The 144,179-nt window shown below is 35.1% G+C and overlaps 2 protein-coding genes across 5 annotated transcripts; one reads left to right on the top strand and one right to left on the bottom strand.

Moving 5' to 3' along the window:
- The first annotated feature begins 47,705 nt into the window (after window positions 1–47,705).
- LOC123544950 (kinesin-like protein KIF16B) lies at window positions 47,706–132,764 on the top strand. Of its 4 annotated transcripts, XM_045331125.2 has the most exons (37): window positions 47,706–47,874; window positions 58,839–58,908; window positions 60,167–60,298; window positions 62,408–62,524; window positions 62,914–62,999; window positions 65,847–65,962; window positions 66,572–66,641; window positions 69,376–69,448; window positions 70,590–70,657; window positions 71,335–71,435; window positions 72,586–72,708; window positions 74,139–74,236; window positions 75,357–75,431; window positions 76,974–77,027; window positions 77,209–77,268; window positions 77,612–77,734; window positions 79,336–79,387; window positions 80,183–80,320; window positions 85,516–85,601; window positions 86,971–86,985; window positions 88,797–88,832; window positions 91,918–92,009; window positions 94,983–95,036; window positions 95,910–96,063; window positions 101,602–101,640; window positions 105,061–105,153; window positions 105,957–106,118; window positions 107,456–108,267; window positions 109,101–109,221; window positions 109,817–109,962; window positions 110,432–110,611; window positions 110,938–110,998; window positions 114,694–114,732; window positions 115,276–115,386; window positions 115,976–116,065; window positions 116,586–116,666; window positions 124,481–132,764. In XM_045331125.2, the coding sequence occupies exons 1-37, from the start codon at window positions 47,828–47,830 to the stop codon at window positions 124,634–124,636; spliced, it is 4,131 nt and encodes a 1,376-aa protein (XP_045187060.2). In that variant the 5' UTR covers window positions 47,706–47,827; the 3' UTR covers window positions 124,637–132,764. The 4 variants fall into 4 exon arrangements, with proteins under 4 accessions (XP_045187060.2, XP_045187061.2, XP_045187062.2 ...); XM_045331126.2 differs by lacking the exon at window positions 88,797–88,832; XM_045331127.2 differs by lacking the exon at window positions 101,602–101,640.
- Window positions 132,765–134,415: 1,651 nt separating this feature from the next.
- LOC123544953 (phosphatidylinositol-glycan biosynthesis class F protein-like) lies at window positions 134,416–143,772 on the bottom strand. The gene is made up of 5 exons (XM_045331130.2): window positions 143,480–143,772; window positions 138,331–138,416; window positions 137,619–137,735; window positions 136,358–136,466; window positions 134,416–134,803 (listed from the first exon to the last, which is right to left on the bottom strand). The coding sequence occupies exons 1-5, from the start codon at window positions 143,741–143,743 to the stop codon at window positions 134,687–134,689; spliced, it is 693 nt and encodes a 230-aa protein (XP_045187065.2). The 5' UTR covers window positions 143,744–143,772; the 3' UTR covers window positions 134,416–134,686.
- Window positions 143,773–144,179: the final 407 nt, after the last annotated feature.

Genomic DNA, 144,179 nt, shown 5'->3' with positions numbered 1-144,179 from the left:
GTCCATCAAAAAAAAAAACAACAACAGAATAAAAACATTTATTATTAAATCTATGGTCTAGATGTAGTCACATGATCAATGATAAAAAGCCGTATTGACTCGAAGGCGGAGCCAAAAACACATATTGACCTCCACCTGTGACGTCATCACGGTTTGACGTCAAAACATTGCGACGTCGTACACAATTTAGAGCGAAAAATGGCCGAAGATTGCAGATATTTGTATTCAATTTCAATACTTATTAAAGTAAGCTGGATTTAATAACATAAAAAATTGTTGCCTTTTAGGTTCGGTCGATATGTGGATTTATTGACCTGATAAAAGCGATATCAACCTCGGGCGCTCACCAAAAGGCATAATTGTATAATGTAGCATGCTATACGTTTTAAGTGGAGTGACTTTATAACTGACAAACAACGTGTAGTGTTAATGTTGTTTTTTTTGTTGTTGTTGTGTTTTTTTTTTTGGTTTTTTTTTTTGTTTGTTTTGTTTTTCAAAAATGTAGCAGACAGCGTTAAACACACACGCACACGCACACGCACACACACACACACACATATACACACACACACACAAACGAACCAGGAAATCAGTACGTGTAGGAAAGGTTCTAGACACTGCTCATGATCTCCCGTAGACTTAGTAACATTTTGTTATATGACTGTTTATGATCATTGACCTATGAGGACACAAACTACCCTTCTTTAGTGTACAGCCGATTTTTTTTTCTTTTATAGACAATTGCTCTCAATTATGGAAAAATCCCACAAGAACTTACTTTAATAAATTGCAAATTCCAGAATTCAATATATAGCTAGATAAAATATTTCGAATTACACAGGAAACATAACATTTCATTAAAAAATTTAAAGATATTTTCATGATTTAATAGGGTAATTTTAATACGCACTTATAATTAGATGCAATGTTTTGACTGTGATATAAATTAAATATATGTACGTTTTATCTGACTGCCTGTGTAAGAGAGGCAGCGTGGAATGGAAAACCTGACGCCAGCGAGGGCTTTTTTATCCACAATGCCCGAGGGTTTGGAAAACACCTGCCTTACTCAGGCAGGCAGTCCTGTAAGATCATTTTTTCTTGCCTGCCGTTGATATTGTTGCAGTATTTTCAAAGATATAAATTAAAAATCGCTTATACACTATGACGTCATAATACGACGTAAAATTATAACGTCAATAGAGAAAAGATAAGGTGATCTCCTAATCGGATAACCTTGTTAGGGAAGAATATAATAACCTGTCATTGGATGTAGATGCAGATGGGAATATTCGGTTCGAGGGTAACTGTTTTGGCGGTAACGGAAATTATGTCATGCCGTTTCATTGACGAACGTTATATCTTTTCTCCCTATGGTATGACCCATGTAATAGTGTACCTCCTTTTGAAGAGTATTCAATTCCTACAATAAACTTACTTTGACTTAAATTTTTCGGAGGGCATAGGTTCAAGCCCCACTGGGACCATTTTTTTTCTTATTTTCCTTTTTTTCTAGTAATTTTCCTTATATTCCTTTTTTTTCTAGTAATTTTTTACTTTTTTCAAGACTTATTATTGATTTATTGTACAGAAGTGATTATTTTTCATTTGATAAGTGATTTATTGATGTTCAAAGTGAATTTACCTCTGAAACAGAAGTGGGCAGAGTTAGACATCTTTAGAAATACTGAGTTTCATGCGGTAAAAGTTCTCTATTTTGCCTTTACTCTTTAGATTACATATTGTGGAAGGAGTGTAGGTAGGTTTTACTTTACTTCTGCCCTAAGATTATTTTTGAATGAAGTGAGCAAAATTTAAAACAGTCCCACAGGATTCGACCTTATTTTTCTAATATTGGAGTTAGAATTCTGTCTCATTAAATCCTTTTACTTGAGGCACCCTGGAAAACAATGATATTCGCGGTTTTGTTTTATGTTTTATAATTGTTTACCAATAGTTAGACGTTACTTTTATCAAAATTAATGGTATAATGAATTATCTGCAAACGTTTTGGACAGTGGCCATCACTTGAAATTTATGTCGAGCTTGAGGAAATATCATGAATTATACAAAATTTATATTTATGAAAACGGCACGGTAAAAGTTGATACAGTACATTGCTATTCCCCATTAGATGGGTCATACCTTAAAACAATTTATTTTGAATCGAGAAATTCAATATAAGGAACAACGAACAACTACCAAAGTATTTGATTTTTTATTGAATTTTACATAAACAATAAATAATCAACGCACGAATCGTTAGATCGAGAGTCATCTGGCATAGGGGGTGCCAGATGGGTTTTGTCGGCAAAGGTACTTTTTGTCGTTGAATAGTTTAATTCTATTAGAAGATGCTTTGCAAGCATAGAGCACGATAAGCAACAAAAATAATGGCAGCATGGGCAGACCCTGTATGATTGCCCATATTCATGGAACAAAATGACATAAGACATAAAATAAACAGTTTTACTATGTTTACGATGAAAATTAAATTTAATGTCATGCTATTGTGTGAGATGTAACATTGGCGCAAGTCGACGTAAAACTATTTAAGACCATTTCCAAAAGGAAAGTTTGATATATGGCTAAATAAGGAAAATTCGCCTAGTGTAATTCATACACTTGTCAAATGATTTTCTTACGTCTTTATATCTTTAACAAAATGTATCAAGTGCAGCACCTAGTTTTGAATGCACTTGTATATTTAGCGGGAGAGTCTCAAGTACAACTTAAAAAAAAACAATACAGAACGTGGTTCAATATAAGTGACAATGAAGACATACATACATAACACATACAATCATTGTAAACAAAAAGCCTGAGGTATGGTCAAAATATTTAAATGTTATTAGATATGCACGACTTTACGAGCGCAATATGCTTAAGAATGAGTGCATATTTCTCGATGCAAAGCAAATAATCTTTGTATTACATACGTATCTATAAATATCATCAATTTGTACTGCAGCCTGAATAAATTGACAAAACTGACGTAAATGAAAACAATTAACGCATCGACACATTAAAATGATACCACACACCCGATAAGAAATTCAGACGTCAATATGGAAAATATTGACGTTTTGTATACTTTTCACCTGAACTTCAAGTAAAACGATTTAACTACGGACATGTCACAGTGACCTCACAGAAATGAACATTTCGTTGCGGCACGGACTAAGATTGACATCTTGACACATTCTTATAACTCAATATGAATACATTAGAATGTACGTGTGCTGTGAATAAAGTTCGGATATATCTGTAACAGACTGAAAATATTCCAACCCTGACTGGGAATCCAACCCAGGACCTCTCACACCAAAGGCGGACAATCTACCAAGTCTCTATAAAAGCTACCTCAATAGCAAGGAAGTATAAGTGCATCCTTACACTTAACCCTACTATACACACCCCTCCACTTTGGAATTCGTCTACGAATTCTAGGAGTTTAAACCTCACTGGGACGTTTAGATCTACTTGTGAGTTATTTGCGTTGGGCGTCAATGTAACAGAGGAAGTTTAAGTGCACCTTTACACTCAACCCTACCACAAATATTCCATTTGTTATTGACAGAACTGTTATGTTTTCAGGCACATGGCATTTGAATTACAAATGTATCGTGTGTTGAACGGATGATGACGAAGTTCTCACAGCTGATATGTTAAATATTATATTAGGTAAAACCATCATAGTTTCATACGTTTACTTTTAACCCCCATCATGCTGGACACAATTGTTTCTGTCTTTGCGACCAGTGCAGATCATAGAAATTTAGTAAGGCAAGGGTCAAAGAGATAAGATGGATGAAATGAGATGTATTTGAGACACAGGGTGAGCGAAGATGTTCACTGGTAACAACTGAAAGAAACGTGCTACAGGACTAAAGCTTGGGAATTGCGACAGGGCCGAATATTAGAGGTTTGTAACATTTTACTAGCTTGTGCTTTACTAACTTCATATTTTTGAAAAAGTATTTCATCTTTGCTCTCAGACGGAGAGCAATCAATCAATCAGGCAATCAGTTACAAAATCATTGTTATTTGAAAAGTTTTATATATTATTATTGTTGCAAACCGGACACATCCGCGAGGCTCAAGTATAAATGCAATGTTTTGTCTCGTTTGCCTTTGTCTCTTACTTACCTAATGAGAGATGCCAAAGTTTCAAAACCATTTTAATTAATAAAATTGAAGAGAACACAATATTGCTTTGAAAATTGAAAGCAAAAATACCCTTCTTCTAACCGGTAATATATACTTATTCGCCGATTAGTTTATTCAGATCATCTGGGTGTAAAAACGGTAGCTACAAACCTATAATTTACTATACTTTTTCTCACGGCATGGTGTAACCTTTTCCCCAAAATGGAAATGATACATTTTTTCGCAACCGTAGGAAGAACTGAGCATAATAATTACTTAAAATGATTTAGTAAAAGTGTCTATTTCTTTGAATGTTCTAAATGAATACTGCATTTTGTATCTTGGTCATGAAATTCTTCTATACGTTACGTCCTTCTTGAGCATTTGAATAAGCCTTTCGTTAAACAATATACCAATGCATAGTAAATGACAATAATATGTCCCCACTATTGTAAAGCATTTATTGATGCTCAGTAAATGCCAATAATATGTCGCAATTATTAAAATTTAGTTCCAGTTATATAACAAAATGTATTGTCATTCCGTGCAATCTTTAAAGGGTAAGGAAAGCCTGACAATAAGTTAATTCGATATGAAAGCCATTCTCAAGACTTTCATAACGCTGAAAGAATTTTTAAAATCGGACCACTGTTGAAAAAGATATGACAGTTTGAAACTTAAGAAAATGGCTGATCAAGGAGGCAGCCATTTTAGTGTGTTTATGACGTCATTTACACACTGCTGAATTCTTTATTTAGCAAATAACCTTTTAAATAGATTAATTTTCATAAGTTTCTTGGGTGTAAGGCGTAAAACATGATGATACCTTTCATTATAACTGGAAAAAGTAGAAATTTATTTTACAGAAATAAGTAAATACAGTGAAAATGTGTATCTAAAACTTTAAGGGGACGCATACTTTGAAATTAGAAAAAAGTGGGTGGGGTATGATAAAATTTACATGCAAAAAAGTACAAGGTTTTGGTACATGAAATGGATACTGTTTCAACTGTTATAAGTACATAAAGGATTGCTCACTAAAATAAAAATGAGAAAACTGAAACAAGAAAGTTATTGTTGAATTACATAAGACTTCTTGTGTACATTCAATGTCAACAATTAAGACTTTTTGGTGCGAAAATAATAGTGCTTCACCTTGTCCAAACATTTATCAATGTCCTACAGATTCTAATTTAAAGAAAGAATGTGAAATATGGTCACTGTCTTGCTTTTCATTTCGCATATGTAAGCTAAAACACATTATTTAGTTTGTTTACAAAGTAGTGCATAAGAAAAGATACGGTGGTCAAGGAATGCCACATTCCAAAACTAAAAGAGTATATTCCCCTTAATACATTAAACATTTATGGTTACAGAAGTCTAGTAGCTTATAATAAGGGCCTAGAAATGTTGCCATTATTAATTTTTAACTTGGTATTCATGAACTACAATGCACTTAAATATCAAAACACATTCAACAAACTTTTGAAAATGTATTGTCTTAAAAATCCCTAAAATAAGGTATGAATTTGGTTGAGAGGTCCAATCAATGTGTATATGTGCAAAAGTAACATTCTAATCTTGTTCACAAAAGTTACTAATACACAGCAGGAATGTCAATGATAAAAACTGGACGATATACAGTTATCCTCACTTTAATGTCATTTATAATTTGTCCTTGAATTCTCCACCATACTTTTCATAAACTCTGTTTGCACGAGTTGCACGAGAATGCTGTCATTCACGTAAAAAATGGGGTCAAATAAGTTGTAAATGCAATATCATCTAAACGTAATTAATGGATTATGCAGTTCAAGATAAACTTTATCTCATAACGTAACGAACATGTATAATGTTGTAACAACAACTTTACTTACACTGATTGAAGTAGCAGTCGGTTTATAAGTGACTTTATTGATTCATTTTGTGTTTTGTTATTGTTGTCAAAAAGTATAACGGAAGTGCCTCACAACTGAAGCGGAAACCAGTTTGATGCGCAAAGTAGTCCGATGTAAGTAATATTTTTTGACAAATGTCCACAGAAATTAATAATTTTCTAATATTAAAGACGAATATCTGAATATGATTCATTATTTGATAAGAAATTATAATCATCGACATGTTTTTTTAGAAATCGTACACGTGCTGACACCTAAGTTGTCTCCCGTTGTTTATTAGAGTTACCTTTCGTCCGGCGCAGTAATACATTTGCACTGAATCGCCGAGAAGTCGTGGGGAAAATTAAAAACCATGTAAATAAACTAAAATTAACCACCTTTTCAAGATGAATTTCAAGTGATCGCCATTATGCATTTAACCCGCCTGACCTGTGTAGCATCTTAGATATCTGTTCTAAGGTATTCATTGTGTAGAATGTCATGTTATGCCCTTGCAATGCTAATCCCACTCTGATATTTTTTGTTTACATTTTTATCAATGAGAAATATGGCGTCCATCCCGAGCTGAAATGACGTGGCGTTAAATTTTTACATGTTTAAGCAAACCTGGTATGTTAGAAAGAAAATCTCACCCCTTCAACATTATTTTGAACACTGTTATTGTAAAAAACCTGTTTTTTCCTTATACAAAAGCTTAATATATTGTGTTGAATGTACTTTCACAAAGACCTCTGTTTTCCTATTACATTCATAGTACCACATCCTTATCCACAAAATACTGAATATTACAGGTGTCCATCAGTATTATATCAGTTTAGGAATATGTTTTTTATTTTCCCACCATTGATTTCTTGAATATGCACCCCTTCCACATTTCTGTATGAACTGTGAATGTAGCAATATGCGTCCCCTTAATAAATCACCAATTTTGTTTTTTGTTGCTATGGAAACAAAATGGCCACCAATTTGACCCAATATTTAAATGCTCATAACTTTCTTATTTTTACTCGGATTTCGAAAATTCTTTCACTTCTTTAAATGATGAAGAAATTCCAGCTGACGAAATTAACGTGTGAACAATGTTGTCTTTCCCTTTAAAATCAGACGAATTCTTTGTTAAACGATTGTAAAATTTTCAAACAGATATACTAAATAACTAAACACTTCAGTCAGAAAAATGAATGATTTTCTAAAATTTATTCAGGTATGTATAACATTTAGTCAGTAGCGCATATGAACGGTTTTCATGTCAAACAACGAAAAACATAATACTTCTAGATGATGACGTCAGAAATATTTTGGAACAAAGCTCATTTTATGGTTATGTAAAGCTGTAAAAGAGACATATTAACTTGTTTAAATATTTTTAAATTAGCCAAAATGTTTAAATATCATAACCAGCATACATTTCCTAAGGTTTCATATTTTTTCGGACCAGGTATACGGAAAACATGCACACAACACGGTGAACAACAGCGAGTTTACGACAACCAGATGTAAGCTCGGTATTTTTGCATTAAAGTTATAGTCTAGTAATACTGCTATAACTGACAAAAACACTAAACACTTTATCAAACACGTTTGATAGTACGGATCGTTTTGGCTATAAATTCAAATTAGCTGCAACTAACTGCACAAACCTATAATTAATGCCGGAGATTAAATCTAGCTGTTCTAGACAGACGTAGAGTAGCAGCAACATGCTGACAATATCATACGAGCAAAAAAAACTTTCTTTAAAATATTGCTTCGTCATTTTATATGAATAAGAACATGCACATGCCGAGCACGTGCCTATCAGATGGTCATCGCATTTGTTAAGCAATTGTTTCAACATGTGAATAACTCAGGAACTACCACAGAATGATAATTTTGCGGACAAATATCTTAATTCCATTATCGCATGATCAAATTTTTCATACAAAATCAAACACTAAAAATTCAATAAATGGCGAATGTTTCCAAATAATACAGGTAAATTCTGTTATTAATTTTGTCTGTGACAACCATAGATAATACATAAGATTGTCAAAGTAGTGCCCCGATGACACATAAGAACATTGTTCTATATGATAATAAAATAATCTAGTTACATTTGATATGACTCCAGTTTCAGTTTGGATAGTTGAGTAACGACAATGCATTCGATGTCATGTAAAATCTGTGTTTTATCAGGGGAAGTTCATATTTACTGTGCTTTTGTGGAGGTGCTTACCTACACATGGCAAACATCCTCAAATTACGTTTATTCAAGTTGTAAGAACTTGTAATTCTAAATAGGAACCAACGTTTGCATATGGCAAGGTAAGTTTTTGACGAGTCAAGAACCTCTATCCTCTGTTGCCAACAGTTTGTATTTGCAATTGACTTTCTGTATCATTTAGCCTGCTAAAGTTAAAACAAATAAAACCATCATATTTGGTCACGATTTACATGTAATAAAGCAATATAATTATGCAGGAATATATATTAAGGTACATCTGTGCCGAGAATGTGTTGGCATCTGTAGTATTTGATTTCGAACAAGCAGCGTTTGTATTAATTATGACAACTGGAAATTCCAATTAGCGCCCTTGGTAAAAGATAAATGAATGGAAAAATAAAAGAAAGATAAATCAGTCGATGCTGAAATAATTATGGGAATCTCTTACATCTTATACAAGACTGCAATCACACAGCGCTTATTACTTGTTATTACCCCGAAACACATTGAGGGAAATAATAAAACAGTTAAACATATTGATTGTATTCTTTCAACATGGGTGGCACGATATGGACTCTTTCGAGAAAAAAGAGAAGATTTTAAGAAAGATAATGCGATTGGCTCACGCAAAATGCCGTTCGTGATACGCAACGCCAGGTGAATAATTAACTGCTCTCAAACACATGCATGTACTCTTATCCTAGGGTTACTTCTCCCCGCAAGAGAAGCAAAGTGATGTTATAGCAACTGTATTTCAGCTCATGAGGAGAAACTTGAGTAATTAATTGTTTAATAATGAATATAATTAATTCAGTGCATAATTGTAGCGGTCCTGCTTCGTGTATGTGTATGTCGTTCTTGTCATAAAACTGATTTTAGAATGGCAGTTTCTCATTATTATTCAATTTTGTTTTCGAATAGGTTTGCCAGTCAATAACAAATGATTACAGACGCTGCAACTTACCTTATATATGTGCCTGTCACGGCAAAGAAAAATAAAGATGTGTTAGTCAAGAGTATCTAAACAGTTGTCACACAAAAAATCTTACTTCGGTCGAATACTACAGTTACAAATCTCCGGTATTCATTCCGCTTTATTATTCTTTAAACAAATGGTAACATATTGCAATTTCCACAGAGGTGTAAAACAAACATAAAATATAATGGATCATGTGGTATTACCCGTAAAATAAGGCTGAACCCCTTATATCGTGGGTGTCCAACAAGTTGTATTTTATGATTACAAACCTTTTGCTCATGTTACAAGTTATTTGCTTTTTGATTACATATCAATTTATTTTTATTCCCCAGTCCATATGAGCTGCAGGTGCCTAGGTAATAATACACAGTTCTAGTTGCAGATGTTCCCGAGTCTTCACTATGGAAACCAGAGGGTGGGAGTGCTTGATTGACTGATGCCGAACTTGTGTCCAACAGGGTAACCGAGCTGGAACATTCTTCATTTTATTGCTGTTTATAGTTTATTAGGTGAACTGGATACAAGTTTATTGTGAGAAAATTGCGAGAAATAACTTCCACGCTATATAAATTGATTATAACTCTAAATTGAGACCAGTGACAGCTAAATGAATAACATTATTGAGTCGTGATCGGGATTTTGTTCCTGGTTACCGGGGAAATACATAACCAATTATCTAAACAAATCAGCTATATTTTAATTTCATTACCTGGTTGTAGATAAAGACAATAATCTATGTATAGCAACATACGAATACGTTGCAGTTACTAGCTTGTTTGTTTATTGATTTATTTATTTATTTACTTACTTACTTACTTACTTACTTACTTACTTATTTATTTATTTATTGATTTATTTATTTATACAGTAATGTATTTTTATGTTTATTTATGTATGACATTAATCATTTATTTTCTGTTTTCATTTCTATCAATTTAATTATCATAGAAATGTATGACACATGTCCCTAGCTCCCTTTAGTGTTCTCAAAAAATAATTTAAAATTGCGAATGGAAACTCCCTGTGACCCCACAATACATTAAATACATGTTTAATATGATTAAGTCCTCATCCAAACATAAAGACTTGTTCAACAACCTATGCAATTTTTATTCCCGAGGTTTTCAGCTAAACCCTCCATTCAGCTTGAGAACGAGATGAAGCCTGTAATTTAACTGTCCACATCATCAATTGGGCACAAATCAAATGACAATGGTTTGTAACATGATAGCCCGAGAGACAATGGAGCCCTGGGACTCTGTGTACTTTGGACAGAAGGAATGTTATTCAGTAGGCGCTTCAATTGTCACCGTTACCATGGCAACGAATTACGACGAAGTTATACAGGGGTGACTGTTAAAAAAAATGACATAGCAAAGATTTTATCAAGTAACTCGTTTAAAACTGACGGCATATACTTGTAAGACATATAGTGCAACCATTGTTTTCAAATTATTTTTACGTTTAATGCGCACATGCTTCTGGAACTGGAGTTGCCCTATCCTCCTAACTAAAGTTACTAACATTCTTACGGGGGATTCGCCCATTGAGTTACAAGTAGTCCTGATAATTAAACCAGTTTCGTAGTGGAAAATGGGACCCCAAACTACAACTTTACACCTTTATAAGTGTAGTATACAACAATAATAAATACTTTTAAAAAGTTACATTCAGTCAAGAAAGCAAAATGATGGGGAGGGGGAGGTATTGAGTAAAATTAACGACTCGTATTTTTGCAGTGCTTACACTAGTGTTAAGCCACTTCGACTGAATCCAATAAAGGTGAAGCATCCACTGTTCACCCTTGAAGAACAATTTCAAAAAATCTGTTTGATGATCAACGCTATCAATTTAACCGCATCAGTGTCAGTGTATGAAAAATAAACACCAGGACAATAAACTACTCAATGAATGGCAAATGGAGTCGCGGGCCAACACTTCTAGTCTATAATACAAACGATAAAAAGAAAATCGAGTGGAAGAAATACTTGAATTTTGGCTAAATATACTAAAAAGATCAGGTTTCTGAATTTTCACAGTATAGTCAATAGCATTCAACGTAAATTTGGCAAATGCATTTGACCATTTTCTCAATGGTGGATAAATTCATGAATGAGCGATTTACTGTAATATAGAAGTCACGCAATACAACCGGGGACAACAAAACATTTAATTAACCTTCAGCCTGTTAAATTTCTAAAATGAACTGACCCATTATTCAATTTGGGCAATACCATTTTTTATTCGAAGTTCTGTTCACTGAAAATTTACAGACTGAATAGCGAATAGTGCAGACCAGACCGATTTTGTTCTGCACTGGTAGTAAAAGGCAGAATTCACTTGCCCCCAGCAGGCTAAAGGTTAAATAGTACAGACAAAAGTGTCATATGGAAACACCATTGACTAAATATGATCAACTGGTAAATATACAAATCATACACTACAATCACTTTTTTGTATAAAAGAAAATAACCATCTTTAAGTCAAGCATTCTGAGGCTACTTCATTATCTTTATGTGTTTTGAAGAAATTTATCCATGGTATCTGTCTTGCATGTATGTTTTTGTAAGATTGATAAATTTGTGGATATAGTATATTAATGTTAAAATAAGTAGCCTTTCTTACTTTTCGTTTCGGTAAGATCGGTTCGCAGTTAGTATTTTTGTGTGTGCATATGTATATTAATGTGTTTATCGTTTGACAATATAAATGTTATGCAACTGCATAACTGTCAATTCTCACTAAGAAATGCAGAATTTATGGATTGTATAATTCCTGAAATTTTATCAGAATGAATGTGTCTACTATATCATTATTTTATGTACAAGTGTAGTTGATACATTCAAAGAAATATTGTATTAACATAATCTAAATCATTTATGTTAAATGAAAAGGTTGCAAAAAATATTTGTCAGACCTTCTCCACATTGAAGTGTATGTAATTATATAAATGTTTTCACTGTTCGTCATATCTGTAGGTATGCTTGTTATGCCATGATGGGCTAATAGCCTTATGGAATAAATAAAATAAAAACTAAACTAAACTAAACTACAAAATTGTTACAGGCTTCCAAACAATTCTAGGGACGGTACGAGTTTTGAAACTCATCAGGTCAGAACTATATTTTTTAAAACGCTTCTTGCTAGATCTAAGCCAAATTCCATGTAGTTCAATACATATCATATGCATTGTACCAGTTTTGCCAGAATGCATGCAATTTGTTTACATGTAATGTGTTTCCTTCATGGTTTTATGAAATTAAAAGTAAATTCATGTTTATGAAATCAGGCCTCTCGCCGCTCTTGCTCATTCATAGATGATGGTCTTTTTTATTTCTGTGAATAAAAAAATATTATTCAAAATAAAACATAATCAGTATTGGTAAGATTACATATTCAGCTCTGACGCACAATTTTATGGCGTGCCATTTGGGTCTAAAGTAAACAGATGAAACAAGCAGGTACAGCTTTATGCGGTAAGGTAGACAAACAAATGCAGGTACAAGTCAGAAAATACTGTACATGCACGTATGAAATTGTACATGCAGGTTTAAAAGTGTACCTTCAGGTACAATTTTATACCTACACGTACAAAAATATTATACGTGCAGGTACAAATTTTACTTTCAGGTACATTTCTGATTTGTACCTGCAGGTAGAATTTTATTCCTCCACGCACATTATTGATTAATACCTTCAGGTATAAAAGTGTACATGCAGGCACAAAAATGTATAATTTTGTTATTTCTTGGCGCATTCAAAATGACACGCCATACAACGCATACACCTGTCACACAGATGACGCCCATTTTCTGCAGTACTAACAGAACGTGCTGATGCAATCGCTTAATGTGAGCAGAAAACTAATCGAAGATTAAGCACCCTGCATACCGATATTTAAATCAGCGATCGGAATGCCTCAATCTTGGCTAGATGATGATTTAATATGGCTTAGTTTAGCCCATATATCTCCAGTTACACCCGTGAGGTGATTTTAATTACCGAACTGCGCCTTTTTGCAAACGTTAATTTCGCATTTATGAACGTTTCCCATGCATAGTTATCATTTATTTAGAAGATCGTAAACAACCTATGTAACAAGCGCATTTCCATGAATTAACACTTATGCATTTAATCATTTCTTGTCTGCTAAATGAACATTATTTCCCGTCTTAATGACCATTAGTGATAATTATGTAATTGGAGAAGCCATTATAAGTTTTTCTGCATGCTTTGAAGGCAGAAATCTTGAGAGTTTCAGATTTACATCATTCTATATGAAGTAAAGCCTAATGGATATTTGCATGTGTTTTTCACATCTGAGCCATTTCATTTCAAAAGGTACGAGATCACATCAATACTACATCACTTTGCCGCAAATTTTATAACCCTTTTCGTTAGTTATTTAACTTATCATCGAAGATCGATTAATTGTTTCAGGAAATGATCAAAGCCGCTTTGAAAGTTATAGTCATTGAAGTTAATTATATTAATAATTATTTTAGTTGTGCCAAAATACATTAGGCGAGCATATTGGTATAATGTACTTCTGTGACGAGTAAAAATGGGGTTCATTGCAGCTTTTATCTAATGATAAAGTACAGAGCTTTTTGGTATCGTTTGTAATGATCTCTTGATCAAATGCCTCTTCTCTGTGATTACATATGGCATAGCCGTTTTAAATTTAACTGAAATAGGAGACAATATATTTAACTAACAAAAAGTAATCTAAGCTTATCAGTCTTGGTTTAGTGTTTCCCGGCACTTGGAAACATTCTGACATTTTTGTGCGTTTCACTGCTTTGCTTTATAACAATCGCAATCCTTCTTTAAAACGTATTGTCTTATCATGCATGTAAATTACATTTTAGTAGTCAGGTGAATTAAGTTTGGGGGAGGGGGTAGAGACCTTTACTGATACTTATCATTTTAGTTGACATCAGACAGACCTCATATTATACAAACCGTGGATATGACTTGTAGCACTTTTTTTCGTATACTTTTATATGCCTGTAGTATTCTGACTTCTATTAAATTCATTTCTTATTTCGGTTCGTTTTTCAAATGCCTTGCAAGTATCTGTGGTTCAAAAAACCTGTAGCAGTGAGACTAATTAAGTATTCGGTCATTACTATGTACTGTATTTGTTTTGATTTTTGATATCCAGTCAACAGGCATTATCAGCTATAGTATCACATGTTTGTACCCATTAAACTATCGTTATCTTCTGATCATTATAATAATACAATTACTGCTGTACGTTAATTAGAAGGCATTATTTTAATTCACTCTAATGTAACGTCAGTAACAATTGTAACAGAAGATATTATAGCAGATATTCCTGTAAGTGTACGCTCGGTAACACGTGGTAGTATTTTGGCATTAAAGGTGCTTCATTTATAACAAACATCAATACAAGTATTGTCCAATTTTCTTCAAAGGTAGCTTCCTAATCGTCTGTAAAATTCTTCAGAAAATGACAATTTTTCAGGTTTTTTTACTGAAATATAACATAAATAATTGTTCATCTATTAGATTTTAATTATTGAAAGTTATGGCTAAAACCGTAAACACATAAGTCAGCGGTATTCTATGCACGAAAAAACCATCCGATTTCAAATGCCCTGGCCGTTCACAACTTACACTTCTAAGAGTGTGCCAAAGCTCTCCAAGAAAGGCAAAAATTACCGGCTGTCGAATGTTAGTACTAAAGCTATAGTATAAAACGAGTGCCACCTTTAATATAATTATGTTTGTCTTACTAGCTTCGATGCGATCATAATTACCGAAATGACACAGTATCAATACGAACATGATGGTCAACAAGATTAATTTCTGACACACAATGAACAATAACCTTGTAAATGATTTTCACAACTGATGTTCAAATGAAGAAAGGGCCGACATGGCTTGTTTTGTAAAAAAAAAACTCTATTTAATGAATGAATAATGACATGAATTACTGGCTTGGTTAATCGGGTACCTTATTTCTGATGGTACCTATGACGTCAAAGCCAACGCACCAAGGCATAATGTGTTTAGTAATAAAGACATTCACCTAACAATGTGATATATGAAAAATGAGGACTAGCAATACGAACGAAGTTTGCGTTTAAGGAAGTGACTTTCCCTGTTGAATATTCATCCTTGCTCCACCTTCCCCCTACATCTGACCCTTGTATCTACCCCTTTTTACCCCACCACATTTTTCTGTATTTTGCATATATTTATAATGTACTTATTGTTGGATTTTTGAAGCAAACCATCTACAATATGTTTCCTTTACAACTTCTTTTTGTTGTGGGTCTGCTTTGCGATGCATGGCTCTATTTGGGATGGATGCTCTGTGCTTCCGGGAAATCTACCCTTACATTTAATCTTTTACAGGCAACAGAAAGACACAGAATTTTTTCTTTTTGAGTATTCAACCTTGGTTACACCCCCAACCTGCCCTTTTCTTTACTCCATCCCCATTTTTTTTATATCTTTCATATAATTAAAATGCACTTGTTGATGGATATTTGAAGCAACCCGTCTGCAACACCTTTCCACTATAGAATCTATTTATGGCGAGCCTGCTTGGCGATGTTTGGTTCTGGTTTGGTTGTATTAGTTGCCCTCTATGCTTCCAGGACATCTATCTTATCTTTTAGATTCAGAAGCACTAGCCGCTGTATAGTACGGCTTTTAAACATATCGAAATTAAATGTGAGCCGAGCTGGATATGAACAGGAACCAAGAGTAGGTCAAATCGAAACCTTATGAGGCTCTTGTTAATTGACTGGTTACCCCATACGTTGACAACTGTAAAACCTTGATGGGTGGTATGTCTAATACCGTACTCGAGAAACTGCAACATATCCAGAATTGAAACTAGTAAGTCCTGCCACAGTCATACTATCCAGGTATTGAACCTATTGGCTACCTGTAAGATACAGGGTACAGTGCACAATTCTGATCAACATCTACAATGCTACTCTGTACAAGATCGTTCTCCAGTCTGTACTGGGGATATGACTGAAGGATACAGACCGATCTACAGATGTAATTATGCAACTAGAGCTTTGAGTACACTGCTTTAAGAGTACGGAAGCCTCTTCCCAATAAGATTTTAAAAATCTAGTCGATTATTCTTGTCATGTGGATGTGAACCTATAATATAAGTGTTTTGTTGTTTTACACATGTGATCGGTGAGCTGTCAGCTAGGTAAAGAATGGTCACCAATTGTCTCCATGCCTGGTGCCTGGTATTAAGATTCGGGAGGTAGATGTGGCACATGACAGTCAAAATGGCTGGCCTTTACGAAAAGGGGTGTCAAAATAATAAACAAACACTTTACCTTTAACGTTATAATGTATTCATTTGTCTTATTTGGATTTATGCCTATATTTTTATATTCTTGTTTTATTAGTTCATATATAACATTTTGTCATAGTAATATTATAGTTTGTATTTTTGTGATGCTATCGGGAACGTACGGAAACAAATTTATATAAATGTCGTAAGATAATATAGACTTGAACTGATCATGATTGTTTTATGACTGTGTGTTTTGTATGCCGCTGCTTTATTGTTGGTCTGTAGCGCTTTATTTCGTATATTATTACAAAACAAGAGTATATCATCACATTGTTTTATGATGGAATATCAGGTGCTAATCTGCCTACCATAAAAGGTGAAATGACATTCTACAAGCATGATTTTTGGTCATACATTAGATTTTATTATTCTGTATAATTGTTAGCTTTTTCATTGTATGTCTGACTTTTTGGCAGTAATGTAACGTCGCATTGCCTGCAGACATTTCATATTGGAACTGTTGAAACATATCTTCAACTCTGAACGACAAAATCAAACAAAATGTCATAAAACCGTGTCTGCACTTTCTTGAGGAGTAATGGCGATTTTGCATTTGAAAATGATACCCAATTTTAGTTACAACTTATATAAGGAACGAACAAAGACAGTCACACCGTCTGTGTGGAAATGTAAGTTCAGGCATAAGTCCGAGTGTGTACTTTTGTTACAATAAAATGGAAAATGTATCGTTCTTAAGAAATCAAAATATGTGTATGTATCAATTTACTCAACCACTACAACAATCTCTTAAAGTACCACGTGGCGGTTGTAAGAGTTATTGTCATTTCTGGTCCTTTATTACCATGGAGTCCATTCAATGTACTATTCATTACCTCTTCGTAACAGACTCAGTCTAACCAAGTCTCTATTATTTTGTTTGGTTGAAGTCTGTGCTTCCTAAGGATATGTTTTATAGATTTATTGTAAGACTTTTACTTCTGTAAAGTCTAAATCAAATATAAATTATAGAACAGATCGTTGTTTGCTATATATACAGAGCGTGTTATATTTGAGTTATTTCACAATCAACAAGCGCTGATATAGACAGCGTCGCTAGCCTATTCAAGAGCCTTGTCACCAAAAAGTTAAAATAATGAAAAGATAGACAAATGAGTATAGATGGGGCAACCAAATGGAATCCAGTTTGAATCCTAAAACATTTTCACTTCTATAATGCTTGAGATAATACATCACAACAAGCGGGAAATGGAGCATAACTTGGTGTGAAAAGCAAAATAGAAACCTGTCATAATCACAACATCACATTGAAGAAGTATGCGAAGTTTCAAACAATTCAGTTCTAGCTATAGCACAATAGAGTTATGTAACATGTGTAATATATGTCTACCATAGTAAAAAGTGTGTGAACTTTTAATCCGTCCCTACCATTCACCTAGTAGTTTCTGAGATACAAAACTACATATCAGTCCTTAACCAGGAAGGTTTAATACGTATCAGTTGTTCCAGCCTTAACCAAACACTACTAATTTGACAAAAAAGTGATAAAACTGTATGATATCAAAATAGAGTTAAGGAATCTTAGCAGTACATTGGTAATCTACAGTGAAAAGGCGTGTGAAGTTTCAATCCATTCCCACTAGATAGCTAGTTTTGAGATACCAGTATACATACACACACTTAACTAAACTTGTTATGTCAAAAATGGAAATAATTTTGTAAAGAGGCAAGATAAAGCTTTGAACATCAAGTTATCACGGTTAATAAGTGTGTCAAGTTTCAAGCATTCCCCACTAATAGTTACTGAGACAGAAGCTTGCATACAAAAACTAAACCAAATCGGGATGCCAAAGAGGATGCCGACCTCGACGTATAGGTGAATGCATTAACTCTACCTTCGAATAGTCGAACTAAGAATCCAAACAAATATTTAGTATATGTCCGAACTTGTTCTGGCCGTGAGTGATAATCATAATTTATTATGGATCAGACTAACTTTGTACTGATCATTCTACTTAGAATTTTCTACTGATCTGCAAAACTTTTAATAAGGTGGGTCTAGATCTTGTGTAAGGCAGGGCATATGTATAAGGATATAACTAATAAGATACGTAAAGCTGTAACAATATGATGCTTGTTCATCAGATCATCCTGAGGTATATATATATATCACTCTCCCAATATCCGTGCTATACTGGCACTTCGGTCTCCGTCTTTAACCATGCAGTCCTGAGGAATTGCTCACCCAATAGCCAGATTGTCTTGACAGTAAAAATGGTGTATATCAACTGTATCATCCTGAAGGATAAACCACTGTCTATATAGCCAAAAATCTCTGTCTTTCTGGCAGATTCTAAGTTTAAGTTCTGACCTCAGGAGGAAAAAGTATGACCATAACATAAAGAAACATTGTTTAAGAGATTTCTTATTTCTCAAGGCCCATTGTGATACCCGCCAAAATATAACTGATTTAAGTGTCAGTTTGAAACAGAATTACATTGACTTATCAAATCTTTCCGCAGTACGGGTTTCACAACATTCAAAGGGTGTACGGTATCAGTATGAAAATCGTTCGTGTAACAAGACCCTAAAAGATACGTTTGATTTTAATTTATCAGACAACTCATCTCTACCTTGGTGTCAGTGCGTGCTCTGTCGTCTCAACTACCAGCCTTTTGGAATAAATGTTCCATTAACTTTGCAACAGGACTATTGATATGTTCTTTACAATGAAATCCATTGATGACACCCGGATCAAAGTACTCGTAGATACCACTAATTAAAAGATACAAATATATAAAGATATAATTGAGGCACACTTTGTACAAAGATAATTACTTCAACCTTAAGAGACATGTCACTATTGCAATCTTCAAGGATAACAGAATTTCATAAGGAATAATCTTTAATTCTAATTTATTATTTACTAAAGATCAACCCGAAAACATTTCACATTGTAACATTTTTTTTTATCTAGCATATTCCTTTTAATGTCTCAGACGAGATGCTGAAAAGACAATAGATAAGGTGTAACACACTTCCTTGTTCGCAGAGAAAGTGACATGATCACAGCTAATTTTATATACATTGGAACCGTCGCCAATGCATTACCTCTTATTATTTCATAACAAACACAGAAACGTTTTGATTTTTTCCTTAACTCATTGTCACGAAATCGTTGTAGTTACTAATTGTTAACGTGCCTTTGATTTTATAGTTGAAAAGTTTGGACGATAGCAATGCAATGTCTTCTTCGTATGGGTAACATGGAACAAAGATTACAAATGTTTTTTCTCTCTCTTTCTAGCATAAAACTGGTGATTTTTCAGGGGCGTTAATATAGGAGAGCAAGAGTGACGTACAGAGCAAACGTGCGATAACAGAGAAAACCACGCTGTCAGCACACCTTAATATATAATTATGTATTAATTACCTATAACGGATAATTAAGAAAAGAAATGACGTCAATGTGATAAAACAACGCATATCATATTTCATGAAATTTATGACGATGTTGGACAATATACATGTATATATTTGTTTTTAGCTTTTTTACACGCATTCTGCTAGAATAGCACATTAACGCATACTCGTTTCGTGCGCAAACATCTGCTGAAACCTTTAGGGTATGTTGGTCACCTCAACCAAGCGGGTTAAGGCACCAACCGATCCCTCGGGATTTCGTGAATGTAAGAACACGAAAAGAACATGCATAATCTCTATATCATCAGACTTTTGTCTTCTGTGTATGCGCCTGTATGTTTGTGCAAACGCATCGCATGTGCAAATGATTGAAGCTATCTCATCACTTGATCAGGTTGAGATCAAAAGATATACAGGTGATACATACATTTCTAATTAAATACCAGTAACAGCAGTAAGTATCTTGTTTTTTGTTAGACTTATATTTATTAAAAAATTCTTGAAAAATGTATCTTCGTAGAAGTTAAAGAGAAACGAGCTTTTTCACAGTTTGTACACATCTTACTTTTCTGTCAGCTTATAAATTTTCAAAAGGAATTATTTACTCAAATTCAGCGACTTAGTAAATATATGTTAAATGTTTTAAAAATCAGAAAGATAAAATTTTATAAGAAGTTATTAAAGTTTATGTTTCCGCCACGAAATGCGCCTGTCGTCTCGTGATTTCTTTCTCCTTATATGAGAAAAATACGACATATCGCCTTTCAATGGAGCGTTTTCATGGCTTTTTGTATTGCAAATGCGTATCTTGTTAAATAAACATAATCATAAAGTCAATTTTATTATTTCTATACTATCAGAAGTATACAGTAACATTCGGTTATAATTTTATACGGGCCACCCATGTTAAAGATGGTAGATACCCAAATTTAATTCATAATTTTCTGATGTACCCGATATAAAATTATTCAAGGTTGGTGGCGCTTTATGAGTAACAATGTCACATTATGATTGATAGGGTGAACACTCGGGTAAAGAAGAGATTGTCAAATATGTGACTGACTCATTGACATTTTATCACGAAAAATAATGAAGAACCAAGTTCAAAAAGGACCTTTCTTTTTGGGGGTCCCATTGTGATAAAAATGTATTATTTGGAAAAAATAGTAAAATTGGATTTTTTGGACCAATTTAGCACTTTCATATGAATTAATGTGCGTGCAGTAGTGTCAATGGTTGTTTCCCTACCGACTGTCTAAGTTATCAGACAGTCCGAATGTTCCAGGGACGCATGAACATTATAAAATGTATCTGCTTTTTGAGAAAAATAAAATGATAGCCGAGAGCCAGATATTCCCACCTGCATCTACAACCACAATCAGTAGTGGATTTTTTCTTGCATACAGTATTTTACAAATTGTAGACTTTCTTTTTTATCACCGTTTTTATTAAAGCGTATGTAAACAAAATGCGGGAAATTCACGTCCGTAAACAGAGATTCAAAGACCACAAAGACCCAAAGTTCCGGTTTATTTTCATTTGTAGGATAACGTTACGTATTTTCTGTAAAATACCTTTTTCTTAAATAGAGAATCGTGCACGAGTCGTTAGTTGTCAGTAACAGTATGAGAGTCAACTGGTGTGGATGACCCAGATGGGTAAAACCAGCGGAAACGTCAGTCCGGTGTGCAAAAATATATTTACATATAATAATAATCTGTCACTGGCTTTGGATGCTGATGGATCCGGTTCAGCCAAGTTACCACCAAAACAGTTATTCGAGAGCAGGTTATTCCCATCTGCATCTACAAATCTACAAGTGGTAGATTATTATTCTTGCGTGTTGTATTTTACAAATTCTAGAATAAATAAACCGAAACGAACTACTTTCTTGGTAGCACTCTTGTCTTAAAACGTACATTTCGTGTTTAGGTATGAGTTTGCTTCTCTCCCGTTTAGTACGGAGATTTGATTGAAGTCAATGATTCGTCATACATTATAATATCATGTCATGACAGAAAACTGGCCCTTTAGAAAAGCTAGCTGTTATTAGTATATTAAATCTTATGAACCTACGTTTCTTGTACTCAAGTCAATGATATTGAAAAGACACTGCGCAATACCCAACTGTCTGCAAGAAAATCTTAAAGAAAAATTGTTCAAATAAGACTTCTGCACAGATGAGTACTTACAAAACCATAATCATTCTAGAGAAAGCCCGCGTATAATTATGTTTCACATGGCAAGAATAAATAGTTACGTCTAAGGGTAACAATTGCTTGTTACCAAAAATACTGAAGGTAACAGAAAAACAAACTAGTAGCTATTAGCAATAACAAAATTTATTTTGAAAAGTAACAATTGAGATACCTTAAAAATGTTAACTAGGCGTTTTAAGTCCAATCTAATATGCAAGAATAGTACAAATTCTGTCCTCCAATCAGTAATAATTCAAAATTCCTCACAAAGTTTAAACTGTGTTTAGCATATCCAAAGAATATAAATCCTCTCTTTAAATATAATTTGTTTTAAATTAAATGTCCAAAGTGGTAATATTTTGCTATTAAGAAATACAGGAAAGTTTTCAATAAGATTTTACTTTAGGTTCTGTCCTGTCCTCAGATAGCTTTCTATTTAAAGCATCATGGAAGATTCCAGCACTTTCATGTATAACCAAAAATAAAACGAAGATTCTGGAAAAATTCAGAATAATCCAGACTCTGAATTAATTGTAACACCCTGTTTATCAGTATTTGTGATAGAACATTCTGAATTATAAAAAGATCATAAATAACTTATTGACATACATGATGTGGCCTTTACAGTAAACAATGATTCATCAATACAAAATAATAATAAATAAAGCATAAGAGAGAATGAAATGCATAACATAATATACGCAAATACATACACTTCAACTGTCATAGGGTGTGAAACATAATCACATCCAAGTAGCTGTACTACACAGGTTTTGCATTTCTAGTATTAAATGCATGGAAATACAGCACACATTTTCTATCTAAGTAACTATGAATAAGTATGGACATTAGCTGTACCTATTGCATGGTTTTATCCTTGCAATAAAGAGACATAAAACGTAGGGATAACGCATGTTTTTAAGTGTTATAACATCTGCAGAATCCCGAGAGGTTGGTTTGTGCCCGAGCCTGGTAGGGCGAGGGTACCAACGATTCTCGAGGGATTCTGAAGATGTTGTATCACGAAATGGACATGCGCTGACGCTATTCTAGGATTAAAACGCGTAAAAACTAATAAACGAATATATCGTCCGCAACGTCATTAACTTTCCATGAAATGTGCGGGAATGTCTGCGCGGTTTTTTCACGTTGATGCCATTTCCTTTTGAAATATCCGTTTCGGGGCATTCCCACGGAAAGGGTGTTTTAATAGCACGTGAGCGCGAGAATCTCACTGTTCACACACGTTTTATTTCCTGTTGAAACACCCCCGAAAAGTGACAATAACAACAGTTTTATGCTAGAATGAGGTAAAATCATTGAATGTTTTACTTTGTATAATTTCTATAATTTATTCATCTACGTCTCATCAATGTACTCCAATTACATATACCGAGCTGCTGTGGCCTAATGGATAAGGCACCTGTCCCGAAATCGGGAGTTCGAAGGTTCGAGCCCTGTCAGAGGCGGGTCTTGTTACTGAAGAGAGACCGGTTGGTGAGCCGCCAGAAAGTTAAATAATGGTTACCGATTGCCTACTTGCCTAGTACCTGGCATTAAAAAATAGGAATCGGGAGGTACTGCTGTTCAGTGTATGTAGGCGTATCATAAGCCAACTTGGCTGGTCTTTCAGTTGGGGTGACACTATAATAAACAAACACTTTACTTTTCTTTTTAATACAAAATAAAACAGTTTAAAGCGCACAAAGACATTCAAATTTGAATTACATGAGACTATTTCTAAGATATAAATATCTTACATCTTTTAAAACACAATTCTTATTTCTTACTACATGTACTTGCTTTGTTGGGGAACAAGTCGAGACAAGTATATGAGCATGAATGAATTATCTGATATTCATAACTGAGCTGACCGGATTGGGCGCTTATGACCAAATGACATCTTTTCTCTAAATAATGATACTTTCATTACTTTACCAAAAAAAATCAACCCTATCGTACAATATCTAAACAAGAATGTTAGTGTAAAACTCCTATACATAAACATAAGAACCATATACCTAAGTACTCAGAAGAACGGGGAACAAGAGAAACACATTCATGGAGACTCGTCACAGTCAAAGACGAACGTGAACGCTAATGGTATGTCTCAAATTAATAGGTCATAACCTACTTTAATAAAATGTTTTGTAAGTCTATCAAAAAAGAAAAACACTGGAAAATTGTCAGACTCTTGTGGATTTGTAAACAACATCTCCATACACTGGAGAGATGGTCCATAATTTTGGTGTGTGTCCCGTAGCACCGTTTGGAAGTCATATTTGTTTTTCCTAATATATGCATAACCTTTTCATTGCGATTGCCTCAAATTCGAAGCAGACGTTATTAGTCGGATACCATCCATTTGCTCTAAAGTATCATGCCGAGTCCTAGGATATTTCATTACAATATCCAAATGTTGTTTAGTTTAATCATATTTTATTGTAATTATCACACAAGACATTATGGTAAATGTACATCAAGACAATAATATACAGATACATATGTAAATATATATACAACAGCAAACTATCAATACATCAAGACATATATAATACTATTGTACATTAAGAAATATTCGGTAAATTTGCAAAGGTGCGATAATACAAAAGGGTTGGACCACAAGTTTTGCCAACATTAGAAATCGGTCCGTCCCTCGCTGTCAAATTAATGTTAGATTAAACTAAATGGCGGATTTTAGTTTGGACTAGAATGGAAAAAAGTATATGCTTAACAAAAATATAATTTTCAGATATAAATTTACTTATATAGTAGAAGAGTTAAGATAGTAAATTAAATAGAAGAAAAGCGGGAGAAAAACAAACAATCGAAAGAAAACAACAACAACAAAAAAAAAACACAGTCAAGCGTAAAATCAATCAGTGCACCCTCATCGCATCCGCTGCCGAACCCCTACACCCGGCCCAACCCAGAGTTTTCAAATCAGAAATATATTCAAACGATCAGGAGGCAGTGCTAGAGAAACGATTTGTATTTTTTTTATATATAAGTTTGTACTTCTAAAAACAAAGATTTGTTCTCCTCATCAGTTAATGAATCAATTCCGTGAAGTAATTTGTGAGTACTAAGAGGATGAAATCTTCGAGTATTAATAAATAACAATCGACGAGCATTGGCATAATGGCTACATTTAAAAAAGAAATGTTCCGCATCCACAAGAGCAAACGGGATAGTCTCGTAAATGGTTATAAAATAGATCATTGTTTAAAGTGCTGCATCGGTTTCTAATGCGTGTTTGAACTACATTATAGAATCGTTGTCCTATTAGATAAAAAGACGGAACAATTGGAAATTTAAATTTACCCTTCAATTTGCTCTTAAAAGATGTAAGCGTATTAGCATTGCGTGTCGGAAGCTGAATCGGGTATAACTGATTTTGAGTAAATTTCGAGACGTCTAGGCAATATAACAAAATTAGTGTTATTTCTAAGTTCATAGTTGTTAGAATTATGAACTGTAGGTAGGAAAATGTCTGTAAGGTAATCCTGAGGTTGTCCGTTGTTTCCTTTATACGCTAAAATTAATTTCTGCATAACCCAGCCAGTTTCAGTTAGTAAATTTAGAATGGAAACGGAACGAGTCAAACCAGTAACAATGCGCGCTGCTTCATACTGAAGTTTTTCTATAGTGTCCTTTTCATATTGGGTACAGCTATCCCATACAACTGAAGCATACTCGAGCAGAGGTCTTAGATACGATATATAAATGTTGTTGAGCGTAGACCTTTTAACTTTAAATTTTAACATTCTCATCGAGCCGAGTACTTTTGAAGCTGAGGAAGTGATATTTTATATGGGTGTGCCAAGAGCCATCATGCCTTATTGTAAGACCTATATGTTTGTGATCGTCAACGAAGTTTAGAGGGGTATTATCAAAGGTTAACGAAGGTTGAGCTATATCTCTAAAGGAGAATAACATGACTTCAGTTTTAGAAGGATTGAATTTTACTAGCCACTGTTTTGCCCAACTGAAATTTTTTTCTAGATCTGAATTTAAAACAGTTTCTATATAAACGGAGTCTGGTGAAGATATAGCAAGTGAGCTATCGTCAGCGAATAGTCTAGCGGTACTTATAACAGAATCAGCAATATCATTTACGTATACAAGAAATAAAGGAGGGCCCAAGACCGATCCTTGAGGTACGCCTACTGTTAATAACCTACTAATTGAAAACGATTGCCCTACAAATACTTTTTGCGATCTATTTACCAGGTAATCTGTTATCCAATTGATCAAGTTTCCTGAAATACCATACTGCTTCAGTTTAAATATAAGGCCTTTATGTCAAACTCGGTCGAAAGCTTTCGATATATCACAGAAAACCATACAGGTTGCTTTTTTCTCGTCTAGAGATGTACAGATCTGGTTATATATGTCTACAAGTTGATATACAGGAAGAAATCCTGGCTGATTTTTATATATAAGATTACTGGAGTTAGATGATTGTACAAATATTTAAAAATCCAAATGTTGAATTCCTCATTACTTTTAATCATACAATTTCATACAATTTTATTCGTTTCTTAGCCTACTATCACAAATATATGTAGCACAAACCCAATGATACTACAAACTTTTGTTACATGTTATTTTGTTCAAAATATTTCACACTACTTTCTGCTTTCAAGCATATACATTTTACACGTCGGTCATGTGGCTGTGGCTTAGGGATAGTTGAATGGATAAATATACACTTGGTGTGCGTATATCACCACGGTATCCCTAATACGTACGTAATCAGGATATCCGCTCTATTTATGTATTCCGTTGTTGGACTTCGCGTTATTTGTGGACTGTGAAGAATTAATTATGCCTAGACAAAATAAAATAAAGAACTGCATACGGAAACATTTTCAGTCAAAGAAAACTTGCTTGTCTAACACCTTAAAATTATCCTGGATTTTTGTACACATCCCTACCGTCCTTTATAACGCAATACTATCCGGGATTTTTGTACACATTCCAGTCAAACATATGCAACAAAATCACATCCCAGATTGTTTGTACACATCCCTAGCAAACCTTATAATGCAAATATATATCCCGAATTATTTTTAAAAATCACTATCATACCTTATAATGCAAGAATATCTACCTATCCCTAATATACCTTTAATAATGTAACAATTTCAATGCCAATGTTTGCTATGCGAAACCAGTAAAACCACATTTAAGATGCCTAAATGCAGTTTCTGGAGTAAAACAAAAGATAAAAAAATGTGTCCGGCAGAAGAGACGAATTATTTCCTCCTGTGTCAGTCTGTTCTTGTGTTATTTTTTTTTTTGCGTTATTTCTTTTCGTTTTAAGCCCAATTTCAAAGTAGATATACATGTATCAACTCTTCTGTAGAAGGAAAATGATACTTGCACTGGTTCTTGTATTGGCACACTTCCTCCATACTTTGCTTGAACTTATATAAAGGTCACACTAGTCAAGCTTCATGAGCCATGAGAAAATTCACCATTGCTTTCTTACTTCCGTTTGCTAACCTGAATATAGAGAATATTAGGTTACTGTCTTTTCTTAACTTAAGTTTGTCAGCCAAGTAGTTTTTCCACACCGAGGTAACATAAAATAGATTTCAGTTCCATCATACAACCATTATTTATGATATTAATTTCAGATAGAGGCATGTTCACTTCTTAGATAGTTTTTATATGATTCGTTAATTAAATTAATATTTACATGCCATTAAGATAATTGCATAAGAACTCAAGTGCCATTTACTTGAGAGTTTTACACGCATTTTCAATTTTTGCATTGCAATAAGTAAGAAAAAGAAATCTTAACAATCTCTTATTACGTGAAATTGCTTGTTGTTAAATGAAATTAATATGTTTTTACTGTTTAAGTGAATGATGTTATTAAGTAAAGCGATCGTGTTGAAAATGCAACACAATCCATTCATCGCTTAAATATTTCTTAACAGTTTTATATCTTCCCGCTCTAAAGTACCTTACTGCATTAGGAAATCAATAGAAGGGTTAAAATCGCATTTCAGAAACAGTATACGGTTTGTTTTTACGATAATGTAACCAGATTCCGGCTTCATGTTACAGTCCGGTATGCGATCTTATAAATTTTACGATTAACTTGCCACATTGAATTGTTACAGGTTTATTACCTTAATATTTTGGTACAGAAGTACAAAATTATAAGAAATTTAACGCTACCGCTGACACTGTATATGTCCTCTGGTACTCAAAAAAGGAAGCTTATTGTTTTTCTTTAGCACGCAATGATAGAGGGAAAAACAAAAAGGGGAATGTATAAAAACTTTCTGTAAGTATTAGGTAAATAATAAAGTTTATCATATTCATGTTTTTTTTATCTTTTAGGGAACGATATATGCAGTTCTGCGTATGTTTGCAGTTATTGCAGAACTCTTTGCCACCATTGCCGTAACTCCGAACACATGTTTATACACGGCAATGGTGGCAATAACTGCAAACATACACGTACAATTGTTGCCAATATCTCTCTGTATATAAATGCTACAAAGCAAAGAGCCATGCATGTTCTCAGGTACAACAATTTAATTGGATCAATTTTCTCAAACATGGGTAATATCAACATCGAAAATTAAATTTATAATTACATACAATATCATATTATATTATATCACCATTTTGTATACTGTACATAACGCCATGTGTAATTTTTACGATCGTCAGATATTTGCCTAATAGACTTGTACGTGTATGTTCTTTAATACGAAATTACAGCACGAAAGAGACAATGGTTATATTACAAAAATATAAAATGTTGAAACCTGAACGCTTTATATGGAAATATTTTGTATACTTTATGCCATACCAAGTTGTTACGTATGAAAATTTAAAAAAAAATGGCTAATTAGCATTCATGTACTAATTTAAGACCGTGCACGGTAATTAACATGTATGTATATATATGGAAACGCTGGAATTTTATCTCTCTGATTTCTTGTTACTCACTGGCGTGTTACATGGTGACACTTCCCAACTAGAAAGGATCGAACACTCATTATATTGATATTATCAAACTGATCGCCTTTCAACGACAGGTAATTAGGAACCGAGGCCACACACACTTTTATTGTTTTTTTCTTTTCTTCTTTTTTTGTTTCCGTGTCATTTTTTACGTGTCACGTCTTCTAATCAACTATAACAAATCCGATATATTAGTTCGAAGTACTTTTAATAGTCTTTCTTTAAAAAACAAACACGCAAAACTTTCTAACGCATATTAGATATAATATGTGTAATTAATGTTAACAATTGAAAATAAAGTTTATATAGATTATCTCGTATAATGAGTTACTTTTTCGGTGTTTTAAATTCTTTAACTTGAAAGGGAGACCATTAGCCGCTATCAGATTTAGCAAATTGCGAAAATAACGTACTTTGAGACTGGATGTATATTTTCATTGTGTACATATAATAGACCGGGTTTCTTTAGTTCGCTTTTGACGATAGTCTTGCATTATTTCACTATGACATGGAAATAGATATGGTACTTATCAGATGAATTTAACACGCAAGGTGTCGATCAGTACGGCATTTATCCACGTTCTTGCTCTTGTGGTAACAACTTGTGCTAGATCTAATCAGAATTTCAGTATTCAAAGTTGTTGATTGTTGTCCTTTAACATTGTTTGCAACATTATTATGGCCAGGCATTACATGGTAAAAATTAAACATGGAATACGATAATTAGTTGAATAATGTCTACATGAAAATGATCCACAACTTTCACCAGTCAGACGTTGGTTAATATTCCAAACAAGACTAGAATACCTTCACATTTAAATACGTGACGTCATAATTATACGCCGTGAGAACAGTATGACGTCGTCGTGCATGGCGTGTTTATATCATGTCATTTATGCGACAAATTTATGAATATCACTAACTTATCATCAAACATTTGAATATTTAGAGATATATGAAAATGGCTTTACTCAAAAATAACTTGACCATATTTTTTTTTGTATCTCTGTATTTCTCATGGTGCTTTGGAACTTGGTTTGCCATGACAACACGAAATATATATTTGGAAAATATCGTAGTATTTGATTGTCCTAGATAACTGATTTGCAATATACTAGTTTCTGCATGAACACAAGAAAAGCAATGTTTTTCAAGTAATTTAAACTACTTATCATGCACTAATAACATAATGTAACTAATACAAGTTTTCTCACGGAATAACCCATATTCATTCCAAAGAGAACCATTATTACTTTTTTGTTTCTAAATGCGTAGTTAGTTTCAATCCTAAAGACTTCAACGTGTAATAATTCACTCTATATACTACAAAATGACCGCTTCTTGGGTTATTGCATTTTCACAATTTTGCATTATTGTGACTTTTCTTTTCACAACTAACGTCAGTTTATTTCGTAGTTTAGATCTTAATTCCTTTACTAAAACTCAAAATGTGGCCTTCTAAATGTCACTGTAGCCTGTATATATTTCTATTTCTCAATGAGAAGCATGTATAATTACCAACATGGAAACACAAAAGAATACACTTAATCTTTGGCGGGTCTCTATGAGGTTTCTTAGACAAAGTTATATGCAGAAAATGCATACCAGTTTCCGGTTTTATCCTTATTGCCATAAACAGTTTCAGTTTTCATCCTTGTAGCCATAAACAGTTTGGGGCTTTGTTATCTGTTATCTGCAGCTTTTAGGTGAAAAAAGTCTGCAGTTCAAAATGTCAAAATGTCAAAATGGCAATCTTTGTTACTTACTGATATACCAAAGGACACATTTTCAGTTATAAGTATGCCCATTTGGCGGCCATCTTCTCTCGGTATTTGGTCTGACATGGTCATCTTTGTTTGTAGAAAGTGGTTATATACTTAAATTGAAAAGTTATATATGCTACTTCTAAAACCTTCTTTTACAAAAAATGTTCAGTACAAGTGTTAGGTTCACTACTACTTTAGAAATGGGACTGCATGGATGAGCGGTTCGGGTCGCTGACTTTGAATCACTTGCCCCTCGCCGCTTTGGGTTCGAATGCTGTGACATCCTATATGTCTCCTTTGGATAAAGCTCCTCTGGAAGCTGAATTTGGAGCACGCATTCGTTTATAGCATTCTCCATAACTCCCGCACAGCTATATTCTCTCTATATAGCTCCTTTGCAAAACTTGGAGCTATACACAAAACGCCTGTGCCTTTGTTCTGAACATAGCACCACAGTCTTTTTATGCAACGTAGAATTCATTTCAGATATTAAGATTTATTTCTAAAAAGCGACTTGAAATATAGAATAGTCTGGATCAGCATTCTATGTTAAAAAAAGCTAAACTTTATTGTTTCACGCGGGTACTCGACGAAATCCCCCGCCTTGGATTGATGGAACAGCTTATTTCCAGTCAAGCCCACGGCAGGTTCCTCGCCGATACTGCTGGAAACAGTACCAATTCAAGAAATCACTCAGCACTGAACTCTAGTCGGAATCGAACCCGGATCGGTGGCTTTGTAGTCCAGCATGCTAACCACAGTGCAACTGACTCCCTATCACGTTCAGTAATGTGTGTGAAGTAGGCTCTGTGATAGGCTGTCAACATTTCAATTTTATAGTGAAAAACGAATACCGAGCTGCAATGCCAAACTCGGCCATCGGCATCCGATTTTATATGGCTAAGCCGACAATTTATACTAAAACATGAATGCCGGGCTAAGAATGCAGAGTATGCTCGTCAGACCTGGAGGTTATGCTCATTGTGTCACGATATTGTCTGTAAAAACATTTTTCGCATTTACACAGAATGACAGACCAGTTAAACAGGTCAAGTTATCGTTGAAATAATGCATCCCGCATTTGGCCATTTAGGCAGGTTAACGCTTTTTTTCCTTTGTTCAAACAAAGTCAGGCTATTTCTGTTGTGGCTTCGACACATACAAAACTAGAACTGTCCATAGAATAAGGATGTTCTCGCTTTGTCTCTTGTCCACAAAACAAAAGCATTGATATTAATTCTTCTTTGAGACTACATGAAATTTATATTAAACTGGGTAACTGTATGGTTTTTAACGACCAACGTGTGTCACAATATTTGACATATGATGTCTGAAATCTAATGCAAGGATCGTAACTCAACCACTATTTGCAGCAAATCAATATTTCTGTACTGTCTTCCAACTTCTACTTTACTTATTTTAGTTTAGTTTGGGAATTACTTTATTTCGTCAAGTATAATTCTGGTCTGATGAAAAATCTTAAATCGTCACTTACACATAATTAATATTTGTTTCAAATTTGGTGACTCTTTTACATAATTTATAAAATGGATGCCTATCACAGTATTATCAAGTATGTACTTTGACTAAGTCAAAGGCTATAACCGCCAGATTATATATACAAAAGCCTAACTATACTTGCTAGTTATCATTTTTGTAAAGTTTGGTGATTCTCAATAACTTTCGGGACGTTCGTATCTACTTATGTTCACATATCGTTCATTCGCACGAACGCACGAAAAAGAGCAAGTCTATATTTCTCCCCCTCCAATAACACTCGGCCACATACTCATTACCTGTCATGAGCAGACAATCAAACAGAGTCTGCTATTGTGTTGATTGGTTGCGTTCTGTGCTTCCAAAAGATCTTTTCACATATCTTATTGTATTACTCTAGCATTTAATCCATGTATAGGGAGTCATATTCGGGTTTGCACGTGCTTGCATTAGTATAAAGCTCCTTAATCCCAATGAACTATATACGAAAACGTGCTCCTAATACAGTTCCCTGTAGAGCTTTACTCCAAGGGAGCCATATAGGATGTGACAAATACTCTTTTATGTAAAAAAAAAAAAAGCAAACACAACATTCAGCTAACTTATGAAATCATGCCTGAAAAAATAAATGCTCAAAGGTGTAGTCGCCATATGATCTATAATTGTGTCAGTGACAGATAGCTGACTAAAATAATAGTTACTTCAGCCAATGTGTTTCTGTAGTGTTACGTAAACGGTAAAAGTGTAAGATTATTAAAGTAGATTCAACAAGTTGCCAGTACAGAAAATAGATAACCATGAATTACCGAACAATCAAATTTTAGACTACGATATAGGATGGATCTTGTTGTTAGAAGATACATTTTTGGTGTCTTTGTTAAAATGATTTGAAATAACTGATGTAACTGATTTGGGTTTTACAGCGCACCAACACGTTACAAGTCTAATCAGGACTAAAACACATCGCATTTACATCGAAATGAGAATAAGAGGTATGTAATGGATTTTTTTTATATCTGATGGAATCACAGAGATACATCCGAGTTCAGGCCCGAACGTCCCCACTTACGATCGAGCAAAGGTAAAGCATTATTTTCATTCACAAGTTCTACCAACATGGAGCTTGATATGTGAGGAAAAAATTATATTTAGCACTACCATTACGGGGACAAGCTAAGGCTGTATTCGGTAATTTGGTGAGGGGGTGGGGGGCGAGAATAATTATGATGTTACGAAGAGAACATCGTAGTAATCAAAGTACAACTGACACCAAATTTTACCCGAATCTTGCATTATAAAGCCGCAATTCACGAAGCAACCTGTTACAGATTTGATGTATCTTAAAGTACTAACGTTATTCGCTACGAACGTGTGTGTAAACAATGACGTAAACAAACGTAACATTAGCATTGCGTTAAATTTTGCATAGCAACTCTTCTGAAACCGGTTACGTTTTTGATTTTTTTCATGTAGACATGTTTAAGTTTCTAAGCGTCTCAAGGGAATATTCCGCAAGTAATTAACGCCAATTTATAGAACTGAGCAATAGATTGCTGTATAACTCGAGATATTTATCTATTTTCCTCTTAATCAACGAAAATTGCTCCGAAATTTGTCTGTATATAATGTATTCATGCAGGTCCTATGCGTCTCGCTTACAACATGACTCCCGGATCATGCAATCATCATTAATCAACCGACCGGTGCCAATCATCTTTAATGCTATCCCAACGACGCCAAAACTATTTACAATTATTATAATGTCAAACAATCCTTTTATCACGAGATATTCGTTACATATGCTGAGATGATTTCGTAGGTGGGGCAATTATGTTAACTTAGATATATGACGGAATGTAATAAATTGATAACGTTTCGTTTTATGATAATTACAGTAAAAGAACGGAAACTGGTATACTATTTTACTGTCCCGTGAAAGGCGAGGTTCGTTTACTGGCTTATGTCGCCGGGAACAAATAACCCAATCATACGCGGGGTTCGTCCCTGAAAAATTGAAACTATTAAAATATCATTAAGTAAATATGAACACTAAAAGTTTTCACAAAAACCAAGGCTCTTCAGACAATGTTTAAGTTTGGCTAGGAAGAAAATTAAGAAATAAACAAAAATCGTAGTTTTTTTTCCGAGTAATTAGTCCGTTTATGTTATGTGCAGAGCTAAAACACCCTTAGCATATAAAAATAACTTACAACGCAAGTGTGTCCGTAAGCACTCTTACAGTCGGGCGGTCGTAGTTTCGACTCATTAGTTTTCCATGGTGAATTACTGAAGAAAAAATTATTGTTTAGTTGTCAGTTACTGATACTTATGGAGACCAGGTGATCCAGGGGCACTGACCTCCGTATAAAACAGAAATACTGTAGTAACACGGTGTTATGCGCAACACAAGATCACAATGAAGAAAACGCAAATCATATGGCTATATGACGAAGTGAAGAGGATATATCAAATGGCTGTCACGAACCTCACATTCTCTTTAAATGTTAGTCTGGAATGCATCTGGATACTGTTTTTTTTTTATTATACTCGTTGCTATGATGTTTACAAGAGTACCTAATGTTTTCCTTGAAACATCTCCGAAATATTTGCTAAAATGCTGAAAGGATATTGTTTTAGGATACCGGCGCCATCTACGAAAAGTTTTAGTTAAATAGCGTGAACTAGTCTAACTTTCGTTTGATAGTTGCACGATGGAGCACAACACGAATAGGCATTGTGGTGCCCTCTGTCTCAAAGGTACCCGTAGATCCTTTCTGCAGAAAAATATGTTCGAACTTCGTGACACTGGTACTAGATAATTAAAGGGCGGTATAATACAAAGCTAGCTTTGACAATTTCTATCTTCTGCAATGAATAAGAAACAAGATTTAAAATATTTCAAACATTAGCATATCTGACAAATTATTCCACAGCAAGTGGCGTCATGTGACCTATCACCAACTAAATCTTGGGAAGTCGCGTGAAATTATTGTCCTGTCAACCCTCAGATTTCACAGACACACGAAATCTCGTGCAAAGCACCCTTATTATTAATCCTTTGCCAATATGAGCTGTCTTGCTATACTAAATATGTGTAAAAGAAAAACCGATCTATCAATATTCAGTGGAAAAATTAAGTGTCAGGGGAACTCTTTCATTAACGCACGAAAACAGACGACAAAATTTGTGGTTACAGACGAGACCCGCGTGGTTTGCAGACGAAAACTTGACGGTTATCATATCGTTTTATTAACACGTACAATCATGAGATTTCGGCCTCTTGTTGGCGCAAATTGATTCGAATCTAATCTCGATAAAATGTGGCATTACCAGCACGTGGTGCCACTGACAGAAACGCTTTAAATATTCAAAAGTTTGACTTAATAAACTGATTACTTAAGGCAGGAAATACACGTACGAATGGAGTTTTGAATTTCTTTATTTCCAAACACACTGAATTGCTTTAAGACTGAAATATTTTCCATCGAGTGAGCGTCATAATGATTTTATGTCATACTTTCAAGAGTGAAAATTTAAGGTCTCATGCCCATGAATGAAAGATATTTAATCTTACATGTAAACGAATTTTCTTTAATTTTGTGTTTTAATGGTTTCAACCAAATTTTGCATATTTGATATTTGACACAGATAAGATATTTTCCCTATGAATTAACGGATATATTTCATTGCAATATATCTATAATTCACAAAAAAAAACATACAGTTATTATTATGATGAACTAGTAAATCATATATAATTTTTCATAGATTCGTCTAGGACACAGTTTTAAACAATACAATGAAATAGGCTAAACTATGTATAAATATAAAGTATATGCTATTCTTAAAAAGCAGCGAGTAAAAGAAGAAGTCAAATACATGTAGCTAAAAATACTTCAGATATGTTGGTACAAACCCTATTTTGTTCGGTCATGTGTTGTTTCAATATGTTTATTTTGACATTGGTTCCGGTGGAAAGCTAATGTTAAGATTATACTTTGTCCGTATATATTGTACAGAAAGTTCCTTCCACACGTTGTTTTATTTTTTATGTAAACATCGGCTAGATTTTGTTTCATCCAATTTACAGCTAATGGGACATTACTCGCACACAAAGTGTGGGACTGAGTTGTATGTATAGGGTTCGCCATTGTGTCAGAGATAAATCATCACTAAAGAATAATAAGCCCAGGACTTCGTGCTTTCGAATTTCTGAGAAAGAACATACAAAAGAATGACAGAAGTCTCTGTAAGTGGGGAGGTGGCCTCTCAATAAACAACTGACTCACATTGGAATCCACTGCTGCTGAAATATGAACTCAACAAAAATGTTACATGTTTATTTGGTGTCTTATTATTGTAAAATAATTAATCAATCACAATACCATGATTGGCAAGCTGTATACTTTAACATTTATTGCTTACTGAGCTACTTTCTAAATCAAATGCTTCTCAGTATCTACATGCAACATGGTATATACCAATAAATGTATGAAAATGGATTAGATCACACACAAAAAAAAACATGGAATAACAAAATTATATATGACTGCGCATTTCTGAAGTTTAATTTGACATAATTCTTATTATGGCGTGTCTTGCATACATATTTCTTAGAAATATATCGTCATGATGAATTAAAAAAGAAATAAGAAGAATACACCCGGAAAGAAAGTCTATGGACAGATTATATAACGACTTACTAAATTGTCGTTGTGTCATTATATAATATTAAAATTGCGTGACAGTAGGCCTACGAATTTTAGAATTTCACGTTAAAACGTTCTAAGAAAGGTCAGTGCCATTGCATTGTGTCCATTTATAGTTAAATGACTTTGTCACCAAAACACTTCAGCATCTGTTAAAAGAAACTCAATATTTTCATCATTTATGGCGAGTTTCAAAGGTTATAATCAGCTTTCACCCGTCAAAAACAAAACATTTGCTTGGAAGTATGTTCAACAATTCATTTATAAATCAATGTGCGCAGTATTTTATTTCAAAAAACTCTTTGAAGTTCTGATCACATGTCATATTTTCTCGGACGGTTTGTCAGGCTATCGAATTAGATTCGCAGATTCAGTGTTGAACAATTGCAATTGAATCTATACCAATTATCGTATCGATGAACAGAAACAGGTACGTGACACCAAAACAATTGATAGAACCTCTGAGATTTATAGACAGACGATAAGCGACTGAAATTTTGCAACAGTCATTTGAGATACCATTTACATATTTGAGCCGTGCCATGGGAAAACCAACATAGTGGGTATGCGACCAGCATGGATCCAGACCAGCCTGCGCATCCGCGCAGTCTGGTCAGGATCCATGCTGTTCGCTAATAGTTTCTCCAATTCCAATAGGCTTTAAAAGCGAACAGCATGGAGCCTGACCAGACTGCGCGGATGCGCAGGCTGGTCTGGATCCATGCTGGTCGCAAAGCCACTATGTTGGTTTTCTCATGGCACGGCTCATTTATATTCAAAGGTATCAGCTAAGAGTTAATTAATTGGTACACTTTCATGTTTACGTCAGGAAATGGTGATAATTCTTTGTTTGTTAATTAAGAATTGCATCGATGACTGTACCATCAATTCTCTTAGTACTTGTGTATTGAAATATTTGACTTGAAGAGTTTGGGGTTTTTCATCAATATCCCCTACAATGTGAATTTTGCGTATCAGAATGAATACAATCCAGGCAAACAGTGCAAGAATACAAACCTTCACTCAATATCACGATACATATAACACAAATCAATTATTGTGTAAACAAATGCAGACATACTCAGACATATAATAACATAATTATAAAACAAGCCCATATCGGAAACTAGATGTACTAGTAACTTAAAGGTGGTCAATCACATTTAAACAACATTTAATGACATTTTTTACTTTTTGTATATTCTGGTAGAGAATTATTTAAGGAACAAAAAGACCGATTACATAGAGTTAGATTCCTGTTTGAAATGTATATTTTATTATTTTTATAAAATTTTGTAATTACCCCCCTTTAATATGAAAGTATATAAAAAGCTGGGTATTTCTTTTCATTTCGATACAATGTCTAGTTTTACATTTGCATTTGATAGACATATCAACTGTTGAACAATCTGAACCAAAATGCAAGTTTAAAAGCTGCGTGTAGCTTCTGAATTCATTTATTTCCAATCTATCTTGGTTGCACAACCAAGATAGGCAAAGGGAGGTAATAATAATTTTTCAAACTTGCGTTTCTAATGAATTCCATCTAAAAACATAATTTTTAATGCAAATATTTTACAAATATATTACAATATGTCTAATATTTATACATTTCCTTAGGCAAAGTATGTTTATCAAATTTATACTTATGATAAAATAACTCTATTTTGGTTGGGCAACCAGGATAGGAAAATGAAATTTTAAAAATACCTCCAGTGAAAATCTAATTTGTATTAAGTGTTAAGTGAACATAAATGAGTGTAAATGATCAGATGCTAAAGTTTCGAACAAATCCGTTACATGGCCAAAATCTGATTATCCACCTTTAAGTTGACAAATATGCCAGTTTGCATTATGGTCTTACCTTGCGACTGTGAACAAACAACGTTCAGGTAAAGCAATACGAATGAGCCCATGTATTATTCGAATACCTGAACCAATCCTTTTGAAGAATGGTCATTAATATTTTAGCTTTTGTGTCATTCAAAATCAATGTATCAAAATGTTGACATATCTGTCATCAAAAGGCTAACATTCGCCATTATGCGCGGATGAACTAACATCCGGGTGGAAATATTATTTTGTTCAGAGTACTCGGGCAGAAATTGTCTCTCATCGACATTTTGTCATTTCGCCTTCGCAGAAATGGACTTTTATCATGGACATAAGCAATTTGTCTTTTCCTATATGTCTATTCCTTCCTTCTGAAACGAGAAATATTCATGGGTGTGCTGAATATACAATTGATTTTATTTCAAAACGACTGCGGGTATCACTTTTGTATGGCAGGGGAAGCTTCCGGTTTACGACTTCAAATATCGTTTGGATAGGCTTATCTTGACAAATATATATTGACTTGAAAATAAAAGGGGCAATTATTTGTTCTTAACATTTGAAATGAGCCTGTAAATGTCTATCACGCCTTCCGCACAGAAAACGTTATTTTTGCAATGATCATGTGACATTGTGCACAGTACTATACAATTTTTGTTTCAAACCTATATGATTGTTTTTACAATTTCTTTTAAAAGTTTTAATAAAAACTTATTTTTACTTCGATCATTATACAGTAAGCAAAGGTAAAACATTACGTATAGCATTCTTTACTGAAACAAGGTTGAATAAAACACACATCTCTTCGACCTATTCCTAGAATTCTTGCTGCTCGTCTGTTACACATCATTCGCCCTGCTGAAAGTCTCTCCAGGTGGTCCACAGAACAAAGGGTGTTGCATTTCCAGCTTATCACCTCAGCCAGGTACCTCGCTATTTACCAGACATTACGTTTTTGCTTAACGGGTGCTTCAGTTTCAGGCAGTCGTAGCAGAAAGTGCTTAAATCAACCGAGTCTTGGTATTAAAAACAAGTGATCAAAGACGTGTTATCTCGACTATTACCTTCACTTCTGAAGATCTTACTCAACACTAGCTTTTATGGGGGTATGTTTTGGTGTCTGGAATAAAAAAAAACCTGAAGGCATCAGACAATGTTGTCTGGGTAGTATACATCTTCGAATTACCATGTTGCTTGGAATCACAGAATTTGCAAAAAAAAATCTAAAAGTTTAAGGACAAATAAACAGCATTGTTGAAAAACATGACTGATTTTGCCTGACAATTGTGCATATTAATGGTCTCGCTAACCATTTCCATAAATCCTGACTGAGTGCCATATTACTTTTTAAATTAGTCCATAACAAAATGGTTCTAAAACAAACATATCTTCCTTTATACAGTTTATCCAATTTCACAGACAGAGTTTGTGGCATTCAGTTCACAGCCAATGGGACATTACTCGCACACTAAATGAAGAGTTGTACAAGGTTCGACATAGTTTCAGAGATAAATCGAGGCCTTGTGCTAACACTAAAGAATAATAAGCCCAAGAACTCGTGCATTCGAATCTCTGATAAAGACATGCAAATGAATGACAGAAGAACCTGGAAGAGGGTGTATTCTGCAGCCAGCCTCTCAGTGACTGGAATCCGGTGGTGCTGAAATACGAGTAAAAACTCGACAAAAATGTTGTTTATATGATGTTATATTGTTGATTTGTGCACCACAATACCATGACTGGCAAGTTGTATAACAGTTGCTGTATACTTATTTATTGCATACAGAGCTATTTTCTAAATCAAATGTTTCTCAGTTCTTACAAGCAACATTATACTTATAGTATTTACAGTAAATGTATGAAAAAGGATTAGATCATAATTGATTACTACCAAACACATGGAATTGCAAAATGTATAATGTACAACTTGTGCGCATAAAAGACGTGAGAATTCGCACTAATAGTTCGTTTTTAAAAAGGGGAGGAATTTTGTTTTAAAGCCCTTGAAAATGTATGAAAATGGATTAGATCATAATTGATTACTACCAAACACATGGAATTGCAAAATGTATAATGTACAAGTTGTGCGCATAAAAGACGTGAGAAATGGCACTAATAGTTCGTTTTTTTAAAAAGGGGAACTGGAATTTTGTTTTAAAGGCCTTGAAATGGGCACAGCTGAGTATATTGACAAAGAACTACAGGAGTGAATAGATCAGAGACTGACTGCAAAGCAGGACAGTCAAAGTTTTCTGCCATTATTCTCGACATATCAATTTGCTAAGAATTCAGAGACAAAAAATATATAATTACAGGTTACTACAGTATGTGCCACAAAGTCCTGAAACTTCGAAAGAATACTGATTGTGATATATTGTAGATCGCTAGTGAATAAGTTTCAGATCGTGAAATGGCATCAGGTGTATGCCGTGTTACACCCTATATAGCTCCCTTCGGATATAGCTTCCCGGTGAGCTGTATTCGAAACACGTTTTCGAACATAGCTCCTTGAGGCAGAGGGGCTGTATACGAACGCAAGCATGTACAAACCTGAATATGACACCCTTTATATGGAAAAATCAAAATACTATAACACTACTGTTCGAGTAATACAAAACATGATTATTTGGCAGAGTGCCATTTGGATATACGAGTTCCCACACCACTTGGGAGACAGGTGGGGATTTATAAATTTGATTTCTCGAGCCATTCGTACGTATGAGCTAGAGAGCGAGAGTGCGTGGGTACATAGTCCCGAAAATGGATACAATTAGACCAAGAATCACCAACCTGTATAAGAAAAATAGTAACTGGAAACTGAAGTTAGGAACAGGGGTATCTTGTCTAGCAGTTATGATACATTCTTGATCATACTGACAGGCACTCATCTTCTGTACTATGTGACAGAATTATCAAATTTGGAACAAACGTTAATTAGGTGTACCTGAAGATTTTAGTTTTTGTCGGACGAAATAAGGTAAATGCCCCAAAGTCCTAAATCTGTCCAGAAATGTTGACTGGCAAATAGTTGTTTTGTACTAGTAATCCCCTTGCATTAGAATTAAGGCATAATACATGTGTGAAATATTTACACTATCTAGTCTTTAAAAACGCTACATAACGAAATGTCCTAAATAAGCCACGTGGTCCATGTTGTTAAAACACCGAGAGGAGCTATATACGGAACAAAGCTACAGGTGTTCCGTTTATAGCTCCAGTTTTAGCAAGGGAGCTATATATACGGGGAATATAGCTCTGCAGGAGCTGTATACGAAATGGTGCCACGAATATATAGGACGGGAGCTATATAGGGTGCGTCAATGCCGCGCAGTACATTGTCGCAAATGATGTACGGTTAAAATAAGTCTTAAATGTGAATTAAAGCTCTGTAAGGCTTTGAATTGCATGCTATAAACAGATGAAACAATTGTCCAAATAAGTGTTACGCATTTTCATATGGCTAGAAAAGCGGTACTTGTAATACTGCAAATAAAATTCTACAGTTAAAGTCATAAAGGGTGGTAATCAAAAACAACATATTCAATAAAACCTTGTACTGTGTTAACATTGATCAAATATTAGATTTAACAAGAAATAACATATCTTATGATCAAAACAAAAAATGTGTTGGAGTCACATCTGAAACTATTTAGCATTATGTCCTTTTTTTTTTTTTGTTTTTGTTTGTTTTTTTTTGCTATTATAAAAAAAATTTGCGGGTCACCATTCCAACGGTTCTTCAATACACTCTGATGAATGGCACTATCCATTATTCATGGAAACGGTCTCGCAAACGTTTTAACTAGGTAATTGAGCGCATCAAATCTCACCAACAATGTTCCAGAATTATAGGGCAGTTATATCCGCCAGATTAATCCTTGACACACTCAATATTAACAAAAAGCACGATCTATAGTACGTAAATAATTATAATAAGAAAAGGCAAAGAACCATTATACGCATGTACTGAATGCCTTTTGTGACGGCAAATGGAATTAATTGATTGATCTGTTATAGCCTTTGCATGCAGCTTACATCTCGTGCAAGCACTGAAAGAAATTGAAAGTAATTCTTACAAGATGTAGATGTTCATGGCAAACTGGACAGAAAATGGGTCATATATGACAAGACTAATCCGACATGGAAATTTACTAAACCTTCACATATATGTAGGGCCATCATCTGGCCATCTTTTAACCAAACACGCTAGAATCTTGCGGGAGTTAAGACAAAAGACGTTGAAGATCTACATCCACGTTTTTATGAGTAAACTTTAGAATATTAAAATTAAAAACAAAAATCTGCATTACTATTGAATTTCATTTAACTGGAGCAATATCTATCACAGGATAAAACGAACGAATAATTGAAATTAAGAAATCACCCAGATAACGTAATTGTATTGTAATAACGTCTACGTATCTGGAGAAAGGCTCAACTATGGAAGCCCTGGAGGGACAATTGATTTCCGTACTTCCCACTTCTCACTTCTAACTTTTGCACTTCTCACTTCCAACTTCTTGACTTCCTACTTCTTACTTTTAACTTCCACACTTCTGACTTCTAACTTCCGCACTTCTGACTTCCAACTTCCTGACTTTCGACTTCTCATTTCCAACTTACACACTTCTTACTTCCGACTTCTTGACTTCTTACTTCCTTCTTCTAACTTCCTGACTTCCGACTTCCAACTTCCGCACTTCTGACTTCCAACTTCCTGACTTCTTACTTCCGACTTCCAACTTCCGCACTTCTGACTTCCAACTTCCTGACTTCTTACTTCCGACTTTCAACTTCCACACTTCTTACTTCCGACTTCCAAAGAGGGAAAGTTGGTAGTCAGAAGTGCGGAAGTTGGAAGTCGGAAGTCAGGAAGTTAGAAGTCAGAAGTGTGGAAGTTAGAAGTCAGAAGTGCGGAAGTTAGAAGAGGGAAGTAAGAAGTCGGAAGAAAGAAGTGTGGAAGCTGGAAATCAGAAGTCGAAAGTCAGGAAGTTAGAAGTCAGAAGTGCGGAAGATAGAAGTAAGAAGTGTGGAAGTTGGAAGTCGGAAGTAAGAAGTCAGGAAGTCGGAAGTGAGGAAGTCGGAAGTAAGAAGTCAGGAAGTTGGAAGTCAGAAGTGCGGAAGTTAGAAGTCAGAAGTCAGGAAGTTAGAAGTGTGGAAGTTGGAAATAAGAAGTCGAAAGTCAGGAAGTTGGAAGTCAGAAGTGCGGAAGTTAGAAGTCAGAAGTGTGGAAGTTAGAAGTAGGAAGTAGGAAGTCAAGAAGTAGGAAGTGAGAAGTGCAAAAGTTAGAAGTGAGAAGTGGGAAGTACGGAAATCAATTGTCCCTCCAGGGCTTCCATACTCAACTCAAATCCTTGTTATAACAATTAAAAACAAACAAATGTGAGGCAAGTGGCGCACAATAAGTTCCCGGTTGGAAAATTAACAATTGTCGGAAAAGCTGACATAAAGTGTTTTTCAGTGAATAGGAGAAGTCTTCGTCACGCGTTTACATGGCGTAGTATTCAACAATGCTTTGAGTACGAAACGAAATTACCAATAGGATACAATTCTGAAAACGAATTAATGATAAACTGCTCGACACAAATTCGACGTGATTTCTGGGGGGGGGGGGGGGGGGGGGGGGAAATGGTAGCTTGTCCAAACGGTTCACATACTTTAAATAAGTCGTAAACTGATAAGTTCGAGCAGAGCAAGACAGAAGTAACTCTTTTTAATGCTTGAATTGATTCCAGTATTTAATGATATTTCCTTTGAAAGTGAAGTTCTAAAGTGTAGAAAGTAATGGAAATAATACTTGTGAGGAAAACGAAAATTCTAGGTTTCTGGAAATGAGGCCCAGTCATATCTATCTGCTTTAAAACTGAGACCAGATAATATATTTACCCCTTCTTCTAGGCCCATCCCGACCCCTTTCGACTTTCTACATCTACATCTACATCTTTCACCCAACCGTCGATTTCCGACTATCACTGGGCGGCGCTGTCAGAGAAACAGTTGTTAAAGAAATTATATCTTACAATGTTAAAAGAATAAAAGCTAAAAAGACAGTATGCTACAGTTAAAATAGGACAGAGGCAATAGAATTACATATTGACCACCGCCAGCCTCTCTCTAAAGATACTGAGTCTGGGGCTAGATTTGACATAAGTTGGTAGGGAGTTCGAGAGTCGGATGGTCCTTGGGAAGTAGGAGTTAGAGAAGTACTGAGTGTGAGACATGGGGATTAAGTAATTTAGGTTTCTAGTTGGAATAAGATGAGATTGGTCGACTGCAACTGTCTGGGTCCTTATTTTATAAAACATTACTAATGAATTGTGTAACCTTCTATATTGGAGTGTATTCCATTCTAATGTTTTCAACATTTGTGTAACACTACTGGTGTAACTTCCCTTTGAACATTTTCGACTTTGCTAATAAGGGTTTTTTTGCCAAGGATGCCAGACGCTTGAACAGTACTCCAGTTGAGGTCGGACATATAGGTGTTATAGGCAGCAATTTTGACCTTTCTAATGTCAGTTTTGACATTTCGTTGTATGAAGCCAAGAGTGGAAGTTGCTTTGGAAGTAATATTGTCAATATGTTTAGACCAGTTTAGATCTTTGGAAATGGTTATGCCTAGGTATTTAGTTGCCTCACAAGTTTTTAACTCTATGTTGTGAAGTTTGTAGGAGTAGATCACAGGATTTTTCTTTCTAAAGATTCTAAGGACTTCACACTTTTCCGGGTTGAACTCCATGGACCATGTCTTCTCCCAGGTTCTTGCGTTACATTTGACCGAGTCTGGTAAGTCATTGATATATACCAGGAAGAGACAAGGCCCAAGAACAGACCCCTGGGGAACTCCAGACAGTACAGGAAGTTCACTGGAAAAATGACCATCAACAGCGACTTTCTGGGATCGGTTGGACAGGAAAGATTTGACTCATTTAGTAATTTGTGGGTTGACACCAAGGCATTGTAGCTTATAAATTAGTCTAACGTGATCGACCTTGTCAAACGCCTTGGAAAAGTCCATGACAATAACATCTGTTTGTTGACCCTGTTCAGTGTTATTGTAAAGTTCCTGAGTGATATTAATGAGCCGAGTCTCACAACTGTGACCTGATCTAAAGCCGTGCTGGAACTGGCTAAGTAGCTTATGCTTGTCAAAATAGGTCATAAGATTGGAAACAACAATGTGTTCAATGGGTTTAGAAGCAATGCAAGTTAAAGAAATTGGACGATAGTTACTAGGTTTAGACTTGAGATCTTTTTTAAATACGGGGGCTACGGTGGCTTTTTTCCAGTCACTGGGTACTAGGCCAGATTCGAGAGATAACCTGTATATATGGGCAAGTACAGGAGCAATGTCATGGTGGAGTTCTTTTAGGATGCATGGGGATAATTCATCAGGTCCTGAGGCTTTATGTGGGGATAGGCCATGGGGCAGTTTTTCCACACCTTCAGTGGTGACCTGTATCTTATTCATCTTGGAGACTGGGGATGAGAGGACGTTGGAACATATATGTTTCAGACAAAGGAGCTGGGGAGGGGAAAAGACAGATTCAAATTTTTAGTTTAAGATATTAGCCTTTTGGACTGGGTCTGTGTGGGTAAGTCCATCTGATTTGAGGTGGGCATTGCCGACATTATCTTTTTTGTTGTGCTTGATGAAGCTGTAAAACTTTGTTTTTACCAGGTTGTGAATCATGGTCAAATATGATGCTTTCCATATATGACCAGTTATTGGGCTCTTATTTGCTTCTGGATAGAAGACTTAAGGGATTTGAATCTTTGTTGGCGGGCTGGGGAGGGAGATTTGTGCAGTTTCTGGTATAGTTTATCACGCTTGTGTATACGCCTGATAATTCCAGGGGTTAACAATGGCAAGTCGGCACGGGGTTTAGACATTTTGGATGGAATGTGTTTTGATTTGGATTCATTAAGACAGTCCTTGAATGAATTCCACGCTACTTCAGGGTCTGAATGGTTTTCGGTGAGAAGCCTTCATATTAGATTTTAGCCCTTCCCAATTAGCCTTCTTGTAGAGCTTAATAGGGCGTCTAGGTTGGGTTGGGCCAAGATTAAGATTCAGTTCATGGAATATTATATCATGATCCGAGGTGGCTAGACTCTGTAGGGATTTAACCAGATGGACATGGGATGGATGGTTTGTGAAAAAGAGATCAAGGGTGTTTGATAACCTAGTTGGGGTCTTAACTATTTGTTCAAGATTATAATGGGAGTATCTTTCAATAAATTCTTCATAAAAGGATCTGTTTTTACAAGTTTGTTTAGGGGACTCATTTGACCAATCAATGTCGGGGAGATTAACGTCTCCAAGTAGCCATACTATGCTGCCCATAGGTATTTTACTAAGGGATAACCAGAGTTGGGACAGGGAATCGGCGTCTAATTCTTGGGGTTTATAGTAGGCTCCGACAAAGATATCTTTGAGGCCGGTGATGGTAATTTTGGCCCAGGTTATATTGCATGAGGTCTTGAGGTCTGGTTGTTCTATACCTTACCCTGAGCAATTTGTTGGTACCCATTTACGGGAATCGAACCCGGAGTCTTCACCGCAGTAGGGAAGCGTCATTGTACTCTCGATCAATGCGTCCACTACATGTTATTTTACGCAACTTCAAGATATAAATGTCTTCAAGGCAATATGGCTATTTCCATTTTTTCTTTCTTTCTGGATCGTCCGGTAAAAGTACGTTAAAACTGGGATTTATCACATACATATCACGTGATAACAAAATGGCGGATAGTAACACAAAATTTTAAGGAAGTGCACAATTTAACTGTAATTTAGCATTGTTTTCCGCATAATTACTAACTGATGACTGGAAAAACATAAAAAATATTGAAGGAGAATGACTTCAGTCAAGGTAGCGGTCCGTGTGCGGCCGCTAAACAAAAGGTAACTGTTAAGAAATTCATAATATACAATTTGAATTCTCTAGTAACTTGTTCTTCACCTCTTCACAGGCCAATGTGCTCATTCTGTGTAAAGCGTAATATAGAATTAGGCACTGCCTATCTGATGGGTGAAATTGCGCCGGTGAATTCAGTCATAAATGGTAATATTGTTTTATTCTGCATTAATAATTAGGCAGTGCCTATGATTACGGTACCGTAATCCTAGACTCCTAGTTCCGTATTCCTAGACAACTCTTAGAGGATAGGCTAGGATTACTGAAGTATTTAAGGGGAATCAAATGTATGTTAGGACATGCATAAATGATGTTGTAAATTTACTTATTTCACTTAAAATGGCGCGTTTTTCTTCATGGCCGCCTTATTATTTCGTGTTATCAATCAGCCATTTTGGGTTAGTATAATCTTAAACGATATATTAATGGCGGCTCGTGGAAATATTATAGAAATATGAGGGTAAAAGTTTCTATACTTTAAATTTCGAGTTGTTTATACTAAATTTATTTATCATTATTATTATTATCAATATTATTTGAAAATTGGCAGACAAACGAATAATTATATTCTTAATAATAGCTCAAAAGGATTTTCAAAAATATACTTTCAATATTATGATTTGATTTTGCCTGTCACTTTAGAAATTTTTTCTTTTGTTATATCATGTCCTACTTTGACTCCTACAACATTCTCAGCCCAAAGCAGCATGGGTTCAGGTCAAAACACAGCTGCGCGACCCAACTGATAGGTTTCACACAAGAAATTGCTGGATTCAATCAGTCAAAACAAGTTCTTGTCAAAGGCAAGTTTTCAGATAGGTTGCCAGTTCTTTTAGGACGTATGTTTTTAGGAGACAAGGGACATAATTATACAAAATTTGAATAGCCTCAGGAGTTACCTCCTTTGAACAAAACATGTATACGGTCTTAACACAGACAAGTATCTCAGTAACAATACACCACAACTAAAATCTTCAAACATTTGTTTGCCATAGATATACCACATAGAACCCATAACTCTTGTTTTCATCTTGATGAATATAAAATGCCCCTTTTTACACTTAGCAGTGTCCGACAAATCCATTGCCCGGAGCCCGCGGGCTACCAGAAATTTTCGTCGGGCTACCAATAAAATTCGGAAGTAAGTCCGCCAGGCAACCATTAAACTAAAGCATCTGAGTAGCCCGGTCGTATAATTTACAAAATCAACATCCGGTCGTTTACTTGATTTTAGCTTGCAATAAACAACAACTGACTATGTGCAATGATTATCCGGTCGTAACTGGTTCAAACTAGTTTATATTTAACCCCGCCCATTATCAATAATTTCAACCGTAGCTGCAGAAACAGTCTCCGCCTTCTTGTCGATTTTTTCATCAACAACGTCATGGCGAGTGCATAGGTAACAAGAAGCATTGAAGCGTTAATATTAATTGATAAAGGGTATTGATCCATAAAAAAGGTTAAAACCACGACAAAAACTCGCCAATAATGAATTATCTGTAACTTGTAAGCGGCCAGTCTGATCCTACGGTAATTTCAACTAGAAAATCCACAATTTTCAATGAATTTTGAAAGCAAAAATAAGTTTAGAATGTCCATTCACCATTCTAATAACTCCCAATGCCGTATGCAAATTATTATTATATTTATTTTGCAATTACATAGATCACAAACATTAAAAATTTTCAATATTAATTCCTTCAAAACAGCTATCAGTGTAATCTTTTATGACAATTAACATCAAAATTTGAGGAACTATCTCTGGTTTACCTTAGTGAGTCAAGAAACCTGAGCGAAAACCACTTTCACACATTCCGAAAGTGTACCAGTACCCGGATAGTATATTTTGGATATATTTTTTTTTTAACAGACTGTTTTAGCATGTTTTTGTTAATGAAATATTGATTAAAGACCTATCAATATAACATGAATTTTGATAAATATTTGTGTACAATGTGACCTGAAACAGACCTTTTTATTATGTTGTAACATGATCTTGGTTTCAAACTTCAAGGCCGGGCTCCACAATTTCATATTTATATGAGGAAGTTGACATCCTTGGTGACATTTTTTAAGCAAAAGGCTTGAATGCTTTGACAAATATATGAAGTAATGTAAAAACCCTTTGTAAACTCTGGTAATGGTTTTGGGAAGATATCATTTACCACTTTATTCTGTGATAAGTAATCAGTACAATTATCATAAATGTAATAAATTATAACTTAACTATAAACATCTAGAAATGCTATTTGAGCTCTAGAAATAACAGTAAATTTGACAATTAAGAGTCAATAGTGACCGAGGTACCAGTCAAAATTTCTATGAATAAAGAGAATGAAATATTGACCACTTTTCTGTTGTCCATCATTCTTAACGAAACTCCAAAGGGGTCAATATATAACAATTATATTTGGACAATATATATCGACATCAAAATAAACATTTATGTCATTAAAATATATATGTAGACTAATACGATATGAATGTGTATGCGGAACTGAAACAAACACACAGATTTATTTTGATGTTTTTAAATTTATTAACCAAACATTGTTACAGACCCCATTTGATTCTCACATCTCAGTAAGTCAGGTTCGGATAGAGCAAGTTTATACTTTCGGGGTTTAAATTTCTGGACAACTACAAAAAAATGCAGTGGGCTACCAGCAAAATTATAAATTTGTCGGACACTGACTTAGCCATTTTGAGCTCGACTATACAAACTAAATGTAGAGCTGTCCTACTTGTGTCATGAATTATTCCCTCTTAAGGGTTAATTTTGTTGCATTTCACTATATCTCTGTTATTAAAGAACGGATTTGATTCAAACTTAAAACAGTTCTAGATAAACTCCATAGCATCCTTGAAAGCTCCTCTCACAAATTTGTTCAAATGGAGGCACTTGACCTGTTTTACGTGTAGGTTACTAACCAAGTAGGAGGTGTTCATGAATTGAAATACCTGTGCTCGTGCGAATCGTGACACCGAGAGCTCGAGGTGTTACTGCACGACCGCGGGTATTTTCAATTCATGAACACCAATCTACATGTATGAGGTAAGTAACTGACTTACACAACGTCCTTTTAATTTGTTAGTTTTTATTAAGGACTTCGGACACTTTCTATATGAATTTGCCTACTGCAAGAGTGAAAAATAAAGTACTAAGAAATAAGTATTTAATTACATACCCTGAAATCCCGAAAATAAGCCGCGGCTTATTTTAAATTTTCGTAAGGATTTGGTGGCTTATTATCAAGACCGGCTTATTTTTGAGTCCGGCGAACTTTTGAGTACATATATTCAGTAACGATTTTAAAACCGGCATATTTTCAAGTACCGAAATACTGAAGATATGGATGTCCTATGTTTTCCTTTTTAGTAAAAAATCAGCGTCAGTAAATACTTATACTTCTGACGTACCAGTTTTGTTAAAAATACAAGTTTTGTTAAAAATTGTTACAATTTCTTAATGAACGTAATTCGATGCTAACAGATAATTACCAATTAAAAAGTTTTGCCTGGCCTAACAAACAAATACACATATGATTTAATCGGCCAACGGGTATGACTAAATTACACAATACGTGATAAACGCATTGTGTTGTTAAGGCCAGTCATGTTGATTAGCATAACTGACTTGACAAGAAGTGCTTGAGGCAGGAATTCTATAGCTTTTAAAGTTTTAATTTGTCCAGGCCAACACAGTGTATTGTTTTATTAGTGGTTTTATTCCAAAGTATGTTTTATTGCTATTACATGTGAAAATGAATCTGCTATGTAACTTTTGGTAACTTTTGCTATCTTATATGGTATCCTAACAAAGTCATTGATATTATTACTTATAAAAGAAACTGGACGGCTTATTTTTGAGTGCGGCTTATTTATGAGCCCTTTTTGCCTGTAGTGAAATGGTGGCTTATTTTCGGGACCGGCTTATTTTCAAAACCGGCTTATTTTCGGGATTTCAGGGTATGCCATCAAAATACATATTTGAGATGATTTCTTAAAGTCAAATTTTCAGTACTTGTTTCATAGAACAGTGATTTTTGTTCTAAATAGAATTACGTACCCTGTTATATAGATATAAAAAGTGTTTTGCTTTATACAACATTGTTCCCACCAGTGCATCAAAACCATATTTGGCCAGCATATGTAGATATTAATTATACACATTTTCTGTGACTACTGTATTGATGCAAGGGGTGGAACAGTACTTTTAAACAAAAAATATAACTACAGGGTGTTCCCAAATGTAAAGTAACCAATACTTTTTATATTCATTTTTAATAAATTGATAGTCACATATTGTACATCTGTTTGTAACTCAAATACTATACAAATGTTTGAAGAGGTACACATAGGCATGTTATACATGTAAAGTAGTGAAAGAAGCAAATACCGTGAATTCGTTGGGTTAAATTTTCTTTGGCTTATCCTGGTTGTTTGTTGCAGTAGATTTTGATAAATATGTGCTTTAGCATACTTGCAACACACCAGGTAATCTTTTGCATGCCCCTGCCCCCCATCTCCCCCTCGCGACGCGCACGCCACTAGCGATGAGGATGTAATTTGTTTTCCATTTTGTTTTTATTATTTTTTGTATTTCTTATTATATTTTTCATTTCTTTATTTTTTCATCTTCTTCTGTGTGTTTATATTTATATTTAGACACATACTAAATGTCACACGCATTCATCACTTCATGTTCTTCCTTTTGTGAAAACTGAATTGAAGAGTGTTGTTTGCGGTGGACTAGGCCTAAACACCACAAAAAAGAGGCAATATGTGTTCAGCAGGTAATCTGATCCTGACTACAGTCTACCCAACAGAAATAACGTTTGGCATTGATATGCCTGTGATGCATAGGTCAAGAAAAGAGGCTTCATGGCAGGTCATATCAGTGACGGTTTCACATTCAGTGTGATGCCACGAAAGTGATGTGTCAAGTCGCTTTCCATGCAAATGGCATATATAAATACGGCTAGACACGAAAACTAACTAAAAGGTCAAGCCGAGTTTCAGGTGGATTTTTATGCCCCCAAAGGGAGGCATATAGTTTTTGAACTGTCTGTCGGTCCGTCCGTCTGTCAGTCTGTCCGCAATTTTCGTGTCCGGTCCATATCTTTGTCATCGATGGATGGATTTTCAAATAACTTGGCATGAATGTGTACCACAGTAAGACGACGTGTCGCGCGCAAGACCCAGGTCCGTAGCTCAAAGGTCAAGGTCACACTTAGACATTAAAGGATAGTGCATTGATGGGCGTGTCCGGTCCATATCTTTGTCATCCATGGATGGATTTTCAAATAACTTGGCATGAATGTGTACCACAGTAAGACGACGTGTCACGCGCAAGACCCAGGTCCATAGCTCAAAGGTCAAGGTCACACTTAGACTTTAAAGGATAGTGCATTGATGGGCGTGTCCGATCCATATCTTTGTCATCCATGGATGGATTTTCAAATAACTTGGCATGAATGTGTACCACAGTAAGACGACGTGTCGCGTGCAAGACCCAGGTCCGTAGCTCAAAGGTCAAGGTCACACTTAGACGTTAAAGGATAGTGCATTGATGGGCGTGTCCGGTCCATATCTTTGTCATCCATGGATGGATTTTCAAATAACTTGGCATGAATGTGTACCACAGTAAGACGACGTTTCGTGCGCAAGACCCAGGTCTGTAGCTCAAAGGTCAAGGTCACACTTAGACGTTAAAGGTCATTTTTCATGATAGTGCATTGATGGGCGTGTCCGGTCCATATCTTTGTCATTCATGCATGGATTTTAAAATAACTATGCATGAATATGTCACACAGTAAGACGACGTGTCGCGCAAGATCCAGCTCCGTAGGTCAAAGGTCCTAAACTCTAACATCGGCCATAACTATTCATTCAAAGTGCCATCGGGGGCATGTGTCATCCTATGGAGACAGCTCTTGTTTATGCAATGACCTTGATACATTTTTATTACATGTTTAAGCCAAATGAGTCGTGTCATGAGAAAACCAACATAGTGGCTTTGCGACCAGCATGGTTCCAGACTAGCCTGCGCATATGCGCAGTCTGTTCAGGATCCATGCTGTTCGCTTTCAAAGCCTATCAGAATTAGACCAACCGTTAGCGAACAGCATGGATCTTGACTAGTCTGCGCAGATGCGCAGACTGGACTGGATCCATGCTGGTCGCAATTGCACTATGTTGGTTTTCTCATGGCATGACTAATTTGCCTTAAACATGTAATAAAAATGTATCTAGGTCGCTGCATAAGGCCACTACTTTTTTATTTTTTGGTTTACAAGATTTTTTGGGAAAAATGTCCACTGGTAGGTCGAAAAAAAAAAAAAAAAAAAAAAAAAGGACTTTTACCCACCATAGGTGTGAAAACCAATATTTTCTGTATTAATTGACTTAAATCAGAGGAATAAATAAAACATTAAATATTCTTTCCATTTACTTGTCATTCCTGTTATTATAAAAATTCAAACATACCAGCATTTTAATATCATTGAATGTCCAAGATGGTATAACATTTAAAAATCACAACTATTCATCCTGCTAGCTGTGATTCCCCAAACGATCAGATTGTCGGGAATCACCCGACTGATAGCCGTACCTATTTGTTCGCTAATGTCGGCATGCAAAAAAACCTTGTTTTGTCCAGATTTAATAGACGATGCACCCCAAAAAGTCAGCTCAAAAAAACACGCACTCGTCGTGGGGGCTGCCATGATGGATATGACTGCTTTACGTGTTTTTAATCGAAATTTATTAATCTTGTTACCGATATGAAAACCAGTCTACAATACCTCGGCTTTTATCGTTGTATGCATAATGTGTCCAAGATAGTGTATTCAGTCAAAAATGTCGATTCGTACTTAAAAACATTCGTTTTTTTTTTTGTTTCGTCCCACATTCGGTACGGTCGGGAAAATATGTTTTTAAAAAAAAGTGAAATTGCAATTTTATTTTTTTTCTACTTTTCGGAAAATTACACTCGCCGGTTTTGTAAACCAATTTATTAAAAAGAAGTGGCCTAAAAAACCTGAAACTCGGTTGGACCTTTTAGTTTGTTTTCGCGTCTAGCTGTATTTATATATGCCATCTGTTTGTTTTTCCATTGCGCGGCTCAAATGTTATCTGTGCCACTGGTACTTTTCCCAAACAAGAACTAACCCTACGGTCTTGATAAGATGACTGCCTTTTCTTACTTTTAATGTTATGTAGCACACAACTATCTGCCATCACTTATAACAGAACTATACAGACATGTACATGTACTTAAATAACTACCTGAACCACTGTAATAAAACTGACCGGTCACTTATACATGTATACCTATTCACACATGTAATGCATCAATAACTTTACATTACGAACTGTATAGATAAATCAAGTACAGGTTGTTTGCAAAAATATCGTTTTATTTTTTATTTATTTAAAGGATTTCAATCTTAAAATGTTATTTTTTCCTTAAATAAAATGATTTTGTCACTTTATTCGACTGGAATTCATATATTTAAAACTTCCGTAAAGTGATGACATTACATTTTTACGGAAATTAAACATTTTATTTTTTCAAGAAAATATACCCTGGCCTAGATAATATAAGAAAAGCATCTTGATAGGAACAGATACAAACCAGTTTCTGCTGTAATAAGTTAACTAACACATTGGTTTATCATTGACTCGAAACAATTTGGGTATTGTTTAAATACTTAATGGGAATTTTGCCTTCAAAATGTAGGCTAGAAGCATGATAGTGTCCGAAGTCCTTTATTTATTTATAGGTCTTTCCTTCCCCCAGTCAGAAAAAAAGGTGATTGTGGGAATTACTTTAACCTCAGCAGGTAAATTGAAATACGTAAAATGATATTTATTTAATAAACGAAAGTTTATGAAAGTTCTGCTTAATATGCCAGTGTCAATGCATTTTTGTCAGCCGATTATTTGTTGGAAGTTTTTCTTTGTTTAATTTTACAGAAAAACAAACAATGCACCAGTATGGTCTCTGTAACAGCTCTCCCTGACTTCAGTATTTCACACTCTCAAGTTCACATTCACATAAAGTGATTAACAAATATGTATCTGAAAATGGTATTGTCTGTTTATCTGTATAACTGAATGAAAAGTCCACAAATTTGTTTCATTGTTGTTGTTTTTTTTGTTTAATCTTTTTAATGCAGAACTTCACAATTTGGTTGCATGCTTATAAAACATTTTTCATGATAAACTTAAGTTTCGGGCTCTGCATTTACGGTTTTGTCATCGTCGTAGTCGTCGTCATCATCATCATCTAACAATGATAATTATAATGATTATCTTTTTCTTTTACTCCTCCCTGTTTAGTACTGAGTACCGTGAATATATCTCAAGCATATAATAGATGAAAATACGATGATCGTAATTCAAAGGTTAAAATATGTAACATTTCGGAGGTTTCTGTTATTTTACGTAATATTTTTATCCTAAAATAACCAGTGGCAAGGTGGCGTAGTGGTAGCTGTCTGACTCTCATGCACGTTACCACGAGTTCAAAATCACCTCAGACCATTTTTATGCCCCCGAAGGGAGGCATATAGTTTTTGAACCGTCGGTCTGTCGGTCTGTCCGCATTTTTCGTGTCCGGTCCATATCTTTGTCATCGATGGATGGATTTTCAAATAACTTGGCATGAATGTGTACCACAGTAAGACGACGTGTCGCGCGCAAGACCCAGGTCCGTAGCTCAAAGGTCAAGGTCACACTTAGACATTAAAGGTTATTGCATTGATGGGCGTGTCCGGTCCATATCTTTGTCATCGATGGATGGATTTTCAAATAACTTGGCATGAATGTGTACCACAGTAAGACGACGTGTCGCGCGCAAGACCCAGGTCCGTACCTCAAAGGTCAAGGTCACACTTAGACATTAAGGGATAGTGCATTGATGGGTGTGTCCGGTCCATATCTTTGTCATCGATGGATGGATTTTCAAATAACTTGGCATGAATGTGAACCACAGTAAGACGACGTTTCGCGCGCAAGACCCAGGTCCGTATCTCAAAGGTCAAGGTCACACTTAGACATTAAGGGATAGTGCATTGATGGGCGTGTCCGGTCCATATCTTTGTCATCGATGGATGGATTTTCAAATAACTTGGCATGAATGTGTACCACAGTAAGACGACGTGTCATGCGCAAGACCCATGTCCGTAGCTCAAAGGTCAAGGTCACACTTAGATGTTAAAGGTCTTTTTTCATGATAGTGCATTGATGGGCGTGTCCGGTCCATATCTTTGTCATTCATGCATGGATTTTAAAATAACTACGCATAAATGTGTGACACAGTAAGACGACATGTCGCGCGCAAGACCCAGCTCCGTAGGTCAAAGGTCCTAAACTCGAACATTGGCCATAACTATTCATTTAAAGTGCCATCGGGGGCATGTGTCATCCTATGGAGACAGCTCTTGTTTTTTTTAATTCAGTGTAATATAGTTTTAAATGTAACTTTTATTCTTACAATATCTACGTAACATATTTCAAGAATTCTGATTGTTTTCTCTTTTAGTATTCATTTTCTGGAAACACTGGTGACAAATACTTTGTTCTTTTATCTAACTTCTAAGATACTTTTAAAGATGATTTATTCAACATTTTCCATAACTGTTATTGTACCCCCCGACGACAAAGTTGTAAGGGTGGGGGGTATACTGGTTTCAGGTTGTCTGTCTGTCTGTCCGTCTGTCTGTCCGTCCGTAGACACAGTCTTGTGCGCACCATCTCTCCTCATCCCCTTGACACAATTTAATGAAACTTCACACAGGTGATCAGTAACAACAGTAGTTGTGCATGGGGTATGTAAGGCTCTTTCAGAAAAAAAATTGCAGAGTTACGGGACTTTGTTTTTTGTTACTATACTATATAAATAGACACAGTCTTGTGCGCACCATCTCTTCTCATCCCCTTGACACAATTTAATGAAACTTCACACAAGTGATCAGTAACAACAGTTGTTGTGCATGGGGCATGTTAGGTTCTTTCAGAAAATTTTTTTGCAGAGTTATGGGACTTAGTTTTTTATAACTATACTATATACATAGACACAATTTTGTGCGCACCATCTCTCCTCATCCCCTTGACACAATTTAATGAAACTTCACACTTGTAAGTGATCAGTAACAACAGTAGTTGTGCATGGGGCATGTAAGGTTCTTTCAACGACAAAAATTGCAGAGTTATGGGACTTTGTTTCTTGTTAACATATTATGTACATACAGTCTGCATATGCAATCTTGTGCGCGCCTAATCCTTCGAACCCTTGCACACAATTTAATGAAACTTCACACAAGTGATCAGTACCAACCCTAGTTGTGCATGGTGCATGTTACGTTCTTTTAGATAAATATTCTGCATAGTTACAGGACTTTGTTTTTTGTTATTATACTGTATACATACAGTCTATATACATACAGTCCACATAATTCTGCAATCTTGTGTGCGTCAAATTGCAATGTACTTCAAATTGCAATGTACTGTGTCAGTGCATGTGGGGGGTACATTCATCACCTTTAGTGATAGCTCTAGTTCTTTCCAGAAATAGACCATAAGGTTTGATCAAGTAAGTGTGGCAATATTTCTACTAAAATTTGGGGTGGGGGGTGGGGGAGTGGTTCTGCGCAGGAGTTGAACCAAAAATAATGATTGGAAGCTTAACTTTTGTCTGCATGTGACATTGCGAAAATTATAAAGAAATATATATGCAATATTTATATTGCTATTTACCTTCAGACACCGAAAATTAATTTACAGAAAATATACAGAATATTCATGAGTGCCAGGTCAATACTTGTGGACAATAACATTGCATTAAATAAACATTACAGGGGAGTTAGAGTTTTGAAGTTACATTTTGTATCTTCTTGTACATGTCAATTTCTTTTTACCAGTATTTGATTATATTTTACAGGGAGATTGACCTGGAGAGTAAATTTATCATTCAGATGCATGGAAAAAAGACCACTATTACCAACACAAAGGTACACAACTAGTTGTTATCACATTTGGTGCCTAACTCTGCCTAGAATACTGAACACAGTCACTGAGTGGACGTAGATTTATGTATCATAGACTCTCAATTTAGACTAACCCTTAACCTGCTTAATTTCTTTAATGAATCTGTCCTATTTGGACAGTAACATTAACTGTTAAAAGGGGTACTTACCAAAAAGTACTGACTGAATGGGCGAACAGTGCAGTGCAGCCTGATCATGATATACATTGGTCGCAAAGGCAGAATCAATGATTTAATTTGTCTCAGTATCTGATTTTAAACATTTAGATGTTTAGACATGCCCCTTTTAAAGATCACGATTTCTAAGTCAAATAAAATTTTCAAAGATAATGGCAATTGGGGCAGTGTGTGTGAATAGTAGGTTATTGAAATTTTTCTGAAAGTAGAGATGAAAAAGTGGATACTTTCCAAATGTTTCGCAGTCTGTTTCTTGATACATCTACAGTTGATTCATGTTGAGTCAGCGAGTTTTCATAGGTGCATTAGTATTTTCTTTTATAAATTCATGTTAAAAATTGCTATTTTAACCAGGTTTTCGTAGAAAACCGGTTATTTGATTGGGGTATGTCGTTGGATGGGCGGGCGGGTTGGTGGCCAGGCGTGCATCAAACTTGGTTTCCGCACAATAACTTTAGTTTGGAACAAGTTATAGATACCAAACTTGGCCTGTAGATTGATGGTAAGAAGAGGATGGCTTGGATTGCATATGGGGTCATTTGGGTCAAGGCCAAGGTCGCTGTTGCTAAAAATAGAATTTTGGTTTCAGCACAATAATTTCAGTTTAGAACAAGTTATAGACAACAAACATGGACTGAAGATAGATGGTAAGGAGAAGAAGGCTGGGATTGGATTTTGGGTCATTTTTTGTCAAGGTCAAGGTCGCTGTTACGAAAAATAGAATCTTGGTTTCTGCACAATAACTTTAGTTTGGAACAAGCTATAGACAACAAACTTGGACTGAAGATAGATGGTGAGGAGAGGAAGGCTGGGATTGCATTTGGTCTTGCAGTACTGCACATAAAACTTATACTCGTATAAAAGAATACAAGGGATCAAAAAAGTTTTTCATATGCGCAAAAACCTGGTTTTCGTGGAGTTTCCATATTTCTTTTGTATTATTAAATAGATATATTTCACCTTAAAACATTTTCAAAGTGAAATTGATAAATTTATAAAAGTTTTTTTTTCTTATGGTACTTTACAAAAACACTTGTATATTGTAGATGGTTGAGGAGAAGCTGGAAGGGGTATCAGATTCTACGAGGGAAGCTATGAGAGTTAAAGACTTCACATTTGATTTCTCATTCTGGACAGTAGACAGAGAGGATACTGAGACTTACTGTGACCAGGAAAAGGTAATTATGATAATAAACACTTTATTGACAACACCACTAGGCAAAACCCAATTCTTCCTTGTCTCAGTGTTAGTCTGAGTAAAAAAATAAAATCTGTGAGAAGATCCACTGAACACATAGAATGCAACAAAGCAAAATGATAACAGACTCCGTTTATCTGAGTTGTTCATGAAACTGAAGGTTATGTCAACACCTCTGAAGCCCCCTAGCACCAACTCAAGCCCCCTAGCACCAGCTCAAGCCCCCTAGCACCAGCTCAAGCCCCCTAGCACCAACTCAAGTGGAATACTATTACAGTAACATTGTTATCTATGATCCCAAAGGTCCAGAAAATACAACGACACAAAGTCCAAAATAAAGGTGTAACCTGTGACATCTATAAATATAGATAACTTATGAGTTCTTAAAAGTATACAAGAAATAAGTTTCTGTCATTGTTTGGTGGATTTTCTCCAGCAGTTGCATTGTACCTTTTCAGAGTAAGCAAGTTATACACAAGCAAACACGTACAAAATGAGTCAATATTTGTTACCTAACTCTGGCTGTAAAATACCCTGGGAATAAGCATTTATAAGGAATCTAAATATTTTCCGGAATGGAAATTGAACCAATGATTTTCCGTAGTTTTGACAAGATTGACTGATGCTCTGATGCCATTAATGTTGTTTTTGTTGTTTAGATTTACTATTCACTAATCATGAACTTCATTACGTGGAATTAACATGATATGTAAAACACATTTATCCATAATTTCGGGTAGTTAACGTAGGATTTTGTATTTACCTGATATATTTCATTATCTGCTAGGAATCTGTCTGGTACTTCCTGAGTTCACGTACATGGAAAAAAAAAAATTGGGGTAATTATTTTAACGATAATATTTTATGTTAACGGATGGTAAGGTCTGGGTTCTTTGGCTTTTGAAGTTTAATTTCTGTCTGATAAAAATTAAATTCTGTATAATGAAGAAACTGAAAACAATATTGCAGAATGTATTACTATTAGTTTAAACATATTTGAGCCGTGCCATGGGAAAACCAACATAGTGGGTGTGTGACCAGCATGGATCCAGACCAGCCTGCGCATCCACGCAGTCTGGTCAGGCTCCATGCTGTTCGCTTTTAAAGCCTATTGGAATTGGAGAAACTGTTAGCGAACAGCATGGATCCTGACTAGACTGCGCGGATGCGCAGGCTGGTCTGGATCCTTGCTGGTCGCACACCCACTATGTTGGTTTTCCCATGGCACGGCTCATTTATTCTCAGTAATGTACATTTGATATTTTCATACAAACTTTTAGAAATATAATTGATGGATTGGATTAGAATGAAAGGCAAGTGTTGTAGAGTTGCAGCAGGTATCGGTACTTGTTTTTGTAACAGTATTGATATTAGTTAGCAAGTTATGGCACAATCATGGTAAATACTTGGCTTTTTGACATTTATGTGAATATTTCGTGTGCACAATATTGCAGTTTCATTACCAGCATACTTTATCACTTGACAAATTGCCATATACTCAGACATTACTTTTTTGGTTACAAAAGTGACAACAGTTTTTAGGGTCAATTAGCACATTCATTCTTTGTTGTTTTTGTTGTTATACAGACATTTTTGTAATTAATAGATTATAAATAGAAGACAGTATGTTTACTGACTCCAGCATACATATTTTCAGTATGTATTTATTGTGTAATAATGGGTAGTTGCAGGGAATAATTCAGCTGTAAATATTTGCAGCGTATAATCATACATAGTTATGAGCCACCAGCAGTGTTACATATGCAGACAGCTATACTTAATTACCTCCCTTGTTAAAATCACATTATGTTTTTACATTGGAATTTTATATATTTAGATAGTGTTGAGACTTCTGTATCCAGGGATCATATTGACATGTAAATATTCTTAGTCAGCCTTTTCAGTACAACTTATGCTCAATTGTAAGTACAAAGATGGTGTAGATGTGGTTGACTGAGCATAGGAGGGATTCAATTTTTACATGGCATACTATATGTTATTACAGGTATACAAGTGTCTTGGTGTAGATGTGGTTGACTGAGCATAGGAGGGATTCAATTTTTACATGGCATACTATATGTTATTACAGGTATACAAGTGTCTCGGTGTAGATGTGGTTGACTCAGCCTATGAAGGATACAATGCCTGTGTGTTTGCATATGGGCAGACTGGCTCAGGGAAAACATACACTATGATGGGCCCTCATGTAAGTTTGGATACAAACCATTTATGAGTACCAGGGTATTCTTTCTGAAAAGAATAAAATAAGGTATTTTCTTTCATATACAGTTGAAACTCGGTATCTCTAACTCCCCTATCTCAATATTCCGTCTATCTCGAAGACATTAAGTCCTGTACCCAAAACATGTGCGCAAAATACCAGTTTAAGTTGAATTTCGGTTATCTTGAAAAAAGCTTGATTCCATGGAATTTGAGATCCCAAGTTTCAACTGTATTTTAAAAACATTAATTTGGAATAACATATATCATCTTTCCAACAAGGCAGTTCATTGTTCTAGAGAAATTATTTACAGAACAAATTTCACCATGATATTGTGTATTAGTATGATTAACAGGGGTGTGTTTACACTGTAGGATGATGTGGGCTTGATACCTCGTATATGTCAGGAACTGTTTCACAGAATGACAGATGAAACTACAAGTTATAGAACTGAAGTTAGGTATGTTTACATGAGTGTAAAAGTAATAGGACTGAAGTTAGGTTTACATGAGTGTACAAGTTATAGGACTGAAGTTAGGTTTACATGAGTGTACAAGTTGTTGGACTGAAGTAAGGTATGTTTACATGAGTGTACAAGTTGTTGGACTTAGGTTAGGTATGTTTACATGAGTGTACAAGTTGTTGGACTGAAGTAAGGTATGTTTACATGAGACCACAACAAGTAATAGGACTGAAGTTATGTATGTTTACACGAACATTTTTGTGCCTCCTAAAGTTGTTTTTTTGTGGGGGTGGGGTGGCATTTTGATTTGCCCTTGTCTGTATGTCTGTCTGTCTGTCTGTCTGTCCATCATTCCATCTGAATATGTGTTGTGAATATCTCAAAAATGTTTGATCAAGAGTCATCAGACCTCAGGGAATTGTTATTCAGCATGGGAAGTTGTGCACCTGGTGTTTTAATTGGGATTTCACACAACCAGACAAAATTTATTTGCTTTGACTTAGTTAAATATGCATAAATTGGGTCTGTAAGTTGTATGTCACATGTATCTCAAATAGTATTTGACCTATGATTATGAAACATTACAGGAATATTATTCAGCATGTAAAGTTGTGCACCTAGGGTTTTGTTTGAGATTCCACTAAACCAGACCAGAGTTGTGACCCTTGACTTAGTTAAATAAATGCATAAATAGGCATAAAAGGTTGTGTCGCATGTATCTTAAAAGTTAAAAAATACATGACCTAGAGTCATGAAACATAATATGAATATAATTCAGCATGTGAAGTTTTGCACCTGTGGTTTTGTTTGTGATTTCTGTCACACAGACCAGAGTTATGGCCCTTGATTTAGTAAAAGATATGCATAAAGACATAGAAGTTTATGTGTCTCAAAAAGCATTTGGCGAGTCATAAAACATTAGAGTATTGTTATATAGCATGTAAAGTACATGTAGTGAGCCTGGTGTTCTTTTTTATATATCACTCAGCCAGACCAGAGTTATGGTCCTTGACTTAGTGAAAAATACACAAAGTGCTTAAAAGTTTGTGTTGCATATATCTTACAAAATATTTCACTTAAAGTTATGAAAACATATAGGAATATTATTCAGCATGTGAATTTATGCCCCTAAGTTTTATTTTTAGCTCGACTATTCGAAGAATAAGTAGAGCTATCCTACTCACCACGGCGTCGGCGTCGGCGTCACACCTTGGTTAAGTTTTTCGTACCAGTCCACATTTTGACAAAGTCTTTTGAGATAAAGCTTTGAAACTTTCAACACTTGTTTACCATCATCATGGCCAGTTATAGGCAAGAGCACATAACTCCATCAAGGATTTTGGCTGAATTATGGCCCCTTTTGACTTAGAAATCATGGTTAAGTTTTTCGTACCAGTTCATATTTTGACAAAGTCTTTAAAGATAAAGCTTTGAAACTTTCAACACTTGTTTACCATCACCATGGCCAGTTATAGGCAAGAGTACATAACTCCATCAGGGATTTTGGCTGAATTATGGCCCCTTTCGACTTAGAAATCTTGGTTAAGTTTTTCGTACCAGTTCATATTTAGTCAAAGTCTTTTGAGATTAAGCGTTGAAACTTTCAACACTTGTTTACCATCACCATGTCCAGTTATAGGCAAGAGCACATAACTCCATTAAGGATTTTGGCTGAATTATGGCCCTTTTTGACTTAGAAATCTGGGTTAATATTTCGTACCAGTTCATATTTTGACAAAGTCTTTTGAGATAAAGCTTTGAAACTTTCAACACCTGTTTACCATCACCATGTCCAATTATAGGCAAGAGTACATAACTCCATCAAGGATTTTGGCTGAATTATGGCCCCTTTTGACTTAGAAATCTTGGTTAAGTTTTTCGTACCAGTTCCTATTTTTTGTAAAGTGTTTGACATATGGCTTTGAAACTTTTATCACTTGTTTAGTATAATAGTCTCTATCTGTAGGAAAGAGAACGTAACTCTGTCATCTATTTTGGCTGAATTATGGTCCTTTTTGGACTTTGAAATTGGTTCTGTTTTCATACAAGTCCATGTTTTGTCAAAACTATTTGACATATGGCTTTTAAACTTCGAACACTTGTTTATCATTATGATTTCCATCTGTAGGCAAGAGTACATAACTATTTTGACTGAATTATGGCCCTTTTTGGACTTTAAAATTGGATCATATAGCCATTTAGTGCAAGACTTATCGAAATCAAAGTAATACAGGAACATTGTTTGTCTCATCTATTTATTTCTTTTGTCTGAATATCCGTGGAAATATTTTGACCCCATTCTTCAATCAATTCTTCGAATAGTCGAGCGCGCTGTCATCAGACAGCTCTTGTTTTTTTTTTTTTTGAATTCCATTCTGCAACAACAGAGTTATACCCTTTGACTTAGTGAAAAATATGCATTAATGGCATAACAGTTTGTGTCCCATGTATCTCAAACATTAGAAGATTGTTATATAGCTTGTGAAGCTGTGCACCAAGGGTTCTGTTTGAGATTTCACTGAGCCAGACCAGAGTTATGGTCCTTGACTTAGTGAGTAATACACATAAAATGCTTAAAAGTACCTTAAAATATTTTACCTAGAGTCAAGAAACTATGTAAAGTGACAGGAAGTCAGGGTACCAGTGTCCTCTGGACACACATATAGTTCTCCACATGTATCTCATTTTAAAAAAGGGCAAGTATGCATATTTTCTATATATTCCTGTTCAGAGAAAACAATATTTAAAAAGTGATTTTAACTGTAGAATACTCAAAGCCCTACAAGTGCTTTACTTTCATTAAGATTTGACTACAAACATATTGTCTATGATGTTTTGTTACAGCTATTTAGAAATATACAACGAAAAAGTACGAGATCTGCTCAAAGTGACAAATGCCCATAATGTTGTACACAATCTCAGGGTGAGGGAACATCCCAAGGAAGGTCCTTATGTTCAGGGTAAGTAATATCATGGTGTGTTACAGCAATGACAGTTTCTGGTTTTAGTGTACAGAATGTATACCAGTCGGCATAATTGATGAAGTCACATCTTGTACCAGAGCGATAGTACTTGTAGGTGCAGTAGTGCTCATACGTGCACTTGTACTCTACGTGCGGTAGTACTTACATGTCTGGTAGTTGTGTTAGTTTTGTTTATCTTCAGTTATTTATGTGCAAAATTGTTAGGCATTTGATATTTAGTTGACCAGTTAAAGACAAACATTATATGGTAAAGAAATGTATTACGGCCTGGCTACTGCACACAGACTATATGACCTGGATGACATATACAATTATACCCCATTTGTGTCAGACAGTTTTAATAGGAAATGCGTGATGTAACGTCATATGTAATTTCAACTTTTGAAGTTTATTACAACTATTTAGTTATCTAAACAAGAAGCAGGCTAATCATTGATAGGCAGACATGCAAGTTTTAATATGAATAACACGGTATTGCTGTTTTTCTTTGTTTTCACTCGCAGTTGCTTTTATACTTTCTGTAGTTAAATATCTGTACCAGTATTGTGTGAGCATCTCTGAATTTTTTATTGAATAACATTTCAGGTCTATCCAAGTATATTGTACATAGTTTTGGAGAAATAGAGTCCCTAATGCAGAAAGGAAACTCTGTCAGGTAGGCCGAGACTTGTTGTTACAAAATTAAACAGTTATTTCATGGATGTTGAGGGAACATCATTCACTGAAATAAATAAGTAATTAAACAAGATAGAAGTTATTTTTATGTTTTATACATTATTTTTTCTTTTTTAGCTCACCTGTCACATAGTGACAAGGTGAGCTTTTGTGATCACGCAGCGTCCGTCGTCCGTGCGTCCGTCCGTCAGTCCGTCCGTAAACTTTTGCTTGTGACCACTCTAGAGGTCACATTTTTTGTGGGATCTTTATGAAAGTTGGTCAGAATGTTCATCTTGATGATATCTAGGTCAAGTTCGAAACTGGGTCACGTGCCTTCAAAAACTAGGTCAGTAGGTCTAAAAATAGAAAAACCTTGTGACCTCTCTAGAGGCCATATATTTCACAAGATCTTCATGAAAATTGGTCAGAATGTTCATCTTGATGATATCTAGGTCAAGTTCCAAACTGGGTCACGTGCCATCAAAAACTAGGTCAGTAGGTCTAAAAATAGAAAAACCTTGTGACCTCTCTAGAGGCCATATATTTCAAAAGATCTTCATGAAAATTGATCAGAATGTCCATTTTGATGATATCTAGGTCAGGTTCGGAAGTGGGTCACGTGCCATCAAAAACTAGGTCAGTAGGTCAAATAATAGAAAAACCTTGTGACCTCCCTAAAGGCCATATTTTTCATGGGATATGTATGAAAGTTGGTCTGAATGTTCATCTTGATGATATCTAAATCAAGTTTGAAACTGGGTCATGTGCCTTCAAAAACTAGGTCAGTAGGTCTAAAAATAGAAAAACCTTGTGACCTCTGTAGAGGCCATATATTTCATGAGATCTTCATGAAAATTGGTCAGAATGTTCACCTTGATGATATCTAGGTCAAGCTCGAAAGTGGGTCACGTGCCGTCAAAAACTAGGTCAGTAGGTCAAATAATAGAAAAACCTTGTGACCTCTCTAGAGGCCATATTTTTCATGTGATCTGTATAAAGGTTGGTCTGAATGTTCATCTTGATGATATATTGGTCAAGTTCGAAAGTGGGTCACGTGCCATCAAAAACTAGGTCAGTAGGTCAAATAATAGAAAAACCTTGTGACCTCTCTAAAGGTCATCTTTTTTATGGGAATTGTATGAAAGTTGGTCTGAATGTTCATCTTAGTGATATCTAGGTCAAGTTCGAAACAGGGTCATGTGTGGTCAAAAACTAGGTCAGTAGGTCTAAAAATAGAAAAACCTTGTGACCTCTCTAGAGGCTATACATGTGAATGGATCTCCATAAAAATTGGTCAGAATGTTCATCTTGATGATATCTAGGTCAAGTTCGAAAGTGGGTCATGTGCCATCAAAAAGTAGGTCAGTAGGTCAAATAATGAAAAACGTTGTGACCTCTCTAGAGGCCATATTTTTCATGGGATCTGTATGAAAGTTGGTCTGAATGTTTATCTTGATGATATATAGGTCAGGTTTGAAACTGGGTCGACTGCGATCAAAAACTAGGTCAGTAAGTCTTGAAATAGAAAAACCTTGTGACCTCTCTAGAGGCCATACCCTTGAATGGATCTTCATGAAAATTGGTCAGAATGTTCACCTTGATGATATCTAGGTCAAGTTTGAAACTGGGTCAAGTGCCTTAAAAAACTAGGTCAGTAGGTCAAATAATAAAAAAACCTTGTGACCTCTCTAAAGGCCATATTTTTCATGGGATCTGTATGAAAGTTGGTCTGAATGTTCATCTTGATGATATCTAGGTCAAGGTTGAAACTGGGTCAGCTGCGGTCAAAAACTAGGTCAGTAGGTCTAAAATTAGAAAAATCTTTTGACCTCTCTAGAGACCATATTTTTCAATGGATCTTCATGAAAATTGGTCAGAACTTTTATCTTGATAATATCTAGGTCAAGTTCAAAACTGGGTCACATGAGCTCAAAAACTAGGTCACTATGTCAAATAATAGAAAAAACGACATCATACTCAAAACTGGGTCATGTGGGAAGAGGTGAGCGATTCAGGACCATCATGGTCCTCTTGTTTAAAGTAACTTTTTTGTTTGAAAAAAAAAATCTCACAAACCACTTTATTGTCTCAGTTGGAATAAAATCTTCAAAGTCTATATGCAAATAGACAAATGAAGCTTTATTGGTATGCATGTCAAATTAGATAAACAGTCTTTGAAGTGGAGAAAGAGTGGCACATGTTTTTTACTTTATGGTCAAATGTTGATTTTTAAAAGTAGAGAAGGGCATGTAAACAAAAACAACATCTTCTGATATTAAAAGAAGCACACAACATAAAGGACTATTTCATTTTATGATTTGCAGCATAGCATTGTGAAATTCTTGTTAAGTAACATTATTTGAATAAAAAAACATGATAAAGATCGAAACTGGACTATAATTTTCATCCTGTTTTGCACGAAAAATACAAAATTAGTATACATTGTAAATGTAGATTGGCAAAGTTTTATCATTAACAAAGTGACTGATGTGAATTATATCTCACTTCACCTAAAAACATGAAATAAAACAGTTTTATAACAGCTGTTTTAGTACTTTAGTACATTACCCTGATAGGGAGTAGAATCCTAGGCAGACTGTTTCAGTTTTAAATACACTGAATTAGGGTAAACTGCTAAAATAAATAGCAACAGATAATTCTATTTTTCATTACCATTTATTAACATGCTACTACTGTGTATATCTGGTTTTTGAGATGTATATTGATTACAGAACGACTGCCTCCACCAATATGAATGATGTAAGCAGTAGATCACATGCTTTATTCACCATTGTTTTCACTCAGGTATGTATGTTTTTATAAAAAGTTGTGCGCATACATTTATTATTTAATGGTTTTTGCAAACCTGTAAGCTCATCATTACGATAGTGTAATTGCTAGTCATCATCCATATAAATACATTTCATGTCAGATACTTGTAACATGAGTTTTTGCAACAGGAATACATCTTAAACCAATTTGCTTTAAAACATATGTTTCACTTTCAGTATAAAGGGATTCATTTAGGTAATTTTCCATATCCAAACAACAAAGATAAAACTATCAATTGAATAAACAGAATAATATAAAGCCTGTTTACAACTATCCATCGAGTTGTGATTAATTCTTAAGTCACATGGTCAGTTATTATAATATTATAATATTATTATGATAATGGCATAGGTTCAAACCATTTTTAATAGCTGAAAGCAATAGAATTTTTACACATACGGAACAAGTACATATTTTAGCACTGCCTCATAATCTAAATTTTATCTTTTTTTAAAAGACTGAATTGATTGTACATACATTTTTCTTTGTTATTGTCAAAAGTCCCAATTGTGTCATGATATTTTATATAGAATTTAGAGAAAAAATGTGTGTTAAAAAAGATATTAATAAAACCTCAGGTTCCTGTCATGTAAAGATGCCACTTATTTAAGACAGAGTCAAGTTTAGTGTCTGACATAAGATATACAATATGTTTATTAGAGCTAGTAGTAGAAAACATGTGTACTATAATTTCTTCTGTATGAACATATCTTCCTGCATATACAATATCCCCCAGTCTTGCCTACCTAGCGGGGAAAGACATAGGATATTCTTGTAGTAGATCACCTTATCTTTTCCCAAGGGAATGGACAAGGTGCACAATGTGCATTGTGACATCTTAATGATGATGACACCATATACTAAATATGTGAATTTAGAATTCATAATATCTTCGAAATGTTTGCAATGGTAGGCAAGAAATTGATTTTACATGTCTGCCTGTCAGGCAGGTGTTTTCCTGATCCTCAAGACAGTGTGGATAAGAAACTTCGCCTACGCTTGTTTTCTCATTTCCCATTGTCTGTTGGGTTCGGAAAAAACTGTCCTACACAGGTAAGCATGTAAGATCCTTATATTCCTCTCCGTGTACCAACATACTTTGTGTTTTATACAGGCAACTATAAAAGATGGAATACCTAGTGAGAAAATGAGTAAAGTCCATCTTGTGGATCTGGCAGGAAGGTGGGTTATTTCTACCCTCTTGCTTGCTACTTAGTTACATGGCTTTTTTCTAACAATGATTTAAATTGTTCCTATAGATGCAAAACTGCAAATGTATTTCAAACTGCTTAGCTTTTGAGTATTTTCAGCTTTTTATATGGAAATTATTTAAAGAAATAATAATGTTCTGCAAATTCTGATTGAAATTAAAATGAGCCGTGCCATGAGAAAACCAACATAATGGCTTTGCGACCAGCATTGATCCAGACCAGCCTGCGCATCCACGCAGTCTGGTCAGGATTCATGCTGTTCACTTTCAAAGCCTATTGGAATTAGAGATACTGTTAGTGAACAGCATGGATCCTGACCAGACTGCGCGGATGCGCAGGCTGGTCTGGATCCATGCTGGTCACAAAGCCACTATGTTGGTTTTCTCATGGCACGGCTCAAATTGTTTCAGGTATAAGCTTATTTTGGAATATACTGGGTCTAGATATAGATAGATTATCAACACTTTTAGTTGTAAAGCAGCTATTTCAGGTCATGCAAAAATCATGTAAATGAGAAGGTTACTGTTTGCTTTAATGACATGTACTAGGGATATTGAATATGTTTTATTTTATTTTTTGTCTTTATGCCATTCCTTATTTGCACTTGTTTTGTGTTTATGGTATGAAACTAGTGATTCTATGATTCAGTGAGAGGGCTACAGCTACTGGGGCAACAGGTCAAAGGTTACGGGAAGGAGGAAGTATCAATAAATCTCTAGTCTCACTTGGAACAGTCATCAAACAGTTAGGTTAGCAGTATTTCTTAATATAACTTGTATATGATGTATATAACATTGATAGTTGTGGATGTTATTTTTCTGGGACTGCAGTGGTCCAGTGGTTAAGGTTGCTGACTTTGAATGACTTGCCACTCATCGATGTGGGTTTGAGGCTCACTTGGAGCATTGAATTCTTCATGTGAGGAAGCCATCTAGCTGGAATACGGAAGGTCGCTATATGACTCAATTATGTCGGTGTGAAGTTAATCCAACATAATAAACAAAACAAAGTTATTTTCTGTCCATTAGCTTGAAGGTAATACTTGTTAGCAAATGATGTTATTGTAGACCATCGGCAGCAAGAATCAACAGAAACTACTGTGAAATCATTTAATTCCCTGGGGATGAAATTCTGTGGGTTTGGCCAGAAAGGTTATTTTTCTGGGGATTTGAATTTGTGGGTTTCAAATTTTAAAGAAAAAATGAATATTTATGTTTGTTTGTTGGTTTGGGATTTAATATCATGGAGTGATACAACCAGAAATGCCACGAAAATCAATCCCCTGTATGTACTATTGATTTTACAGTAAGTTTGATGCAATACACTGTACGTCTAGATCTGAATAGAGTACAGTAGTACTCAAAAGAATCAGTTGGCGTGAACGTTAGCGTGAGCGTTAGCGTCACACAATTGTTAAAGTTTGCGTACCACCCCAAATATTTTCAAAGTCCATTGAGATATTGCTTTCATATTTTGCATACTTGTTAACCATCATGACCCTAGTCTGTAAAAAGGAGGAGGCAACTCTATCAAGCATTTTGACTGAATCATGGCCCCTTTTCAACTTAGAATAAATGTTAAAGTTTGTGAACCACCCCAAATATTTTCAAAATCCATTGAGATATTGCTTTCATATTTTGCATACTTGTTTACCATCATGACCTCAGTCTGTAAAAAGGAGGAGGCAACTCTATCAAGCATTTTGACTGAATTATGGCCCCTTTTCGACTTAGAATATGCTTATTGTAATGTTAAAGTTTTACTCATTGGCCATATTATACTATCAAGCACTGAGAATAGTCCAGCGCGCTGTCAACTGACAGCTCTTGTTACAAAAAAAAATCAAAAGAATTTGATATTCTCACTTCTTATTATGCTCACTTTACTTTTTATATACAGCTGAGGTATCTGAGAAGGGGTTGAAGTCTGCGAAGGGACATTTCATTCCATACAGAGATTCTGTACTAACCTGGCTGCTCAAGGACAGTCTTGGTGGTAACTCTAGAACAATCATGGTTACAAGTAAGTTTGTTATATCTTATAAAGACTAGTATTATGTTTCAAAATTTAAAAAACTAATTCTTACAGAAATTGTCATGCCAGTTTGAACACTTTTTGTATTATCTCAAGCTAGTCTACAATAAATAAAAATTGACTTACTAATTTCCTCACTGGCAGGTGCCTGTGAAGTACATACCTACCCTACTTTACTACATTCTTACAGATTTATAATGGAGGAAATCATGGCTTTATTAGGATGTCTTTTTATCACATGTTTGACTTTGTGGGAGTGAAATAAAGCCATTATTAGCTTGTCTTGATTTCTGAAAAAAAATTACGAGGTATTATCATCATGTGATTGTCAGCGTCGGTGTTGGTTAAAATTTTTGTTTAGGTCCGCCTTTTCTAAAAAACTATAAGAGCTGCAGCTTTGAAACTTGGCACATTTATTAATTATCATTAGGTGACTTAGTAAGCCAAGAACCATAACTCTGATATGCATTTTGTTAGAATTATGGCCCTTTTTGTACTTAGAAAATTTGAGTTTCTTGGTTAACATGCACACTTGTTTATCATCATTAGTTGACTGTGTAGGCCAAGAACCACAACTCTGATATGCATTTTGTCAAAATTATCGCCCTTTTTGTATTCAGAAAATCTGAACTATAACTACTTTCTTATATATTGTCCAGCTCTTGCAGATGAGGGGCCTCCATGGCCGAGTGGTTAAGGTTGCTGACTTCAAATCACTTGCCCCTCATCGATGTGGATTCCAGCCTAACTTGGGGCGTTGAATTTTTCATGTGAGGAAGGCATGATGCTGGCTTACGGAAGGTCGGTGGTTCTACCCAGGTGCCCGCTCGTGATGAATAATGCATGGAGGGGCACCTGGGGTCTTCTTTCACCATCAGAGTTGGAAAGTCGCCATATCACCTATAAATGTGCCAGTGCGACGTTAAACCCAACAGAATAAATAAATAGATAAAGACTTGCAGACAAGCAATTGCACCCGTAGGTGGTGCTCTTGTATAATTTTGTTATTAAACTAAAGACTTCATTGTAATGAAGTTTTGACATTGATGTTGTTTTAAGTATAAGAGATGGTGGTTGAATTGACTTGGTCTGTAATAGGTAAAGAAAGAAGAGTTTTTTGACATTTCAGCAGGAAAAGCTTACATGTGATAGGAAGAGTATTACATTTGTGTCTTTCAACATTGAATTCATTGAACTCGTTGGATATAATTGATAAAAATGTCTCACATTTTATTATTTTATTCAACTCATTTAATAAATTTAGTATGAAAAGACACTCGTGTAATATCCTCTATTTATGCCATTTATCAGTGTGAAATTATGGAGTTTTTTAATTTGTGAATGTTTTTTTTTTTTTTTTTTTTTTTTCATTTAAACTTTTCAAAACTTTTTTATGTCTTTATATTGTTTGTTTGTAGCTATATCCCCGGCAGATGTAAACTATGCAGAGACATTAAGTGCCCTCAGATATGCCAACCGAGCCAAAAATATCATCAACAGACCTACTGTCAATGAGGTAATTTGTTGCACTTTCTACTGGACCATAGGTGTGACAGACTGAAAACTTGGCAATTATTTTCTGTATATAGCCTGGCTACATGTGCATACCAGTAACTGATTTAAAAATTAGATGCAATCTGTTGTAAAATGCTAAACTATGAAACCAGGTATCATACATTCACAGCAATGCTCGTTCACTGCTGGGGACTATAAATAAACTTAAAAATAACAAAATAGAGAAATTAAGTCTTGGTATTTTAAATATTCATACCATTGGCTCCCATGGCAGATTGGTTGAGGTAGTTGACTTTGAATCTCTTGCCCCTTGCTTGTGATCAAGACCTTGCTTGGGGTGTGGAATTCTTTCATGTGAGGAAGTCATCCAGCTGGCTTGTGGAAGGTCAGTGGTTTTACTGAGGTGCCTGCCTGTGCCTGATAATTATAATGCTAGAAAGGGTGGGCAGCTTGGGTTTTACATCACCATAGATAGCTAGAATTCCTATAATTTTGTCATTGTAAACCCAAATCATACCAGTGTGGATTATATACTGCAGATATATCTTCAGATACTAAAGAAGTGTCTTGGACAAAGCAGGGAAATAACCAGTCTAACCAGTTCCCCTATGGTTGATCCTTACCCTGCTAAATTTCTATGATGAACTTGCCCATCTTTCAATTTGGACAAAACCAAGTCCATCTTTTAATTTGGACAATACCACTAACAGTTAAAAGGGGTGCATACCAAAAAGATACTGAATGGCGAACAGTGCAGATCTTAATCAGACTTCAATAATGTGCAGGCTGATCATGATCTACACTGGTTGCAAAGGCAGAATCAATTGTGTCCAGCATAAAAGGATTAATTGTTCTTCATTATGAATAATCTTCAAATGATTTTATATCTAGTATTTATATTTTACTTAAGCCATAAGAAGAAAAATGGATCACACGACCAAGTACTGATGTAACTATATATTTTTTTTAAAATCCAACTAGCTTTGGGCTATATTAGCCCTTCATCAGGAATACGCATCTAATATTTTAGTATAAATGTCTTGACAGTGTCATAATAATATTATGTTACTGTAATGTTGGCCATTGGTCTTTTTTTTAACTTGAACTATTTTTTCATACAGGATAAGAATGTAAAGATCATTCGTGAACTGAGGGAAGAGATAGAACGACTGAAAGCTATGGTTGGTGGAGATATAGTAAGTGTTGTTAGTGTATGGTCCAAACATAGATCCATTTATCATATGTTTCATGTTGTTAGAATAAAATAAATAAAGTCATGTGCTATTTTTTTTGGTAATTCATTAGTGTGGTAACATATTGACCAATAACATCTTTTCAAATTTAAAATAAAAATGGACTTGATCTGTAAAGGTTTAAGAAAGGAGAATTTTCCAAGTTTCAACAGAAAAAGCTAACATGTAATAAAAAGAATATTAAATTTGTGTTTTTTGCTTGCTATTTGAAGAATAGTGAGATTCTACTCATCTGGGCATCATTGTATTTTACAATGTCAAACTTTTTTAAAAGTTTTGCATGCAAGTTCATATCTCAGTTCCCATTGCATGTATTTGATTGAAACTTCACTCGAAGCTTCCTAGTTATCAAAGGTTTTCTAGTCATCAAACCTACTGAGCCCACCCACTTAGCATAATAGGGAGAATGCAGATCTATGAATCGCAAGGTTATGATTTCTGTCCCTGGGAAAGGCATATGTTCTCTCTGATGATTTGATAAAAGACATTGTGTCTGGAATCTTGTGGGGAATCTTGGCTGTACTTGCAGAGAACAGGTTTGTACTGGTACAGAATCCAGGAACACTGGTTAGGTGAACTGCCCACAGTAACATAACTAAAATACTGTTAAAAAATGATGCTTAACCCAAAACAAACAAAACGAACATCAAACCTAGTGAAGGTATTAAGTTAGATTATTCTTGATTGAATTTAGTACAAATTATTGCCCTTTTTGGACATAAAAAAATCTGCTTAAAGTTTTGTGTGCAGCTATCAATCAAGCTGTATCTAAGGAAGCACTTTATGTACTGGATTGAAGCTTCACACAATGCTTCCCAGTCATCAGACCTACTGAAATAATCAAGTTAAATGTAAAATATTACTCATTTCTACTTAGAAAATTCAGTTAAGGTTTTATGTTCAACTAACTTTCAAGCTGAATCTCAGTAACAAATGAATAAAAAAAAACATTTAGGCCAAAACCACAAACTTTTCTGCCTACAATTGATTTTACAGTATGACTTTTTTAATCTTTACCCTGCTCAATTTCTAAAATGGACTGGTTTGTCATTCAGTTTGGACAGTATCATTTATTATTTGAAGAAGTGTTCAATGGAAATTTACTGACTGAATAGTGAAATGTCCAGACTAATCGGAACAGTGCAGACCACGAATGTGCAGGCTCATCTTGGTCTGCACTGATCACAAAGGCAGAATCACCTGCCGCCAGCAGGATAAAGGTTAAAAGCTTTAAAATCTTCTCAAAACTAATAGTTAGAATTCAGAACCACTTCACAGAAATTATCTATTGGTGATCAAGATTACGTGATTCATCAGAAATGTTAAAACTGACAGCATAAAGGAAGCTTAGAAAATACTTCCTAATCATGCAGCCCGCAGTGACACACAAGGTAGAAAATATAGAGCCAGTTAATGCCTTCATGTTTAATTTATATTTAAACACAACAAAAAGCAACTTGTAAACATCTTTGTGTCTATTTATAGGACAGTATATCAGCACCCAAAGTGAAAGAGAGGCTACACGAAAGTGAGGCTAGAGTAAGTATACCCTGTTTTCATCCAATTAACTGGGCTTCTTAAAACACTTTTTTGAACAAAAGTAGCATTCCAGCAATTAATTAATTTAAAAAATACAAGATGCATTTAAGCTTCCCATAGTTAACTGCAGATTGTTTTCTCCATTTTGTTTTGAAAGACCTGTTACTATTTCTGTTTTTAGATGAAAGTGCTCACAGAGGAATGGAGTGAAAAATGGAAAGACATTGCCAATATTCTGAAGGTAATGTATGACATATCTAACATTGTAATCTTCCTTGTGGTTATATCAAATTTTTGGTTTGGCTGCACAATCAAAACTTCATACAGACTTAACTGTTTTGTGTTATTTGTTATGTAATGTAGAATTAAGAGGGTTAACAATATCTTTGTATTTTAAAAAAGATATCATGGTGATGTTAAGAAAATTTGAGTCCATATAGATAACACTTCACATCATATTCAAGTTTGTTCTATATGGTTATTTTCATATAAAATAGATAGAACTATATATAGGAAACCATAAAAAAGAAATTTCTTTATATCCAAGTTCGCTATCAGTGAGTTTTACTATATATATTTTACAGGAGCAAGGAACCTTAGCTCTGAGGAAGGAAGGAGCCGGTGTGGTCCTGGACTCTGCACTGCCACATCTCATTGGTATAGATGATGATATACTCAGTACAGGCATCATGTTGTTTCATCTCAAGGTGTGAATACAGTAGATTATTTTGTTGTGCTTTTTCTTGTATGTTTTTATAACAATATTACTTGCAGTTCATTATATAAAATTTCAAAAGAGCTTTGATGGCTCCAATAGCTTACCTGAGCACAAAGGGCTTGGGATGAGCTGTTTAGACTACTCATTGTACATCTGCCTGTTGTCAGTCTGTCCATCAGTCCATGCCCTTATTTAAACAACATCTCAGCTATAATCAGCCAGACTGTAAAGGAATTCTTTAGTGGCCCCCTTTAAGCTAAATAGAAAACTTATCTAACAACATCTACATTGCTTGTCTGATTTTGAAATCATATCACACCAATGTTTCCTCAGTGACCCTCTGCAAAAATTTAAAAATTACTTTGAGTTTTGTTAAAAAGAAAAAAACATGACTGCCAGCAGGCGGCCAGTTATATTGTGGAATTTTATAAATCTTTTCAGATTTTGTGATTTTAGAATATTTACCAAAAATGATCAGATTATTATGATTTGTCAAAAAGATGGCAGCCAGAGCTGAAATTAGAAAAAACAATCTCCATATAATGGCTCCTTGGCTAGATACAAGATACAAATTTTGTTCATAGTTGGGCATAAATACAAAGATCACTAGCTAAGTTTAGTAATTATTGACTGATGCTCTGATTTTAAAATGGTTTCACAAAAATAATCCCTGGGGTTCCATCTACAAGGAAGCCTTTGTCAAAAGGTATGACCTATTAGAGCTAAAAATAGAAAAACCTTCCAATGTTATCTTGTCCTAAACTACCAAGATTGTTAAAGTTATCTGATTTGATAAAAAACAACAAAATATGGCTGCCATGGGCGTTTCTAGTTTTCATAAGGCACTGTCAGCTTTGTAATTCAAATCAAATCTTTTGGGTGATGAATTCCATTATCTATTTAATTGCGCACACTTTAATGACTTGGGAAGAAAATATTTGGAGAAGTTTTTTTTTCAGCACCCAAATATTATTAAGTTTTCTATGCTATTGAACAGTGATAGTAAGGATACGCTGTTGAAGCTTTCAACAAGCTTTTTTGCAAAAACATAATGTTAGAATGCATGTAGTATGTATTAAGATCCATCTCATTCTCCACATGTTAGATACATTACAGTGTACTATGTATTGCCATTTTTGTATCTATGTTATTGTTTTTTATTGTTTTGTATGTCAGACGCCCTCATGGGCCTTAAATTTCAAATAAACTTGAACTTGAAACTTGAACATATATGGCTGTATGGACAACTTTAAAAAACTTTTTAATCTGCAGGCCCGTTTTCAAAATAATTTGGCCTAAATGTTTCTTGGATAATTCTCTACTACAGTTGTCACTTGTTTGAGCTGTGAAACTCAGATGAGCAATCAATAGCTATCATGGCCCTCTCGTTTACTCAGAAATATTAATTTTGCTGGTAAAAAATACAGTCATCGCATTGATATGTTTACTTTATAACTTGTAAGTAAAGGAAAACTTGTAAAAATGTCATTTAGTCTTTTGTGTATATCTAGTTAAGAATAATAGATGGAAATGTAGGCATCAGTATATACATTTATCTATATTTAACACAATTTCTTGTATATTTTACAGGAAGGTAAAACAAGGATTGGTAGGAGTGATTCTGACCCGCCAGTGGATATAGGTCAGTTTCCAGGAAGTTATTTTTATATAAAAGGCCATTCTTACTCAAGATTTAATGTTCTCAAGTGAATTTTAGACCAAACTTTCTCATCTTAACTGCCAGAAATAAACTTCTTAATACTCAGAAAGTGTTGAAATTAAATCTAGCAAACGTTGCATAAAAAACTAAACAAGATTTCTTTGATTAACTGTTGTGATCACTTTTCAGTTCGAGATAATCAATGAAAAGTTAGGGTCAAGAGTACTTCAGTTTACCACATATATGTTATATATCAGTTTGTCTTTCTGAGGTTCATGTTTATCAGTCCTTTCTTGAAGTGTTCAAGAGTCTTTCATATATATATCTTTTCAGGTTGAAAAGTTATTTAAGTTTTGAAAAGTGAAGAAAATAATTTTATTACCAAAACAATTTTTGAATTCAATCATTATATGAGTCGCGTCATGATAAAATCAACATAGTGGCTTTGCGACCAGCATGGATCCAGACCAGCCTGCGCATCCGTGCAGTCTGGTCAGATCCATGCTGTTCGCTAACAGTTTCTCTAATTGCAGTAGGTTTTGAAAGCGAACAGCATGGATCCTGACCAGACTGCACAGATGCGCAGGCTGGTCTGGATCCATGCTGGACGCAAAGCCACTATGTTGGTTTTCTCATGGCGCGGCTCATATCTTAATAAGGATTTATGTGTGTGTTTCTTCTTGTTACAACTTTTGTTTAATATCTGTAATGTTTTGTATTAAATATTTGTTCTCCCTCTTGGGTTTTCAATAACCCTTTTACATGCGTTTATTTTAGTGATAGCAGGAGAGGAGGTGGAGAAGGAACACTGTACAATAGAGAATGTGAATAACACAGTTACGTTATACCCTGGGGAGGAGGCCTTGTGCTGTGTGAATGGGAACATTGTGTCAGAGCATATTAAACTTACACAAGGTTAGTATAAATTGAGGCCCTGTGTGGTGTGACAGGAGCACTATGTTAGAACATGTCAAACTTACACAAGGTTAGTATAAATTGAGGCCCTGTGTGGTGTGAATGGGAACATTGTGTCAGAGCATGTTAAACTTACACAAGGTTAGTATAAATTGAGGCCCTGTGTGGTGTGAATGGAAACATTGTGTCAGAGCATGTTAAACTTACACAAGGTTAGTATAAATTGAGGCCCTGTGTGGTGTGAATGGAAACATTGTGTCAGAGCATGTTAAACTTACACAAGGTTAGTATAAATTGAGGCCCTGTGTTGTGTGAATGGAAACATTGTGTCAGAGCATGTTAAACTTACACAAGGTTAGTATAAATTGAGGCCCTGTGTTGTGTGAATGGGAACATTGTGTCAGAGCATGTTAAACTTACACAAGGTTAGTATAAATTGAGGCCCTGTGTTGTGTGAATGGGAACATTGTGTCAGAGCATGTTAAACTTACACAAGGTTAGTATAAATTGAGGCCCTGTGTTGTGTGAATGGAAACATTGTGTCAGAGCATGTTAAACTTACACAAGGTTAGTATAAATTGAGGCCCTGTGTTGTGTGAATGGAAACATTGTGTCAGAGCATGTTAAACTTACACAAGGTTAGTATAAATTGAGGCCCTGTGTTGTGTTAATGGGAACATTGTGTCAGAGCATGTTAAACTTACACAAGGTTAGTATAAATTGAGGCCCTGTGTGGTGTGAATGGAAACATTGTGTCAGAGCATGTTAAACTTACACAAGGTTAGTATAAATTGAGGCCCTGTGTGGTGTGAATGGGAACATTGTGTCAGAGCATGTTAAACTTACACAAGGTTAGTATAAATTGAGGCCCTGTGTTGTGTGAATGGGAACATTGTGTCAGAGCATGTTAAACTTACACAAGGTTAGTATAAATTGAGGCCCTGTGTGGTGTGAATGGAAACATTGTGTCAGAGCATGTTAAACTTACACAAGGTTAGTATAAATTGAGGCTTTTGTGTGGTGTGAATGGAAACATTGTGTCAGAGCATGTTAAACTTACACAAGGTTAGTATAAATTGAGGCCCTGTGTGGTGTGAATGGAAACATTGTGTCAGAGCATGTTAAACTTACACAAGGTTAGTATAAATTGAGGCCCTGTGTGGTGTGAATGGAAACATTGTGTCAGAGCATGTTAAACTTACACAAGGTTAGTATAAATTGAGGCCCTGTGTGGTGTGACTAGGAGCACTGTGTTAGAACATGTTAAACTTACACAAGGTTAGTATAAATTGAGGCCCTGTGTGGTGTGACTAGGAGCACTGTGTTAGAACATGTCAAACTTACACAAGGTTAGTATAAATTGAGGCCCTGTGTGGTGTGACAGGAGCACTGTGTTAGAACATGTCAAACTTACACAAGGTTAGTATAAATTGAGGCCCTGTGTGGTGTGACAGGAGCACTGTGTTAGAACATGTCAAACTTACACAAGGTTAGTATAAATTGAGGCCCTGTGTGGTGTGAATGGAAACATTGTGTCAGAACATGTCAAACTTACACAAGGTTAGTATAAATTGAGGCCCTGTGTGGTGTGACTAGGAGCACTGTGTTAGAACATGTTAAACTTACACAAGGTTAGTATAAATTGAGGCCCTGTGTGGTGTGACAGGAGCACTGTGTTAGAACATGTCAAACTTACACAAGGTTAGTATAAATTGAGGCCCTGTGTGGTGTGACAGGAGCACTGTGTTAGAACATGTCAAACTTACACAAGGTTAGTATAAATTGAGGCCCTGTGTGGTGTGAATGGAAACATTGTGTCAGAACATGTCAAACTTACACAAGGTTAGTATAAATTGAGGCCCTGTGTGGTGTGACTTGGAGCACTGTGTTAGAACATGTTAAACTTACACAAGGTTAGTATAAATTGAGGCCCTGTGTGGTGTGACAGGAGCACTGTGTTAGAACATGTCAAACTTACACAAGGTTAGTATAAATTGAGGCCCTGTGTGGTGTGAATGGAAACATTGTGTCAGAACATGTCAAACTTACACAAGGTTAGTATAAATTGAGGCCTGTGTGGTGTGACTAGGAGCACTGTGTTAGAACATGTTAAACTTACACAAGGTTAGTATAAATTGAGGCCCTGTGTGGTGTGACTAGGAGCACTGTGTTAGAACATGTTAAACTTACACAAGGTTAGTATAAATTGAGGCCCTGTGTGGTGTGACAGGAGCACTATGTTAGAACATGTCAAACTTACACAAGGTTAGTATAAATTGAGGCCCTGTGTGGTGTGAATGGAAACATTGTGTCAGAACATGTCAAACTTACACAAGGTTAGTATAAATTGAGGCCCTGTGTGGTGTGACTAGGAGCACTGTGTTAGAACATGTTAAACTTACACAAGGTTAGTATAAATTGAGGCCTGTGTGGTGTGACTAGGAGCACTGTGTTAGAACATGTTAAACTTACACAAGGTTAGTATAAATTGAGGCCCTGTGTGGTGTGACAGGAGCACTGTGTTAGAACATGTCAATTTAAACAAGGTTAGTATAAATTGAGGCCCTGTGTGGTGTGACAGGAGCACTGTGTTAGAACATGTCAAACTTAAACAAGGTTAGTATAAATTGAGGCCTGTGTGGTGTGACAGGAGCACTGTGTTAGAACATGTCAAACTTAAACAAGGTTAGTAAAGATTGAGGCCTGTGTGGTGTGACAGGAGCACTGTGTTAGAACATGTCAAACTTACACAAGGTTAGTATAAATTGAGGCCCTGTGTGGTGTGAATGGAAACATTGTGTCAGAACATGTCAAACTTACACAAGGTTAGTATAAATTGAGGCCTGTGTGGTGTGACTAGGAGCACTGTGTTAGAACATGTCAAACTTACACAAGGTTAGTATAAATTGAGGCCTGTGTGGTGTGAATGGAAACATTGTGTCAGAACATGTCAAACTTACACAAGGTTAGTATAAATTGAGGCCCTGTGTGGTGTGACTAGGAGCACTGTGTTAGAACATGTTAAACTTACACAAGGTTAGTATAAATTGAGGCCCTGTGTGGTGTGACTAGGAGCACTGTGTTAGAACATGTTAAACTTACACAAGGTTAGTATAAATTGAGGCCCTGTGTGGTGTGACAGGAGCACTATGTTAGAACATGTCAAACTTACACAAGGTTAGTATAAATTGAGGCCCTGTGTGGTGTGAATGGAAACATTGTGTCAGAACATGTCAAACTTACACAAGGTTAGTATAAATTGAGGCCCTGTGTGGTGTGACTAGGAGCACTGTGTTAGAACATGTTAAACTTACACAAGGTTAGTATAAATTGAGGCCCTGTGTGGTGTGACTAGGAGCACTGTGTTAGAACATGTTAAACTTACACAAGGTTAGTATAAATTGAGGCCCTGTGTGGTGTGACAGGAGCACTGTGTTAGAACATGTCAATTTAAACAAGGTTAGTATAAATTGAGGCCCTGTGTGGTGTGACAGGAGCACTGTGTTAGAACATGTCAAACTTAAACAAGGTTAGTATAAATTGAGGCCCTGTGTGGTGTGACAGGAGCACTGTGTTAGAACATGTCAAACTTAAACAAGGTTAGTAAAGATTGAGGCCCTGTGTGGTGTGACAGGAGCACTGTGTTAGAACATGTCAAACTTACACAAGGTTAGTATAAATTGAGGCCCTGTGTGGTGTGAATGGAAACATTGTGTCAGAACATGTCAAACTTACACAAGGTTAGTATAAATTGAGGCCCTGTGTGGTGTGACTAGGAGCACTGTGTTAGAACATGTTAAACTTACACAAGGTTAGTATAAATTGAGGCCTGTGTGGTGTGACAGGAGCACTGTGTTAGAACATGTCAAACTTACACAAGGTTAGTATAAATTGAGGCCTGTGTGGTGTGGAATGGAAACATTGTGTCAGAGACATGTAAACTTACACAAGGTTAGTATAAATTGAGGCCCTGTGTGGTGTGACTAGGAGCACTGTGTTAGACGAAACAGTTGTTAAGAGCGGTTACAGAGCACTGGTTAAAGTAATTTCAATTGAGGGCCCTGTGTGGTGTGACTAGGAGCACTGTGTTAGAACATGTTAAACTTACACAAGGTTAGTATAAATTGAGGCCCTGTGTGGTGTGATGGAAGCACTGTGTTAGAACATGTTAAACTTACACAAGGTTAGTATAAATTGAGGCCCTGTGTGGTGTGACAGGAGCACTGTGTCAGAACATGTCAAACTTACACAAGGTTAGTATAAATTGAGGCCCTGTGTGGTGTGATGGAAACATTGTGTCAGAACATGTTAAACTTACACAAGGTTAGTATAAATTGAGGCCCTGTGTGGTGTGACAGGAGCACTGTGTTAGAACATGTTAAACTTACACAAGGTTAGTATAAATTGAGGCCCTGTGTGGTGTGAGCACTGAGAACAACTTGGTGTATATGAACACATGTTAAACTTACACAAGGTTAGTATAAATTGAGGCTATGTGTGGTGTGACAGGAGCACTGTGTTAGAACATGTCAAACTTACACAAGGTTAGTATAAATTGAGGCCCTGTGTGGTGTGAATGGAAACATTGTATCAGAACATGTCAAACTTACACAAGGTTAGTATAAATTGAGGCCCTGTGTGGTGTGACAGGAGCACTGTGTTAGAGCATGTTAAACTTACACAAGGTTAGTATAAATTGAGGCTTTTGTGTGGTGTGACAGGAACACTGTGTTAGAGCATGTCAAACTTACACAAGGTTAGATATAATTGAGGCTTCGTGTGTTGTGTGACTAGGAGCACTGTGTTAGAACATGTCAAACTTACAACAAGGTTAGTAAAATTGAGGCCCTTACGCAGTGTTGAATGTAATTCACTGTTAGTATTTAGCCTGTGTGTGTGACAGATACTGTAGACATTAAAACAAGTAGATGAGCTGTAGTGATACTCTGTGTCAAAAGATGTAAATGTACACAAGATTAGTATAGATTGAGACCCTTTCTAGCTGAGGTGTTTACTGTATTAATGTTATACAATGACTCAATGTAATATCTAGTACAGAAAACAGTTTTCTACACATAAAAATCAATACTCATTCAAAAAGCATTACTTTTTTACCCGTTTAGTGAATAAAATCATTTTTAAAAATCTCATTAGCGTGCATGCATAGTGAATTCAGTACATGTATTGTTCTTCAGGAGCTGTGGTTGTTCTGGGAAAAACGAATATGTTCAGATACAACAACCCTGTGGAAGCTGCCAAGATGAAGGAAGAACTGAAAAAGGTTTGTTTGGTTCAAGTGAATAACTTTATCTACATTGTAATGAATTATTCCTGCACATTAGACGTATCATGGAAGAAGAACTAAGTGAGGATCTGGAGACATGTATACTCTTTGGTTAAAGAGGTACACCTATCAAATACAGACTTTAGTCTCAAAATTCAGCTTAATCATAGTTTGATGGTGTATTTGCAATGGAAATCATTTATATTTTCAGAATTTTTTGTTAGCTCACCTTATTAGGGGGAAATTATATTAAAGAAATGGGAAGTACTGAGCTACTAAAATTTAGTTGATGACAGAAAAAAAAATTATTGTTGCATCCAGAACCAGCTTGTTCTGCATTCATCTCTGCATCCTGTAAATTGAGTGTTGTACGTTATGTTTCTTTATATAACTATTTATGATTTTTTTTGTCTGAAAATAAAAATTTGAAGTGCATTTATTTTTGTATAATTGTAAAGAAAGACACACTAGCCTTGAATTTACTAATATTGTACCCCTGAAAGCTTGTTTGGTGTCATGATACTGTCAGATAATTAATATTCATTAGGGACTGATTTTTATTGATTTCTTGGTTATTACCGTCTACAAAATTACATCATTATAAATAAATAAAATTCTGATTTATTCCAAAATCTATCTCTAAAATTCAAGATGTGTCCACTTTTGGCTGAAGCCATGCACTAATTTTATGCCAGCAAGATTGAATGAGTTCATGATAGTAGTATGAAAAATTTTGCAGTTTAAGGTAGTTGTGCATGTTTGATTAAAAAAAAATCTACAATGTAGAATTGGATTAAACCCTGATTTTTCAAAACTTCAGAATATACTTAGAAAATTTGGCAAATAAAGGATAGGGTTGTGTGCTTGATTTATTGCTAGACTAATTCGAAAAATTTCGACCTCACACAAATTTTCATAACAGGAGTCTATAGGAAAATCACAATTTTGATAACACTTAAGTGAATAGAATTTTGTATATTGTAGATTTTAATGAAACTTCTCTCAGTGGTACATAAACGTATGGTCTAAATAAGGTGAAATAAAATGTATAAGTCCATTTGCTTGTTTTCGAGATATTTGCAACTGAATAAAGATGTCTGCTTATGGAGCTGATTTTAAGCATTTAATGCATCAGATGTTTTAATATCATATTTTAACTTTAGAACGATTGCCATTGTAATAAATTTACTCACCCAATATCATTTATTCATAAAATGATTTTCATTTCCATATGCCAAATCAAGGCTTTATTCTACATTTTCCTGATAATCAATGTTATGCTATTACTTCCAATTTATAAAATGTGCACAACTACCTTAAGTTTGTTTTACATGTAACTTACAGTGTTCTTATATATTATTATTAGGGCAATTTGATCAAGGTGAGACCCTAATCTGTTTGATAGCCTGATTTGCTCCTTTTCTTGTTTTATGTTTAAAGTATTCTAGCATAATTTATGTTTGAAATTAAGACACAGAACAAGGATTATTATCTGACATTGAAAAATATTATTTCTTAATTAGCATGAGCAATGTAGACTTTACATTAAACATGTGAGGCTTTGCAATGGTGGAAGTTTTATACATTATCTTGATTTTTTTGCTGTTTTGTTCTGATGTTTTAGAGGCTTGATGCAAGAAGTATTATATGTGTAAATTTTTGTGCCTTCCAAAAGTCAGGGGGTTGGGGCTCTTAGAGTTGCCCTTGTCCATCTGTCCAAAGTTGTGTCATGCATATCTCAAAAAGTATTTGACTCAGAGTCATCAAACCTCACCTGATTGTTGTTCAGCATGTGAAGTTGTGCACCTGATGTCATAATTGATATCTCACAAAGCTGGACTAGAGTTATGGCCCTTGACTAGTAAAAACAATATGCATTAAAAATGGCCTAAACGTTGTGTTCCATATATCTTAAAAAGTATTTGGCTTAGGATTATGAAACAGGAATATTATGCATCATATGAAGTTGTGCTCCTGGGATTTTGTTTGAGATTTTATTTAACCAGACCAGAGTTAAGGCCCTTGACAATCAAAAATTTGCACAAAAGTGATTTGAGTTTGTGTTGCATAGTTTGTGTTGCATGTATCTTCAAACATATTTGACCCAGGGTCTTGAAACATTAATAGAGAATTATTCATCATGTGAAGTAGTACACCTTGGGTTTTGTTTTCTGTCAGTCAGACCAGAGTTATGGCCCTTGATTAGGTCAGAAATATGCATTAAGGGCTTACAAGATTGTGTCACATGTATCTCAAAGGTTTTTGACTTGAGCCATAAAACATTAGATGATTGTTATGTAGCATGTGAAGCTATGCATCTGGTGTTCAGTCTGGGATTTCACTTAGCTGGACCAGAATTATGGTCCTTGACTTAGTGAAAAATACAAAATAAAGTGCTCAAAAGTTTTTGTTGCATATTATATCTTTAAAAATATTTCACCTAGAGTTATGAAACTACATAGGAATATAGTTCAGCATGTGAATTTATGCACCTGAGTTCCTTTTTGGATATTTATTTGCAAGACATGAGTTATGGCCCTTGACTTATGGAAAAAAAAGAACACAAATTGCTTAGAAGTTTGTGTTGCATATATCTTAAAATATTTCACCTATAGTCATGAAACCATGTACAGTGACAGGAAGTAGGGGCACTTGTGTCCTATGGACACACATCTAGATAAACAGTAGATTTCAGTATTGCTTCCATGAAACTCCCATTGTACATTTCATTGCTTTGAAGGATACAGCTGTCTGTAGCTTTGACTGAAAGATATGCCTACCTGCTTAACAAGAAATGCCTGCATTGCCTTAGAAAAATATGCCTGCATTGTCTTTGAAAGATGTGCTTGCATGGTCTCAGAAAGGGATGCCTGCATTGTCTTTGAAAGAGATGCTTGCATATTGTCTTTGAAAGATATGCCTGCATTGTCTTTGAAAGATATGCTTGCATTGTCTTGGAAAAAGGTGCCTGTATTGTCTTGGAAAGAGATGCCTGCATTGCTTCTAATGGCTTTATTTTAAGTTAGATTTATGTTGACAGTTGTTTTCATTATTGTTTTGCCTATACTTGGGATATGACATAATAGCAAGACCATTTTTCTGTTTTCCATACAAAGCTTTTTCATGTGGGCATTGGAAGATTTTAGAATAACATTTTCAGTTTGTAAAAATTGAATTTTTATCATTATCTAGGGAAAAGCAAACAGTCAGTTTGCAAGAGTGTTATTTGTAAGTATGTCTGTTAAAATAAAGTTCAGCCAAATACATTGAGGCAAATAATAGTACCTGTACCATAAAATAAAACAATGGCGTGGTAGAAACCTTGTGACATGGGTGTAGATCAATGTACAGAACTCTTTATTCAACAATCGTTGTACATTTTAATAATCCATTGAGTAGAGATAACCCTAATGCCTTCTTTAAGCCCTTTGGTTCATGTTTATTGCATCGTGTTTAACCTGTCCAGTGTGTGGGATGGTATACAACATGTTAATAAGCATGGATCTAACTCTTGATATGCTCATTGTATTTGTACACTTTATTTATCATTGCAGCATTGTGATGCAGTGTATGTTATAACAGTTTTTGTTCTCTTTATATTGGTATATAATACTGGAATGAAAACGGAAATTTAGGAATATTATGACTTGACAGATGTATTTCTACACCTAGACGTTGATTTTAATTAGAAACATGATGACTGCTATGTTTAGTGCAAATAAAGCTTGCATATGCATCAAGTACACACCTTTTACCAGTACTTCAGAACTTCATAGGAAGCTTTAGGATATTTTAATTTTGAGAGAAGTGCGCATATTTTCTTCGTGATGCAGTGAGATGATTTTTCAATGAGATATTGCCCTTTGATTATTAAATTATGTGCCCAGTCAGTGAAACATGCAATAATCATATTTCAGGGAGCCTCCATCAGCTTTATCGATATTCTTGTTTCAGAGCCAGAGTCAATTTCACTGTCTAGGACCTCATTGGTTTGTGTATATTTTTAAGGCACAGTCTCATATCTCAGTTACGGAATGTTTATATCACACTGTTATGGAGAACAGTTGCTGCCAAAATTATAATTATGATGCTTTATCACATTTTAGTCTTTACTTACTAGAAAGATTATGCTTTCTTTGAAATAATGAAATGAGTTCTCCATGCTGGGCAATGCTTCCGTCTGACCAATAAATGGTATACTCATTATGCTACCTTCTTTATTTTATAACTGAAATGATATCTTCTGATATCAGCTTGAAGCTTAACATGATCATATTGTCTTATTGTTCTTGGTCAGTTGTTTGTGTTCACTTCTTAATTCTTCATTTGCCATGCCTTGTCCATTCCTTGTATGTTGATGTTTTGTGTACTGTATTTGGCAAACCATCTTTCAAATCTTTTCTACAACAGTTGTATTGGGCATTTGTCATTTTGCTATATTTGTTATTCTGTTCAAGAGGTATGTCATAATGATATCTTGTATAACTTTTCATTCTCTTTAACCTTTAGCCTGCTAAATTTCTAAAATGGACTGGTTTATCAGTCAATTTTGGCAATACCATTTATTATTAGAAGGGGTGTACACTGAAAATTTATTGACTGAATAGTGAACAGGCTGATCTTGGTCTGCCATGGTCACTAAGGCAGAATCACTTGCCGCTAGCAGGCTAAAGGTTAACATTAACATGTAATCTATTACAGGTTGTTCTGAACAGAATGGACATAAGTCTTGTAAGCAAGCTGGAAGGAAAACAAATTAAGCATAATTTTAAGTTACAGTTTTACACAGGGGGGCACTTGTACTTGCTGTTAATTAAGGAATTCCTCAGCTTCCTCCTCATGGTGGTTTTTTACTTGTTGAGTAGGTACAAATCTCTATCTGATACATGCTTTTATTAGTTTCTGTACATATGTTTTACAACAATTTGTACTGTGCATTTGCAAGTTATTAGTAAGCAATGTTTGGGCTGGGGCTTGTTAAGGGGAGAGGGGAAAGGAGTTGTTAGGGGGAGCAGGGATGTTAGTTATAGAGGGGCTGTGGACTGGTTTGGTGGGAGGACTGTGGACTGGTTGAGACAGGGGATGGTTGCGGTGCTGGTTTGCAGGGGCGGACTTGGGACTTATTTCGGTAGCAGGGTTAAGATGGGGCCATGTGTGCTTTTTCTAAATAGGTTGGTCTTGGATGGTTGGGGTATGTGAGGCTGGTGTTTAGGGACTGATAGGGTTTGGCGTGTGTGCATCTTTAGCAGATACTGTTTGGGTGCAGCTTGTTGGGCTTGTTAGTTTGTTGTATCAATAGAAGCAATTAAACATGTACCAACTGGTAAATGCACAGAACAAACTGTGACAGCAGTATATAGGAGTAAATGTACATCACCAGCCCCAGCTAGTACATGTAGTACAGAACATATTGTGGTTGCATAACAATTTAATAAATACAAGTCGCAAACTATTTAATGCACAGAACAAATTGAAGATGTACAATACACAGAACAAATTGTTATATCTATATACATTACATAATAACAAATGTACATCGCAAACTACCAGTAAAAAATTAACTTTTTACTTGACAAAATAAAAATCATCATGTAGAGGCATTCCATAGTTAAAAGTGAGTAGAAGCACCCCCTGGTGTAATAATGAAACTGTAAATCATGTTTGGTTGGTTGTGCTTCCTGACAAAGAACAATAAGACATTATGATTATATTCTATGGTCAATATAAAGCTTCAAGTAGATCTAAGAAGAAATGAGCCATGCCATGGGAAAACCAACATAGTGGCCTTGCGACCAGCATGGATCCAGACCAGCCTGCGCATCCGCGCAGTCTGGTCAGGATCCATGCTGTTCGCTAACAGTTCCTCTAATTGCAATAGGTATTGATAGCGAACAGCATGGATCCTGACCAGACTGCGCGGATGCGCAGGCTGGTCTGGATTCATGCTGGTCGCAAAGCCACTATGTTGGTTTTCTCATGGTGCAGCTCAAATAGTTTCAATTATAAAAGGAAGCAGGTAGCATAATGAATAAGCAGTTTGTTGGCTGAAAGGAAAGTGCTTTGTTGTGAACTGATGAACATAAAAACTGGAAGTTAAAATGTCACAAAGACTAAATATAACTTCGGCAGCAATTCACCTCCATAAACTGTCTAAGACCTCACTGGTTAATGTATATTATTAGAATAGAATGCGAGACCTCAATGGTGTTCTGTTAATATCCCTGTCAATGACCCCACAGTTAAATGTAGCATATATTTCTTTAGAAAATACCAATTCTTGCTTAGATTTCAAAGTTTTATGTATAATTTTCAGAGTGGAATGTCTATTTCTCTATCTCGGACCTCACTAATCAGCCAATCCATGACAGATCTCTACAGATCATCAGAGAATCTCTCCGGTAGTGGGTACGTATGATTGAATTATGCAAGTTTTAGTACAGTCAGATCTGTGTTAAAGGTGGTCAGTCACATTTAATCAACATTTAATGACATTTTTTACTTTTTGTATATTCTGGTAGAGAATTATTTAAGGAACAAAAAGACTGATTACATAGAGTTAGATTCCTATTTGAACTGTATATTTTATTATTTTTATAAAATTTTGTAATTACTCCCCTTTAATATGAAAGTATATAAAAAGCTGGGTATTTCTTTTTATTTCGATACAATGTCTAGTTTTACATTTGCATTCGATATACATATCAACTATTGAACAATCTGAACCAAAATGCAAGTAGGCAAAGGGAGGTAATAATAATTTTTCAAACTTGCGTTTCTAATGAATTCCATCTAAATACATAATTTTTAATGCAAATATTTTACAAATATATTACAATATGTCTAATATTTATACATTTCCTTAGGCAAAGTATGTTTATCAAAATTATACTTATGATAAAATAACTCTATCTTGGTTGGGCAACCAGGATAGAAAAATGAAATTTTAATAATACCACCAGTGAAAATCTAATTTGTATCAAGTGTTAAGTGAACATAAATGAGTGTAAATGATCAGATGCTAAAGTTTCGAACAAATCCGTTACATGGCCAAAATCTGATTATCGACCTTTAATCAATCAGTCAAAGAACGACAAATTGGCTGCTGAATGCAGGTGACTGCCTAATGCAGGTTGTGATATTTTTCTGTGGAAACCATGATACATAATGTATAATATGTGGTCAAATTATGTGCATGTACTATCATGGTTTTAATGAATGTAAGACACTACTGGTATCTTAAGATTAACATGGTGAGGAAAGTACATAACATATTCTTAACAAGTTGAGGATTAAGTAGGAAAAAGGTTTAAGTGATCATTAAATGGGTCCGGGATGGACACTGACAGTGGTCTGCTGACACACAGACAGTAGATTTTCAAGTGGACCAGTGGATCTTAAGAAGTTGACAGCCAGGCCACCAAGAAATCCAAGACAGTCAATTTAAATTTACATAAAAATATCAAACATCCAATTAATTAAGGGTTTTGAAAGCATTACAAAGCTCCAGTCTGGCCAAATGTAGAAATAGAATGTAGCTGGTTTTCCCTTTTCCTTTTCCCTGGGTAGTACTGAAGTAGAAGTGAAAATTGATTACCATTCAATGCTATAAAAAAGATGAATATATTGCAACACAGGAAATAAATCAATTACTAGGCAGATTTTACTGTCCTGTGAACATGCAGAAATCTCATTCCTAGTCTTTAAAGAGTTTGTAAGGGAATAGTCCAAATAGCAGATCCTTGCCATGTTGAAGTGCAAAATGGCCTCAAGATTTTTTGCCCAAATTTTGTAGTTTTTAGCTCACCTGAGCAAGGTGAGTTATTGTTATCGCTTGATGTTCGGCGTCTGTCTGTCATCTGTCAACATTTAGCTTGTGTATGCCATAGAGGCTGTATTTTTCAACTGATCTTCATGAAATTTGGTCAGAATGATTGCCTTGATAAAATTTAGGCCAAGTTTGAAAATGGATCATCTGGAATCAAAAACTAGGTCACTAGGTCAAATCAAAGAAAAACCTTGTGTATGCGATAGAGGCTGTATTTTTCAAGTGATCTTCATGAATTTTAGTCAGAATGATAACCTTGATGAAGTCTAGGCCAAGTTCGAAAATGGGTCATCTGGGATCAAAAACTAGGTCACTAGGTCAAATCAAAGAAAAACCTTGTGTATGCGATAGAGGCTGTATATTTCAACTGATCTTCATGAAATTTTGTCAGAATGATTACCTTGATAACTTTTAGGCCAAGTTCCAAAATGGGTCATCTGAGGTCAAAAACTAGATCACTAGGTCAAATCAAAGAAAAACCTTGTGTATGCAATAGAGGCTGTATTTTCAACTGATCTTCATGAATTTTGGTCATAATGATTTCCTTGATGAAATCTAGGTTGAATTTGAATATGGGTCATCTGGGGTCAAAAACCAGGTCACTTGGTCAAATCAAAGAAAAACCTTGTGTATGCAATAGGGGCTGCATTTTACACCATATCTTCATGAAATTTGATCAGAATGTTTGTCAGGATGAAACCTACGTTGAGTTTGAATATAGGTTATCTGGGGTCAAAAACCAGGTCACCCGGTCAAATAAAAGAAAAACCTTGTGTACCTGATAGGGGCTGCATTTTACACTGGATATTCATAGAATTTAGTCAGAATAATTGCCTTGATGAAATCTAGGTCAAGTTAGAATATAGGTCATCTGTGGTCAAAACCTCGGTCACTGTGTCAAATCAAAGAAAAACCTTGTGTATACAATAGGGACTGCATTTTACACTGGATCTTCATGAAATTAAGTCCTGAAACCTAAGTTATGTACGAACATGGGCCACCTGGGGTCAAAAACTCGGTCACTAGGTCATATCAAAGAAAAACATCGTGTATGCAACAGGAACTGCATTTTACACCCAATCTTCAGGAAATTTGATTTAAATGTGTCGAGATGAAATCTAGGTCAAGTTCGAATATGGGTCATCTGGGTTCAAGAACTAGGTCACCCGGTCAAATCAAAGAAAAATCTTTTGTACGCACTAGGGGCTGCATTTTACACCAGATATTCATAACATTTAGTCAGAATGACTGCCTTGATGAAATCTAGGTCGGGTTTGAATATGGGTAATCTTGGGTCAAAAACTAGGTCACTAGGTCAAATCAAAGAAATTACTTGTTTACACTTAAGAGACCACATTTTTGGTCCAATCTTAATGAAAATTGGTCAGAATATTTGTTTCCATGAAATCAATAGGTCAAACATGTTTACATTGTTATGGTGTGTTTCTCAGGTGAGTGACCTAGGGCCATCTTGGCCCTCTTGTCTTAGATTTTGTTGTATAGCTGTCTGTTTATGTAGAGAAAATGTTACCATAAGTTTGATATGATTTCAGGTGGGAGTTAGACAGCTCACACAGGGAGGAACAAGAGAAAATTGAAGAACTAAAGTAGGTTACTAGGAGTAACAGCTTTATGTAACAGTATACTCACACATTAACATAATCTCACTAACATACTAATATATATCATTATTCATTGTATCCTTTATACTTCATCATCATCATCATCATAGAATATTTCATTGTTAGCTCAGCTGTTTGAAGAAAAGGTAGAGCTGTTGCACTCACCCATTCGTCAGCATCTGGGCTTTGCCGAATTTTGATAAGTTCTTTATATGTAAAGTGGTTTCTCTCTAACATCTAGTGGGAATAGATTGAAGTTACACACACTATCTGACAAACAGTGTGCAGGTTTCTTAATTCCTTTTTGCTTTTTCGCAAAGATAAGGCCCTGATTTAGACTTAGCAGTTCTTGTTCTCCAACTTTTTGTATATGCATTTTGATAATGTGCTTGACATTTTCTCGCCATTTGATGTTATTTTGCCAGTTTAATGTCCCATCTATTGTTTATATTTGTATGTGAATTATCCTGATGAAGGTGTTAGCTGAAATATTGATGCAATAAATTACTATACACAAAACTTATATACATGTTGTTGTTGAAATACCTTCTACTATATCTGAGATTACAAGACCTATATTGAGAGTAAAGTCTGGTAAAGCTTCTGGTTTTGGCAGTATTCCTAGTGATCTTTTGAAGAAAAATTGTTCAATTTCTGTCTTGCATATTTTGTATAATGCCTGTTTTGAAAAAGGAATTATCCCTTTAGATTGGGGTAAGGTAGTCATTAACCCAATACCAAAAGCAAACATTTTCGAATCCTTTTGATCCACTTTCATACATATTGCCTTATGGCACAGAGTTTTGTTGGACTCGGGTTTTATCTATAGAAACCCACCATTTAGTTATATGACTTCAGATGTCAGATCAAGGTGTTGGAAGATCGCTACCATGCTGAGGAGGAAGAACGTATCAACAAACAGGTTTCCATGGAAATAGAGTTGGAGAAAAAACAGAATCAGCTCAACAAGGCATACAAAGAGCTAGAAAAAGTCCAAACTGAGGTCTTACAGGTATTTTCTTTACTTCCTATCTGTGTAAGTAGTGTCTAGGCCTTTATATCTATATTAAATAATTATGTGACAAAAAATAAAGGAAAAATATGTAGTATTTAAAGACTTAAATCACATCTCATGAAGAGATTCATTCAAACTGAATCTGTTATTATTTTGCATGGTTGCATACTCGGCTTCCAAATAATCTTCTGACAGATTTTATTGTAAGGACTCCTTATACCATTTCATGTACCGGTATATAATATGCAGTGATATGTTAAAATAAAATTTATCTTGTACATGTATATGGAAATGAAAATATATTTCTGAATGTTAAATTATGCTAGTATATTTTGTGTTTGCATGGTAATGTCATTTGATTGATGGATGCATAATTTGATTGTAACAGATATTTTTTAAAGTCTTTGTTATGTGCAGCTATGACTAGCTGTTTTGTGGAATGTAAAAGAATGTGTATTTGTAGTTTACTGGCAGCCATGACCATATGATTTCTTTTTCTTATTTTCTCTAGGGGGAATTATACATTAATTTTATCTATTCAAAAAGCAATGATACCAGAAAGCCTTGTATTAAAGAAGATACCTGATAGTATGATTTCTAGTGAAGAACAATTTTTCCACTGAGTCATGCAGACAAAAATCTTTACACTGTGATAATTTTTACACCATTTGGTGAATATTGCTTTGTTGTACCCCCCGACAACAAAGTTGTAAGGGGGGGTATACTGGTTTCAGGTTGTCTGTCTGTCCGTCTGTCTGTCTGTCCCTCTGGTCGTCTGTCCGTAGACGCAATCTTGTGCGCACCATCTCTCCTTATCCCCTTGACAGAATTTAATGAAACTTCACACAAGTGATCAGTACCAACAGTAGTTGTGCATGGGGCATGTTAGGTTCTTTTAGAAAAAAATTTTTCAGAGTTATGGGACTTTGTTTTTTTGTGACTATACTATATACATAGACACAATCTTGTGTGCACCATCTCTCCTCATTCCCTGGACACAATTTAATGAAACTTCACACAAGTGATCAGTACCAACAGTAGTTGTGCATGGGGCATGTTAGGTTCTTTTAGAAAAAAAATTGCAGAGTTATGGGACTTTGTTTTTTTGTTACTATAATATATACATAGACACAATCTTGTGCGCAGCATCTCTCCTCATCCCCTTGACACAATTTAATGAAACTTCACACAACGGCAAAGCCAAGATAAATGGGCACTTTCATATTCCCCTGTGTTATATGTTGATTTCTGACAACATTTAAGGAATACAATATCATCTTATTCTTTTTTAAAAAGATATTGACCATTTATTTAATTACTATTTTAGTTTGTTACAGTTTTTATTTCAAGTTTTCAAACTTCAACTGACCTTCAGGTAAGACATATTTTTTACAGATTTGAAATTGGTCCGAAAATATTCAAGATATTTGTAAGTAACTAAATCCATCACTTCGTTATGCGTTGATGGTTTTTACCTGCTCTGTTTCTACAAAGGGAATACCAAAGTTATTCTTTGAACTGGCAGATATAATCATTATGATCATGAAAAAGAAACACATTTGCCAGCATCTAAAAGCAAGATATTGATTTGCACTACATTATTTTCTGAAAAATGATAGCTGAATCTTGACATTTTTATGTAGAGTCCGTAGCCCCATTTTCAACAGTGTACCACTTGCACAAAAACAAGAGCAATATAAAAATGAACCCTTTGATTATTTTCGGGTTATCCCACATACTAACTACAGAAAAGACATTTCTTCAGAGAAGAAGCAGAAAAAAGTTTTGAACAAAAATTGGTTGTCCGTAGCCCTGTAGAGTCCGTAGCCCCACCATATTCATGCAACTAAATCAGAATTTTTTATGCAATAATCATATCTAATACTAATATTTTTTCTCATTTATGATATAACAAAAGAGCTTCATTCTTTCAAACATCTAAGGTGTTGATAGTAAACAGTATAATGGGAAAAAAGATATAATTGTAATAAATTAATTACATTTTTGCCAATTTCCAACACTAATCTTACAGATCTAATGCATATTGATGTTTGTTTAGTATCATAAAGTACGGTTAAGGATACACTGTATCAGACTTATAATAAAAATTGTATTAACAAAGTATTAATTATACAAGTTAAAATGTTATACAAGGGGCCTACGGACTCTACACTTCTATAACGAGTCCCGTTTCTGTTACATTTACCAGTCTATTTCCAGATAATGTAAAGAAACAAACATATCAAACATGAGACCTGTAACAAGGAACCAAATAGCTGAAGAAAGCAATTTTTTGCATAATTTTATGACTGTTGACTGAAGCAGGGATGAAACATGTTGTGTAGAGTCCGTAGCCCTATATTAGTCTATATTTTAAATATGCAACCATTCTATATTTGAATTCAGGAACTTCTTTTCTAGTTTTAAACATGTTTTATTTAAGAAATATTTATAGCAAAACAGTGCTTTATCACTATTTATACAAGATGGGCGGTTATACGTCGAACATATTAATTTTACGAGGGCACAGCCCAAGTGAAATTATTCGGACGACGTATAACGCCGAGTGTATAAATAGTGATATTGATAAAGCACTGTTTTGCTATAAATTATTTCGATTCTAATAATTTCTTTATTGTAAAAATTATATCAAATATAATCATAATGGAACTGTTTCTTCGTGCAAGCATGGCGCCAAAAGTAGGTCTTTGTTTATACATGCCAGGACCAGAAATGGTAATAAGTCTTGCGGTAGAGTTCTATTCGGATGAAAATTATTGTGAATTATTCAGCAAAGCGAATAACTAAGTATGTTTGTAAATTAATCAACGCATTTGTGCAATGTGACATTTTGTTTAAAACATATTATTAAATTAAATATTTCATGACATCTGAAAGTGCTATTTCTTGATGGGTACACGGCGCTAAATATCACATTGACGAGACGTCAACATAATATCGTTGTGATGATTAAAGCATTGTTAGTCATATTAGAATGTGATTAATCTTCCTGTTAAAACCAAAAGTGAGGTACACTGACACATTTCAATGATTTGTTCATGTTCTTTTTATGATGAAACAGTTTGTTCACTTGTGTCTTTACAAAGTTTAAATAATCAAAATGCAAAAAAAAAAAAGAAATAAAATAAAATTGTTAGTTAATAATGCCCTTAAATGCCCTAAGAATTATAAGACTGTCAGAAAATATCACTACCGTAATTCTGGAAACTGACTATGAAATATTATACTGCTGCAACTATTTTACTAGTAACCATATATGGATGTAGAGTCCGTAGGCCTTGATATCAATTTGTATTGGGTTCTGTATCAGAAAAGTGTTTAAAGTTATTATCTGAAACCTTTAGTTCAATTTATATACATATTTCTTAATAGGTTTCAAGGAAGCTTGCCATACTCTTCTTAGTTTTCTGTTCAGAATGTAAAATGGAAGGCAGTGCATGTTGTCTCATTTGATGGTACTTTGATATCCAGCTCTGGATATATTATGAAATTCATAAAATCAACTTTATATTCCATAAAGCAATATTGAAAACATCTTAATGCAACTATTTAACTTATTTTCAACACCATGAATAACTTTTTCTGTGTTATCTAGGTATGTTATGCTTTGGCATGTAGAGTCCGTAGGCCCTAAGAGATGTGGTTCCTTGAGCATCCGTAACTTTTTTATTTCGCATAATTGAAGAAAACCCTGATAGATTCTTGTGCTCAAAGGATGTACCTTGAAATCACATGATAAGATATGAAATTTTGATTGAGTTTAAAATTCACCATATGTGCAACATCAGGGGTACCCTTTATCTTGGCTATGCCGACAAGTGATCAGTAACAACAGTAGTTGTGCATGGGGCATGTTAGGTTCTTTCAGAAAAAAAAATTCCAGAGTTATGGGACTTTGTTTTTTTGTTACTATACTATAGACATAGACACAATCTTGTGCGCACCATCTCTCCTCATCCCCTTGACACAATTTAATGAAACTTCACACAACTGATCAGTAACAACAGTAGTTGTGCATGGGGCATGTTAGGTTCTTTCAGCGACAAAAATTGCAGAGTTATGGGACTTTGTTTCTTGTTAACATACTATGTACATACAGTCTTCATATGCAATCTTGTGTGTGCCTAATCTACCAAACCCTTAAACACAATTTAATGAAACTTCACACAAGTGATCAGTACCAACCCTAGTTGTGCATGGGGCATGTTACATTCTTTTAGATAAATATTCTGCATAGTTATGGGACTTTGTTTTTTGTTACTATACTGTATACATACAGTCTATATACATACAGTCCACATAATTATGCAGTCTTGTGTGTGTCAAATTGCACTGTACTGTGTCAGTGCATGCGGGGGGTACATTCATCACCTTTAGTGATAGCTCTAGTTTATATCTGTCAGTTGGTCTGCCAGTTGGCTTCCAACAATAACTGAAGACCACTTTAGTCTATGACTGTCAAACAACATAGGAGGGTTGTCTGTACTGGTTAACCTGTTGGATTTTGATCAATAATTTTTAAAAATGTGAGAGCATATTGCTGTCCAACTTCATAGGATGATTGTGTGTCAACCATAGATGGTCCCATCTGTTTTCTTAATTGGAGGATTGAAGGTCAAGGTCACAGAGACTTTGTGTGGGTCAAAATGGTTTCTGATCAGTAACGGTCAAGGTCACAGAGACTTTGTGGATCAAAATGGTTTCTGATCAGTAACGGTCAAGGTCACAGAGACTTTGTGGATCAAAATGGTTTCTGATCAGTAATGGTCAAGGTCACAGAGACTTTGTGGATCAAAATGGTTTCTGATCAGTAACGGTCAAGGTCACAGAGACTTTGTGGATCAAAATGGTTTCTGATCAATAAGTGTAGAAAGAATAGGCCTAGAGTACAGGAAGATTGTCTGTGATTAATATGTGGCCTCTATAATTTATGGGATCAGAGGAAAAAGTCAATAGTTATGAGCCTCCAAACAGTTTCCATTAAACAGCTTTATGACACGTTGACTAATGTTTGTCAGACATTATATGGTATGGTGATTACCTATGGTCAGTTTAGAATCAGTAAGTCAATGCTCAAGATGATTGTGACTTTGAAACACAAACATTGCTAGTCTGTAATTAGGCACAGTTTGCTGCCAAAGGTCAGTAAATAACCTCTTGTTTTCAAGGTCTGTTAATATTAAAGGTCAAAACCATAAGTTTGTGTACTAGCAATTGCTTTGTCACATAGTTTACACAGCAAGTTGCAGGGGGAGTATGTATGTAACAAACAGCATATGTTTACTAAGACAAAGAAGAAATCATGCTTCTATGTGACATAGTATCCATTTTGATTAACCTTTATTGTTCCTATACTTCAGCATCTGATTTTATGTACTTAAAACTTATTACAGAATTAAGATTTGTCCTAAACAGCTTATGTCCAGTTTCACATAAATACAGTGTACACCAAGTAGCATAGAACTCTTCCTGTGAATTCCTCTATATTTATCCATACTTTTATTTTATCCCCAGGCACACCAGTTTGATCATATACCCATTAAACTACCAAAGGTACCATATTTCTGCTTTTATTTCCGTTAACTTTTAAAGGGGCTGTCCTCCAGATTAATATCAAAATATTTTGAAAACATAGAAGTATTTATTTAAGCTGATATTTTATGATTGTGATAAAAAGTCAAGCTTAATTTCTGTGACATGATATTTTTATACTGGGACCAATTCTTTTGAGAGCTTTCCTTTTTATTTTGCATACTATACAAATGTTTTATATGAAATACTGCCTACAACTCACTGAATCACCCTTGTTCACTTTTAATTTATAATAATAAAAAAAAGTTGTCTATAGATTTTGAATCATGCTTGGTCACTTTTTATTTATGATAATTGACAAATAATGATTATTTTACCAAATTAAAGTAGTCTCTTAATTTTGAATCACACTTGTTCACTTTTTATTTACGACAATTAACAAATAAAAGTACTCGTTAAATTTTGAAAAAGTTTAGATAAATTTGGAGGAATGCCCCTTTAATCTATTAACTGTATTTTATTAGCGGAATAAAGATGCTTAGTTGCTAACATTTTGTTACTTAATTAGTTTGAAGTAATTATATAACATGGAATGTTTTAACAGTAATTATGTAGCTATTTGTTATACCCCCACCAAACATGTTTGTTATACCCCCACCAAACATGTTTGAGGGGGGTATATAGGAGTCAGTTTTGTCACGTCCCGTCGTGTCCCGTCCCGTCCCGTCGCGTCCCGAAATCTATTATCTCAGTTATTACCAAATAGATTTGATTCAAACTTAAAATACATGTTCCACCTTATCACCCATATCATGTGACACAAGGTGCATAACTCTTGACACCAAGTTTTCATGAATTATGTCCCCTTATACTTAGAATTTAAGGTTAATTTTGTTGTATTTTCACTATATCTCAGTTATTACTAAATGGATTTGATTCAAACTTAAAATAGATGTTCCACCTCATCACCCACATCATGTGACATAAGGTGCATAACTCTGACACCATTTTTTTATGAATTATGCCCCTTTTTACTTAGAATTTAAGGTTGATTTTGATGTATTTTCACTTTATCTCAGTTACTACTGAATGGATTTGATTCAAACTTAAATAGATGTTCCACTCATCACCCACATCATGTGCCCACATCATGTGACACAAGGTGCATAACTCTTACACCAAGTTTTTCATGAATTATGTCCCCTTTTACTTAGAATTTAAGGTTAATTTTGTTGTATTTTCACTATATCTCAGTTATTACTAAATGGATTTGATTCAAACTTAAAATAGTTGTTCCACTCATCACCAGATGATGTGTCATAAGGTGCTTAACTCTGACATAAATTTTTTATGAATTATGTCCCCTTTTACTTTAAATTTAAGGTTGATTTTGATGTATTTTCACTATATCTCAATTATTACAAAATGGATTTGATTCAAACTTAAAATAGATGTTCCACCTCATCACCCACATCATGTGACACAAGGTGCATAACTCTGACACCAATTTTTCATGAATTATGCCCTTTTTACTTAGAATTTAAGGTTAATTTTGATGTATTTTCACTATATCTCAATTACTACTGAATGGATTTGATTCAGACTTAAAATAGATGTTCCACCTCATCCCACATCATGTGACACAAGGTGCATAACTCTGACACTATTTTTCTTGAATTGTGTCCCCTTTTACCTAGAATTTAAGGTTAATTTTGATGTATTTTCACTATATCTCATTCTGATTGGCTTAGAGCCAAAGGGAAGTAACCTTTTTAGCTCATCTGATTTTTGAAAAAAAATGATGAGTTATTGTCATCACTTGAGCGGTTGTCGGCGTCGGCGTCGGCTGGTTAAGTTTTATGTTTAGGTCAGCTTTTCTCCTAAACTATCAAAGCTTTTGCTTTGAAACTTGGAAGACTTGTTCACCATCATAAGCTGACCCTGTATAGCAAGAAACATAACTCCATCTTGCTTTTTGCAAGATTTATGGCCCCTTTTGTACTTAGAAAATATCAGATTTCTTGGTTAAGTTTTATGTTTAGGTCAACTTTTCTCCTAAACTATCAAAGCTATTGCTTTGAAACTTGGAATACTTGTTCACCATCATAAGCAGACCCTGTACATCAAGAAACATAACTCCATCTTGCTTTTTGCAAGAATTATTGCCCCTTTTGGACTTAGAAAATCAGTTTTCTTGGTTAAGTTTTATGTTTAGGTCAGCTTTTATCCTAAACTATCAAAGCTATTGCTTTGAAACTTGCAACACTTGTTCACCATCATAAGCTGACCCTGTACAGCAAGAAACATAACTCCATCCTGCTTTTTGCAAGATTTATGGCCCTTTTGGACTTAGAAAATATCAGATTTCTTGGTTAAGTTTTATGTTTAGGTCAACTTTTTCTCTTAAACTATCAAAGCTATTGCTTTGAAACTTGCAACACTTGTTCACCATCATAAGCTGACCTGTACAGCAAGCAACATAACTCCATCCTGCTTTTTGCAATAATTATTGCCCTTTTGGACTTAGAAAATCATTTTCTTGGTTGAGTATTATGTTTAAGGCAACTTTTCTCATAAACTATCAAAGCTATTGCTTTAAAACTTGCAACAGTTTTTCACAATCATAAGTGGACACTGTACATCAAGAAACATAACTCTATCCTGCTTTTTGCAAGAATGATGGCCCTTTTTAGACTTAGAAAATCATGGGTAGGACAATATTTCTATTATACAAAAAAAAATCAGATGAGCGTCAGCACCCGCAAGGCGGTGCTCTTGTTTTAACCTTTGTACTGAGTTTCTTCCCCTTAAATTCCAGGAATTAGTCTATTTTTAGAAATCCTATTTTTAGATTTTCAATATTTTAGGTATTTTTCTAACTTTTTTATTATAAGTCCTATGTAAAAAATAAAAACATTTTTCCGTGGTAACATGGGTCGGTAAGACACTTTTTTGTATTCACTTTTAGTGTAGCTCTTATATCAGAGATTTAGTATATTTACTAGTATTACTATACTAGTATTATACTAGTATTACTTATATGTGGAAGCCCAGGATGAAGTACTCCAAAGAATTTTTAAGATTCCTTATGGTTGCCATTCTTCTGTGACAAGACCGTATGGTGGGGGTATGAGTCACTCCTGTGACAGTTCTAGTTTGGTTTGTTTTCCAAAAATAGTGGCAGCATCTTGTAACATTCTAGTGATTGAAGTCAAAGTATGAAAATATTACGTACAGTAGATGTTGGTATTATGAAGTGTGTTAAATTTCTTTCTAAAGAGATGTGTCATATTCATGATGCTCTTGAATTAATATTTCCTTTTACAAACAGAAACACACCTGATAAAAGATACCACAATCTTCTGTATGTTAGGTACACGCTTTATCATAAATCATAAAGCACCTTGAATGAGTACTAACTATATATGTATGTGTTACCAGGGTGCTCAGATAGATGACCTGTTGAAGAATTTAGATGTGAAGGAGAAGACACTGATAGAGACATGCAGACAGAATAGTGAAACTTTACATATAGTAAGTATATACAACTAAGTAGAAATAAAGTGTCTCCAGGACATCTGCTGCAACTTTGTAAGTAGAAAATCGTTATGGATTATATAGTTAACTTCCAGTGAAATGATCTAAATTTTAAATGCAAGGAATTGTATTTTTTTCCTGATTTCTTTGATATAAGCAATGTGAGCAATGATAAAATTATCTCTCTGTTCAGTTCACAGGTCTCCGTTGATAATAGGCTGTCAGATACCACAATCCAGACTATAATATGCTAGTCTCAGAGCCCTGTATTTTATCCTTTTGACAAGCCTTACATGTCTCAAATATCTCTCCCTGCTCTGTTCTAACATGTCTTAAGTTCTTTGGCAACTGCTTTATAACATTAACCTTTACCTTGCTAAATTTCTAAAATGGACTGGTCCAGCATTCAATTTGGACAGTACCGCTTATTTTTCAAAGGTTTGTTCACTGAAAATTTTCTGACTGAATAGCAAACAGTGTAGAATGTTGGATGTAGGATGGGCAGGCTGATCTTGGACTGCACTGGTCGCAAAGGCAAAATCACTTGCCACCAGCAGGCCAAAGGCTTAGTTTAAACTAATTTGTTTCAGCTAGATTGTGAGAAAGCTTGTAGCTTATTTGAATCACTCTTAAGTCTACTTCCTGAAAAAACCAGCACTGGTGTTATATGAGATGGCATAAACATGACCCTGTTTGGGCTCAAACCCACGACCTTCGGGTTGTTGGCCCAAACCTTAACCACAAGACCACACCTCCATTCTAACATTTGCCTACTAATGTTACATAATTTATATTTCTAGAAAATGGAGACACTGAGAAGTGACAATGAAGTCCACAAACAGAGTGTACAAGCTCAGATAACTCTGCTTGATGACAGGTGTAGACTCAAAGACAATGAGATCCAACTGCTCGATGATGAACTTTTGGTAAAAGAACAGGCAGCAAAAGAACAAGATAAGGAGGTACAAAAACTAAGCTTAAGAACATATACGATGGCTTTTCAAAAATATGTTAGACATCTTTCTGTCAAAAGCCGCATATAGAGCAATGTGGAATATATCATTGTTATTCGGAATCATTCTTAACTTGGACTTACATTTTCTGTAAATGCAAAATTGCATACGATGATTGCCTATGGTCCGTAGATTACCTGTTTCTGGGTAAGTAGGTCAAAGGTAATGATCACAGTATAAGGCTCTCTGATCAGCAGTTTCATAATACTTTGACCTGGTATGTAAAATAGTCTTTGAATGATTGCCCTTCATTGGTACTTATGGGTCATTAGGTCAAAGGTCAAGGTTTAGCTTCTGGCTGAAAACAACATGCAGACTTACATTATTGGCATATATCATTTTATTATACCTCACATAAATGTCCAATGCAAATTTCCCATCAGTTTAACTTGAATAATATATCATATTCCCCAGTGATTTTATATCACATGCGCAAAATCATTATTTTCAATTTCTGCGCAGGTGATATGATCCAAAATTTCATATCACATGCGCAACAGTGTTATTTTGTTTTTCTGCGCATGTGATATTATTTTTTCATATCACCCGTTGAGAGATTGATACTTCTGCATTGATTAAAAGAGTGAGTCGATAAATTTTCAGACGAGGTGCTTATATAATTATACTTTAGGATTAAATTACCCTTTTCTGCTGCTCTTGCATGTGCGAACACAGCCGAATTTTGTTTTCATGCTACGTGCAAAATATTTCGAAAACAATTTTTCATCAAATATTGAATCGAAACTACTATAATAAGTTTGGAAATGATCTTAGAAAATGAGCGCTCACTCTTACATGTTTCGTTTAAAAAAAAAAAGAAAGTTTATATTAGAATAAATATAGTATGTAAACGTCTCGATTAAATCTATCAAAAAAGTCTTATTACATGGCAAAGTCGCCACAAATTATAAGTGCTAACAAGAAAAGACTTTTTAATTCTGTCTTCTTTATTAGGTTAGTAATTATTCTTTAATGTTAAATAAATTACTATGTTGATTTTCCAGTAAATGCTTTGACCCTTATAATCTTTCGGTATAATAAAATAAATATTGCATTCCTGAGAGGGTGATATAAAAAATGTTCACCGCTCGAAATATGAATATAGACCTCGGCTGGCGCCTCGGTCAGTATTCATATACCTCGCGGTGAACATTTTTCATATCACCCTCTCAGGAATGCAATATTTATATAATGTTTTACAAGCAGCTCTTGTTGTTACATATTCTCCTATAATACTTTTTTTTTTAAAAGTAATATTGTTTTTTTGTTTGTTTACTTTTTCACAGGATCAGAAAGTAATTGATGCAGAACAAAAGCAACTTGACAAAATGAAGAAAGACTTTGAGATCATCTTTCATGAACAGTTGGAGGAGAATGAATCTTTGAAAGAGAAATTTCAAGAAATTGAAATGGAAGTAAATCAACTGCAATCTCAATTTGACAAAAAAGAATCTGAAATGAAGGAGAGATGGAAGAAGAATGTGGATGAGATTGCTAATGAGAATCATGAAATTGAAGAAGCTTGGAATGATCTGAAAGACCAGGAAAAGGAATATGACGAATGTTTGAAATCAGAAACATTGACTGAAAAAGAGAGGAGAGATATTGAAATAGAAAAGGAACAACTTGAAGAAGCGAAAAGTCTTCTGAAACTTGAAGAAGAGAAAGTAGCAACTAAAGAAAGAAAAATTCTTGATGCAATTGAAGTGGAAATGGACAGATGGGAACAATATAAAAAAGAAGAACAGAATAAGGTTGATAGAATGAAGAAAGATGTAGCAAAAGAGGCTAAAAGTAAAGAATTAGATTCCCTTAGTAGTAAAATAGAAGAAATGGAAACAAATATTTCAGATATGGTTAGTGATTTAAAAAAGCAAAATGTTGTGTTAAAAGAGTTTGAAAAAGACATTGACACAAAAAAGTCACAATTTTTGGATGAAAAAGAGGATATTATAAGAGAAAAGAATGATTTAAGTAGCTCACAGTGTAGGGCTGTGATAAAACTGGAACAGGAGATTATATCAATAAATGAAGAATTAAATTCTGTAGAGGAAAATCTCAGTGAACAATTGAAGGAGATTCAGGAAGAAAGGAAAAGGTAGGTGAAAATCTAGTCCAACTTGCATTGTAATTTTCACTTTCATTTCATTTCAGTGTGATATTACGTCCAACTCAGTCATGTATGAAAACCCAAATAATCATTAGTACATGTAATTCACAGTCAAACAATAATTGTAAGCACAATAACATAAGACATGAGTAAAAGCTTTTAATTTGCTGAAGGTAATGTATTTATCTTGTGGGTAGATAAGTGGTTTTAGCTTATTCCACATAAAACCTGCAGGAAAAAAAACAGCCATTGAGTATATATACATGAACATATGGCATTTAGCACAATGCAGAAATGGAGTTTGATCTGTCCACTAAAATAGTTTCTGTATTTAAATGTTGTCAGTAAAAAATAGTTCCGTATAAAATATAACTACAATTGCACCAAATTTGAATGCACTTTGAATTTGCCTGACACGTTGTGTTTTCTGAATACTTTGTCCATGTACTACAAAATGCTCACGATGTGACATATCATGTGTTGCACAAAACCATGCACAAGAGAAAATTTGCTATTCTGAAATATTTTTCTTTTTGTCATTAAATCATCAGTGTATTAACAATCATTTCTGGAAGGCTAAAGTACCTCAGTTACGCAGAATTTTAAAAGTGGTTGCTTGTGACTTTGGGAATGGACTGGGAAGGGAGGTAACTAGAGTCATGGATTGGGTCTGGTGAAAATCCATCATGATATGACAGTTTTGTATTTAACTTGATTCTGCTAAACTTAATATGTAAAGTGGATATTTCTTTTGTTAGTGTGTGATTGAACTTCCTATTTTTATCATGCAGTACCTTGACCATCGTTTAACTGTATTTTAGCTTGCTGTTACTGAAGAAGTCTCAGAGTATGGCTGACTCGGGTATAGGAGATCTGGATGAACAATTACAGCAGGTTGAGATGACCGATGAAGATCAACAAAAGATAGAACAAAAGAGAAAGGTATTTTACTGAACACATCCAACTGTTTTTCATACACATTTAACTCCGATTCTCAGCCTGCCTGGTTTGCTAAGCAGATAGAGCACTGGACTGTGTCTCAATAGACCTTGAATTTGATTCGTGGGAGAGAAGGAATGTTTTATTTGATTTTCTGATGCCTTTTGGGAAGTTGTCAGCTATATGTGGAGAATGGAGAACAAGTCAGTACTGATGTACAGAATCCAGGATGTTGATACTGGTTCAGTTAGCTAGCTGCCTTTACACAGCTGAAATACTGTTTTAAAATTAGTGTTAAATCCATGTGAGTCAAACAAATGGGTTCCTTCAGATTCTGAAATATGGAATAAAGAAAAATCTGCATTTTCATCTTTTTGAAATACTGTTCCTTTTGAAAGTTTCTTTACTTATGATATGTTTAAGTGTAAGAGGCACACATTATCTAATAATAGCTGGCATTTCTGGAAAGAAGAGATGCATGTTTTTTTTATTACTTATTGACTCAAATTCAATTTCCAGATACTTCTAAGAAAAGATGACCTATATTTATTTGATGTTGAATTAATTTGTAAGTATTTTATTTTCTCCTCTCTATAAGGAGCTTGAAGATTTGCAGGCAGCAGTTGATAGAGCCCAGGAAGCATTGGAGGAGAAAGTGCGGGGCTTTGACCAGGCACGAGATTACGAGCTAGATATTATAGAACTGGAGAAAGATAACCTTCAGGAGAGAGTCAGACAAGACAGGTAAGTAAGAAAATATGAAGTTTCTTCTTGAGAATAGCAGATTACCATGTAATAACATATAATAAAACAGTGATGTAAGTTGAAGACTTTGCCTGAATGTTTATTCTTAACAAAAACTTTAGTCATGTTTACCACTTAGTAAGCTGTTTACAACAGACATAAGTATAGTTGGTCTAATAATGCATATTTGGGTTCAGAAAATAGACCTCAGTTTCCACTTCTGCCATGCTCAATTGAGCAACTAAATAAGGTTTACTGTAGTTTATCAAGTGATATTTCAAGATTCTAAATTTGATATTTTAAGTTTTCTGATAGGTGCAGCAGTTTTTCAATTATATATTACAATGTATATTCCAAAAAGATGCCCATCTGGAATTAAAAAAATGCTTTAAATCCCACATAAAGTAGAAAACTGAACTAAAGAAATAATTATTAGAGCAGTTTGTTAAGATATTGGATTGTATTTCAGGATAAATGCATTAGTAGAACAGGAGGTGAAGAGAAGGATGTTTGAAGAGAAAATTCAGAGGGAACAAAAGCGTCAGCTAGAACGAGACAAAGAAAAGAGAGAGAGAGAAGAAGAAATAAAACGTCTTAAAGATGCTCATCATAGAGAAATGAAACAGCTTAAAGCCAGATATGAAAAACGGTATGTATAAATAAAGAGAAACTGACAGGAAATTGTTTACACAAGACCTTTTTCAGGTAATTAATGAGCAGTTTTGCTAATTGTCAGCATAATTATGAAGGTTCGGGTATTTTGTTTTCTAATTTAAAATCGAAGTTTTTCAATCTTGGCATACCCATTTGGCTTTCAACAGATTCACATAGAAAAGTGAAATTTATGCAGTGTATTTGTGTATAGAATTTGAAACAATATATATTAATGAATCAGTTTGTCATGCTAAATGTATTTTGATGATTTGTTGAAGAATTTACATAAGAAAATAATGAGTAATTTCCTTCATTTTACAGAAGTGGATCAATAGGGAAGGGTATATCACCATCTCTGTCTAACCCTTACGCTACTGTTATGGTATGTATTTACATACTGTAGTGATTTTTTTTACATCTTTGCTTTTATATACCAGTTTGAAAACAAACTATACTTACCACCTTACAGCGATGTCCATCCATCCAAATTTCAGCAGCTTTTCCTTTGATTCCTGTCTGATGAGTTTTAATGGAGTTAAGGCCTTGCATGGGTGTTTGTCATATACATGTAGTCAGGGCTCCGGAAATTTTGAGAACTCTATCGGTCCGAAATGAAAATCATGACATTGGCACTACCCCACCCACCGTATTACCAATATACCATATTTGTTAAATGTGATAGAATAAAGAAATAAGTATGTCATGCATTAAAAATAATTTAACGGTCACCGTAAGTTACCATACAATGTAAACAGTCATTCAGTGTTATATGTGATCGTTACTTTGTTTAAATTTCGATGTTTTTCTGAGAAAATACTTGCAAGGATAAAAATGCCGAGGCATTGTTTTCTTGACACCGTGTACCTAACTAGTCTAAAAGCCAACACACGTGACTTCGGTACCACAGATACTTTGTGATGTTTCCACATTATTTGACGGAATTTTATAAAATACAATGCGTCAAAGTGATTTACTGGACACAAAGTCTCTGCCAAACATCCTCAGTATTTTCAGAGTACTCTGCCGCGGACCAAATGTGTACGTTATATGTGAACGCTGAGATCGAATTTCCCATGTGTATGATACCAAAAGGATACTTGGGTTGGCCGCGGATATTTCATTTCACAGGCATTGTACTTCAGTAAGCAAACTGCGTTTTATAAAGTTATATGTTCTCTAATGATGTAAACAAAATTTCATTCTGAAACGTTTTTAAGACTGATTTGATACGCTGGCCAGGTCCGCCACTCCGGTTTTCATTATCATTCGGGTTTGCAAATCTTTTTTTTTTTTTGTACAGTCGGGTTGCAAAGATGATTTTCTGCACTTGTTTCAACTGGACAGGCAAATGAATCATACAATTTTTACAAATCAAGTAATTATTAAAAAAAAAAAAATATTTATATCGGTTTCCCGTGTGATGTCTCATTAAATGCAATGACCATTTGTTTCTTTTTACCCATCTTCAAAATAAAGCAATCCGTCGGCTAATGATCTAAATAGAAGAAGTGTCAAAGCATTTGGATCCAGTCAGAAGCATTTGGAAACCAGTCAGAAATGTTTAACACATTGCAGTCAGCTGCCTGCAAACATTAAAGAATGTGCCGCGTGAGCACTGTTGTGTCACGAGCTAATTACGGACCGATTACCAAGGTGACAATCAGACCATTTGACACGTTTATTGATTATCTGAGGGTGTGACCAACAATTTCCTGCTTGGCAGGTGATCGTGTATTGAGATTTCAGACCGAAATTTATACTTTTTCTCCATTTTTACGGGACCAATTTTTTTCGTTTTTTCACTTTATGAATCGGTCTGAAAAGGCAAAAATCGGTCCAAAACCGACAAACCGGCAAATTTCCGGAGCCCTGCATGTAGTCATATTTTGCATGACTGGAGTTGCTCTAGACACTAACTTATTCCAAGTTTTGATTTTGGGTTTTCTTTTGTGTGAGAACTAACAAGAAGATGTATTTTATGTCATAAAGGAGAATTTGCAAAGAGTCACTGATAACCCAAGCTGATACATACACACAAAATTAAATTATTACAGTTTATTTCTTTTTGTACTTTTTAGCTCACTAGAATCGTTGGCTCAGGTTGACCTTGATCTTTTAGTGAATGTGAGTTCTATCTGCCAATGTCTCTGGCCTCAACATTTGAGCCGCGCCATGGGAAAACCAACATAGTGGCTTTGCGACAAGCATGGATCCAGACCAGCCTGCGCATCCGCACAGTTTGGTCAGGATCCATGCTGTTCGCTAACAGTTTCTATAATTGCAATAGGTATTGATAGCGAACAGCATGGATTCTGACCAGACTGCGCAGATGCGCAGGCTGGTCTGGATCCATGCTGGTCGCAAAGCAACTATGTTGGTTTTCCCATGGCGTGGCTCAAATTTTTTAGCTCGACTATTCGAAGAATAGTCTAGCTATTCTACTCACCCTGGCGTCGGCGTCGGCGTCACACCTTGGTTAAGTTTTTGCATGCAAGTACATACAGCTATCATTTAAAGGCATATAGCTTTGAAACTTATTTATTCTTTTTCTAGGTCAATTACCAACCTCACTGGGTCAAGTTCCATAACTCTAACATGTATTTTGAGCAAATTATGCCCCCTTTTGGACTTAGAAAATTCTGGTTAAAGTTTTACATGCAAGTTACTATCTCCAAAACTAATGCAGATATTGAATTGAAACTTCACATGTGTCTTCGGGGTTATAAAACTAGTTGATAGCACCAAGTCCCATAACTCTGACCTTCATTTTGGCCAAATTATGCCCCCTTTTGTACTTAGAAAATTTTGGTTAAAGTTTTGTGTGCAAGTACATACAGCTATTACTAAAAGGCATATAGATTTGAAACTTATTTTTTCTTTTTCTAGATCAATTACCTACCTCACTGGGTCAAGTCCCATAACTCTGACATGTATTTTGGCCAAATTATGCCCCCTTTTGGACTTAGAAAATTCTGGTTAAAGTTTTGCGTGCAAGTACATTCAGCTATTACTAAAAGGCATATTGATTTGAAACTTATTTTTTCTTTTTCTAGATCAATTACCTACCTCACTGGGCCAAGTGCCATAACTCTGACATGTATTTTGAGCAAATTATGCCCCCTTTTGGACTTAGAAAATCCTGGTTAAAGTTTTACATGCAAGTTACTATCTCCAAAACTAATGCAGATATTAAATTGAAACTTCACATGTGTCTTTGGGGTTATAAAACTAGTTGATAGAATCAAGTCCCATAACTCTGACATGTATTTTGGGCAAATTATGCCCCCTTTTGGACTTAGAAAATTTTGGTTAAAGTTTTGCGTGCAAGTACATACAGCTATTGCCAAAAGGCATATAGCTTTGAAACTTATTTATTCTTTTTCTAGGTCAGTTACCAACCTCACTGGGTCAAGTTCCATAACTCTTAACATGTATTTTGAGCAAATTATGCCCCCTTTTGGACTTAGAAAATTCTGGTTAAAGTTTTACATGCAAGTAACTATCTCCAAAACTAATGCAGATATGGAATTGAAACTTAACATGTTTCTTCGGGGTTATTAAACTAGTTTATAGCATCAAGTCCCATAACTCTGATATGCATTTTGGTCAAATTATGTCCTGTTTCGAACTTAAAACTCTTTTGATATTTAACATTTTGGGTAATAATTCCCTGCTTCTGTGACAATATTTCGAATAGTCGAGCTTGGCTGTCTTACGGACAGCTCTTGTTCTTTAAACAATTTTTCTGTCAAACTGCCTGGTGTATCTTCTCCAAATCTGGCATGTAGCATTTTTTATTTCTTCAACAGTTAATAAAGAATATTCCAAACTAGGGCAATCGTGGGTGTTACCCACCAAATGTTTGTCATCTTGTAAAAGTTACTTTGTGCAGCAAAAAGCAGAAATAGTTTCTGTGTAACCTGTCTCGCCTATGTTCAAATGGTTTCTGCCCATTGCACAAACAGGTCAACTGAATTTGATGAGCTATAAGGGGCCAGCTTAGACCTCTTGCTAACTTGAAAAAGTTGATTGTTTTGTGAATTTTTTTATAAAAGTGATGAATACAATGTTTTTCAGTCAGCTGATTCAGAAGGAGAAGTGCCTAGAAGAAAAAGTGTAAGTTTTATGATTGTCACTCCCTTGTACTGTAACATTTATCCAAATTGTAGTCCAGGAGACATGATAACAACTCCTTGTTTTATTTGTTTGTTGAAAGAAATATAGTTTTTCTGATACTTGTCAAATCTTTGAAAATTTAGACAGTATTTTATTTTGACAAAATGATACTGACTTTACATTAGATATGTTTGTTTGTTTTGGGTTTAACTCCATTTTAAACAATTCTGTAGTTATGTTATGGTGGACAGTTAACCTAACCATTGTACCTGGTACCAGTTCAAACTTGTTCTCTATAAGTAACTCCTAACTGTTGCACATGAAGCACAGGTGGAGCACGGATGATTTCAGACACAATGTCATTCTATCAGTCATCACAGGGAACATAGGCTTCACCTGGGGATCAAACTCACAACCCCATGGCTGTCCCAATTAGGCTAAGCGAGTGCACTGACTTTACATTAAAATGCTGGCAGCATAATTTTGTACATTTTTCATATTTAGTTTACTCTATAGTTAATGGTACATAATTTCTGATTACAGACTGGTAATTTAAGTAAATTTGAAGAGTCTCCAAAATCTATCATTATAACTATTCCAATGTACAGACTACAGTGTTACGGATCTGACAGTCACTATGAATACGAAGTCAAGGTAGGTCACTTTAAAAGTAATGCCATGAGTACTTACAAATTATATTTAGTTGGCCTTTCTAACTACACTGAACAATTGATTTAGAGTAGATGTTGAACAGATTGTTCTCCAGCATGAAACAAATTTCATGGCTTTTGTTACTTACCTGAAAGCTTCGAGGTATCCCTGGCCAAGTAGTTAAGGTATAAAAACTGCTTGCCCTTCACCCCACTGTGTTTTAAAGCCTTGCAAGATTTTTTTCCTATGATGAAGCTTTCAGCTTGATTTCACATGACCAGTGGTTTTACCCAGGTGAAAGAATTTCTGGAATCTTCCTCTTCTTAGTAGTATAAAAAGGGAAAATAATCCTTAAAAATTAATATGTGATTAAAACTGAACAAAACAAACCTAAAGATTAAATTGAAAGTTGATCAGGGCTGTTACACAACAAGAGGTATTGTACTACAACTACATGCTGCATTCATACTTTAGGTGATATTTGTATTTAAGTGTAAAATATACAATCTTCATAAACCTTTTACTTTAGATATTGCATTAAGTTTTACTGAAGTATATGTAGATATTTAAGTATACAATGTATTCATTGTAGATTGTGATTGGAGATGATGTATGGTCAGTTATGAGAAGATACAGCAAGTTCAGAGAGTTTCATATGGACATCAAGTCCAAAATTCCTGAGGTATGCATCTTTACTGGACTAAAACAACAAAAATATGGCATAAAGTAATTGCACAATCCATAATTCTGAGACACATTGACACTGTAGTTACCATACATATGAAAAATAACAGCACATCAGTACTTATCAAAGTTCTCAATTAAGTAAATGCCTCTGGACAACAAAACTAATAAAAAGATTTGGAAAATCTTTCTCTGCTTGTAGAAGACATGAACTCTGTAGCTAACATTATGGTATTCTTGATAACATTGATGTCCGATCCATTTAAAAGATATATATATAAATAGAGATATTTGACTCTTTAAGGTAGATTTATTGTTTCATGAGATATGTTTTTCTTACGAATGCCTAGATTGCAGGATAGACCTTTCAGTTTTAAATGTTATAGAAAAAATCTGACAAAATAGTTTCATAATTAGCACTAAATATGCATATTGAAATAACTATTAGGATTTTGATAACTATATTGATTGAGTGACTGTGTTTAAATGTAATGTTTGTAATGTTATTCTATTTACAGATAAATGCGTTGGTGTTTCCACCAAAGAAACTGTTTAGTAAAACAGAGAAAGTGGCAGCAGAGAGAAGAAGTCAACTTGAGGTGAGTTTTACAAAACTGATAGAAATAGCATGACTTAACCCTTTATCAAGCCGGACACAAATGATTCTGCCTTTGCAACCAGCGTAGATCATGATCAGCCTGTACACATAATCAGCCTGTGCAGTCTGATCAAGATCTGCACCATTTGCCATCCAGTCAGTATCTTTTTGGTAATCACCCCAAACAGTTATTGGCACTGCCCAAATTAAAAAAATGGACGTATTGGTTATAGAAATTTAGCAGGGTATGGGATAGGACATAAGTAGTTATCGCTGAAACTCTTTGTTTATTGCTCATAAACAACAGCTGTTATTTTAAGGTGACTTGGTTTCTGTAGAAAGATTTAGGACCAGTAATTATTTATTTATGGCTGTTTCTCTCATGATATGACACATTATTCCATATTACTCGACATAAAATAAGAACATGTACCATTCTTTGTCTTTTATTTATCTCATTGTTATACTGTTAAATGTTTTAAGATCATATAACACATTATGACGAACAAATGACTTAAAATACTTGATTTCTAAATTAATATATTCTACATCTGCTAAGGTAAATGCATCAATAGATCTGAGAAAAACATTGAAAAGTTAAGTTGGCATGTTTTTGGCCGCTCTATCTTCAAGCGAGAGGAGACCAGGCGCAAGCATGAGACAACACGCGATGCGATGACCCTAAAACCGCAGACGGCACCCAGCACACGGACCACACCCGAATGTATGACAGCAGACCTCAGCTCACCACGGCTCCGCACCAAAACGATGCACGAAGCAAGTCAAGAGCTGCTACCAAACACTCAGTGCTAGAAAGCTGTCTGATATATGTCTGTGCTAAAACAAGAACGACAATATTGGCATTATTGTCCACGAAAACGGCACGCGTTAAATATTCATGAGACAGCCCAATTCTTCAGCTAGTAAAACTAAAATACGGACTGACCGGGCCTACCACACAAAACACCAGCTGATGCACCCCAGACACACTTCACCTTGCAAGAAGCAACGCAACATAGGCACCACACAAACATTATAGTGAAGCATTACAGACAACGGAATGCAACCAGGGCCTCACCAGTACCATTGTGATGCATTACAGACACTTCATATCGCAAGAAAACAACGCAACATAGGCATTACCAACACTATAGTGAAGCACTACGGACAACGGAATGCAACTTGGGCCTCACCAGTACCATAGTGATACATTACAGACACAACCTAGGTTTCGCCAATACTGTAATTATTCACTATAGAAGCTTCACTACGCAAAAAAGCAAAGCAACCTAGGCATCACCAGAACCTATAGTGGTGCACTACAACCACTTCACAAGCAAGCAACGCAACGCAACGCAATGCAATCTAGGACTCGCCAGTACTATAAGGACGAAATCCTCAGTGACCCGAAGCAACTTCAGGTCAACCAACCTTAAATAGCAAGGTGCATCTTTTGCAATGAAAAACCTTTGGTGCACTGTTTAAGACAATAATGCCCTTGTGATAGGCCCGATAAAGGCAAACATAGCTTCACCAAACTGAGCGGACCGTGTCCATAACTGACAGACGACAACGCAAATTACACTGAACTGTTCCGAATAAAATTCATCACACCAAACGCATAGATATATCTCTAGTTCGGCGTCTACCGTATAAATCGCCACAAAACAAACACCCAACCGGTTATTGCTTAGCAATCTAATTAACTCGATATCTCGCCTGATCCCCTCAATTCAACATTATTTGAGCGACAGTCCTAACATTTAAGGTATAATTACCGATTCATAAAAATTACAAAACACATAAATAACTGCCAGTGAGCCTTATCTTTTATCTAGAAGCTAAGATATAAATGAAAATACCTAAGCTAAAGTAATACACAAGTTCATGTAATTTCTTTCCTATATATTCTTTTACAGAAAATGTCTTAAACATTAATTTAATTTCGATATCCTAAAAAAGCAGACAGCTCCAGTTAAAAACATTCTAACGAATGCTGTTATTTATCAACACAATACACCTGAATTCCATAAATCGGGAACTATCCAAAAGTTAATTTCCAGGAATTATCTATCTACGGTACTTTGAAGTTCCTTCGACTTGGCTTCTATCACAGAACATTCATTCGTAACTTCTTTGAGTATGATTATAATTGGGATATCGGAGACTTCACAGTGTACGTTGCACTAACAGCTCACTGACATCTTCAATAAACGCCATATAAGAAATCTGTACCCTGAAAGTATAATACAAAACGCAGCAAATCTGACACAAATTTCTCCAGAATGTCAGGTCTTTCACCAAAAAAACTAAGTTAACCATAAAAAACTACTGCATTAGCAACCTTAGGGGTGTGGCGGGAGGGTAAGTTTATCTTTACTGAACGACATGTAGAAGAACTGTAGATTCTGTCAGTGTATAATAACGGTCTATTCGCCCTTTCAGACGCAATTGTGAGAAATCTGCACGGGCTTTTTGCTTTTATATCGAACAACTGGCTGTGTTCTCGGCTCGCTGAACATGCACATCAGTACTGTATTAATAAAACGAGAACCAGTTCAACTGAATAATAAAGGCCGATTAATCCCGAATCCTTAGCAACTAACAAACATTTTAAGTCTCGAGGAATAATGAAATTATTTTAAGGAAATAATTTATATTATTCCATATTACTCGACATAAAATAAGAACATGTACCATTCTTTGTCTTTTATTTATCTCATTGTTATACTGTTAAATGTTTTAAGATCATATAACACATTATGACGAACAAATGACTTAAAATACTTGATTTCTAAATTAATATATTCTACATCTGCTAAGGTAAATGCATCAATAGATCTGAGAAAAACATTGAAAAGTTAAGTTGGCATGTTTTTGGCCGCTCTATCTTCAAGCGATAGGAGACCAGCGCAAGCATGAGACAACACGCGATGCGATGACCCCTAAAAACCGCAGACGGCACCCAGCACACGGACCACACCCGAATGTATGACAGCAGACCTCAGCTCACCACGGCTCCGCACCAAAACGATGCCACGAAGCAAGTCAAGAGCTGCTACCAAACACTCAGTGCTAGAAAGCTGTTTAACAAACACCATGCGTCCCGTCTCCTCTCGATTTATGATTTTTTCCGCCACAATAAATTTTGCAAAATTTATCCCCCAAAAAATCAACACAAAGAAATATTAGACATTTACAATTTCTATTAAGCATCTCTGTGACCGCGGCAAATCTCAAGTAAAATGCAATGAATTCCGCGCGAAAGAAATTATAGCGAACGCATAAAATATAGGTAAACATTCAATCCACACGGCAAGCCAACGCTGGAGTCGAAAATATCACGCGGTGTTACCGAAAGATACTGTAATTTTCTAATACGAATGATCAGTACGTATAGGAAAAACTAATTAAGCGTATTGATGCACTTATCCCTAATAGCATAAATCTGAACAACATTTTACCGGGAAAAAAGTTGCTGTGGCATAACACATTATAGTGTGATTTGGTTAACCGTAAAAATCTTGGGCAAACTAGATCTTAACAAAATAATTCGATGTTAGGTTATTTGTGACGTCAGAACTTCTGATCACAGTAAGTAGTCATGAAAAATTATTTGTTTTATTTGCGTGTATACATGGTAAAAGTACATACATAGTTTCAAATCCCAAAAATTCGTAATTTCGGATATTGTTTAATAGTTTACCTAAATCAATGAAGAATTGTATCAACTTTTGGCACACACAAGTTTTATTTGAATTTGTGTCCAAATTGTGAATAATTGTCATAAATTTAAACCTCTAGCATGTAAAGCGTCGGTAGCGATGAACATTTTCTCAGAAACTGCTTGAACTATTGGTCTTTTGAATGTTTGACTCGGGGGATATTGCCCATAAGAAAATAGTATCTTAATATTTCATAGAATCGCGTTAAATTAATGGAATTATGGGCAAGCTACACTGGTTTTGTTTTGTATTTTCAACAAAATAAATCCCCTTTCTGATTTGTCTTAGAATTTATTAAACGTATAAACCAAATACTGTCCGTAAAAGACAGGTCAGCCTCTTCTCTAAATACCGGATCCCACCGACGCTTGAATCTACCAGTACACTTAATTAATCTGAATAGGTCCTGCCAAAATAGGCTAATATGAAAACAACTATAAACATCCTTTATTCGTAGTTATAATAAATCTGCAATAAAACAGGTTTATGTCTACCGCCGCAAAAATGAATTTGATTCCGTATGACAACCCTGTAATAGATTACTTTAAAACACTCTCGTATAAAAACTAATGAAAATAATGCTCGTAAGGTATGATAAACTTTGATGAGAACCCTTACACTAAACCATACGTCATGAATAAACATGATGACGTATTCACTAAGTATAGGCTATACTTTTACCGGTTATAATTGTCGAAATATTTCAAATGCTTTTAAAAGCAGTGCTACACATTATCAGAGAATCGGTAGAGATTTCCGACCAATGAAATAAAATGTGTATTTTATACTTCTTTGTTCTAAATAAAGAATGTCTTGAACTTTTCAATTTGAAGGCGAAGCAGGCCATTTCAAATGCCATTAAAACGACCAGGCACGTGATTGGTTTTGAATAAAATATTTATATGAAGGCACCCAAACATAATCGCCACTGAATTTGATTTCTTTATTCGACAAGTCGGTACCCAGATAAATGGGGAATAATATAATAGTTCTAGAACAATTCTATCGGAAGTTATGCCACATTTATGCCACGTGTCTGGCAACAGTTTGCGTGACACCAATGACCTTTAATCCAAACCTTCACCCCAAGCATTTGCAGAAAAAACAACTGTTTACCCTGATTGGTAATCCAAAGATAGTCCTAAAAAAAAAAACGGGTATACCGACTGTAATATCGCAAGAATCCTAGTATTGTTAAATCTAAATAAATCTCAACCCTTATGTGGTGATAGGCTTGCTAAATCAACAGAATGAGCCGGATGAAGCAGAGACGAAACAATCCACATACATCTGCAGTCCTGAATAAAAACTATTCTGTGAAACAATCGTTTTTTTTGTTTGTTTTTTTTTTTTAATTTACTTTCTGAAGTGTAGTGGTCAGAATTCGGATCACCATCTGTAGGTCTACAAATCAGGCTCTGAACCCCAAAATTTCAATCATTATTGCTTTGTTTTTTTTCGTTTGCCAACTGCTATCAAATCCTTAAATACATTTAAAGCCGCAAAACCACCTCCAGTAAAATCGTCTAGATAGTTCTGCTGTTTGCCTGATTTCATGTTTGATTTCAACACAAATTCTTAATGCCCACCACGACCTAGTAACCTTTTCTTTTTAACCACGGAAACTTCATGAAATCATTCTTAAATTACAAGTAATATACAGCCATGATGGATAATCAAGGCCCTTCCTTAAATAAATGAGTTTTACAGCTTCGTATGCAAAAACTTATTCAATCAATCTCTATCATCATAGTTTTAAGAGCATAGCATAGAATGACTACTTTACATTGAAGAAACCAAATGTGTTCGAAATTTAACTTAATACACTAATTTCTGTACATATTGTTACATTGATTAAATATAGTATTAAGTCATTAAACGCCTTGTTTTGGCCTAATCTATGTCACCGTCAACTTGTTACTAAATACTTGTATATTTCAATCTTTTCATGCAAATCATGTAAAACTACCGTCGTGGAAATACAAAAGAATACAGGTATTTTGTGGCGTATCTTTAAATCCTAGCAAATTTTGCAATGTTATCCATTCCTCAAAAGGAAGTGTTGTATCAAAATAAAAACTTTCTGTGTCAGTCCAGTGTTTGTGTTAGCAGAGAAGACTATTAAACGTACTAGACGGTATGCGTTTTGCGTTTTTTTGATGACAAGTCCCTTGACCTAGATCTTGACCTATTTTAGAAATTTAACAGCTGTTATTTTGGGTCGATATAGTCCACTTTGACCGGTGAATTTGCTAAGTTAACTATATCGATATTTCTTCTTTTTTTTTTTGAGCTCTGAGACGAAATTTCATTTGAACTTCATCTCCGGGCGCGACCCCAATCTTGACCCCTAAAATGTCTCTGAAATGTTCTACTTGCAAATTATCCCGGGATGTGGGTTTTGATACTTCACTGAAAAGTTATACTGACTGCAGGACACTCCCGAATGTGGAGCGAAGTATGTGCTTTTTTATGGAAAATTTGAATATTAATGAAGTAATTGCACATGCAGTGACGTGTACTCGCCCGAACCGTTTCCGCTGCGTCATTAACCTGCACACATCGCCACCACAAGTCTGTTATGTTTTAAGACCAGGATGCGGGCGATATCACCCGACGCAACTGAAACTGCCCACCGAGCACACGCCATGCTAAAACTTGTACATGTAACAAAGCATTTTCTGAACTTTATCACTGATTGGTTAGATATGTCGCCGCATAAATAATGAACGCTTACGACCACTGCATATAGAATAATTCTGCCCGAGTGTTTTCAGCCTGACCGTCGGTAGACAGTCTAAAATGTCTTTCTTACAAAAAACGTTTTGATAACTAAATGCCCCTTTGACCGGCATAATGCCAAATTGATATATTCGTCTCTGAAAATCTGTTCAAGGGAGGAAAGCAGATGTGCCGCCAATAAGACACTGGTAAGACTAACAGAAGGTATGATTTAATTTGCGCATCTTCCTACAGACTGTAACTTTTGTTCAATATTAGACATGCTGACCATACAGACGAGCCTAGTATAGATGACCTATACACTTACACCGCCACACCCTCCTTGAAATTTTACCTCTAACCATGACATAGTCTTGTGAAATACCCGAACCATATAAAATACTTAAAAATCAATAATATTAGTAATACACCCACCAGCATTATCTTGTAACTGTCTGTTTCTTCCTTCTCGATATCGTTTGCACAATTACCGGTCCCTCGTGTTCCAAGGTCATGTGGAGGTATCTGATTCCCCACCTCGTTCCTGGCCGGCCTTTTGTTTCTCTCCTCTCGTCCTATGGTGATATTCCTGTGGTTGACGATTTTGCTCTTACATTTTGCCTGTGACCTTCGTCCTTCCTTTCCCGGCCTTGTCGTTTAGGTCTAACACGTTCATGCGGCATCTCAATTTAAGATTACTTTAAGTTTATCTTTACTGAACGACATGTAGAAGAACTGTAGATTCTGTCAGTGTATAATAACGGTCTATTCGCCCTTTCAGACGCAATGTGAGAAATCTGCACGGGCTTTTTGCTTTTATATCGAACAACTGGCTGTGTTCTCGGCTCGCTGAACATGCACATCAGTACTGTATTAATAAAACGAGAACCAGTTCAACTGAATAATAAAGGCCGATTAATCCCGAATCCTTAGCAACTAACAAACATTTTAAGTCTCGAGGAATAAATGAAATTATTTTAAGGAAATAATTTATATTATCTCATAGATCTATCGAATTCAATTCAATTTTAACATACTGAGATAATGAATGTCAAGTTTAAATTAGGAGAATTGACTGCTATTTTTAGCATGGTATGAGCTTAGGGTAAAGTTAAAGTATTTGGGTTTCTTCAAGTTTATTTATTGTTCAGTTTTCTGTCTATATATTTAGAGCATTCAGAGATGTGATTGCAAAAGTTTTGCTTTCTGTTTCAATTCTATGTGAAGAGTGTAACAGAAATCTGCTCAAAAAGTCTGTCATGATGTGTACATTTCTTTGTGTTCCGTTTCAGTTCTACATGAAGTGTGTGGCAGAAAACTATTCAAAAATTCCATCTTGTTGTTTACATTTCTTTGCTTTCTGTTTCAGTTCTATGTGAACAGTGTGATAGAAATCTGCTCAAAGATTCCATCTTGTTGTTTACATTCCTCGAAAAATGAATTCCTCTCTAAACAAGTGCTCTGTGATTTCAACCCATTCTTCAAGAAAGGTCTCTTTGAAAACTCAAAATACGGAACTGGTTAAAAAAAAATCTGTGTGTTTATACATCATATTGGTGAAAGTCATTTATAGAACAAATATTACCATGATGCTATGTAAATAAGATAGGTATGTTGCGTAGAAAAAGGAATACCGGTATACACTTCATTGGACAACATATGTTAAGGATTTTTGTCAAGGATTTTCAACAGAATATGTGTGCATTTAGTTTCTTCCAGCATTTTTATATCAGATCATGTTTGTTTTTCTCACAGAAACAAGACTGTGTTTTTTTTCAGTTCATGTAGTAATATTTTTTTCAGTTAGTCTGTCAGATAAACCAACTGAATCTTTGATATAATAAGTAGACTAATAAGTTATTTCCAGGACAACATAATAAAATATTTGGTTGTTTATTTCATGCAAAGATAACTCATTACCTTGCTACTTTGACTTACCTAAATTGCAAAAAAAAAAAAAAAAAACTTTTGAACTCATAACTGAACTCACTTGACTTCAGTCTAGTTTGTAAACCCCGAATCTTGCCATGTGTTACTTGGTTACATGCAAAATTTAACCATGTTTTGTTCTCATATAAATTTTAGAACTGCCATTAAAGAATACCTCTGAAGGTTTGTGTAAATTATCAACACAGACATTTTATCTGCCCTATGGAGTGTGCAATGTACTTTTTATATAATTTCAAATTGAATTTTATGTTATATAATACAGTAAAGAATGCATTATTGTGTCTTCTTCACTTGGAGGAAGGATGAGTTAGAATTTAATTCCAGTTGACTATATGTCTGGCAGTTGACTGTATGTCTGGCAGTTGACTATATGTCTGGCAGTTTGCTATAAATGAGACATAGCAATAACCAATGTTTTATGGTGAAAAAATACACCATTCCATTCATACATGTCATTAACTGTTGTCCAAGACCATTATCAAACAATAATTAGTTCTTAACCTTAAGCCTGCTGGCGGCAAGTGATTCTGCCTTTGTGACCAGTGCAGACCAAGTTCAGCCTGCAAGTCCGTGCAGGCTGATCATGGTCTGCATTGTTCTCTGTTATGTTGCAATTGATAAATTTTCAGTGAACATCCCTTAGAATAATAAGTGGCACTTCCCAAAACTGAATGATGGACCAGTCCATTTTAAATCAAGCAGGGTAAAGGTTAAAGCATATGATACTTCTTGGTTGCTTTTAGTAAAGTGTATTCGTGGGAACACAAAATCAGGAAAATAACATGCTAGATTTTGCTTTTGCTTTGTTTGTCTGCTAGCTTAAGGAAATATTATATAGGGCATCTCTTCTACCATAGACAGAGACTGATATTTATGAAGGGCATTTGCTTGTTAAAACATGGGTGTTCCCTTGAAATATGTTACTGGTATGAAATATGCATGTATAAAGAGATGGTTTTACAGTTAAGTTTTATTTGTGTGTATTTAATGGCAGAATGTGTAATAATACATGAATTCCAAGACATGGGAACATTTTAGATTATTTTATATAGACACATACGTGTATAATATGTAGCTTGTTTACCCTTTAAACCATTGTTTGAAAATAAAAGGGTCTGAATGTATTTGAGGAAAGTTGAAACTACTGTCAAAAGTGCTGTAGAATAAATACTTTGTATTGTTGGGCAGTAGTACTTATGCTCCACAAAGGGGAAGCTATAGTCGCCGCTTTGTCTGTCTGTCCGTCTGTCCCGTAATTCTTGTCTGGAGTATTTCTCAGTAATCACTGGTTGGAATTTATTGAAAATTCATAGGAAGCCACACTTTCAAGAGGAGATGCGCATAATTTATTGTCTTCATGTTCCGGTCGAATGATATTTCACTGAGTTACTCCCCTTTTAGTATTCAACAGTAGTATGCTATATACAGTTCTTGTCCAGAGTATTTCTTAGCAGCCACTAGTTTGAATTTAGCCATCTTTATAGGAAGCTTCACTATCAAGCGGAGATGCACATATTGTCTTGGTGTTCTGGCCGGATGATTTTTTACTGAGTTATTGCCCTTGGTACTTCAACAGTAGTATACTATTATAGTACAATTCTTGTCTGGACTATTTCTCAGCAACCACTTGTTGGAATTTAACCGCTTAACTATCAAGAGGAGATTATCTTTGTTTTTGTTGGGGGATTTTTCACTGAGTTATTGCCCTTTGATTATTCAACATTAGTATACTGCAGTACCATTTCTTGTCCAGAGTATTTCTCAGCTGTGAACCACTGGCTAGAATTCATCAAAACTTCATAGGCTGCTTTGCACCCAAGATGAGATGGGCATGTTATCTTCATGTTCCGGTCGGATAATTTTCAATGAGTTACTGCCCTTTAATAAATCAATATTAGTAAACTATAGTGCCATCCTAGTCAGGAGTAGTCTCAGCAGTCACTGGCTGGAATTCATCGAAAATTCATAGGATGCTTCACTCTCAGGAGGTGTGCACATTTTTCTCAAGGTTTTGCAGCGAGATATTGCCATTTGATTATTCAGCATTTGTACCCAGTCAGTAAATTCCACTTCTTATTTTTTGGTATGCAATAATCATATTTCAGGGAGCGTCCGTTGGTTTTACCAATATTTTCTTGTTATACTAGAGGATTTATTGTGTAGGGATACGGGGAATCCAGTATATGGTTGATAGGGTTATACTTGTGTTCAGTATTTATGTTTGCAGTGATAATCTACATTAGGCTTTCGGTGTTGCTTTGTAATGTTTCAATGTTGCTTTGTAATGTTTCAATGTTGCTTTGTAATGTCTCAGTTATAGGCTCATTATGTCTCCCCCATAGGCAGGGGAGACATATTGTTTTTGCCTTTGCTGTCTGTCTGTCCATCCTTCTGTCCATCCACATTAAGCTTGTCCCGCTTTCACAGGTCAAACTGCTGGCCAGATTTCGACAAAACTTCACAGGAGTGATCAGTACCAAGCCTAGTTGTGCATATTGCAGGCACTGCTTCGCTGCACAAAATGGCTGCAAGAGCTAAAAATAGAAAAATCTTGTCCGGCTTTCACAGGTCAAACTGCTGGCCAGATTTCGACGAAACTTCACAGGAGTGATCAGTACCAAGCCTAGTTGTGCATATCGCCGACATGTTCTGCTTCGCTGCACAAAATGGCCACCAGAGCTAAAGATAGAAAAATCTTGTCCGGCTTTCACAGGTCAAACTGCAGGCTGGATTTTGACGAAACTTCACAGGAGTGATCAGTACCGATCCCAGTTGTGCATGTCATTAGCATGTTCTGCTTGGCTGCACACAATGGCCGTCATAGCTAAAGGTATACATAGTGAGGAGACATATGTTTTTATGACAAAAACACCTTCTAGTTTTATAGTGCTCACATACAAATATGTAAAATTTATAGGATGTCTTTCATGTATGCCCAATACCGGTTTACATGTACACATTATGATTATTTTAATGTATTTATATTTTACTTGCATGTATCTTTGTTAATACTTCATTTATTATTTATATTTTACACCATAACTGTACCATCAATATTATAGAGGGTCAGTTTTATATTTAGAATGTCCAACATACCTTGTATAACAGTTTAGATAAGCAGGGCAATTCTATATGTTATTTCTATCCATAAGGAAATGAGAGGCTTGAAACAAGTGGGAAAACTTCTAATTTTGCCTTCGGTCATTGGATGAAAGGTGGTGTTAAGTAGATCAAAGGTCACACATAGTTACCTTAAGGTTGAAAACAATTTCTTAATAACTTGTACAGTGGTCAAACTGCAGTCGATAACCAGTGACATTCTGGGATCATTTGGTCAAAGGTCAAGGTCATAGTGATTGAATATAACTGGAGAACATCTGGAACCTACAGTGGTCAGTCATAGAATGATTGCATGTGGTCACTACCTTACCATTTAGTTTGGAGTTCATTGGGTAAAAACTCAAGGTTACAGTGACATGGAGACTGTAGACGTTTCCCAGTCAGTAACTGGAGAATGCTTGGGTTTATGGAAGCCAACCTTTATATAGTGAATGTCAGTTGTCAGAAGATGATCTCCTATTGTTTTTGGAGTCAGTAGATCGAAGGTCAAGATCATAATGGTTTCCAGGCAATACCTGTAGAATGTATTGGTATTTCAAACTTTATAGAAAGATATGATCTGTTGTCAGTAGTGACCTGTCTTGTTTATTGGAAATCACTGATCTAGGTCACAACATACTTTGAGACTGAAAGTTGCACACCATGCTATCATGGGTCATTGTTTTAACAGTCAGCTGGCATTTTAATACTTCTTAATTTTCATGGACTAGATATTTACTTGGTACAAATCCCATTCTTGCCAGTAGAATTAAAATGGTTCAAGCTTTTTTCAGAATGTACAAAGTTCTGACCATGACACATACAGATCTCTAGGTGATGTTTAACATGGCTCTTGCAAAAGCAAATTAAACAAAAGAGTAATGCAGGCAGTTTTTAGCTTGACTTTGTATGTATGTTTCTTGTACTACTGTTCAAGAGGGACTTGGTTTGTTATCAGATTAGATTCGAATACTCAGAGGGGTTATAAAATAGAAGTAGCTGAGACTAATTATTAAATGGATTGGAATATTTTTGATAAGGAACTGTCATTTTCATTCTGTATTGAGGTGCTTTGTTTGGTGTACTGTACTATGGGTATCATGATATAGCTTTGCCAAGTACTTTTGTGTTCAGTTTGTAGATAAAATTTGTTGATCTGACAAAATTGTTTACTTTTTAAACTATTATGTTTTTGCAGTGTTAAGATGCTTTTAAGGATTTATGTTGTTGTCCATTTTTAATGGTCTGTAGTATGAAGTTTTCTTGGAAGCTTAAAACTTTTTGATAACCCCTTCCTATTAACCTTAAGCCTGCTGGCGGCAAGTGATTCTGCCTGTGCAGGCTCATCTTGGTCTGACTGTTTGCTATTCAGTCTGTAAATTTTCAGTAAAAACCCCTTTGAATAATAAATGGTACTGCCCAAATTAAATGATAGACCAGTCCATTTTAGAAAATTAGCAGGCTAAAGATTAAAGATGGGACAAAACCCTTGTTAAATTTCAAACTGGACAAAACTGTTACTATGATTTTTCAAATGTAGTAAAACCACTGGCTCAGTATACTTCTCCAAGTTTATATTTGGTGTTGGATTCTTATGATCAAATTAGCCTGCCTGCTTAGTTCAATAGGGAGAGTGCAGATCTGCGGATTGCGGGGTCACGAGTGTGATCCCCAGCTAAGGAGCATGTTCTCCATGAAGCTTTAATTGAAGACATTGTATCATAAGTCCTCCACCTCTGATTCATGTGGTTGAAGTTGGCAGTTATTTGCAGAGAACACTTTAGTGCTTGCACAGAGTCCAGGAACATTTGTAAGGTCAACAGTCTGCTATTACATAACTGAAGTACTGTTGAAAAACGGCTTTAACCCAAAACAAACACACTTCTGATGAAATCATTTTCTATGTAACATTTATTTGTAAGAATTTTCTAAAGTATTGTTGACCAGAGAATTTTATTATATTTCCAAATGGCTTTTAGCAATATCCAATGGTACTGTGACTTACCAGATGATGGCCATTTTTATCAGTGACACAAATTCATCCATGTACATTTTTATATACATGTATTTTATCTGAATTCCATGTGTATAGGTTTATTTACCAGAGCTAAGGGAGACAATTTTGTTTGCATCTTTTGTTTTAATGTTTGGTATTTTGTTTTATATTTCTAATCTAAGGGATGTGTTATGTTTTGGGGAATGTAGTCAATGTAGGACACTTATTCATTTAAGAGTTAATTTTTTATGTTGCAGTCTTTTTTGTTGTTGTTGGTAACTCAAGCTTCCAGATTTATTTCATGTGCTAACATTTTGTTTTCAGAAATATGCAAAGTTGGATATTAAGTGAATATTTTCAGACTATGACTCTGTCCTTTTTCTTAGTAACAAGGTATGTGATGATTAGACCCACTTAACATAGAAATATAAATGAGCCGCACCATGTGAAAACCAACATAGTGGCTTTGCGACCAACATGGATCCAGACCAGCCTGCGCATCCACGCAGTCTGGTCAGGATCCATGCTGTTCGCTAACTGTTTCTCATTGCAGTAGACTTTGAAAGTGAACAGCATGGATCCTGACTAGACTGCGCAGATGTGCAGGCTGGTCTGGATCCATGCTGGTCGCAAAGCCACTATGTTGGTTTTCTCATGGCGCGGCTCAAATACAGTTGAAACTGAAGCAGCATTTTTGAGGTACAGTATATTAAATTTGCCTTGTAAAATGACTCTTAATTCACAAACAGAATAATTTTTTTTAAACTTCCATTCTCACTTAACTGTGCAGCTGTCATACACTTGTAAACTATTGAAAGAGTGTGATTCCTCTCATATTCCATTAAAAAATTATTTGTATCAGTGTTAGAGAATTAGTTACTTTAAACAGGCTTAAAATTATTGGTATTTTGATTTTTTTAGAGGCATGTATTTTAGTTTAATGCATAAATAATTATATAGGTGCTGCTCTGATGCAATTTCACAGGCTGAAAGATTTTATGGAGATATTTATTCATGAGATTTTATAAATACTCGTGTACAGGAATTGTTGTAATAAAATGAAAAACATATTTTAAAGTTCTATTTTGGTTTGCAGTTTTCACCACATGTATATTCTTTGCTGAAATTATACTTCAAGGTAGCTGATGTTTAATGACAATTTGTAATTTCTGTTTGATTACATTTCCTCCATTAGGGAGTTTCAGTTTATGACTTCAGACCAAAAGAGCATGTGTTGGAGGTATTTAAGAAAGTTATTGGAATACCGGCCTGAAATTCACTCCGGCGAAATATTCCAACCACTCGGCCTTCCTAGTAAATAGAGGTATTCGCTGTTCAGCATTAGGTGCCAGTACACAAAATATATAACTGGAATAAAGAAATGTGTGCATTTTTCACATCTTGAACATTGTTTTGAAATTCTAAATCTGTAATTTGACTTAACATGTATACCTTAATCTCATTACAGTCTGCCCAAATATCGTGTCAAACTATGGATTAAGAATATCAGAATAATTAAGATTTGAAAAATACATGAATTTCTTACTTCTGGTCACTGTTTTGTAAACCGCTGCAGCTGAGCCAGGGGTACCACTAATGGCTGAGATGCCCGAGCCATCCGCGTGATTAACAAGTTTGTAAATGTGCTGTATAATCTAGTCATACTATTCTGTGTAACTTACTAATAATTAAGTCATATTTATTATATTGTGTATTATATCATTTTATTGATTAACAATGCTATTATTACTTTTAGAAGGACCTTATATTTTACTCAATACATATCAGTGTCCAAATACAAAATAATCTACCTGTGAAAACTTTGTGGTGCATTATATTTCATAAGTTAACTTCAGTGATGTTATTTATGTAATTATTCATGTACGCTGATGGGGCTTTTAATGTTATTTATGATATCATTAAAAAGATGAAAAAGATTTTTTTTAACTGTATGTCCAATTTGATATTTTCATTTTCAGTGAAACATTCTTTGTTCAGTCCTTTTTGAATTTTTAGAAAAGAATTTTATATACCTAGGTGATGGCATAGGTGACTGCGCAGATGCGCAGGCTGGTCTGGATCCATGCAAGTCGCAAAGCCACTATGTTGGTTTTCCCATGGCGTGGCTCATATGTCGAAATAAAGCTGTCTACAAAAAGGGAGAAGAACAAATCCTGATTTTAGTATTTACTGTAAACCTCTTGTTATTACACCAGCACTTTGCACTAAATCTAATTTAGACATCATGAGCTGGGTCGTACAAATCTGCTTATTGCTTCTTGAATTATTGTATTGCTTGTTTAGAATGAAGATAAGTTGAATACAATTTTTTGCCATATTGATGCTATTGTGTTTGCATGAAAGTGTAAATAATTGAATATATAATATACAAAAAGAACCACTTTATTTGAAATGAATCTTTATCTCAATTTCTCTGATAAAAAAGAATCTCTTGTGTGAACATGTGGTTGTAATATGTGATAAAACATATCTTTGTACAAGTACAAAAGTGTGATCAATAACTGAAATATCTTAAATAGTAAAACACTAAAACAACATGTGAAATAATAAAACACTAATAATAAAATGCTAGAACAATATGTGGAATTGGCAATAACGTTTTGTTTGCTTCATGTTGTTTATGCTGACTTAACTATAAAGGTGTCTTTTTTATGGTGATAACTACATAATGAAATATTTTGTAGCCAGTACACATTAAATTGTATGTTTGCTTAATTCACAAGTTAAGAAATCCTTGTTTACTCTGTGCCTTTACGTTTTCATCACATAATAAACTTGTTACACAAAGATAATTCCTTGTTTAGTTTTTGTTTCTCCACAATTTTCATGTAATATCAGTATTCTTGCTTCAATTCACTCTTTCCCCACACCAATGTTTGTGTGAAACCTCATGTGGGATGTAGAATTCTTCATAATAGGAAAAAATCCAGCTGGCTTACAGAAGATGGTAGTTCTACCTGGTGCCTGCAGATACGGAGGGCCAACAAACAGTGAAAAAGTCGCCTTATAACCTAAACTGTGTCAGTGTGACTCTAAGTGCAGCAAAATAAATAAATATACTGAAACTTCTAACTAGACCCCGCATAATGCTGGCAGTGTAAATTATTTTAATTGACCGGATTATTTGAAATTCAACACAGAACTATATTACTAAGTTACGCAATTTATTTCTAAGCTTTGATAAATTTCGTCACAAATTAATTTTTAGATTGAATATTTAAACAGAAGGTAAAGCTATTGCACTTATTCCTTTGTTTGTGTCAGCATTGGCATCCACTTCCCAATTTGTTATGTTGTTTCATGTATGCTGATATCTCAGTAACCACTTATGGGAAAAGACTATATCCTCAAACACTTTCACTGTGGTGATATGACATTCAATATATAACACTGTTCTTCTCTTACACAAAGTTATGTCCCTTTTCAACTGAACCAATGTTTAGTCAAGTCGCTGCATGTAAGCTGTCTAAGAAACATCTTGTTGGAATGAACTGAAACTTGACACACTCAACAGTCATAATATGATGTGCAATGCATAGAATCCATAAATCTAGTTTCTTTGTCACAAAGTTACGCTCCTTTTCTGACCTAGCAGTTTTTTTTTGAAAATTCTTGTTTTAACCTTTTTTTGTGAAAAGGCCTTTTAAAAGCCAGTCATTGCTGGCATTCAAAAGCTCTTGTTACTGACAGTACCATATGTTACGACTATTTTGCACATTACTATATATCAGTTCTGGAATTTCATTAAAATGGCTTGGGGTTACTGTTTTGAGCCAAACATCTGGCACATACAGTCTTCCTGTATAGGTTTGTGTTCTTAGGACAGACTTTATAGTTTCAATTTCAAAAGTTTTGATTTGATCTTGCACTGTTATCTGTTATAAAGTGCAATGCAATTCATGACCTGTAATGAGGTGTTTCTCCTCAGTGAGCAATACTGGACTTAACAAAGTCAACTGTGATCCATTTACTGGTAAACCTCCAGAAGCTGCCACTGCACAGCAGTCATGTTCACTAACTGTAAATCACTTCTCACTCACCACTTAAGGTTCAGCTTCAGCATGGATTTATTTTCTTTAAGGCAAAGTAGTCTTGTAGACTGTTGCTGGTTCTACCAAAACCTTCACATGTTTAAAATAATGACTCAAAACACACCTAGCTCTTCAACTATAAAAGCTGGAAAGTTGTCACATTCCTAGAACTGTGTCAGTAACAAAAATATAATGGAACAAACTCAATTTAGGCAGTGAAGTTACTTGTTTATACAAAAGTTAGGTATTTTTCAAATTATTACACATTATAACAACTTTTATGTGATTCAAAGGCCACAAACACTATAACAGTAGTTTTATTTAGTCCTCTTGTCAGTAAACATATTACCTCAGTTTCTACTGGCACTTGCATATTCATGAATCTCCACACAGCCAATGAGACACAAGTTAGCAGAATTTTAACTAAATTCATTTGCACCAAAAATCCTTTCACTTTGTCATACAGTCCCTCAATACATCAGGTAAGTTTGAACTTGTTCACTTTATAAAACTGAAGGCTGATGTAAATAGATGCCAGAATAATCCCTACACAATGTCCAGTCAGTGTGCCAACAACACAGGTAATAGGCCAAGCCTGAAAATACAAAAATACACCAAATGCATTAGTATTAAAGTGGTTACAAAAAAAGGTCAGAAGTACAGATTGTGAAACCTTTGTAAAAGTACTAAAGATAAGTAAATAAAATATCTTTTTATCAATTTATAAATGCTAGAAGGATCCGCTGAATGTGTCATAAACCGCAGTCTGTAATATAATATGGGATGAGAGGTTTGCATAATATTATTACCTCTAATGGACAGACTCCATAAACTGAGTCTGCTATTATTTGGCTCGATTCTGGTTCTTCTTATATATCTTCTTTATTACCTAGTTTTCCAAGTTATATGTTTAAACATGATTTATGTGTGATTTAGTTTTGTTTACTTCTAAAATAAGCATGGGTACTTGTTGTTTATTATATTTCAAACCAATTTGTGGTAAATAAACCTCATTTGCACAAGAGTGAAAGATATTTTGGTATTACATGTGAAGCAAACAAATTTAACAATTTTTCTTTTCTTTAATGTTTTGTCTAAATTCATTCATTTTATAGTTTCTTACCAGTGGAAAAGTATTTTGTATTTTTCACTGCAGAAATACCAGATATATTTCACTCATATATTTCGATAATTCAATGAAAACATGCAATAGTACACTGATTTTCACCAATCTGGGTTGAATACTCTGACATACCAGTCAATGGGTTAAGGAGATGCTGTGACATGTTGTAGGCAAGGTGAAAAGGAGATGCTTTGCGATACCTATCATACTCTATCCCAGTCAAAGGAACAGGAGATGCTTTGGTATACCTACCATGGTCTGCCCCAGTCAAGGGTTAAAGGAGATGTTTTGTCATACCTATAATGGTCTGGCCTAGTAAAGGGGAATAGGTGATGATTTGGCATAGTCTATGGTCTAAATGGTCTGACCCAGTCAATAGGTACAAGAAATGCTTTGACATACCTGTCATGGTATGACCCTGTGAAAGGGTAAAGGAAATGCTCTGACATACCTGCCATGGTCTATCCCAGTCAAAAGGTATAGGAAATGCTCAAGACATCCCTGCCATGGTCTGACCAAGTCAAAGGTACAGGAAATGCTCTGACATGCCTGTCATGGTCTGTCAAAGGGTAAAGGAAATGCTGTGACATACTTGTCATGGTATTTTCCAGTCAAAGGGTAAAGGAATTGCTCAGACATACCTGCCACGGTCTGTCACTGTCAAAAGGTATAGTAAAATTTAAATGCTCAAGTTCGATCCGAGGTATATGTTCTACATTGTGTCTGAAATCATTCATCCTCCACCTCTGATTCATGTGGGGAAGTTGACAATTACTTGTGGAGAACAGGTTTGTACTGGAACAGGATCCAAGGACACTGGTTAGGTTTACTGTCGGCTATTACATAACTGAAATTCTGTTGAAAATCAGCACTAAACCCAAAACAAACAAACCAATCAGGCATACCTGCCATGGTCTGTCCTAGTCATGCAGTAAAATAAATACTACATACCTGCCATAAGGGTATAGGAAATTTGCAAGACCTTCCTACCATGTTGTGTACCAGTAATGAAATGCTAAGACATACCTGCCATGGTCTGTCCCAATCAAGGGGTATAGGAAATGCTCCCAGCCAAGCTCCTATCAAGCTGGTGATACTGCTTACAAATACTGTTGTTTCTGTTCCAAGTTCAGGGCTGAAATATCAGAAAAACAAATACTGGTATATGTAATATAAATCTGTAAATGTAACATAAAATCATTTTAATGTTATACCAATGGAAACAAGACATTGTAACTGTATATCATTTAAAAAGGAAGTAATTTCATCTACAAAAAAAGTTAACTTGGGTGCCTGTGACCTTGACCTTTGTACATGACACAATGTCTTGAAATGGTGAATATATATGCAAAGTTATTTTAATATAAACCAATGCATAAAAAGTTACAGACCAGATAAAAAAAAAATTCCAAAGGTGACCTTGACCTTGGAGCTAGGGGTCTGGATCTTGCACAAGATAAATCAACTCATTATGGCGAACATCTGTGCCAAGTAATTTTAAAATCCCTTGATGAATGGCAGAGTTATGGACTGGACAAGAAATGGACGATGATAACCTTTGACCTCTAAGTGTGACCTTTACCTTGAAGCTAGGTGTCTGGGTCTTGTGCAATACACATCCTCTCATTATGGGGAACATTTGTGCCAAGTAATTTTAAAATCCCTTGACGAATGGCAAAGTTATGGACTGGAGACGAAACAGACCCTGTTAACCTTTAACCTCTAAGTGTGTCCTTGACCTTGCAGCTAGGGATCTGAGTCCTGCGCATGACATGTTGCCTCATTATGGAAAACATTTATGCCAAGTTATTTGAAAATCCCTTCATGAATGGCAGAGTTATGGAACGGACATAAAACAGACCCTGTTAACCTTTGACCTCTAAGTGTGACCTTGACCTTGGCGCTAGGGGTCTGGTCTTGCACATGACATCTGTCTCATTATGGGGAACATTTAGGCCAAGTTATTTCAAAATCCTTTCATGGATAGCAGAGTTATGGACCGGACACAAAGTGTGACGGAAGGCCGGACGGAAGAACACAGCCTATTTTTATGTCCCCCTTTTTTTCTTCGGAAGAGGCAGGGGACAATTCTTGTTTCAAAAATTGGAAAGCCAATGTCACATATTTCTCACAGCAGTAAACAAGTTATTATGCAGTATCTAATGAGAAAATAAAAGCAAATTACTTTTTCAAGACTGAAAATTCTGGGTTACACAAAGTAGCCAAGGAGAAAATCAAATTATTAGACTTGATGTGAAGTTAAAGGTGTTACAAGTGAGCTAATGACCTTTGAAAAAGCAGTACTCGAGACCATGTATCAGCATTTGTCTCCAGGTGTATGAGCAGTGGTCCCATTACTGTTGAAGATAACATCATCGCAAAATGGAACGTTTCTGCTGTTTGGCTAAAAAAAAAACATTTACAGAAAGTATGAAATCAAATGAAACTAAATTTTTTTTCTTGGAGGGGGCCCTCCGTGCATGATTTCATCATGGGTTGGCACCTTGGTAGAACTTCCGACCTTCTGTAAGCTAGCTGGGTGGCTTCCTTACATAAGAATTAAACGCTCCAAACGAGGTCCAAACCCACATAAGTGAGGGGCAACTGATTCGAAGTCAGGAATATAATTTCTAATATGTTATGTATCTTCTGTTAACACAGTGTAACTGAAATAAGCTTTTAAAAATATATTTTTTGATCTGGCCAAATATTTCAGATTTACTCATCTTTCAGATCAGTGAGTTCAGAATTCCAAGCCTGATCCCAAGGTGACACCAACAACGTCTGCTCAATATTATCCAAAATATTTCAATTCAAGTAAATTCTTTTAGAATCCTTCAACCTGTTACATTTCAAGAATGTTTTTTTCTTTAACTGTATTAAAAAACTTGTACAAATCTGAAATCCTAGGTAACTAATTAATTTCTTTTTAGTCAACACAAATCAAGACATGTATATTGTGACCGGAAGTCAAATACATGCAGATGACATAAATTTACCTTGTAAAAGCTGCACCAAAGAGAACAGCCACAATATAAAAGAACACAACACTTAATGCAAACACAAGTACACATCTTAGTAAATCCTGAAATAAACACAAAAAATTACAACATTATATTACATGTTCATATTAAAAATAATTAAAAAGACATACAGCATTTACCTTTGTTCAATGTTTCGAAAGACAAACAAAATAAGAAGTGACATTCAATGTTCATCAATAATAATGATGATTGTGACCAACAATATGCTCCATTTTATATTTAAAATAAAATTGTATTCTATGGCATTCTGGGGCTTTACTCTGCAGTTCTTGTATCAAATCAGTGACATTACTAGTAAAATTATAATTATTACAGATGTATCAAGCAGCAGATCTCTGGAAATCTAAATTTTACTTGTAAGGCGTTTCTAACAGGGTTGCTAGCCAAAGTAGCAATATTCTAACTGTCATGGGATCTTATATAGCTGTTATATGCTTTAACCTGAAAGATATTACCACCGGCCTTGTGAAAGCCAGCTGAACGTCTTCGTAACATGAACAATTCTAAAACCTAACCCACACTGGTGATTAGGGCAAATGATTCGAAGTCAGTGACCTGAACTACTCTTACAATCTAGGCTCCAAGATGCAGTAGAGTGCCTGTTGTACATGTGAGAGGACCCAGGTTTGACAGGCTGGTCAAATTGCCTGAGTGGGCTTTAAACCCCAATTATGCTTTTATGAATGAATAAGAGGTCAAAACAGCCCAAATCCTAGACAGCCTATACCACGAGCCTAGAAATGAAATATTTTATAAATAAACATGTCAGAATATTCTCTGCAAAATTATTGTTTAAAAGTGTTTTAAGTGATATATATATATATATATATATATATATATATATATATATATATATATATATATATTTATATTTATTCATGTTCAGTAATCTCTGTCCAACTTTCAGTATGTTATGCACTTGGTATTATCAACCCTGCTCCTCCCATGGTCTTCCCACTCTCATCATAATCTCATAACTGATCCTAGGGGGACTTTAATTCCAGAAGTATCTGAAATTTTATCAGAACGTCATAACAAGCTATCCTGATGAGCCAAATGATAAATAAAGCATAAACACTATATGTTTCATTTGGCTACCTCGCTGTATTTACATGTCCGCCATACACTCAGTACACCAGACAGTGCGGTTTTCGATCATGTGACACGAAGCAGAGCCGTGTAAAATGTGTGTAAACTTTAGAGGGCATTGTTTAAAACAGTGACAAACTCGTGTTTTGACATTTATTCACATACAGGCCTTTTTTTCATCAATTTGGGAATGCCACCGACACCGGTGGAAATAGGAAAATGCTCGCGGAAATTGTCTTAATTGGGACAATTTGCAAATTACCAAAATCTACATAAATACATTTTTGTGTGAAATATTAATGAATTGCATTTCAGTAATTGTTCAACAGTATTATAATTTACCTAAATATACATACAAATTAGCAAAACTATCTTAAAACAGCAAAAACCCTAAAAGGTATAATCATTTGGGAATTTTAAATTCAAACTTTGGGAAAAAAACATACTATTCTTTCTATGTATTTTAAAATTTCACATATATTTTTTTTTTTTTTAGTTATGTAGCTGTTGTCGTATCTGGTGGCCTCAGTAGCTCAATTGGTAGAGCATTGGCACAGTAAGCCTAAGGTTGGACCGTCCGAGGTTTGAGTCCCGGTCGAGGCTGCACATTTTTCCTGAGTGTTATATTTGGAGGTTCCACCAATGCCCACCCTTGGAGCCCATGCGTGGCGCAGCAGTTTGGCTGGGATGTGCATCTGAATTTGGTTAAAAGTCTGCGGCAGACACTGGCCAGGAGTGCCAATGTCTCGCAATAAAGAGGGCAAGTGTGTAGCGGTTCTTGTATCGGGTGGCCTCGGTAGCCCAATTGGTAGAGCGCTGGCACATTAAGCCCAAGGTCCGAGTTCCGGTCAAGGCTGCACCTTTTTCCTGAGACTGTTACAGTTAAAATGTGATTTAAAAATTGCCGTGTAGAATTGTCGCTGAAGGCTGACCACAGAAAAGTTCCTCCTATGTAGTAGCGAGCTCGAAGAGCAGGCCCAAAGGGCCTGCTCGAGAATCGAGCTTTACGGTAACGCAAGTATATACCTCTTTCTCGTAATTCCGAGCCTTCTCATTGATCCGAGCCTTTGGAAAATTTGTACTTGCAGCTATTTGCTGTTTCTAAATTTTATGTATGTTGTAGCAAATCATATGAGAGATAAACAAAAATTAAAAGAAAATAGAATTACTTGCATTAAAATAGAAATATACACAACAGAAAATTTTGGCACAAAATTTGCTTATCTAAAATCAATGGGGTAATAAATAACCTTCTTACAGAAAAAAGAAAGCACTTATTCTAAAACTTTTTTGTCCGCTAACACAATAATATATCTGTTCTTAATTTTAACAAAGAACTTTTTCAAAAAAACCTTAATTTTTCAGAGCTAGTACTAATGATTGCAAGTCTCGGATTTAACGAGAAAGAATCTGGCTGTTTCAGAGGGTTAGGGTCATCATGTGAAAGCCTAGATTATTCATTTACAGAAATCCTTAGATTTTTTCTTCATGGGGATTTTATAAGTTTAGATGTTGGAGTATCAAACTATAGCAAAAACTCTTTTGAAACTTAAATCTTCTACTGACCAGCACTGAAAAACTGGCTTAGGGGCTCGGAATAACGAGAAAAGGGCATACTTTCACACTTGGTGATGGATTTGAAAAGTTTCGTCGGAAGTTTTAAAAAAGCGCACCCTAATGGGTTCTCCTGAATTCTTGTGACTAGTGAATAGTTTCTTTGTGACAAATAAATGATGTATAATATTTTTAGATAAATCCGATTTCTTTGAGCTTGCTTTGAGGCTTTGCCTTAGTTCATAGGGGATTGATCCACGGCGCAAAGCGCCGGGGATGAAAATCCCCGAGACGGTAACGTCCGTATATAGTTATTCGTCTTTGTTGTCTGCATATACTGAGGCAATTTTTTCAATGTTTTCCGGTTCCGGTTTATGTACAAAACGCAGACTGGTTGTCTGCAAGAACATCCGAGCACCCCGAATCATTCACAGAAATTCGTAAACCGCACCAACATGATTCTTTTTCGTAATGAAAACTGTACATGCAACTGAAAAACACTTTTAAAACAGTAAGGAAGTGTAAAGGCTGTCAAGTTTCTACGTGGATTGCAAACAAACAAACAAAAAATCCTAAAGCCAGTGCGAAAACGCGGTGAATGACGTCACCGTCACGGCTTCCCATAAATTTTGCAAAGTATGATATTCGCTGTAAAAGGTATGATGGCACTAAATGTAAACCACTGTTAAGCGCGAAGTTTCACTGATTATTTCTTCATAAGTAGATATATAAAAGATAAATCCCCATGCTAGGCAGTGCCTTAATTCATAGCAGAGCTACCGCCGACAGCGTCGCATTACGGTTAGACGTATGAACAAGAAAACGAATAGAGAGATCTAACTGTGTATACTATCGAGTTGAAAATTCGTGGTACTTTTTGGAATCGGTGTTGTTCGGATTTTTTCATGTGTTCTATGCACATAGTAATTAATCAGTAAAGACGTCAGTAGACGCTTACTGTTTACGGTTGACAAAAGCGTCTCGCTTACTGCTTTGAATATTGAATGAAAATGTAAATGCGCATTTGATAATAAAAAAATTAGTGCTTAATACATTTTGTACGAAGAAAAAAGAAATAAAATACAATATTTTCATTTTGAAACGACTTTCGTCACGCTGCCATTACTGAACTTTATTACATATACTTATGTTTGTCATGATGACGTCATAACACCACAGTGGTGTAGTGGTTAGCGAGTTCGCGTTGAAAACCAGAGGTCGCGAGTTCGAACCTCACCTGGACCAGATTTGTTTTTTCAATTCCTTTTTTTACTTCAGTTTTTTTTCCTACTATTATGAGTTTTGAAAATATTGTATAACTAAAGTCATTCATGTGAAATTTAACAAGTGTTTAGTTTTGATGTCAGGTTCCAATGTAGTGCATGTGCAGTAGTAAGTAGACATAACTTTAAAAACAAAAACAGCTTTAGGATCTAAATATACAGGCATTGAACTGTGAAAAGCAAATAATGCTATTCTCCCCGTTCGCATATATTTCATCCGTTAGCTTTAAAATCACTGACTAGAGTTTATCAAAAAAACTAAAACTATTGGCGATGAATTATCAATAAACATCAAAAAGGTTCTTTCTACCATCCCTATTTTATAGTGCCAAAAGATTAACCATAAAAAGCCATAGAAATGTTAACTTATCAATAAATAAACAGGGTTTTTCGAGAATTTCGGCAAACACTGTTTTTCTCATGTAAAATTCTGATCATTAACTTTTAAAAATTGCTAGTCTTTTGAGTTGTAATTTTCCCATACCAGGCATCTATTATAGCAGTATTTTTGACTGAAAGTTGGACACAATCATTCTTCCTTTCAGAAAGAACCAAAATTTGACAATAATGACATTTAAAAGAATAACAATAGTCATTTCCAGGAGTACACAAATTCTAATTTCTATTAACTGTGGAATTGAAACTTTTTACATGAAGTCCTCATTCTGTTAGGTTTGAAGCTTTTCAATTTGAAGGAGTTATCATTTGTGACTGGTTTCCAGTATGATAATAATTTATGTAAAATTGTTGATGCAGTACGTTTTAATACGAATAACAGAAATTATTCAAATACGTTTTCTTCTTTTTCTTGGTGCAGATTTTCATCTATATCGAACTTTCTTTTAATTATATACAGAATATCTTTCGAGTATTTCACATGTCAAGAATTAAATTTGATGCAGTCTAAAACATCCATTCAGAAATCATGGTTTATCATTAAATACTTATAATTTTAATAGATCTAATAGAACATAAACTTCCTCAACGAATCCATAATTCCAGACAATTCCAACACCACTCCTTTAATTTTAAAGGGGCACTGTGATTTTTCAAGGGAGCTCTGCCTTTTAGGTAGCACCTAATTTCATATTATTATTACATACTACATAGTTGACCTGTGCAAAAATTATCACAATATTGCAACCACATAAAATTATTTGTTCTAACTCCGTACACACCTTAATAAAATATCCTAGTCGAAACTTCTGGCCTTTATTGTTTTGTGGTAGGGTAAAATGCAAAAGACAATGCAGCATCAAAACTAAGGCCGACAGAAATTTAGTGGCAGTAAACGGATTATAAACAATATCAATCTGCGATTTTCCATTTAATGGGATATAAGTTAAGCAAATCAATATAACAGCACAGGAGACATTTCCTAACACTGTGTATCTAAACGTTTTTTTCGACACAGAGTTACTCGATACTAAGGGCGCTGCCATTTTGAAAGTTCTTCTTTGTGAAGAGCTCAGCCACAAACGTCATTTCCGAGTCCTGTCAAAAAAGTAAATAAAGCGTCCTTGTCAGACACGTGTCAAAATCATGTAAATAATCGGCTTATCTTTGAGGTTTTTGATAAGAAGGTCAGCATATATTTCAGTCGGTCTTTTACGCACCAGATTGCACCAGAAAACAAAGGTAAAACAAACAGAGTTAGGAAAAATGCATTAGGTTCAGACTGACAGTTCGATACGGATGAGTAACTTGACGGGTACAGTAATGTCTGCAAAATCGATGCCAAACACCAGGGTACATGTTACGTTGTTAATATTTACAAAACTGCCTGTACCTCGTTATTTTGTAGTTACAGTTTGCATTTGAGAACAGTTCAATATAACCCTACTGGTACTGATGATAAACCCGAACAGAAAATGAGGT

Source organism: Mercenaria mercenaria, chromosome 1 (assembly GCF_021730395.1).
Source record: "Mercenaria mercenaria strain notata chromosome 1, MADL_Memer_1, whole genome shotgun sequence".
NCBI classification, from domain to species: domain Eukaryota; kingdom Metazoa; phylum Mollusca; class Bivalvia; order Venerida; family Veneridae; genus Mercenaria; species Mercenaria mercenaria.
Note: the sequence above shows the minus strand (reverse complement) of the source record. Positions and strands in the feature narration are given on the sequence as shown.

Coding starts and splice junctions, on each gene's coding strand:
- LOC123544953 (XM_045331130.2), bottom strand. CDS start 143,743: ATGGCAGCGCCCTTAGTATCGAGTAACTCTGTGTCGAAAAAAACGTTT. Junction 137,736..138,330: donor TTTGGTGCAGCTTTTACAAG/GTAAATTTATGT, acceptor TTTTTTTTTTAG/CCAAACAGCAGAAACGTTCC. Junction 134,804..136,357: donor ATTGGGACAGACCATGGCAG/GTATGTCTTAGC, acceptor TTGTATTTTCAG/GCTTGGCCTATTACCTGTGT.
- LOC123544950 (XM_045331125.2), top strand. CDS start 47,828: ATGACTTCAGTCAAGGTAGCGGTCCGTGTGCGGCCGCTAAACAAAAG. Junction 70,658..71,334: donor CTTGTGGATCTGGCAGGAAG/GTGGGTTATTTC, acceptor TCTATGATTCAG/TGAGAGGGCTACAGCTACTG. Junction 77,028..77,208: donor TACACGAAAGTGAGGCTAGA/GTAAGTATACCC, acceptor TTCTGTTTTTAG/ATGAAAGTGCTCACAGAGGA.